This window comes from Aythya fuligula, chromosome 10 (genome assembly GCF_009819795.1).
Source record: "Aythya fuligula isolate bAytFul2 chromosome 10, bAytFul2.pri, whole genome shotgun sequence".
Taxonomy (NCBI): Eukaryota; Metazoa; Chordata; class Aves; order Anseriformes; family Anatidae; genus Aythya; species Aythya fuligula.
In genome coordinates, this window is record NC_045568.1 from 4,878,290 (window position 1) to 4,991,757 (window position 113,468).

The following is a 113,468-nucleotide window of genomic DNA, read 5'->3' on the forward strand; positions in this document are numbered from 1 at the left end:
CATTGAAGTATGCATGTTAAATGAGGAGACATTGCATGTTCTGCACGCTCATGGCTAACTCTGACCATGCATTCTTAGTTTAATTGTTTAAAGAATTCATCTGTGTTCCTTGCCTAGCTTTTTTGTAAGTAATTTCAGCAGGAATCTTTTGAATTTGAAAATGAGTGTAAACCATTTTAAAACAATTTAAAACAAAAAACAGGATCCCAAATCCTTCTATTTTCCTGAGTTTATGGGTAAAATAAATACAATGTCTGATGTTCCACTTGTATTAGCACAGCTGCCCAAGTAGTACCTGCCTGCCCTCTCCTTGGTAAGCCCAGAGAGCTGTGCTGAGGTCACCTGCAGCCTTCTGGAAGCTGCACTGAAATCACAGTGATAAGGGCACATCTGTAAGGCTGAAGGGAAAGCCTAATTGCTGCGATGGGATAAGTGATCTTAGTCTAGAATTTGCTGGTCAGTAAGAATTTCAAGTCCTCAGTAATCACCAGACGGTAAGCTATAAGGTTGGCACAGAGCAGCAGTATGAAAGTTGGTGCTGGAAGTCTCATCCTGCAAATGTGACTAAACTTAACTCCTCAGGTATGATTCCATAAAGCATTTAAGAGTTGAGTGTTTTCAGAGTAGGTGGGGCCAAAAGAGCTTTAGACCGACACGGTCTTTTGATGTTCCTTTAGGGAGGCATTTTACTTTTGTCCGTTGACTTACTACTGGTGGCTGGTTTAGAAACAATCCCCGCGACTACAAAACTGTTTCTTACAGCTTTGAAATGTATGTGAATTATGTAGTTTACAGTGAGTTAGTACATAAACTCTTAGAGTAATTTCGCATTTAATCATGAAATGCAACCTGTTCATTATTTTAATGATCCCAGTTACACAAAAATTTCTTCTTTCCTATGTGAAAGTTAGAGCAGAAACCTAGTAGGAAGGTAAATCTATTATGTGAATGTGTTCTCTGCACAAGAAGAGGAATAGAATTGGGGGAAAAGTATGCAACGGATTATTCTGAATATTTAACTACATCTGTACATCACTCATTACACTGAACTTTCTTTTACGCTCATTTTGTCATTCAGAGTTTTGCAGTTGTGGTCATTTTATTGGTGTTAATGAACTTTAACAGTAAACTTTTACAAATTAAAACCAGTAGGTTAATTCTGAAGGGTGCTTTTATTTGTTAATCTGACACTCCTATTTCTGCCTAGGTATCTCATCTTCCTTCACCTTATGGGAATCACTTTAGGGTAGAATCTTCCTCGTTAGAACAAAGCACACAAAAGTACCTGTGGTTAAATGCTCTGAGAGTTACTGGTGCTCATATTTCTGTTCAGCTCTGAAAGTATCTTACTGTTTGCTTGAAGATTATACTGCTGTTATGACCCTGCTCCAGCTGAAATTATACTGTCTCTTTTAATCTTCCCTTGGATGACGGGGCAGACAATTATGAAGAGGGCAAGCTTTGTCTTGAAGCAGGTAATAAATAACCAACTCCATCAACTTACAGTTTGGATCAACTTGTCTGTCTGGAATTACCGCTATTGAACACATTATGGTCTAATGAAATAATAAACTATCTTCAAAAAAATGTAAAGTGACTTGCATGGTACATTGTTTTGGATCTGGGTGTGTTTTTATATAACGTAGCTTTGAGGTGCAGTGCAAACAAATCCAGACTTTTACAGGGAAGAGTTTTAGATTCAGTTTAGCAGTATTAGCATTGAAGAAAAAAAGTTTGCTTGTGAGGCTATGTAATTTGGTTTTGATAAATGTATTTTGAGATGATTTTAAAAGCTATTTTCATTTGTAAAATTAGCATTTTATTAAAAGAGGTGAATAGATGGAGCTATGCATTGTAACTGTACTGGCAGATGTTTTGAAGTAATGACATACTTGATGAAGCCTGCAATATGTATCTCTCTGTATAGTGTTTTGTTACAGCTTTACAAGAAGTGTGTGCTTTGTGGCACAAACCTAATCATCTTTGTACATAGTTTCTATTAATGTATCTTACATTTCTCTTCAGACTTGAGATAACTTTGTGTCTTTCCATTTTGTTACAAAAGTATCTGTATTGCTGCTGTTTGAAGGAGAAAAAAAGGCAACAACAAAAAAGTGAAACTGCAGCAAGAAACTGGAAGAATGAAGGTAATTCCTCTTTCATGTGCAGTGAATGCCAGCTGGAAAATTAGTGCATTCTGTGGACATCTACAGAAAAAAGCACCATCTCTTTGTACCTTTAGAGTTGTATTGGTCATTGATGCAACGCAACATGTGCCCCCTGCTGCTAGTCTTAAAAGCTGAAATCACTTGAAAATAGAGTAGCAAAACAGGTCTGAGCCTCGTTCCACATTGAGTGTCCCTATCTACTTGACACTGATGTTGATCACAATAGTAGGGCATATTGCTGCTGTGGTCCATGTGTAGGGAGATGCTTGCCCAAGGCATTTTTGACCAACTGTTATTATAGTGGAAATATTTTCTTAGTTGGTCATGGAACAGATGTCAGGCTTAATCGCAATAATAATTACAAGATTATTGGCAGAGTAAGGTCTGCAGAACTAGGACATCAAATCTCCCTATTGACTGCAACTGGGCTTGATGCAATTCCTTTTTTCCCCACTCTGGCTTCAGCTTCTTTCCATACTTGATCTCAAAATAAAATAATAATAATAAACAAGACTTAAGGTACTTAACAATGTAACTGCTCAAAGAAAGTTCTCAAAATACACCTAGAAATTAGCTAACAGGTTGTGTTGCTCATGAAATATGGGTGTCTCTTCTGTGAAATGGAGCTGATTCTACATGTTCGGTGGGCTTAGGGCCTGTGAGATGTTGTATAAGTTCCGTGTTACAAATCCTTGGTTGGTAGGTTCCTGCTGTGGAGGACACTTAGGAGACACTGCCATGCTGGAATGTGCAGTCATAGCTTTGGAGTCAGTTCTGTATTTGTGGCTGCTGGTTCTTCCCAGCCTGCATCTGTACCACACCTCAGCTGGCAGCTTGCAGTGCTTGGTCGCTGTCCTGGCTCCATCAGGCAGTGGTAAGTCTTCCATTGATTATGGAGTGGAGAAAGAGTACTGGGTATCATTTCACTAGAACTTTACATGCTTTCCTCCCACAGTTATCACTTTTCAGTGATTAATATACATGTGGAACAGGTGTTTCTTCAACTGGAGCCCATTTGAGGATTTGAGTCACGCCTTACAATCTACCTGGCTGCCTAAATTTGGAGTGAAGTCTCTTTGTTTTAGTTCAGGTGCAAACCCGCAGATATCTCGGTCAGTTTTGGTTTCAGCAAAGTATGTTTTTTTGTTGGCATCTGAGTCAGCAAAGAGCCTTTGATAGCATTCACTTGTAAAGTATGTGCAAAATGAAAAACAAATTGTAACACCCAAGCAAGCCAAAATATGGTTCATCAAACGAGATTGTTTTTGATTTACTAATCTGTGAATTTGCCTTTTAAACAGCTTGGCTAAGCATTAGCATGTGTTGTGTTTAGCAGCTTCAACAAGTTTTTTTTTTTTTTTTTTTTTTTTTTTTTTTATGGCTTGATCACTGTTAAGGTTCTTTTTTTGTGTGTGATTTCCAGCATTTGACAACTTGCTTTTTTTTTTCTTTTTTCTCTCAACAAATGCTGATGCTTACCTTCAGTGTGGAACCCATCTGTACTAGCAGTGCTTGTATGGAAGTGCATAGGGTCATCTTTCCCGGAAAGTTCAGACTTCATAGAGGTTTAGTAGTTATCCATCCCATTCCAAAACTTTTGCTAGGAGCTGTAATAGCATTTCCAAAGGATCAAAAGCTGTTTTCACCTCTACTTTTTAATGCTACTCCTCATCCCAGGAGCCCTGTCTCTTTAAACAAAGAAACCCTGCCTACCTCTTTCCCTCCAGCAGTTGTAAACAGAAGCAGCAAACTTTTTTCTTGAAGATACATATTAAAAAGGTTTGTAATTAGTCTACAGCAATTCACCCTCGTGATGCTTAATGTCTATTTCAGATCTTTTCTCAGTGCTTGTGGTTTTGTTTTCCCTACTTCAAAGTGTTTTTCTTGTTTAGTGTTTTCTCTAATAATTTTCACATTGCTATCTTGAGTACCATTTTTCCAGAAATTAGATCATCAAACTCCTGTTCTTCCTGGTAAAGAAAATATTTTCCAGTCTATTAACAAAATACCAACTTTTTGTAAAAATAAATAAATAAATAAAAACACTATAAATGTTTCCCTATATTGTTATAGATACTGTAGATTAAGAGTTTAAGAAATGTATAAAATAATGTTTATGATGATGTTGTTAGGCATTTTGCCTTTCACTTTTTTAGCAACTGAAGCCATTCTGTTACATACACTATGTGTGTTGAGTCTGAGTCTGGATTTCATTTAGCATTTGGAATGCATTTCTGGCTGCCTTTGGATGGCCCTGAGATTGCATGACCTGTCCTTGCAAGGATATGAAAATACTTCAATATCAGTTATTCTTGCATGATTTTGATAAATTTTAAAATTAGAATTGGAGAGCACAGACCTGTCATGAACTCTGAATCCTTCAGGGAATTGAGACACAGGGTGTGGGGATTCACCTCGGCCTGTTCCCCTCCATGCAGCCTCCCCACATCACTTGGCTGGCCTTCTGCTTTGGCTGCCTCGCTGTGTAAATGTGGGAGCTGTGCTCCCTCCACTCCAGACATAAATCCCAGTTTCAGGATCTAAAATAAACCTTGGTGTGCCTTAGTACTTTTTTCCTTCAGTGAGGAAGTACAGCTGTGCTGCCATTTATATATTTATGCATGTATTAGCACAAGTGTTTGTCGTGCTGAGAGATGGGAGGAGGAGCTGAGTAAGATAGCAGTAAGAGCATTATATTGAGGCATTTTGTATTTCTGCTCTCCTGTGTTCTTCTCAGGACCCACCACAAATCTGCAGCCGGAACTCATCCTGTGGTGGGCTCGGGTCGATTTGTCCTTGCCTTTCCCTTTGCCATGGGCTGTAAGAACCACGTGAAGAAACCTCAGTTCCTTCTGGCATTGTGCAGGTGAAAATCTAGCATTAATGGACCTAATTCTTTGGAGGATGGCTGATGTTAGCAACGGGCAACACAGCAGGAGCATGGTGCTTTTCTGTACCTCCTCCCTTCCTGCAACTCGTGCAAGCTAAAAGGCCTGCTGCAGAAAGCAGCACTGCCAGCTTCTTCAGAGCACCTTGGTGTAATCTGGAGGTACTGCAGTGCCTTGCTCCCGCAAAAACTACGGTTGGGTCAGAAGGCAGGTGGTCTGGGTTTCACCTGTAGCCTGCATGGCCCTGGTAGAATATCTTCTGGGGACTTTCTTATCTCGTAGTTGTTGTTTTATCATGCAAGATCTTAATTAGTGTGAAAAGCTTATGCTTGCTTTGATCCTGTACAAGTCTGTTTGCTTAATTTCATGCAATGAACTGAAAACAGGCAAAAATATTTACTGTGCTGTGCTTCTGAACTGCTTGAGTCTTGAAAATTTGGAATTAGGAATGAACAGCGCTGCAGGTCGTGGGGAAGGGCAGAGGCGGGGTGGTGCCCCAGCACGGGGGCTGAGAGTGGTGCTGCACCCTGCCTCGCGCAGTAACCCAGCCTCGAGGGCCTGTGGTGCTCTGGCTGGACCTCTTCAGCCTTAACATCTTCACAGCGACCTCCTTCATCCTCAGCCCTACTTGTAGGGTTACCGTAGGAGCTGAAGACCTGGCTTTCCATTGTGTTTTATTTATCTATGTGTCTATTAGACCACGATATAGATATATATATATATGTATATATATATCCTACAATGCTGTATAATCCTCTTCTTAAGAGCAAATCGGTTTTAAGAGAAGCTTTCTGTTCTCCCTCAGTTTCAGACAGGCTCGGTGAAGGCACGGCAGCGCGGAGCCGCCTTCCCCGGCCCTGCTCCGGGGCCCGGCCCCGCTGCCCCCGCGCTGCCCAGCGCCGCCTGCGGGAGCTGCGAGCCCGGGCTGGGCAGGGAGGGGAAGGGAAGGGAGAGGAGGGCGCCGCTGCCCCGTCCCGTCCCGTCCCGCCGCGGTCCCTCCTCCTCCTCCTCTTCCTCCCCCGCGGCGGGGGCGCTGCGGGCGGGGCCCTCTCAGCGCGGCTCCCGCTTCCTCCGCGCCGCGCTCAGCCTACCTGCGGGCCGTGACGTCAGCGCCTCATTACCCTAATTATGCTGAGCTCATAGCCCGCCGCGGCCAATGGGGCGGCCCCGCCGTCCCCACCTGCTCGGAGCCGGATTCCATCATTCCTGGGATTCCTCCCCGGGCCCGTGCAGCGAGCGGCGCCGGGGCCAGCGGCGCCGGGGCTCGCCGCGCCCGCTCCGCTCCGCTCCCGGCCCCGCCGCCCCGGCCCCGGCCCCGGCCCCGGGCGGGCAGTGAAGGCGCCGCCCGCAGCTCCCCCGGCCCGGCCCGGCCGCTGCAGCGAGCCGCTCGCCCCGCAGCCACGCTGTCGCCGCCGCCGCTCGCCGCAGCCGCCCGGCCGGGAGCACGCTGGTGAGTGAGGGGAGGGGGCGAGCGGGGCCGGGGCGCTGCGGGGCGGGGAGGGGAGGGGAAGCCCTGGCCCGCTCCTTGCCGCGGGGCTTTCCCCGGGGCACGGCCGGGCCGCCCCCCCCCCGGGCCCTGCGCGCCGCGGCCGTTGGCGGAGCCGCCCCAGCCCCGGCCGCCGCCGCGGGGCTTTTGAGGAGCGGCCGGGCGGGGAGGAGGCGAGGCGAGGCGAGGCGAGGAGCCCTGCAGCCACCGGGCTGCCCCGGGGGCCGGGCCCGGGCCCGGCGGGGAGCTCGTTTGGGAGGGGTCCCGTGGTGCAAATCTTTCGCGAACGAGCCCCGAGGGGGCTGTTAAAGCTTTGGATCCTGCATCGAGCGTGCTCCGCTTGTACATACGTGCACGGGTTAGTCTGTAGCAGAGCAATTTCAGCCTCTGCAGTCAAGCTGGGTTTGCGTTGCCCAGATGTAATCAGAAGTAATTAAGTTTCTGAGTCAAGCTGACAGCACGTGACAGCAGTGCACCTCTTTCCTGCAAGTGCAGTGAGTGGGAACCTAACAACTGTTGGTACTGACAGAGGAGCCGTGGAGCCGGCTCGCTTTCCTTTCACTCTGTTGCTCCGCAGGGTTATTGGGAATAAGAAACGATGGGAATTTTTTAATTAAACCAAAGACAAGCAACTGGTCTAGAGCTGCAGGGCTCCTCCTGGAGTGTAACTTTTCTGATTAGACTTTCTTAGAGTTTAGGCAGTTGTTTAAGGGGAACGTTCCTTGCAGGGGAAGCGGCTGCAGGTAGGGAGTAGCATTCTCTTTGCAGATGGTGATATTGAGAACCCGTATATCTAGAACGGTGTAAAATCTGGCAGTAATCTTCCCTTCCTACCTTCATACAAAATATTTTTAGGGCTTTTCTACAGAATTCTTGTTCTTTGTGTTTTTCCCTTCTGCCTACTTGTAAGAAATACTTACACATATTTCTGATGTGGACCATGCTTTGCTTAATCCCTTACGTTTCTGGGTCTTCCGGTTGATACAGCAGTTACAATCATGCCTTAAAAAAACTGCCTAAAGTCATACAGAAAAGACAGATCTGGTCTGTTAGACTCCTGGTAGAACTTGGCAGTGTCTGTGCTGTACATTTGCGTTGTTGTTTTTGTTTGTTTGCTTTATTTTGTTTTGTTTTTGAAGCAAACCTCTGGGCTGAAACCCTTGCTGCAGAACCACCAGTACCCCCACTGTGCTGTGGGGAATGGGGCTGGGTGTACTGTGCAGGATGCTGTGCTGCTAGCCCTCCTTACCTCTGCTCGGGAAGGACTCGGTACCGTGACTGCTGCCACCTCGCTTTTACACCCACCTTCGAGTAGGAATTAGGCCAGCTCTGCAAGTGGTGGCACCCAGAACTGGTACTGAAAGGTGTGGATCTGACAGTCTAGTGGTATAAAACGCGGCTGGTAGCTAAGACATGGTAGAAAATAGTTGGTATAGACCTTCTGGGTGTGTTAACTGAAGAAGCATATTTTAAAGCAACAGGAAATTCTTGTTTAAATATATTTAACTTCAGTAACTAACACAATTTAGAGACACTGAGAAGGCTGATTTGTTCTCAGCTACATTTTCTATTGTAAAAGGTAGCTTCTCTTCAGGTCCTTTTATTATATTTAGATGTTGCATACTGTTTTTGCATCAGAAATTATTACATGATGGATTGAATGATCGTTTCGAAGCAAGACATGGTCAGGTTAGACTTCTCCACCTTTAAATTCTTACCTTTGTTAGATTTTTCCTCAAGCACTGTTGCTAAGAGCTTTCTTTTTAGAATGTTTCCTTGTTAAAGAGGATTTATGCAACAGAAAACAAAAACACATGGTTAAATGCCAAAGTTTTGCTTTAAGCTTTATTTTTGTATGTGATAAGTCAAATCATTAAGTTGTTTCTGTTTGGAGGTTTGCCTGTTCAAACACACTTTCACATATAAAACAAGTATGGTAAGAAAACACCGTACGGAGGAAAGACTTAAAAAAAAAAAAAAAAAAAAAAAAAGTAGTATTTTGATGATTCCATTGGCCAAGGAGCCTGAACTCACTATGAAAGCCTGTCTGTCATAAATGCAGGAAGGTGATCAGTGCTACGTGGTTATCACAATCTAAATTGAACACTTAACAGTTAATGTTTCATACGGGTATCTATCTCAGCACAGGATTTATGTATCCTGTGGATTTTAAACATGTTGCAGCTTTTGAGGGCATACATTGAATACAGTGTGCTTATCCTTTTTCTCATTTCAGCACTAATATGCTTTGCTCTCTCCTGTATGAAAAACACTCCCGATTTGGTTTGCATCAGATTTTTACTTTATATTCCCTTCCTCTGCAGCCTTACTAATTGTTCTGGTAGGCTGTGTCTGGATTCCCTCTTCACTTTTGCTTTGTTCCATTGAAATGAACTGAAACACCTCTGACTGTGGGGTATGACATCTGACTAGTACATACTTTGCCTGCATCTTCCTAGAAGTCAGGTGCTTTTGACTATCTGTCAGTGCTCTTCAGTTAATCTTGTTTTCCCTATGCTTCTGTTTATCTATGCTTACTTCACTTTCGTCCTCACTCTTGATAGTTTCTTGAGTATCCTGTCATTCTTGTCTCACATTTTTGTTGTTACAATGGGCTTGGCTTATTCATTTCTCTCCCTCCAACGTTATCCCTGTAATTTTACCAGACATACGAATTCAAATGCCAGACTTTTCTCCGCATTGCTGAAAGGTTCAGTCTTTTTCTCTCCTTGGCATCGTGTAGATGTCTATCAGTAGTTCACACTCAGTAAGTTCAAAGGAGACCCCGTAGTAGTGTCTGCTTTCAGACTTTTCTCATTAGCTTGTTTGCAATAGCCATTGGCTGGGCTGCTGTTCTGTGTGTCAGTCAGACCTGTGATCCAGCTGTCCTTATGACGGTGACCTTTCTTTAAATCTTCATGTCCAAACTACGCCTAAATCCTCCTGAATTTTTCATCTGCCCAGCATGTCTTTGTTCTCATCAATGTATCCCTTTTTTCTGTTATCTGCCTCATTACTTTGGTCCTAGTTAAGATTCCTTCTAGACAAAAGCCATCGTAGTTCCATGCTGATTACTGCTGCAAATATTACCTTGTGTATTTCTCTGTTCTATTCCTTCGTTATTCCCTTTTCCTTTAATCAAATATGAAATTAATCTCTTATTTGAACTCTCTCCTGGCGTACCCCACTGTGAATAATAATTTACGTGGGATTGAATGAATGTCTCGTTGTCCAGTCTGCAGTTAGTCTTTGGTGTCAGTTTCTCTGCTGCCTGTTTACTTAAGCTTCAAATAAGCAAGTTTAGGACTTTCCCTGCGAGCTTTCCCTGATGCTCAGAAGGTGCTCTATAAATTCATGAAAACACTTAACGGTTCGTTTGCAAAAGCTCTAATTTCTCTGTTGCTATGGTCTTCAAAAATGTTAACTGTGAGGTATTTGCTAAGCTGAGAGTACTCCACACGTGCATGGCATTTGCAGAAGTTTGAAGAGAAGGGGGAAAATGCGATGTTTCATTAAACTGAAGGGTGTTATGTTCTTGAAGTGCAGATGCTGCATAAAAACCTGCTAGGGGATCAGTGTCATTGAGATGTTTAGTAATTCGTTTGTGGTTCAGACAGTCTGACAGTCTTTAACATTCTGTGTGTTTACTACGTTCCTGAATGTTTCTCTGCTGCCATGCTGGAGAAATGGCAGACTAGGGAAATACTGAGTGGGAGCAGCAATTGATAAGTATATTAAGATAAGATATTAAACTAATATCTGAAATTACTGTAGATACAATTACCTTAAACTCTTGTAAAAGTGCTTTTGGTTCGTATTGCTTTAAATCGAGGAGTTAAGTTTGTATCAGCTAGGAGACCTGTAAGACTGTTTCCGTCATGTTTAGATCGAGCCTAGCCAGAGGAAGTTAAATTTGTGCACCTATGTTTCGTTAGTAATTTGGTTTCCCTTTTGAGGCCTGGGTGTAGAGCAATACTTGTACAGAGGCAAAGTTGTCGTTGTTGTTGTTTTGTTTTTATGGGATACTTTCATTTATAACTTTAGATTTGGTTTAAGTTTGTTTCTACAACATAGACAAATTTAGGCATAACACAGAATTAACTAACTTATCGAAGTCTGCTTTTCACTGGTTTTTCATCAGAACCCTGGAAACTGAAATCTTCAGTTTTGAAGTGTGAGTCCTTATGAGGATGACTGGGCTGTTCTCTGAAGGCTGCAGCACTTGCTGTCCTTGCCAAGATTAAAAGAGAATTTTAAGCTTTGAACTATCTTCAGAAGATTCCTCCTCTCATTCTTGTAGGCAATCTTTGTTTCCTTTCTGAGCTGCCATTCCTGACTTGTTAGCTTAATTTAGGGATAGAGGGTTATTTCATATCGTTTGAAAAATAACCTGGGAGTTTATTGCTCCTTGAAGGTAATTTTTATAACTGTAAATGTGTGCAGCATGTTTGAAAAAGTGCAGCATATGTGGAATCACACCCTGGGATTTGCAGATCTCTGTATTAGCAGCATCTCTTTCAAGAAGCTGCTGAATGGACACAACAAGACATTAACTGCTAGCGAAACACTTCTGCAGCTCTCCTATGATGTAAGCTTCAGGAATATGCAAAGCTCCAAAACTACACGGAGGCCAATTTTACTGAAATTGTTTTAAAAGTGTCTGATTTCCTGAATAGCATTAAGATTTGGTTCCTGTTTCCTTCTGTCAACGTGAACCTCTGTCACCAGCTAATTCTCTTACTAGGAGCGTGTTCCGGAAAGGGACTGGGCATCTGCTGCTCCCATTATTTGGATATTACTGGCAGACTTGAGGGGAACAGCAATTTGTTTTTAGTAAAAGGCAGATCATAATATCCTTTACATTGTTCTTAATCAGGAGAGGTTTTTCTAAAGAGTTGTCCAAAAAGCTTTGAAGTACCGTGAAACTGAGGACAAGGCTGGTTAGGGCTAAGTCATGGGCAGCCGTCGGTCAGTTCGGTGTCGCTGCCTCTTCTGATCCCAAGTACTGCAGTCTTTGGTTCCGGCTGAGCTTTTACTGCGGCAGAAGAGTTTGTGTGAGAGGACCAGTCAACACTGACCTAATCAACACTCCGAGAAGTAAAGTGGTGCTGTTTTAAATGCCAATAAACCAAAAATCAGAAGAGAACCAAGCATCATGGTCTAGGGAATTGGAGTGGAGTGGGGAAGCCTTCTGTAGAGGACACTGTTTGGTTTGGAAGAAAGAGAGGCTGAATATGGCATAAAGAAATATTTAATGAAGACAGACTTAGAAAAAAGAGCCTAAGATCTTATTTTCTAAAACTTGTTGCCTGCCTATACAGTCTTAAAAAGAAAAAAAAAGTTAATTGATCTTTATCAGTTTGATTAAAATACTGCTCTTGAGCAAAAGGTGATCCTGACAGGGAGGGAGAATGTGTGTCTTTATCCTTGAGTGCTATATTTAGTTATTGCAAATATATCTCCTCTCCTCATTTGGTCCTACAGTAACGAGACTGGATTTCAATCATAAAAAAATAATGGAAGACTAAATATACTTAAAAATTCTTTCCCTTATGCTTTACAATCTTTGTTGAATTTTAATAGTTAGGTTTATTATTTATCATTCATTATTCATTGTGCAAAGTCAAGGAAATTGCTACCCAAGCACGTGCTTGTTAAATCTATATAAGTATATAAGTTTTGAGATTTCTGGAGTTGATATTACTTTAAGTCACACTGGAAAGTAAATTACAGTAAACAGTTCTTATGACAGAATAGTATGCAACTTTTTTTGGGGAAAAAAACAAAACAAAACAATGAAAGAAATTGTTAGCAATTTTGGATTTTCTCTCTTCCTCTGTTTTCTTACCAGTTCTGTCTATGCTGTTGCTTTATTTAAAAGCAGCTATAAGTTGTTGGCCTTTCAATGCAAGCACCTTGCAAGACAACATGCTGTTCTCTTCCTTACTTTCATTTTCATATCCTCTTACATTAGAGCTTCTTTATAGTTTTGAAGCCATATATGTGAAACTTTTACAGGTTTATGTAAGCTATAAATAGAAAGCAATTATTTTATTTATTTATTTATTTATTGAGAGAATGTTGCTTGCTATATTCCTGAAGTGTACATTGTTTTGGGATGGGGTGAATTTTTTCTGTATTGCAATTATGAGTTGTAGGGGAAAAAAACAGACAAGCAACTAATGAGGTGTGATGCTAACTGTAGGAGTTACAGTTTTCAGTCTGCACCATATAGATGAGTGTTTGATCCATGAGTAAGAAAATCTCTTTATGACTTAAAGCTTTGGGTGATTCTGCTTTGGACATGGGAGAATATGGAGTGCATGTTTATTGAAGATTGTAGGTCTAAAGCAGTCTTATGCTGCTGTGGGGAATCAGACCAGCTGTCTTCTTCAAATGAGTTGCACCTTTGGATACTGTCTCAAGTAGCTATTTGGATGGAAGGAAGGCATGTGAGAAGGAAAAAAAAACCTTTAAAATATATAGCGGATAACACTTGCAATGTACATGAGCAGTGGTTGTCAGTTTCAGTCAAGTGTTTGAGAACTTGGTCTTCTGTTTTTTGGTTTTTTTTTGGATGAGTAGTTGGTGGGAAAGCTAATGTTTAATGTTTCCTTGTTTTCAGCAGTGACTTGGTTTTAACAAATCCTGTGCTGTTGTAACGTGACAACAGCAGAAAACTGGGTTTTTGATTCTTCCTGCTGTCATGCTCTTGTTTGTTTCTTCTTCCTTCTGTAATACCTAATGTGTGTACTCTGTGAATGAGTGGCATGCTGCCTAGCATGGTTTGGTACTGAATCTCTAAGTTTACTCTTTGCAAAGAGCAGAAGATTACCACAGGGGAAAAACAACAGATAAAACAAACAGGAGAAACAAATATTTTTTTTTAATACTGAAATGTTTCAATGCAAAGAAGGTGAACTATGCAAGATGACCCTGTAGTACTTGCAGGCAAGATGAAAGGATTTTTAGCATTTGTAATTCAGTGATTTAGCTGTGTACTACTAAAACATTGTAAAATTCAAGACTTCCTTTCCGAATTTTCCAGGATCCAGAGAGGAATGGAGACTCCGTTGGATGTTTTATCAAGAGCGGCGTCTCTACTACATGCTGATGACGAGAAACGTAAGTCTGAAACTTGGTTCTCTTTGTTGGATCCAGATGCTTTATGTTTGTACTGTGCATCAGTCTGGTTGCTGGCTTTACCCATCTTTTCAGTTTACGGAGTCTAAGACATAGGAAAATGTCTTCAGAAGCTCTTAAGGTTGTCATCTTAAGATAGGGAAAAAAAAAAAAAACAACAACATTGCATTTAAATTGGTTAGTATGCAAAATGCAAGACGATTGTTTCTGTTATTTTTAAAACGTACTTAGCGATCCATAGAAAGGTGCCCTTCTTTTCCCAATTACTTTTGGATTGTTAGCAGACAAAAGCTTGTATTGGAATTACTGTCAAACTAAGGAGGCGTTTTACATCAGGGAGGCCTGTTCCCTTTTAAGAACATGTAACTAGGTGTGCACGGATGGATGGGCAAAGATTCCTTTCCAGCTCATAAAAACTTAGAGGTAGACAGTTACAATTAGTAATGAGCACTTCATTTTCCTTTCAGTGCTAGTAAAAGACAAGTACAGGATGTTAACATTATAAATGATGTCAATTGCAGCTACAGAGTATCTCATTGCCAGTCATTTGGGTAATATTTTTACTTCTCTTACCATTCAGAAAAATTGTCTAAGATGGGTTAGCCAATATTAGAAGAATGTTTTCACTTCTGCCAAATTGTAGTGCTACTGTGTAGAATAGCATGTTAGTAATAACTTTTTCTTTCCTTTTTTTTTTTTTTTTTCCTTCTGAGTAATGTATGCATCATGGTTATCAACCTAAATAGAAACTAACTAGAAAAATGGTATTCTGGATTTTAAACTGCACTTTTTGTGGGTCTGTATGTAGCATCTGTGCATAAAGTTGCCTTTTAAGATGACTTTTTTTGAAAAGTGAAGGTTTCGAATGTTGAATTAAGTAATTGATTTACTGCTGCTGCTAATCAACATATTGAGTTAATTGAAATACGAAACAAACACTGTATTTGGAGATCAAGTCCCAGACTTTTTGTGTATGTTCAAATAGTCAAGATAACAGTAGCTCACTGTTGAAGAAGTTTGCAAAATGAAAGTTTCATACTTTTGTGTTACCGTCTCTTAGCTTTATAATGAATATTACTTTTGTTGCTCTTTCATGTTCACCTTACTGCTAGATAAGGACTAAGTTTGTACTGATCCCTCTGTAATGGGATGACTTAGTTGAATGCTACAGTTGTTGACTATTACTGGTAAAAAGAACAGCAGTGAAAGTCCTCAAGGGAATTGTTCTAACTGTGATTTTGGCCTGGCGATTTCTCTTGTAAATTAACTTGCATGTTTACTGAAAGGGCAAAAGCTTAGCTTATTTTCTTTTGACTACATATATATACATGTGTGTGTGTGTGTGTGTATATATATATATATATATATATATATATATATACACACATATATACACATATATATATACTGCCTGAGATTCTAGTTTGATTTTGATTCTGAGTTCCATAGGGTAGGAATGTTGGGCTGTGTTTAGAGAATCCAGAGGAAGTCTGAATCAGTGCAGCTCACATGTGAGGAAGCTGATATGTGTCTGGTTCTAATTTACATTCCTTTAGTTTTACCACTTAGACTTAATTAGATTTATGCCACTCTGCAGCTTCTAACTTATACTCTCTCTAAGTTTGTCCTGTTGTTGAGTGTGCTGCACACCAAGCACGCTATCGTATGTAAAGCTGCGAAAAGGAAGATCTAAGGAGTGCAGACCAGGCTCTGAACCCGTACTTTTTTGTGTTGCGTTTTTTTGGAAACTGCACCAGCAAGTGGTGTTGCCCAAAAGATACTAACAGGTTGAAATTAGCCTTAATCTTAAGTTCAGTGATTATCCTTGAGCTTTCCAGTAAAGTGCCTGGCAGGCTGCTCCTGAAGCTTTAGCAGTAGTTCGTCTCTGGACTTGTATATCCCATGCTGACTTTATGTAACAAATGGAATTCTGCGGACTTCCTCATATTCCAGTCATGACCTGTACTCCAGTCATTTCTTTTTTTTTGTTTTGTTTTGTTTTTCCTCCTTAAATCACATTATTCTTAGATAGTTGGTATCTGAACAAGCTATTGAATTATTTCAGTGATGTTGATTGTATTTAGGTAATACTATGCAGGTCATTTTATTGTTCATTCATTGCAGGGGCGGGGATGGACAGTGACAGGAATGACAAAAACAATAGGTTCTTCTTGACATTGACAATGACAATGTGAACTTTCCTGCTTCCTGACTTTTGAATAAGGATTTCAGATACGTTTAGCTTCTGGAACATTTCTGTCTTACCTGAAGTCTCTTTTTTTCTTTTTTTTTTTTTTCTTTTTTTTTCTGGAATAGAAATTTATCTACCAGATAATTCCTGATGCCCTTTGCACATTTCAAATTTGAAATTTTATCTTTTTTTTTTTTTTTCTTTTTCCAATGGGGACCAGAAGAAAATAAAGCCATAAACTTTTCTGACATTAAAGTGCTATGAAGAAAATAGTGGTTAGGTTCCAGTGAAACAATAAATCTCCTTGTAAGGATGATTAGGCTCATCTAAGCCACATAGAGTGTAAGAATTAAAAACAGCTAATCTGTCTTCTCAAGATCAACTGAAGCAATTAAGATATCATCCATTTTAACTATAATCACTGAAAATTATTCCTCTTCAAAGTATTTTAATATTAAAGCTTTTAAAATAAAAATGAACGTGACCTTTACAGTTCTGTCTTGCAGTATAAGGAAGGAAGCATATGCTGTATATAACAGTACATAACGTGTATAAAATGTTTTTGAAGTTAAACTATGTATACTCCTTCATAAGATATAAAGCTAGCTTAAGTTGTTGGTGCTCTTGTTCATGCATATCACTGATTTAGCTGCCACTTTTCCTGAAAGTGTTAGTACTGTTTGTATACAAGACATTGATCCTCTTGCAGACAAATTACAAACTTTAGCACCCTGATATGCTTTAATTCTATCTCAACCTCAACTTCAAACTAACTTGCATAAATCAGCAGCTTTCAAGTGCATTTACTGTACCTAAGCAGTACACATACAGGTTCCTGTTAATAGCAAGGCTTATTTCCTGAAGCTGCTATGTTATTTCATTTTATTCTTGGTTGTCTAACTATATTCTCAGGAGGAATATTACCATTATTTATAAATTTAATTCTTTCTAACGTGAAGTATCCTCTTTTATCTCTGTGGGACACTCAACAAAATGCCAAGTAATGTAGAAGTGTCTTTGTGTGCATAGGTTACATTCAGTTGAAAACAAATATCTTTTTAACTGTACCAGTACTTAAACAAATAAAAAATGAATGTGATGTATGGCTATTAGATTTCCTGGAATTGTTAGTGTTTTTTTTTTTTTTTTTTAAACAAATATGACCTTGAGGGTGGTGGTTTTTTTTCTTTTTTCTTTTTCACCAATGTCAGTAAGGTTGACCTTTGGTGATATGTTTGCACGGTATGTTGCTTTCAATGGCATCTCTTTTTTTTATTTCATGAACTATGTTGGCAGTTATTTCAACAACTCCCAGTATAAATCATGCTGCACTTGTTATGAAAGAAAATTTACAAAACATTTAGTTAACTACTGTTTCATGGAAATGATTAATTACAGAAAATAAATTATTAATGTAATTTTCTATTTGTCACTCTTACCAGAGTGATGTAATTTAAGCTTAAGTTGTAGTAGATCTATACTTTATGAAAGAAGGTAAGTTGACACTGCTTTGGACATGATAACAGTTAAAGCAGAGGACAAAGATATTTTCTAATGGAGTTTGTTTTTCATAGAATCACAGAATGGTTTGTGCTGGAAGGGACCCTAAAGCCCATCGAATCCCAACCCCCTGCTATGGGCCAGGACACCTCTCACCAGACCAGGTTGCTCAAGGCCCCATCCAGCCTGGCCTTGGGCACTGCCAGGGATGGGTTAAGCAATTTTTACTTGCTGTCCACACTTGATTTCTTGTTTCACTGGAAAGAAAGCATACAAGGATGCCTGTCATCTTGAAGGCTTGTCTCTTAATCACTCAGTTTTCAACAGTGAAAGGGATAGGGTGTAGGAAGTCTGTGCTGTTTATGAGTGACTGTTCAGTGCAAGAGTAGGTGATGAGCAACTATTCATCTGTAAGTGGCACCTGTAAGGTTTTGCTGTGTTTTTGTTTGTTTGTTTGTTTGTTTTTTGTTTTTCAGAGCCTGGGAAGTGGGTTTTGTATGAAGTGAACATCTGTAAGATCTGTGTATGTGTGCTGTCTATTGATTGTTATCAGAGCTGGTAGAAACCTTATCAAATGTGGATTAATGTATAATTGCAAAAGTCAAGTTTATTTTGAGATGTTTGACAGAAAATGAGGACTTGTACTTGCAGAATGCATTGAAAGCACTGTGTTCTTGTCATGTGCTGATTTTGTAGTAACATTTCAGTTGTGCTTCCCTCCAGTATGCAATTCCAGTTTAAGAATGGGAATGAATGAGGAAAAATGCATGTTGTTTCTTACCCTCTCAGGATATTATAGTGAAAAGTCTGTTGTTGGCAGACAGAAGATAATATATTTCCATGAGGAAATGAAAGTTTTAGAAACAGCTAATAAATGGCACAACAAAGTCCAGGGTAATAGCTTTGGATTCTAACACAGTGCACCAAGTCCATACCTATTGAGTCTTGCTTTATATTTTGAAACCCTGTGATAGAGGAGGGCATTTAAAATAATAATAATAATAATGATAATAAAAAAGCTTTGATCAAGTCATGCTTCTTGCATGTGTACTGCAGTTGTGTGTGCCGTCTTTGTATGTAAGTAAACCTGGAACTGCTATTTTACACTTCTTGCCTATGAAGACTATTATTCTTTGGCAATGGTTCCTTTTATGTGGCTTAGTTTAATTCACGTCAAATAATTAAGGTAGACTGTGTAGTCGGTATTTCTAGTGCAGAAGAACTGCTGTGCTTTAAAATCCCTACCCTAATCTATTTTGCAATAAATTTCTCATGTAGACAATACCTGCAAATCAGTTTTTACTTTCCTTCATTTAGGTCAATCAGTTCAGCTAGGAGAAGGAATTTTGTGCTGTCTACCATCTCTTAATTAATTAATATACGGTAATTTTTTGTTTTTGAAAGCTGATCCTAAAAAAGAATACTTTCAGGATGAGATAAGAACAACTCATTATTTTTTTTAACACTGTTGAAGATAGTGACTGTAAGCTTATTACTTTAAAATACAAAGTGGATAATATTTGCAATAGAATTGGACTTGAGTGTTGTTATTTGTGCTGAACTTAATAATGACAGTGTGTTTCTAGCATCACTAGCACTCTTCTGTACTTTTTTGTCTGTTTTGTAAATTTATAGCAAATTACAGACAATGAGTCTAAGGGCAGGTTTTCGTAGCAACCTTTACAGAATCTTAAGTATCTTCCATCCTACTGTGTGAACAATTTAAATCAGCAATGAAAATATTCAAGATCCTGAAAATTTTGTGGCTGACTAAAAGTGAGTAATAGCATGGAACTTGGTATATGAATTAAGTTAGCACAAGGGCAGCCTTAAAGATCAGTTTCATTTATTTATTTATTTTATTTCTTTGTTAAAGAGATTTATCTGCTTTAGAAAAATGAGAAGGAGTAATAGCATTTTTACAAGCAGTGAAACAGAGGCATCAAGTCACAGTCTTTGTTCGTTTTCTAGCCACAAATTCAGCCCGTTCCTGGCTGAGGGGAGTAATGTTAACAGTAAGGGTGCTAAATATTCTACAGCAGTGCAGTACTTAATACGAGATGATAAATTTCTAATAGAGTATAGTCTGTAATGTGACTTGCTTTTTGTATTTTGATTTACATATATATGTCCAAAGCAAATCTTGTAAGAAAGCAATACAAGGCAACAGTTACAGCTGTATATTGTAGGTAAGAGAGAATTCACTATCATTTATCACTTATGGAGTGGTTGTTTTAGGGGTAGAAGGGAATCAAATTGATTCAATAAGGGCAACCTAGAACATAGTTTGAGTTCTTTAAACATTAATTCTCATACAGACTATATTGGTGGTAAACTATTTTCCTCTTATGCTAAAATCCTTCATTTTATGACCCCAGTAATAGGTATAATTCTCTAATAATTTAGTATATCACCAGTTTTATGTTTTCTTTTAATTGTTTTGCCAGTACTTCTGTAGTTGATCTTTTTTATTTTTATTTTTTTTTTAATGTAATACTGTTGAGAATGTTAATGTTATATGTAATACCTGCTGCTATGCATATACAGGGGAAAATGTAGTCCCTGTTCTCAAGGTCATCAAGGGCAGAAAGCAGAGCACTGCTATGGTGAGATGGGGCTACATCTGCTTAGGTAGGATGTCAAAAGCAGAGATGGAAATTTGCATTTCCTGATACCTTGTTGTAGCATTTTATTCACTATGCTGCTAATGCCCTAACTTCATTTAAAGCCTGAGTTCTTAGTCTGGCAAAAAATCCTACAAGAGTTTGATGCCACAAAAATTTTTGCTACCGTAGAAGTGGAATTTAGTGGGTGGGTGGCAGTACTTACCCTTTTCTGCCTGTTGATTTTGGATTATTCAGGAAATAAATTTGCTATTGTCTTTTACAGTAGCTCATAGTAGCACCGTAAAATTGCGCACAGGGAAACTGTCCTTTAAAAATCCTTTGCTTTGAAGAATATCGTGCAAGTTTCTGTTCCTTTACCTGAGCAAGCGATCAGTCATCACAGATAATCTTAAGATACCATTGCCACTGGGTACTGACTAAATCAGTGTCTTGTTTTTCCCCAGTTTAGAGTAGATAAATTTCTCCCTTATAAGAAAAAACTTTTATGTAATTCTACTGAAAATCTTGCTTCTTGTTACTTTCAAGATCATGAAAGTCTTTCTTTTAATCTGAATGTCCTACTTTTTGTTTTCCTGACAATGCTTGCTGAAACCCCACTGGGCTAAGTTGAGGACAACACAACCATCCAAACCAGGCTATTTCTTTTGCACTCTGTAAATAGATTTCACAGTAGTTTGTATGCACATTGCTCTTCACTACTTTCAAAGTCTGAGGATTTTTAATCAGGATTTGTCAGCTCTTCTTAGGTGTCTCTTACTAATCAATCCAGCCTAATCTTTCATGTAGAGCTTGACTTCTTCAGAAGACTTTTCCCTTACTGTGAAAAGAGGGAAAATGAAGTGCTTTGCAATTGTTTCTCCTATTAAAGTAAGTGAATTGTTATTTACTCTTTCATGGTAAATTAAAATAACTATTTTGTTGTCTTTCTACCAGTTTGATGATTGGATGAATATGTTTGTAGGTTTAGAAAAAAGTCAGATATGTACTAAAGACAAAGAGTTAAATTATGAAAATGAGATATAAGGTTAGACTTCAGTATTCTGCAACTCAGTTTAACATACTGAATTCTTTAATTACATAAATTAATGAGCAATTAAGTTATTGAACAGCTTTTATGAATTAGAAACTATATGGTCAGAACTTTATATGTGATGTCTAGCAAAACAGAAACTTAAGTTTTCTGGAGGCAAATACAATTTCTAAGCAGCAGTATCAGCAAAGATTTACATTTATGAACCCTCAACAGCTATTGGAGGTGTTAAAATAAATTTGTTAGCTAGTTATTTACTTAACATTTAATCAATAATAGGAGAAGAACAGGAGTCCTACTAGTTTTGGAGTAGAATTTGTGGCATAACTCATCTGTTAGTACTGAAAAGAGGAAAAGTATTGAAGTGTGATGTTTCAGTTTGGTAATCGTGTGATGGAAAAACATATGTGGTTCAATCATTGAAATGCAGCCTGAATCATCTGTTGTTGCTGCATGAATACCAAAAGCCTTAAATAATAAAACTCTCTGAGTAATAACATGCGTAGTGTTCTGCTTTTAGATTTATGAACCATACAAAAATGCTAATAGGAAAATGCTAATATCTTCCCTGTTTTAAATATCAGTGTTTTTTTTTTTTAATTATTAATATTATTAATAAAATACTCAAATGGGTGAATTCCTGGCCTTCAACTCTTTGTTTTTCAGAAACACTTCAGCTGTTTTTATTACTCAACACTTTCACAGAGGAGCTTTCTGTAAAATGATATCAGGGCCATATAATCGTTTTTAGGATTTTCTTGAAAGTAGGAGTGTTAAATGGGAAAACTCATTGCTTGTTGTGTTCTCCTCCCCTCTTCCCTCCATCAAATATTCTTACCTCTAGAAAGCTTCACTCCATGCCCTTCCCCCAAGTTTATTGTAGCACGGAGATAAAGAATGAGTAGAGTTATGTTTTCAACTTGTTAAATAGGCTGGAAAATGGGGCTATTGTCTGCGTGGCGCCTACATGTATTTTAATAGGAGTAGAAAACCATTAGCATAGCCAGTGGAGTGATGGTAATGCCTTCAGGAACAAACTGTCTAAATGTATTTTTTTTCAAATTAATTTAAAAAAAAAATCAAGACATTCATCTGCCTATAGTTTGTAAACATGTAGCATCCTTCAACATACCAGATGTTTCTGCCCAAGCTGCATTGGCTCAGAATCAGGCTGCTCAGAGTTCCTGTGTCTTTTCTTTGTGAATCCCTTTTAGCTAATTGGTGATAAAACATTTGCAGTGATTGGTGACATTACCTCCAAGGAAATTATGTTTACTGAAACACAATCTCTTTAAGTGTTGTTTGGCACTGGGAGGGAGAAGAATCTTCTTACTAGAATGGAATTTGTCATCAGATACCAACCACTGCTCAGAAATTTGCAGCTGAGTGAATGCCATATTGTGAGTGTGATAGCACATACACCACCATGTGCAACTTGTCAGTGCACGTGCTTCTGAATGGTTGTAGTCCCTGAAACACAATACCTGGAGCTTTGTGCTCAGTAGTATTTGTTGTATTCTGCATTTGGGGAAAAAAAAATTGAGAAAAATATTTGGTCATTGTGTTTTTTTCTGTTTTATGGTGGGTAATTTGCAATTACACAACTACACAAATGGATGTGTTCTTTTCTTCCTGGTAGGCAGAATATAGTAGCTTGTGGAAATCTGGCCGTTCTTAATGTAGTGAACATTATTCAGCTTATTTCACTAAAAAAATTAAAATATAAATAAAATAAAGTTCTACCTTACTTAGGAATGCTACAGGCTGTGCTGTGAAATGCAGGGTGCTTTCCCAGGATGTTCTTCCCACATCTGTAATAGCACAGAGAGTCAGGACATGCTTGGAAATCTGTGTCACACGTGCAAGGCTACTGCTCTCATTTAGAGCAGAATTTGAGAGAAAGGAGTTGGAATGTCTCAGAAATACTTTGGATTCAATATATTTTCTGTTGTCTATCCACTTCCTTGTTTAATATTTTTATAGTTACCACAAAGTTTTATCCATGCGTCTGGAAACGTTAGGAGTAGGAGTGCTTTACAACTTCCCGGCTGGCTTGTTGCCGCTAGGCGTGCTGCCCCTCCCGTCGCTCAGGTTCTATGCACCAGATGCCATGCATTCTGGAGTGAGTGTAATTCATCTTCCAGATGGAAAAGCTTGGCTTTTGGGGAAAGATAATGTCTTTGGTGCAATGTAACAATTCTTCACTTTGTTTATGCAGGCAAGCAGATATGAAAGTACCTTTTTCTGTAAGTAAATTACAAGATTGTATTTAAGAAAGGAGAACTCAGAAAGCTTTGTGTTCTGTTATGATTTAAAGACCTTATGCTGAAATAAAAGGATGGTTTTATTTAAATACATTGTTTTTATACACACACTGTTAAAACAGTATTAAAGTTGTAAAGTCAATTCTTTTAGAAGCCCTGCGGTGTTAAAATTGAAGTGGTCTTATGCAATCTCAACTCCTTTTTCTGTGGTACAGTCTTCACTGAAATGATTGTTGAGTATTTGCAGTTCTGTTGTAAACAGAAATATGTAAGTGCTTAGTTAATGAACATATGTTTGGTGTTTTCTTTTCCCTTGCTGGGAGCCCGGACTTCATTTATGGCATGCCACTGAGATTCTGACCTGAAGGAGGAGGGAGCTGAACATGGGTTTTTCCAGTCCAAGATGAGTGTTAATGGCTAATGAAATAAAGGGAGGATAGAGGCAGCTATCCCACTCTGCTTTACAACTCATTCCTTTTGTTGTTAATAAAAAAACGACCAAACAAAAAAAACCTGCAATGTTTTGCTTCAGGCTGAAGAGAGCATATTTCTCCCCTAAGATGCAAATGCCAAAATGACTTGCTCTTAAATATTCCCCTCTGTTGCTCCTGAACCAAAAATCAATTACTTGTGTAAGCACACTTGCTACAAATCTTCCATGCAGCTATAAACAGTGTCACTGCAGAATTGTCTATCATCCATAAGCTTAAAAGGAGAAATTCTTCTTGTTTAGCAAAATGTGAAGTGATATATTACTCTTTTTTTGTTGTTGTTGTTGTTTTTACTTCTGTTCTGATTTTAAATTCAATGATACACACATTAAAATGGGTCTAAAAAAAACCACCCTAAACTGTATAACAAAGAGTATTTTAGTCCATCTGTTACAACGACACTGTATTAGGTGATAATACCTTGATAACACAGGAACTAAATTTGTTTAAATAGATTTATTGTTTTGTAAGAAAGATAATTCTAAAGGGTAGCTGGACAGAAATTGTCTTTGTGTTCTTGTGTTTTTGTTTTAAGTTAATTCATTTTATCTCATGCACTAGGCTTAAATTTTCCTGAAAAAGCGGCCATAGCAGTAACTGCTCTTGTTTTCTGGGTCATGCCCATGTTGTCTGTTTGGTTCCTGTGAGAACAGCTGTTTACTGCAGTTGTAACTTTACTACTATAAATCTCTGGCCTTTATTTGCTTTCTTTAGAGCCAGGATATATCTGGTTCATAATAGCAAAAGAGCAACGGTTATTCTATGGCTCCATCTGTCTCCTCTCCCAGTTTTTGTATCCTAATGTACCTCTTGCTTAGCATGACCTGGAATGAATTTGGCTGTCTAAGCATGCAAGAATTTTACTTCCCCCCCCCGAACTTACCTCCAAATAATGACATGAATGGAGAACCTCTTTCAGTAGTTCTTATCCTTAGAGTTACCGCATCAGTGAACTGCATCATGGTTTTCCAACAAGGTCTAGATTTCAAATACACTGAAGTTCAGCAGTGTTGGCCTCTGATGGAAATTCATGATCTTACTGTGCAAGGGCCTTTGTGAGAATTTCAGAATGTGCGTATTGCATAATGCCAGCACTTACCATAGTTATATTGCTTTCTTTTGTCATATTTGCCTGACATATATATCCTTATATATGAAAATGATGAGCTGTATTATTAGAAGTATAGTTGAATAGCTAATTAGCTCTAAAGTTATTAGCTGTATTAACATTTATAGTAGTCCTTAGTAAAATAATTTGAAATTGGTAATATTATTGCTCTTTTAAATATGCGAAAAACTTAAGACTTACTTTCTTTAATATTAAAGCCTTGAAAAAGTGACAATATTCATACGGTCTTTTTCTGTATAAAGAAAAAACAATTTGTGAATTTTCAATCCATCCTGTTTGTAAAAATCTATAATTATTATTTTTATTATTATTTTTAAGTCTAATAATAGTTAACTGGTCTCAGTAGAAACCTCTGCACTGTCGGACTCTTCTTGTCCAAAGTACTTGATATCGATAGGCTTTCCGTGAGTTAACAGCAATAACTGGTTATGTTGTTGTCTTGTGGTTCCATCAGGCAGTGGGTCAGCTGCCTTAATCCATTTGACTGAACTTCTCATGACTCTCAACAGATGTTTTGCCTTTAAAGGTCAGTTTAACTTTCTGAACAGACTAGCTTCTTGCTTCCCAGAGCATGCCAACGTAGTTAAGAACTGGAATGTAGTTTGACATCAGGAATGAAATCTCATGAATTTCTTTTTCACTTCCTTAGTTATTCAACCAAATCTCATATGATACCCACTTTCATAACAACTGCAGAGCGTGTTTTAAAAAGAAAATACAATGTCAGAAGAAGAAGATAACATGAGAAATTAGATCATGTTGTTACTGCAAATAGCTTTAAGTTGTAAGGCATAATCATTCTAGTGTATTTTGGTAAGGTTTGCCTGTATTATAATAGTATATTGCAGCATGGTTGTGCTAGGCATTAAAACATAGGCATAATTAAATTCCCATCCAAAATGTATGCTGTGAATATCCATGTTTGATACTAAAACAAAATGCGTGCAGTTAATGGACTTCAACACCATTCTTAACAGTGGAAGTGGTAAGGAAAAGGCGCCCCACAGAAGACCAGAGAAAGCAATGAAGTTAAAGTAAATCATAAGCTCTCAGCAGGAAACTTGTCTTTTAAAAGGAGATACGATTGTATCCTAACGTATTTTTAGGGAGAGTCATAATTTGCTTCTCTCTTGGAAGGGGAAATGTGTTTTGCTGAAGCAGAGTTGTGCATCGTGTGACTGGCAGAAGTCTGCAGCAGGTATTTCAAAGAAAAATTCTTCTCAACCATGGACAGTTACTTGTTGGCTCACACCTGAAGCATGTCAAGTTGGCATGTCTAACGTAACTGTGCTGGAATGCAATAGGGAGATTGAATCTGTGTTGGGATTCCTGCTAATATTTTGTGACATTGTTTCATAGATTGGCCACGGGTTGTGGGAATGAACATGCAGCAGATTTACATGTGTGAATTATTACTGTGCTTATTATGGTGCTCAGTAATGTGACTTTTTACTCCATGATGTAACTGAAAACATCATTTGGCACACATGTATATCTTTTGTGTATATCTGCTGTGTGAAAATTTCAGTATTTTACCACCACCAATAAAATAATTTTCATTGATAAAATAATCACGCGCAATATTGGGTTTCCAACCAGCAGCTTTGCTGAAGGGTTCAGGAATTCTCCTGTATTCGGGGGGTGGGGGGGGGGGGGGGGGGGGGGGGGGGGGGTGGGGGGGGGGGGGGGGGGGGGGGGGGGGGGGGGGGAATTATGTTTCTTTGCTTAATTCTCCCTTGAAAGTTCAAGATCTCCATTTCTGTAGGCAGAGAAGAACCAAACAAATTGATAGGTCCACATGACAGCTACAGTGCCATGCTGAAATAATAACTTCAATCTTATTTAGCTGTCTAGTACTTCATAATTCTTACTATGGAGACTATTATTTTTTAATGGTGATCTGCTCAGGTGTCTGCCTGATCTTTTGATAATCTCACAGATCTACTTTACAATTATTTTCTCTTTTATTTCTCAGATATATGGCATTAGCGGTAGTATATGCTGTTCCACTGACCTTAATACAAAAACGCTAATGCTGCTATCTTTCTGTTTTCAATTGTACCCAAAAGTTAATAGTAATGAGGGGAAGATTGTGACAATAGAAAAATGTAGGTTTTCACTGCCACTTTTGGCTATTCACTCCTGGCAATGCGGTGATCTGTTTGAACATGTGCGCTTATGCTCTCCTTAGCTGTTTAGTTCAGTTATTAACAACAGTAGTGTTCTGTTCTTTCTGGTAGCACTCAAGTCTTTCCAAGTCACTTTTAAAGCAGAATAGGTGCATGTTCTCTACGAAGCTGTTAGGAGGTTATCATTTTCATTTTATGGCTGAAATTTGCATGTTCAATGAAGTAAGTGGACATATTTCTAAACATAATGCTACTTTGACTTTTCCTTTGACATCTGTTACCTAAAATAGATGAAGAATTTCTCCAGTAGATATAGAACGCTTGTTATTGCATATCAGAAAGAGAAACTTCAGTACAGATGAGCAGTGTTTCAAAAACTCTTTCGTTTACATATTGTTGCAAGCTGCAGATGCTGCTTGTTAATGTTAAAGGTAGGAATTCATCAGTACATGGCCTTGATTTGTTATCTGTCTGTTATCTTCTTCCAAGTGTTATAAGGTTACCAACTTCTTATGTCCAGGATATTTTTCCTATTGTTGTTGCCTGTGCTTGATGCTATGCTTTGATAACTGCTTGGAATTTCTAACAGAGTACAAATAGCCACAAGTGCCTTTCTGCCAGAGGATAAATCTGCTTTATCTTTTTTTTTCTGAAAAGGCTTGGCAATTTCCTTTGTGCAAGTATCTATAGCTCACACAGACACTCAAATGTCCAAAAAAAAGGATGAGCTTATGTTGCTAGCATGTGTCTCTTCTTGGTCAACTTTCTTATTGTTATTTGAATTACTTCACGGTGTGTCAGAACTCCAGTAGAGCTATGTCTTCTTTTAAAGGTACTTCAGGTTCTCCATGTCTCCCATACTGGGGGAAAAAACTTAGCTGAGTATTGTTTTTTTTTTTTTTTGTTTTGTTTTGTTTTTTTTTTTTAACTATATTCCTGAAAACTACAGCATCTCAACATTTGAAATCTTAACAAATGAAAATAAAAATCATATATCAGTGGGGAATTCCCTTATGGATATTACAGTTTCCACTCTGGTCTTGTGTTCTTTCACTCTTTGAACCCAGCACTGCAGTTTCTCTGCCAGGATCCTCTTGCAGCGAAGGTCACTGCTGGCAGACAGGTTGGGTGCTTGCTTGCTATTCCATGTATTCCACTCAAGGTTCTGTTATCATGATACAATAAAAATGAATGAGTCTATACTATACACTTCGTTTTAAGCTTATTAATTGTTACACGGTGATTCTAAACTGGTAGAAAAAGGGGGAGGTGCTTTTTTATTTTCTGGTGTGATGTGCAGAATGATTACAAACAATTTTATATTTTTTTCCCCCTAAAGGAAAAGGGGTTTGAAAAAACACCCAAAAGGTGCAATGAAGTGTTGCATGTTTTCATGATTTCTTACTGTTGAGGAACTGGTGTTAGCTATAGAATAGTATTAGAAATTCTGTACAGTGTTTTGGGGGGTCTGGCTAGGAATATCAACTGCTCCCCAGCTTCTTTGGGTCACTCAGAGTCCGTCTTAGCCCCTCACTTCTCTTTTTGTCAGATGCCCTGTTCTGGAAGTGACGAACCTCTGCAATAATGGTAAATGTAGAGGTAGCATCAAATGCACTCATGTGAGATCATAGTTTCCAGTGGTACTGTTATGGCATAAAGCAGATTATAATTTTTCTTCTTCAGACCTTTGCTTGTATTTCTTCTAACCATTATTTTATGAAAAGATGTGACAGATATGGGAACTTCAGAAAGAGTATATGCTGATCTCTATTTTGTAATGAATTCCTTTTTCCTTTGTTTTCCCTTAGACTAGTTATGTCTAAGTTTTGATCTGGATCATTCAAAATTGAATTGGTTTTCTGCATGTATTCTGTATTTATGCTCATGTTCCTGGGAGTAGATCTTTGCTTTGAGCTGTGTTTTGTTTCTTGTTTTTTAAGCCAATACTTAAAAACAAACATATGAAGAAAAGTAGTTACACACATGCATTCATTTAAAACAAAGAAAAGATAAAACAGAGCAAAAAGGATTTGTTATTGGTGGCCCACAAACAGCTTTTAGAGAGTATGTACTTGTCTGTAAAAGTGAGATAGGCAAATATGCATGTGCATTCAGTCTGAGGTTGTGGGAAAAATAATGCTTAAATTCTTGTATTTAGGGGCAACTACCAGCTGTTTCAAAATGAGAATTGTTGCAAGTACAGCAAAATGAGTCAATGTTGATAAATGGCTTATCACAGTTTTAATCCTGAGAGGGACTGGGGACATGTGTAGTAGCGTATGTGTGTAATCACCCAAAGGATATCTTTGGATCCCAAGCAGGACAGCAGCTTAGCTGCTGATAACCCCATGTCCTGGCAGCTGCAGGAGGCAGCCACATGTTAAAGGTTGCATGCATTTCGGTAATTTTTGCATAATTCTTCACATGAGGTATGCATGTGTGAGAGAGCTGTGTTCGTTCCTAATCCCTACGACAATTGTTTTATGCCCTCCAGAACATGCAGATAAGTTCTGGTATTTGTGATAAGTAAATCAGATCTTTTTTTTTTTTCTTTTCTTTTCTTTTTTTTTCCATTTTTTTTTTTCTTCAAAATTAGTCCTCTGCATGCTCTGAGGTCTTTTGTTTAATTTGCTTTTTTACCTGCCACCATGGCAGCAGCATTGTGTGGTTGTTCGTAGTTCTGTGCTTTGTGCATGGGGGTAATAGATTGCAGGCTGAAAATGAATCTACAGTTTATTGTCGGAATTAAGTTCCATAGGCTAACTGTTTAATTAAATGTTCATTGTGAATTGGTGTCATCACACTTCTGGTGTTTGTATGTCTGTGAGAAAATCCACTTAATGTCATTTGTAAGGTAACAGATTATTTTAATTTCAAGAAATTGCACTGAAATTAATTGTATTAATGTAATGAGATACTTCAACTATTAGATACTTTTATCCAATAACTAAGTAATACATCAGTCTTGCTTTTTTGATTATTTTTTGTAATGTGAGTTTCTTTTGCCTTTTGGTGAAATAGCAAGAAATAATTTGAAGATACTTGGTTTGAGGTGAGAGTGTATGCCTAGAACAGTGCAACAGAGAGGTTTAGACCATCGGCTTCAACTGAAACGTACCTCACTGCAATTTGAGATTTGTTCTTCCGAAAGTATATTGCTAACAGTGAGTGAAAAATGGGGGTGAGAAATGTAGGAATATAGGGGTGCAGGAATTATGAGATGGTTGATTATGGCTGTCCCACGATCGTACATTCTCAGCACATTTAGCACAATTTCTTTGCAGTGGTGTGAATTTTTGACGGGCTGTTTTAGCCTGTAATTCATAAGTCTGGGTATATAAACATTTTTATAAGCCATAGTATCCAAGTCATTCTGTAGCAAATGTGTGAGAAGAAAGCTGGAAAAGCTTAGCAAGTTCTACTGGGAATTAAGCTGGGGGGGAGGGAGAGGAGGAATTGATGCCTTAAAAGATCCTTTAAGAGCTGGAAAGTTATTTCTTAAAGTCTGTTACAGTCGTATTTTAGCTGGTAATGATTTTTTCAGGCTATAGGATTTGGTTTTGTCACTATACTGTGAAGTAGGCATTGAATCTGTCATGATTTAAATGAATGACAAAAGTCTAACTTTACTGGTGCTACGTTAGATAAGCATGAGGAATAAAATTATCACAGTGCAAAATGGTAACTGTTCCAGTTTCCTCTGAATTTGAGACATAAACTGATTTCCTTGCTTTCTAGATTGTCAGGCTACAGATAGTTTTGTTCTGATGGTTGGGTGTATTTAAGAACCATCACAGTTTTCTTGAAGCTATGCTATACTGTGTATGTAATGCTCATGACATCAGGCTTCATTCCTAACTTAGCTTAGAACCATGCAGGAAGAACAAACAAACAACCCATCAACCCTTAACTACAGTATAATCATGCTTTTAACATGAATTCTCCAAGTGGCTGAGGACTTTAGCCTAAACTTCAGATGACTATTAGTGACAATTTGCATGGCAGATCAGTGTATTTCTTCATTAGCTGTTTCAGTTTTTTTCTTTTTCATAAACCCAGTCTTGCTTTTTCTAAAGAGGTTATGGGCAATGCTCAGTGTGCTGTGCATTCGTATTTCTGATGTAAGCAGCACTGAGCAGAGTGCTTATCTTGTGAGGTCTGGCTCCGGCTGAGTTCAGAAATCTGCAGGAGCTGAGGGTGGCTGAGGTGATGTTGTTGATTTTCTGTCTGATTTCTGTGGAAAGTAGTGGATGGGTTGTGCCTCTCTACTTACTCCTCCGGATTTTCTGCTGGCACAGGAATCACTGCCTTGCACCTGGATCAGTTACGCTCCTTCCCTGGCTTGGGTCAGAGATGCTTGCCTGCCACTGACTTCCCAGAGGTGCTGCTGAGTTTTCTGCAGTTTAGTCTCTGAAACCAAGCCAACATTTCTGCTGAGTGTGTTGGGTTTTTTTTTGTTTGTTTGTTTGCTTGTCTTGTTTTTGATTCCTTTCCACTGTGCACATTGAGAATTGGAAAGCAGGATTCTCCACAACTGCAAAGGAATCAGAATTTATTTATTTAAACAGTTAGATGCTGGTATCATATACTTTCTCAGTTTTGGGCTATCTACAGAAGTTACAGCAACTTTACTTGGAAACTAATGCAAAGAATCAACTTAGTGTAACTGGTGCAGACCCTTATGATGACAAAATAGTATCTAATTTGGAGTTTATTCCTGTAATTAACATAAAATTCATCAATATACAACCTTTTAAAATGACTCACGTCTTATTAGAGCATAGTGCAGTTAAACTAAATACGTTTATTCTTAAACTTCTTAACTGGAATGTAAGGGGAGGTGGTATACATGTCAGTGTGTGAAGACAAGAACTTGATGTTTCTGTTAATTTCTTATGTGTTTTTTTAAGTTAGGAGGCCTCACTGTCATCTACTGAAATTCTGCAACTACAGCTGTTTATCTAGAATCGCTGTCTTACTAAGTTTATGGTAAATGATATTGCACAAGTTTTTGCAGTGACATTCAGAGATTCAGAATTTATTTTGAAATCTTGTTATGCAACACGGTTCACTGAATTGTATCACTTTTTAATAGTCCTTTTTTTCATTTAAACGTAAAAAGTTATTTGTTATATAATCTCCCACAGTCCCCAGGTAGTATTCCTGATATTTAATCCCAAGCCAACTGCTGTGGTGGTTGGTGTGGCTAATTGTTGTTTGTTGTTTTTTTTTAGGATTGAATTAATTGCACAGACATTCCTGACAAAAATTCTGTCTTCCAGCAAGCAAAGGAAAGCTTCATCAGACAGGCTTCAGCCCAAGTTGGTTGGCCTGTTCGGGATTATAGGGAAAAAAAAGCATAAATTGTCACAACTCGTGTAATACAGACACTCTACCCAAATACTATTCTATAATGTGATGGCTGTCTCTTGTGTTAGTCTAACTGAAGAGACGCGTCAGTCAGCACAGACAGTTCACAGACTTCTGAAGCTGTAGGAGTTTTCCGTTTTCAGTAAATACATGGAAAACTGTAGGAGAAAGTGGTGTCTAAAAAGGAAGCTGTTACTGCCTATCAGTAAAAGAGTTACATGAGATTAGTGCCTGCAGTGCAAGTATTGCACTGCTTGCAAAATTACTACTCTGTAAAAATTGTGCTAAACTTTGAAAATTCCTGTTCCACATATACGTGTTTATGTTCAAAGAAGTAGAGGGGTGTAAAGACTGCGTATCGCTCTCCTGATTTTCTTGGTGGCACAGAATCTTAAGATCAGACAGTAGTTTTGACAGGGAATAATGTGTGCCTTTTATGCTGGCAGTCCAGCTGGTCTGCTATGGTATTAACGACGTTCATTTACTTGTTGCAAATCTGCTGCAGTCTGACAAAATATAAAGCACCTTCTGAGTTGGGTAGGATTATTCATTTAGGAAAAAGTTACAGGCACACCTTCAGCACCATGTTTGTATTCTTCAGGCCACCCCAGGAAGGTACTTTTCCCCAAGGAAATGATGCGTACACATGGCGAGCTGTGTTGGTATGGATATGTGATATAATTCTGATGGTATGTTTCCCTTTGTAGCCAAACCCCACTGGTAAGTCTGTAAGGTGAACTTTGATCTTGGGATCATCTGTACTGCAGATTTTTTTATTTTTAAACCAAGGCTGCAATCCTGCCATTGCTTATTCCCATGAACGGTATTGTGAAATTCTAATTAATGTAATATATGTGGATATAAAGTTCTCATTTTGACTAGTTTTGCTACATTTCCTATATATTCTGGTGGAGTCAGACATATCCCAATTTAAACCCAAAGAAACTCTGAAAGGAAGGCTTTCTCAGACCATCATTGGACTGTTTTTTTCTAGTTAAGAAACAGATTATGCTCACCTGGGTGTAGAAAGATTTACAAGAAGAATCCAATTATGTCAGCTGATGTGCAATTCGACCAGCTGCCTACCCAAGGGCTGTCCGCAGCAATATTTTGGTTAATGCAACGCCAGGCTTGCAAATCAGGACTTAGAGGCAAGAATTAGCTGCCTTCGCTCACTTTTATGAAAGCAGTTGACTTCGAAGGGAGCAAATGCAGGCTGCACTTTCTTGTGAGCGGATCAAATCCTCTCCCTTGCAGTCCCTGGAAGAATCTGAGCTCCATCAGCATCCCTTCTGTGAATTTCTACCACTTTGCAGTTTCTTTATAGTTCATTCTGCCTTGATCTGAAAAAAATAAAGTCCCTTATTTATTTTTTTTCCAAATGACTGAATTAATTTCTCTGTTTTCCTGTAAGCATCGTTTAGAGAAGGCATTCCCTCCCTAGGACAGGGATCTGGTATAATTTACGTCCTGCATCAGCCTCAGCTGAGCTTTTTGCAGAGGGTGGTATATGGAACAACCACAGTGCCGAGTAAGGAAAAGGAGGTAGGTGTTCTACAAGAAACATGTAGTGCCAAGATTCTTTTAATCAGGGTTCTCCACTGGCTGGCTGTCTTGTGATTTTTTTAAATACATTGTCAGTAAATTAGCAGGTCAGACAGGTTCTGCCTGAAAAGAATATACAGACCAAGAATTCTTTTATTTTTAATTACTAGAGTGGATGAAAGCAAGGTGTGGTCTTTGGCCCGGTGTAGAGAGTCAGGAACTGACTAGCTTCTGTGCCTCCAGGTAAATCTCATCTTCCTGCCTTGATTTCTCCAGCTGTGATATAGGCGTGATACTTGCCTCAGGAGGAAACTGGATATATTCATGTTTGTTAGGTTCCTTGGAGATAGAAATTGTTATGCGCATAATATTTCTAATATGTTGTATGTATTAGATGTTAGAAAATTAAGTCTCTTTAATAAATGTGTTTTAATAAAAAACATTGATCACGTGGCTTCAGTTTGGTTTAGTTGCATTCTTTTTGTGGAAAGTAACTGGAAAATTTCCTCTCAAGATGTCTATTGTAAATATCTCCAAAACGATAATTTCTTCAATTTTGTGTTATGAGTTTCCTGAATATCTGACTTCAGAGAAAGCTTATGATAGCAAACTCGCCCTGAGACAGAAGAGAGTATTGAAAGGATTAAGTGTGTTTGATGAATGAGACCTGTAAGAAAAAAACCTTTTAAGAGTATTTATCCATCTACGTTGTTTTTAAAAGTTTTGTGCTCTGCCAAACCCAAACATTTTAGCATTTCAGGATCGGCCTTCAAAATTATTCAATTAATAAGTCTTCACTGCTTTCTAGTTTTGAGCTTTTGGACTCACTTTGAGCTATAATTTACCAGATTCTTTGTTTATCCTTTAGAATTAAAAGCTTAAAAGGTAAAATAAATTATGTGTAATTTCTTCAGATGCCCTTGGGAGAAATGGAGCTTTAAGAAAAACATAAGTCTTGCAAAACTTTGCAACATTATGGAGTTGCAACATAAAGAACATGGGGGAAAAGGGGGCAAGGTCACTGCTGGGTTCTAGTTTGTCAGAACTGGAGTCTTCTTATTTCATTTTTTTACGCAGTCTGTGATCGTAGTTGGAAATGTGAAACATGAATACTGTTCCAGGCACATCAGGATTTTGTTCTCTTTGACCCCAGTGCTGTCATCTCTCTGCTATATTTAATTTTTCTGAAGACATATATGAAATACTTGGAAATGCTTTCTGTTCTGGGCCCTATCCTTCTTCAACTCCAGTGCCGTGGGTTTAAATTGTTAGTTATTCATCCACATATCTTGTGATTTGCATTTCATGTGACTGCAAGTGTGGACAAGAGTGTGTGATATCACCACAGAGGAGAACGGTTTAACTGCTTTCCCCAGCTGTAGAGAAGCTCTCTCGCCCTGCCCTAGAGGCTGTTTGGTAAGTGCATGCTGTCAATGAGTTTTGGCAGAGCAACATACAAGCCAATGAAAACGTGTCGGGAGTTGAAGCTTGGGCTGGTTATGCAGCTGAGCAGAGGAAAGCTGAAATGCAGTTTGTCTTTGTGTACTGATATCTTTATTTATTTATTTGGATTACTTTTTTTTTTTTTTTTTTTTCCTAGACACAATTTCACCATTTAGATGTTTAAATCCGCAACCAAAATGACTAGTACAGGAAAGACTTGGGTAAAACGCTGGGAAATGGTGACTGTATTTACTGTTTTTTTTTGCATTTCTCTCTTCATTGCAAATAGTTGTCGTTGTACTTTGTAGGCTGTAATGTGTGCATAGGCATCACAGTGTTTTATTACCTGGTGTGACAAATACTTTCTGACTTACAAGAGATGCAGTGAATTGTTTCACTAATCCTCTTCCTCTATAGCCTGTAGGATTAATTTTGGTGGCAGTATTTACTCTGCTTTCTTTGATAAAGGATCTAACCGTCATTTAATGGAGGATTTGATTTATGGATATTTAAATCAAAAAATGGAAAAGAATAATAAGTTGACTTTTTTTTTTTAATTATATAATACAGTATATAATAACAGTAATGTAATCTACTATTTTTTATATCAGTGAGTGGCATTGTCCAAAGCATAATTTTTAATACTCTTGAGAACATGAAGTGATTTAGTAATCTACATAATGTGATAAATAAAATGAAATAATTAAGAAAAAAAAAAAGAAAAAGAAAATAGGTCTACTCTCTCTAGCTAAGCTGAATATTGCTTATATTTTTATTTTTTTTAATTGTAATTCAGTCAATAGCATGCATGGGAAAATGTATTTTCCTTCAGTTCTGTTTTAATGATTTAATGTTTGTTGGGTTTATTTTTTTTTTATTTTTTTTGTAGAAATTACTACTTGTGTGTATACATAGCTGGAATAGGTAGCACTGATTGTTTTCATGCTTTTTTTCTAGTGACAAGAGGCTTCTTAAAATCCTATTCTTGATTAATATTCTAATACTAAATTGTATTTTAACAGCCTTGGATGTGATTTTTCATGATAAAGGTCTAAATAGGGTGGTGTTTTTTCTCCTGACCTTTTATGTGTGTTTGTTTAAAAAAAAAAAAAAAAAAAAAAAAAAAAAAAAAAAAAAAACGCACACAAAATGACCATTTTTTTTTTGGTAACTTTAGAATGAGTTACCAATTTTCAAAAGCAAAGCTCAGAAAGGAAATAATGCACTATTTTCAGTGTGTTTAGAAGAACATTCATTCTGGTGAGCTTCTGTTCTGGAGGAGGTGTTGAAGTCTGACCTTTGTGTCACACACATACTTCCTACTACCATGTAAAAATCTGTTTAAGGTAACAAGAAACTTGAAGTTGGTTGCCCCTAAAAATGTGAATGTTTCTGCCTATGATGGATATTGTACTTCTTATGATGAGTGGGGCTGCTGATGTGCAAGGCAGAGTGAGAACTGGCAGCGTTTGTCCAGTCGCAGGTCTGGCGGTGCCCAAGAGGGAGCTGCTGCTTGGGATGATGCCTCCCATGCTGAAGGCTCAGGGGTGAGCAGGCTGAGGTGAGGTGTCTGAGGAGGAAGGCGTGGTTTGGAAAGCAAGAATGGATTTTGGCAGGAGAATATGGGAATTGGGACTGGTTGGGCAAGAGTTTGGAACAAGTAGGTACTAGTAAAAGGGTATTGGGAATGAACATGGGAGTCTGAGACTCAGATAATAGGACTAGCTGCAGGAGGGCACTGAGACGGGTATAGGAGGTCAGGTATGAGAAAGAGGGCAATATGAGCAGTTGGAAAAGGGACAATACAAAAGAGGCTGGTAAGCATTTTGCCTTTTTGGCAGATAGAAGTACTTCAGCCTCCCTGTTAGTTCTTCTGGTGGCTAGTATTGTGGAGTAGCTGCAGGGTTGTTCTTTTTTTTTCACTTGCCCTGTGAGGAAAATAATATATACTTGAATACTGTGTTGGAAAGATGTTTTGAAGTTGGTGCTTAATGTCAGCTTCTATGTTAAAATTGTATGTTATAGAGTATTCCTCATCATAAGGTATTTTTTACATAAGGCGTTAGTCTCAGAGGCACAGTGCTTACTGAGAGAACTATCTAATTTTTTTTTTCCTCATTGCTTCGTGTGGAGCCAAAACTTCATTTTCTGCCCTCTATTCAAACAAGGCTCGACAGGCAGGATTATTCAATTCCTTGTAGGAATTTTGTATGACACTTACCACTGTACTGTCACAAAGCTTCATAAACCTTTAATTAATCTTTACAACACCTCTTTGATATGATTCAATTCAATCATTATTCAGGACCAGAGCCAGTAAATCTTTCTTTACACAAAATGAGGTGAGGTCCTGTGGGAATATAGTAGCCTGTGAGGTAATCAAATATGATTATACAATAAAACTGTAAGGATGGCAAATCAGGATTACCCCCCAAAATCATTTTTCTGTCATTTTTTAACTTGAGAGTGTTGGATTTTTCAATCATGGTAATATTCTTTAAACATTTCTCCACAGTAAAAAAAAAAAATGCATATAACAGTATTTATCCTGAAAACAGCTTCTTAAGACATACAGTGGAAAGGACAGAACACCTTTAGGTCAGGATTTTCGGCTTTTTTTATTTATGTTTTATAACCTTTATACCAGTTCTACCTTTAAAAACAAACACGAAGAAAACCTGCACAGCTAAGACTACCAGCAATACCAGATGTAGCTCAGGTATGTGCACATGCATTTCAGGGCCATGTACTTCGTAGAGCAGTTTAGTCAGGGCGGCTTGCGTGTGTTGGAGTCTGGCTTCTAGACTGATTACCAAGGCTGACATAAACTCAGTTATGCTGAATATTAAGGTTGTAAATTGAGAGCTTTTAATTTGGGGGATATAAAGCATGCTTTCATGCATAGTCTAAATGCTTTTCTTAGTACACGTTATGTCTATTTATCTCTTCATTTGTCATTGTTTCAACAAATTGGTAATTCAGACCAATGATACGACTCCTTATTTAGTTGTTCTTCCCCAGCCAGAGCAATTGCTTTCATGTGACAGTTAAATTTCTCTAACTTCTGGAAGCAGCAAGCCCAGAATTTTTGGCAATAATATGACTTATGTAATTAAGGTTTTGCCCTACCATTTTGCTCCAAAAAAATGTATTTGTGAATAATTGAAAGTGTAGTCTATGCTGAAAGTGCAGTAACTTCACTTAAATGGGGTTCCCTATCTTGTCTCAGAAGAATCACTTATAGAAAAGACTCCTGTTCTCCTTCTACATGTACTAATCAGTTCTAATGGTTTTCTTCTTGTTATTTAAGGATAAGTAAATGATATTCTTAAGTTAGTTGGAGAATTATATTATTGGCAACCTCCAAATAAGTTGATAAAAAGAATACTCAGGTTCAGCTTGGATTTTAGGAAAAGGCTCTTCACTGAGAGGGTGGTCAGGCACTGGGACAGGCTCCCCACGGTAATGGTCATTGCACTGAGCCTGCCAGAGTTCAAGAAGTGTTTGGAGAATGCTTCGAGACGTATGGCTTAATTTTTAGGTAGTCCTATGTGGAGCCAGGAGCTGGAGTTGATGATTCTCGTGGGTCCCTTACAAAATGGGATATTCTATGATTTTGTGTGTTTCCTTTTTCAAAAAATCATTGGTAGGCAAATAGTACTTTGTATAGTAAATTAATTTGCATATTGTATCCATATGTATGCTTGCTACATTGAGTGGTGTCATACTAACAGGGTATTTCTGCTGAAATATGGTTAGCAATAGTTTAGCCTTGTCGTAAAGCTTAGTAATTTTCTACTGCCTTATTTCACAATGGGGTCAGATTGTTTTTGTTTCTAACCATGTCCCCAAATGGAATTTGATATAGTAAGCGTGAGCCATAATTTTATGTTGTGGGTGGAAGGCTAAACTGAAGAGTTAAGTACAATGTTCTTTCTGTCCTGCCAAATTCTAGGTCTGTGAAAGGGCAGAGCAAAATAAATTCTGTGCAGTGGATATCTGGACAATTCCAGTTCTGCACTAGCTTATGGTGATTACCTCGCTTTTAATTAACACATTCATATTCTTAGTTAAATTTTGCTGATAAGGTTTTCAGTATGGCAGCATCAGTTGTATGACTTTCCTCATTTAGGGTTGGCGTGATATAATTTGAAAAAAAAATGAATTTGTTTTGTATGCTACAGAGATGAATCTTCTGCCAAGTGCTAACTGCAATTGTTTCCTTGGTATTTTTTAAAGTTTCTTTTTTTCCTTAAGTTTCTGAATGGAGACCTGAGATAAGTGCCTGTTCTATTAGTATAAATACGGTTGCACTAAGATAATATTTTCATTCAAGATGTATACTGTTGTCTTAGTGCAATCTATTCATTGCTTTATGGAAAATAAGGAGGCCACTGGTACTAGTCCTAATCAACATAAACTTCAAGAATGCAATATTTATATATAATCTTCTGATTTATAGGCCACGTGTGAAAAATGTGGGGTTAAATTAGTGATAGGCTAGCTTTTGCCTATACAGTTATTTAATTTCAAGTTACACTAATGACCTTTGCACATGCAAACTGCACTGCGATGTTAATAAATTTAATATTCTGCATCTCTGAAAGAAAAGGCTTGTTTCAGAAATGCATCATCTTTTATATGAGTAATATGCATAAAAAGGAAAGAGAACGATAACATTCAGGTATTACAAACTTCTCTGGCCAGGGGAGATTCAGTATATACAATGAATGCTTTGTACAAAGTCTGTCTAAAGTGTAGTCAACCCAGACTGATGACCTGTATTATGTCAATCTAGATATATTTAGGCAGCATTTTAAAAGCAACTCAGATTTATGCAACTTCTCATTATATTTTTGTAGATGTCAGTCTGCATTAGGCTAGTGGTTTTGACTCTCACATTCACAAGCTGAGCTTTTAACAAAAGTGAAGCAAGTTTGCTCTCTGTGTAACACTGTTCATGCTGAAGTGATATATTGTATTTTTATGTGCTCTTGACCTGGAGCTGCCTTATTATTTTTCTCTCCTTTTTTTTTTTTTTTTTTTTTTTTTCACCTGGCCCTCAAGGTACATGTCAACACAAATTTTTGATAAGCATGGTTTGTGCCTGTGTTTTTTAAATCCCTGAGAGGGTACACTGGGCTTATTTCTGTAGGATAAGCTGTATAAAGACAGGTTTAGTTGACCATAGCAGATAACAGGAGTGACCTACACACCAGCAGCCTAATGGGTGAGAGCTGAGTGAATTGAATAGCAGCAGTAATAATAGGAAGTAATTTTGGATTCCTGATACCAAAACCAAAAGTGTACATTGTGATACTCAGTCTATTGAGCGAGAAATGTGCCAGAGCTGGATTGGCTTAGCTGACAGTAAGTCTCTGCTACCCTCAGCTCACCTTCTACAGCTGTTTTCTTTTTTTTTTTTTCTTGCATGGGAGTTGGCATCTATCTCAAGGGGAATTTTCTCCACAGTGGAGTCTATCAGAAGAATATGCTGGGACTGTTAGGACCTCATGCTCTAGCCACCAGTCCTGTTACAAAAGTATGTTGTTTTTACCCTCTGAGAGTAAAACCCTCGAAGGAGTATGTATGCAGATTCCTTTATACCAGAATGACTCTGCCTTTTTCTCACACTTCAGTACTTTGTTGTATTACCATGTTAACAGAAGTAAATACTGTGTATACTGAGTCTCTGTTCCTATAGCTGTGGCTCAGAGAAAGGAAATGGAACATCGAGAGGCAAATGACCAAGTCAGAGTGGTATAAGCTGGTATAAAGCTGAAAGTGAGATCTGCCATTTCGTTTCATTTTGGGGATGATACATCTTTTAGTATTGTGTGCTCAGGCCTGGTACTCCAGGATTGGTGGCACCCAGAGCTAGAGAAGCGCAGCAGCCATTGCTGCTATAGAGGTGAGAAATCAGTGAACTTCAGGGTCTGATATAGAGTATTACACTTGGGTTCAGAAGGGCTGCAAAAATGTGGTGTGAGAGATGACAGAAAGCTCTGGGATGATTGGTAAGCAGAAGTTGAAGAGACAAGGAGCTGCTTAGTGCAGGGAGAAAGTGTGGGGGGAATTCAGGGCAGTTGGAGAATGCGTCCTGAAAGGGTGTTTGGGATAGTTGGAAAGAAAGAGAAAGAAGTTTTGAGACAAGTGAGAAGGGATGTTAAGATGGGAAACGCTTTAAAAAGCTGAGGAAATTTTGTGGATGTCTGGGAATGTTTTTCTTGTTTGGGAAGTGCTGAATTTCAGGAAGTGAAGGGGTTCCTGGGGATGAGTTTTGTGCGAAGAGTATGAAGTAATGTCACTGAAACATAAACCTATGGTGTAGTGAAAAGGGAAAGAGGGTTTTTATAGTTTAAAAGCACTTTTTTTGAAGGGAACTGGAATTAGCATAAAGTATTAGTTTCAGCTTTGCATCTATCAGTGACACCTCAGTGTGCTGACAGGCAAACACTGACCAGGTCCTGCACAAGGTTACCTGACATGTGCCCGTATTTGCTGTTACAAATTTGGTAGTTTTTATCCTTTATTCCCTACCTCTGTTTTCCCTCCTCCATAGTCAGGGCTAGCTTGCTTCTTCCTGCCAACGCTCCAGAAGGGACAACAGTTGAGTTGTGGCTTTTCCCAGAGTGGTGACATAACTGTGGTCAGTCTTCTCTCCCTGCCACTGTTTTCACAGGAAGGACAGGAGCACGGTTATCTTTGAGGGCTTATAGCTCTCTTTGAAGTATCATTGACACTTGCCCACCATTCCCAAATTTGGGGTAAGGAGAGTGGCAGGACATATGGCTGTACAATGCATGTTTTCCTTGACAACTGGATTGAAGACAAGCAAGTGACAAAACCAAGTCAAAGCTTTGTGCTCTGATAGTCTTCACTCTCAAATTACAGCAGCATTTGTCTGTAGTCCCGCAGACTGTTGAGTAAAATTTTTGCCGTGGGCAGGATTCATCAAAGGGAAATTTGGACTTCTTTGTGGTAAATCAAATGCTAACATTTGGTTTTAAAACACAATTTTTAGCATTGCAGTTTGGAAGCCTCCTGTTGTTACTTTCCCTGCTGTACTATAGTCTCTCCTATTAAGCTGGTGAGTGGTAGTTGTGACCCCTGTGTGATGGGGCTGGTGTCAGCTGTGCAGAGAGGACACAATATGAGATGCATATAAATTCCCAATACTTTGCTGTTTTGTCAGAAATCTGGAAATTAATAACAAATAATAAAAACAAGTATCTTTTGTTTAAAATGTGAAAAACTTTATTTAAAACCTCTTGTTGCCATTTAATTAGAGGTGAGGGGGAAAGCAAAAGCCAAGTAAGAAAAGCTAGCTGTTTCTCCACTGGAAAATAGAGAGTTTTCAGCAATATCTACATCTGATTTTGAGACTGAAATTGGACTTTCTGGAAGGGAAAATGTCTCATCTTGTGTACCTGGAGGACTGGAAATGATAATTTTGATCCATTGGAAAAAACTTTTTTTCAGCTTCCTCGTAAATGCCACATCATTCATTGTCAGTGCTTGAAAAGGTTCTGACACCATGAACCTTTGAAACTTATAAAAATATTTTGGAACAGGGAGGGCTGACTATTTCTGAAAGGTCTTCTCATAAAAAAGGGTTGTTGGGAGCGTTATTTTTTTACTTCTGAGTCCTGTGAAGTTATACTTTTGGACAACATGGGCATTCTCCCTAGTAGCTAGAGGAATGAAGATTTTTTTTTTGACATTCTACATGTATGATACATAATACTATACACATGGATATGGATGTGTGTGTTGTACACAAACATATTAAAACGTATTCTTCCTTGTATTACTACTTTAAATAATATAAGTGCAGCACTGATAGCTAGTATGTGGTGCTTCTTATGTCTTGGTTTCTTTTGCTTGATGCAGAGGACAACAGATCACCAGCATCTTGAGAAAAGGCACTGTTCCCTGGGTGGCTGGTTTGTTTTTGAGAACACTACATTTTGGGATAAATGAGTGTATTTTTTTTTTATTCATTTTGGACTGTTTGCTTGTTTGTTTGCTTGTTTGTTTGTTTGGAGGGTAGATGGTAGAATGATTTATTAAGATCAAACACTTTTTTAATTGTAGAGAACGACCCTCAATTGGAACAGAATAGTCTTAAAATTTGAATGAAATGTCTTTTTCACTTAATGAAGTAATACCTTGCAAGTTATATAGTTGGATCCTGTAATAAATGCTTATTAACATTTTCATCCAAATGTCAAGGATAAGTAATTCTTTTGATGTTCAAAAGGCAAAATTAATTTCTTCTGTGACAAAAGTTATAGCTGATCGTGCTACATGGTCGTCTGTAAGATAGCATTGGAATTCATTTTTTAATCTAATTTATAAGATTGTTACCTGTGCTGCCTATAATATATTCATTCAGTCTTTGTGCAAACAGGGTCAACTCCACACACTTAAGTAGATTTACATACGTTGACATGTAAGTCGAGTTAGGCCCTGTGAGTATATCTGATGTCTCGCCAAGCTAGCAATAAAGGGGAAATCTTTTCAAAGACTTTAGCAATCATAGAGCCCTTTGCTTTATTCTAAACCCTGTAATTAGTGGTTTCTGGAAACTGGATTTGCTTCTTCCCAAAGATGAGGGATACGCACAGTAATTTTGAAATCTAGCCTCTAAACGTGGTCTGGCTCCTAACATTTCTAAGTAAAAAGTGTTTTAGATGCATGAGCTGTTCACATCAAGCTGACTAGCTGTTTTCTTTAATGCACTCTTTTCAGGTTTTCTTCTTGTTTATTTATTTATTTATTTTTTCTCCTTATGACTTTATATTTTAGCTTTTAGAACATGGTGAACTTAACACTTCACTGTGTGCATCTGGAGGCCATGATGGTGTATGAGATTCTTGTAGCTCAAGATAAATTATGTTTCTGATTATCATCAACCCTTCAGAAATTCAAAGTAGTATGCAAATAACGAGAAAGAATATCAAGATTTTAATCAGCAAATAACAATTTTTCAACCCAGATAAACAAGATTTATTTGTTACAGATTGTAGCTGCATTTTTAAACTGTTTTTAACCTGGCTTAAGAGAATAAAAAGAGAAAAACACCAACAAGTTGTAAATTGCAAGGTATTACCGTGAAATGAATAATATTTTTGGTAAAACTGATCTTCATTGTCTGCTGTTCTGTTTCAGCAAACAGTCAAAGAATTGAGTCAAGAAAAATCATGCGCTAATGAACACTCTTCTCCTTTGTATTTCACCTTGTGGAACATGGAAGCGATCACCTGGCTCACTGCCTCCATTACCCTGAAGTTTTCCACAGTTGTGGAACAGCTATTTAGTTTTAGAAAGATGTCCAGAATGTGCGTTTTGCGTGTTCCTCCTACTCACTGTTCACTAAAAAACGTTGTTGTCATCTGCCTATGTTTACCCCCCCATCTTCTGTCCTCTAACTTTTTTTTTACTTAGGTCAATGGTACAATAGTGGGGTGAGGGTAGGAGATGGCCATTTGTGGGAAACATTAAACATCATTTTCCTTATAATGTATCTCTGAATTTCCTGAGTCTTTCACATGTTAACTATATTTCCTTATCATATCTGAGTGTATTTAAAAGCAAATCATCTTGCTCAAATGAGAAGTTTTTATATATTTTTTTCTTTTTTTTCTTTTTTTTTTTTTTTTTCCCTGTGAAATGTATTCTAACTGATTTTTCTTTTTTTAAATAAAGTAGGTGGTAAGTACAGCAACTTTGCAGTTGAGTATCAGGAAAAGGACAAGCAGTATTTTTCCTTCAGGCACATCGCCACCTAGCAGCTGCTAGCTAAAATTTGCTCTTCTTTTGGTTGAAGTAGTAAAAGGTAAAACCTGTATCTGAAGTACTCCTCTGCCTCTTTCATTAAGGATATTGATGTATCAGCTAGATCATGGATCATAAACGCCTGCCGGACCTCAAGAGCTGTAACATATTTCTGTCTGTTCAGGAATGGGAGTTATATGGGGTAATACTCTAAGGTGTTTGACATTGGTGTATTACACCTCTATAAAGACTGTATTTTTTCTTAGTTGCAAAATTGATCACTGTTGAAATAGCTCCTCTGTGCTGATGATCATCAAGAATGAAATTTGAGTCACATCCAAGTGAGTGGATTGCAGATCTTTCTTCTACAGTGTTGATTCTCAGCCAGTGCCATACATTTTCCCATTGAAAGATGGTGTGTGGTGTGGAGTGTGGACCAAACTGCGCCAATTCCATTTTTGCAGACCCTTCAGTGCTACTGCCTAAGGCAGCAGGACTGAGATGACCCATCCTTGGAGGTGTTCAAGACCAGGTTGGAAGGGGCCTTGGCCAACCTGATCTAGTAGGTGGCATCCCTGCCTATGGCAGGGGGCTGGAACTAGATGATCTTTGAGGTCCCTTCCTACCTGAGCCGTTCTATGATTCTGTGAGAGAAAAGTACTCACTCTGGGGGAGAGTATGAAAACGTGAGGTGAGGACAGAGGTAGGAGGACTGGACAGGCTTAAGGACATCAGAGAGAAGGTAGAAAAGAATGCTCCATGGCAGCTTATTTGAAACAGTTTGCTCTGAAGCAGTGCTATATGAAGCAGTCACTATATGTTTAAGAGCTGTAAGAATCATGTAAATTCTTCCTGTCAAATCCAGTGTTACAGATTTAATATATCCAGGATTTTTTTTTTCCGTTATTTCCTACAGAAATTCAGATAAACAACACACAAGTATAAGGATTTATTTTTTAAATTAAATTCCTATTATTGCTCAAATAAGCCAGGTTTGTTTTTATAGTGGAAGAGTTCCACCAGCATTTAGGAACTAGTAATTGATACAGTAACATACAACATTTGTAATGTGCACTGTAACTCTTTGAAAAGACAAGTTCGTCAAGATTTTTTTAAATCTGAAAAATACTCTGTTCTGCTCATCAGCTCTTGGCTAGTTGCACTGGGTATATTGGCACCAGTGTTCTTACTGAGTCAGGTGTTTGCTTCCACAGTGCATCTCCTAACTGCCCTCCTTTCATTGTCACAGGGTGGTCTTGGCCATAAATCAGATTCTGTTCAGATGAGAAGAAGCTGAAGGAGGTTCACCAAGAGTGCTCCTGATGTGCTTCAGCTACTAAAGTGCATTGGTCCATCTGACTAGACGTAAGCTAGTCAAGAGAAAGCATATGGGCTGTAGATGTTGAGGCCACTGTACCATTTGCTTCACACAACTTTTGAAGACATACCACTGTATTGTCTAAGAGGGACAGATTTGTTATTTTTTTATTATGAGAATTGTAGAAAAGCAACACAAAAATCTTGTCAAACTCCAAGTTTGACTTCTTCCTTAATGTAGGCACTACCTGTCTAAGTATGCATATGGTCCCCTGGTTTTGACAATGGTGATTTACCTACTTCTTAGAACTGCTTTTTTGTTTTGTTTTGCTTTCCTTGTCTCAGAATACTTCAATAAGACATTCTTCTGTGAAGACTGAATTTGCTTTTCCTATTAAAGTGAATCCAAAGATCACTAAGAAGTTGAACTACCTCATCTGCTAAGTGTGCTAATTAGATTCAAATTTAATGGACTTTGATGTGAAGTCCAGAGCGATTCAGAAAGATGTGGATTTTCAGTTACCTCTAGGGGATGCTGTTGTGTCAAAAGTTCCAGTGTATTAAACATTTTATATATAGATTTGGGCATTTATCTGCCTTACAAAAGAAAAGTGTGTGTAATGCTATGGGAAGTACTCTAGCTAATATAAAACAGAGATAGTACAGCATATAACTGCAACCATCAATGTACAGAAGAACAGGTAAGAACTAACAAAGGTCCTGGGGTGATGTTAACAGCTTGTTTTTCTATGTATGTTGCATAGAATCTGCTGATGTAGCGATTGTTTTCAGTTCAGTGGAAGGTATCTCAAACTGGTGAAGAGTTTGATGACCAGCAGTTTGGATGAAGCAGTTGGTAATTCTGTGCTTTCAAGAGCAGACTGAGTACTTTACAGAAAACCTATGACTATTTAAAAGTTAATGTCTTCTCGTTGTTGAGCTTTTGAAAGTTTTCTTTCAAAGAAAACTCATTTCGTATGAGTGGATTTGGGCTTTGGAATGCTTGAGATGTGTTGATAATTTTTATTAATATTGATAATTTTACTTTTCTATTCTTTAACCAGGCATTCCTCTGCTTTCGGTATTGATATTTTAATTTAGGTATTGGTAAAGCTTCCAGGAAACAGGTTGTTATTATTTAACATGTAGCATCTAGGTTCATTCTGTAACATTTCATTTCGTGTACTGAAGTCATTCATATAATAAAATGATAACTATTGTGTAAAAACCAGCAGAGTTGTGACTACTGGTCTAATGAGGACAACTTCCTAATTATTGTGTGGACAAAAATACTGAAGAATGAGTGATTTGTAGACAATACCCAATACTTCTTTTCCAAACAATTAGAAGAAAAATGTATCTTTGCATGTAGAGGGGAATTTATATTGGACGTGGAGCTATAGTGTCCTTGTATAGCTAACACATTATTTGCAAGCCCTGTTGTGTAGACCACTACTCTAAAGAAGTTTAGAATAGTACTTTTTTTCTTCCTCATCACCTGCACTTCTTGTAAAAAATTAAGTATTTTAAACTGGAAAAATTCAATGCTTGCCTCTTCTTATTCCTCCTAAGGATCCATAAAATGTGTTGTAGTAATGTAAATTCAGGGGTGCTCTGTTTATTAAAAACTTCACATATTACAAATGTTTTCCCTGAAAGCTTTGGCATATCTACATAAAAAAGCCTGCATTTCATGCTAAAGGAACTTGCCTCTTTTTGTTAAGTTCTAGGTATGGATTTTTAATCTCTGTTTGCACTATAAAAGGCAACACTTTTCTTGATGCTTTTATTAAGTGGTTGTTTTAATCTATAAAATTGATGTATAGCAGCTTTGAATTTTGCTTATGGACAACATGATCTGCTACTTAAAACTTCTGGTCCCCATGCTTGAAAATCATAATTTTCTTCTTGCTATTAAAAATATTTCTCTTTCTAGAAGGTACTATTTTAGTCTGGAGATGAGTGATTGCAACTTTAGCAGTAATGAATCCTGTGAGGCAAAACAAAACAAACAAAAACACCACACTTGTTATTAGATACTATCTGAGAAATATATTGTCATTTAACCATTAAGTCTTCGTACTATATTAAAGTCTTAAAGATTAATAATGCTTCTGGTAAGGAGAGGGCCCTTTTTGCATGTAAATAATGAATAAAAGACTTCTAGGCCTTCATTTTCCTGGTAATGGTTCCTTTCAGGTAGTTTGTTTCGTGCTGTATTAAATTCATTGTTGTTCAGTGGACATTATCTTTCAAATGAAGCATATAAGTAATGCACATGACTACTACTTGGTTTTGAAGGGAGAATAAACTTTATTTGGGGTCTGGAGAATCTTCCTTGGAGGTAAATTTCTTACTCCTTTTTATTAGTAGTAACTTTATCTAAATTACCTAGTCTCGTTGAAATATCCAGAACATTTTAAAGCAGCAGTTTTCAACATGCTTTGACAAAATGTCATTCCACGAATGCTTCTGTAAAGTACTATCTTCCCCTTGTCTAACAAAGTGGAGAAGTTCCTAAGGTGGAAATGAAAGTGTGTTATTTTTTCTCAGTGAGTGCATGCTCCTTTGTGTACCAATAAAATTCTCTTTCCCAGCAAGGCAGGGAAGAATTATGGTCCAAGCCAAAGAGGAGAGAGAGGCCGCGGCAAGAGTAGGACTCTGTTAGCTTTTTTGTTGTTGTTGTTCGTCTTAGACCAAACTTCCTCAATATTCACTTCTCTTTTTTCTGTCAGATCAGACTTCAGGTGTTGATCAGCCACAGGAAGTGCAGGCTGATGCCCATTAGGTTAGCACATGCTTACGTACAGATGTCCTGCCCTCTCCTGATGAGTCACACACATCTGTAGAAGCGGCTGGAGCCTTTATGATCGAGGTTTGAGCTGCAGAAGGGCAGACCACATCCTGGGATGACAGCAACTGCTGTAAAAATCTCCAATATTTGTGTCATGTAAAGTGGAGCTGTGGCAATTGTCGAAAATCCAGAACAGAGAATTTTAACTGGTAATACTCCTTATAGTAATCACACGTAACGGTGTGACTGAATCATGGCAGGGTGTGTGTGCAGACAGGTACACCCGCTGGGTCTCGGTCCCGTAGCTGCAGTTGTCTGTCTGTATCGTAACAGGGCAGCTGTTCTCTTCTGCCCCTGGCAAATGGCGTTATTTTCACTGCAGCAATACCAGGCCCTGTCCGAGGCCGTGCTGGGAAACTGAGTAAAGGTTTAAGAGGAACAATGCCTTTTGCAGGGTTGATTTAACGCAGTTGTGTTGCTGAGCAGCCCGCCAGGCCCCTGCCCGCGCTGAGGCCTCTGCTCCCCAGGCTCCAGCGCCGCGCGCCCCGCACGGCTTGCAGCAGCAGCAGCGCTGCTTCCTGTCAGGAGCCGCTCCGACATGGCCCCTTCTGTACAGGCCCCTTCTGTGCAGGCTCTCCACCTCCTCCTTCGCTTTCTTTCAAACACTTAGTGCATTTAGAGCCTGATCTTGTGCAGAAAATATCCCTGACATTTGAAGAGCTCCAGGGATTCACTGAGCATGCTCAGTCCTCCCCGCCTGATAGAGAGAGGAAGCTGGTTTACATACGAGTCATACCAAGCATAGCCTGCATGTCAGTGCAGTTAACTTGCAGCGGGCTGTGAGGAGAACTAGTGTGTCTTTGTCCTAGGAAATTTCCCTTGTTTCTGTTTTCTTTCTTCCCCCCTCCCCCCACCCCTCTTTTTTTTTTAATTTGGAAAAAGACTTGAAAAGTTTTCAGACAGTCTTCTTTGTACTGAAGGACACAATATACTTGTAGTTTGCAGAAGTTTGGAAGGGAGCGTGTGTGTTTTAATCCCTCCAACTTTCCTTTAATATACTTTGTTTTGATTAGCTGAAGGCTGGGCCTTGTGCTAGTGAAGTTTAGGGAGCCGGGAGCTTACTCGGCACCATTTGCCTGGCTTACTTCTCCCTGAACCTGGGTGAAAGCAAACAAGCTGGTCTTTTTTGCTAGCCCGATAAATGCTATTTATGAAGATGGACCTGTTGAACTACCAATACTTGGACAAGATGAACAACAATATTGGCATTCTGTGCTATGAAGGTAATGCTTTCATTTCACAAAGCGTCTCTTGTCGGGTGTGTTTTCTGTTGTTTCTAAGCATGAAATGTGCCTCCTGAAAGGAGATCGGTGCTGTTGGTTGTAAGATACCGTGCAGTCTGTCTTGTTGCTAAGGCTCTGTTTAAGGAAGGACTTTTTTTTTCCATATAATTTTTCTGGTTTGTTTGTTTTACAAAGAATATTTCTAGTGTTCTTTCTTTCTTTTTTTCTTTCTTTTTCTTAAAGCTAATATTAGATTAGTTTAAAGGACCGTGTTGCTTTTGTGACTGCCAGGTAGAGTTTTTGTTGGTAATTTCTGCTGCTGTGAAGGAAATGGTTTGTAACATGGGTGCAAGTATTAATTCATATTTCTCCTTGTGATCCAACCTCGCAGTCGGACACTGCCACTTTTAGACGTGAGAGACGCTTTTAGACAGTGCGCCTTGGACTCATTTCGTGTCGGTGCAGCAGCGAGGTGCCGAACAATGAGGAGCCTCAGTGCGCAGCCATGGGGCTTGCCGAGGCGCAGCGTACGGAGCACAGAGCGGCCCATTGTTTGACTTCTCATTTCCTGCACAGCTCAGAGAAAGCCCTGGCTGCGCGATGCCTCCCCCTCCTCCACCGTGCACACCCCTCCTTTCCCAAGAACCACCCCACGCTCCAGTCCCCTGTGGAAAGAATTACACAACTAGCTGGAAAACGTAATTTTTTTTTTTCTCTTTGCTGGACTCTGAGTCTTACTTATGTCTTCTTCGGCTAATGTAGGTTGGCATTTGCTCTTCATTTTGTAAGCATTAATAGTCTTGTTTTGAAGTTGCCTGAGGTAATAGGGTAAAATCAGTTTCTTAATCTTAGTGGAGTTTTATCTACGTGCAGTTTGAAGAAGTGGTTATGGCTTGGCTTTGACTGGAAAGAAAGGCACCACTGAGCTAATTCGGCTTGGCAGTAGAACTGTTTTTGCTGTAGCCACACACAAGCCTTGCAGAAATCTTTTTTCTGATTCAGCAGGAACATTTTCCATGTTCATTTGGAAAATAAACTTGCTGTAGTTGTCAGGGGAGAAACAATAAGTAGTACACATAGGAATAGGAGCTATTCCTACGTTTAGAAAAAGAAATAAGAAATAAGGCAGGGAGCTGAACCTCACTTTGGAAAATACTGTCTTTTTTTACCATTAAATCAGAATGGCCACATTTCCTTCCCGTGAGAAGTGTAGAGAACTGTACATATCTGTTTCATTCTTTTCCTTCCTTTCTTTTTCTTTCCTATACAAATAACAAAGATGTTTGCTTGAAGAAAGCTTTTTAGAGAAGCTTGAGCTTGCCCTTCAGTACTGAATAATTCAGAGCTGGGATAGTGTGAGATTAGTTGAACTTCCAATCTCTTTCCTATCCCATGCTTTCTTCTTTATATCAACAGGGCTGGTTAATGAAAGACAACTTGCAGGTCCTTCAACTTTGTTGTTGCTCTCTGTAGTAACTAGTGCTTTGTTCGTAAGCAAGTGACAGCTTCTGTTGGAGGCCACAAAGTTTGGCATAAAATTCTACTTATGTGCATGTTTCTGAGTGTTTTGTTGATTAAGGCAGAAAAACTGTAGTTTTGGCTCACTAGTTCAATTCATTAAAATTATGCCTAATATTTATGGATGATTCTTTCCAGGCCCTTTTTTTCCAACCCTCTTCTCCATTAATTGTTATTTGAACAGATCTTTCCTTTAGTAGTTCAAAAGCAAAAGGACAGCTTGAGGAATACACTCTACTGTAGCAGTCTTTGTTTAGCTTAAACATCTGCTGCTATTTTCCTTATTATGGAAGTTAACGTTTTTAACACTAAAATAAACACACAAAAAACGAAGGGGAAAAAAGCAAAACTTCAGTGGTGTTTATAGTGAGGTGTTTATATCCTAGTGGTTTAAAAAGTATAAACACTGACAACATCTGCACTGAACTCTAAGGGTGTTTTTGAGATGCCTACAGATCTTCCATGCCTCTGCCATAGTATTTATTTTATAAGAGAGTTGTGTCAGCAGTGATGGATCTTGTCTTTTCAGAGATACTGCTATGGTAGTAAGTATATTGAGGACAAAGTGCCCTTTCAAACTCAATTAATTAGGAATTATTGAAGGTCATACTTAAGCTACTTATAAATAGATGTCTTCCTGAAAAGTAATTTTTGCAGACATAGACACAAATGCATTGTATGATGTGAAAATAGGTTTGAAATTTCAGCTGAAATAATTATGGACCTATATCCTACAGAAAATGAATGAGATGGATTCCTTATTCCTTTAGATTTTCTCTTGAAGCACTTGCTGTTGTTTACTGAGAGAATTTGTATGCTGGTGAAATGTACCATTATAATTTTCTAAGGTTTTTACGAGCTGTTCTAATCTTTAACCTCTGGCACAAGCCACTGGAATTACATGCTATTGACTTATAGGTGCAGTTTATGGTTAAGAGATGTACTGTGGTACGTAAGAAATGGGAAAAGTTCTTCCATCACATGCCTTTTGGCAGCTCTTCAGATGGATATGAAGTAAAAGTGCATAGTTTGCATTGTAAGAAGAGTCTTTGGTTTTGTCCAGCAAGAGTTACAGACAGCAAACAGTTGATAGGAAGCTTCCAGGTGCAGATTTAATGCCATCACTTGGTTAGTCTTCCTTGACTGGTAGGTGCAAGAACCCTCAGATTTCTCTTAGTCTTATTCTGTTCCTAAAAAGCAGTGTCACAATCATGGTCCAGTGAGTGTGAGAACATTTATTGACAGTGCTGTTCAGTTCATGAAACAAATTTCTCATTTTGCCTTACTCAGTGGATGTTTATGGGAAGAGGGCAGAATGATGACTAATATGAATGGGATCTGAATATGGACAGAAAATTGGCGTTTTGTGAGGTTGGGGGCAAAATGGGAGACCTAGAAGTTCTTCCATTAACCCCAGAGGAGTGCTGTGTTGCAGGTACAGCTAAGAGTGCTTTGTAGTATGAAGCCTTAACTGAAGTTAACATTTCTCACAAACAGAAGGAAAATATTTTATTTATTTGTTTATTTATTTATTTATTTGTAACTGTGAGGTTGGTCAAATCCTAGCACGTGTTGCCCAGAGAGGTTGTGGAATCTCTTTGTCTTTGGAGATAACACAAAACCCACCTGGACATGGCCCTGAGCAACCTCTCCTGGTTGACCCTGGCTTTGAGCAGGAGGTTTGGACAAGATTATCTCCAGACGTGCCTTCCAGCCTCCACTCCTCGGTGATGCTGTAATGTGATGGAAGGGTTTGCACACGTGTATAATTAAGACAACCCCAACCAGCGAAAAGATTATAACCAAGAATGAGGTGAGAGGGGTTTTGAATGGGAGTCCATAACTTTGAACCACAGAATAAGCCATTTCCTTTCCTCAGGGTGCTTTGTTTCATATGGCTAACTTGTGTCCTTTTGAGCATTGTCTTAATATAATTAGTAGTTTTGAGCTCCTCATGATGCTCCATGATAAAATCTCAGTTTTAAGTGATGCTTTTTGGGAAAATCTTAATTTTAACAACATAGTCTTTTAAACAAGTTCATAAAAATGGATATTTGAATGGTTTCTCCTTCACCAGTGAAGGCAGAACTTTCTAAACCACTGAAATGAGACTGCTCAGTCTTCAACAATGGAAAAATGACAACTATATTAGCATTTCAAGCAATTAATTGTAATGTTTTTGGTGTAGTAGAAAAGAAAAGAGGAAATAATTGCAGAGACTTGTTGACTCAGCATTGTGATACTGATTCTTAGTGTAAACACATCTGATATTCTCCTTCTAAACACTTGTTGCCAGTTACCAGCAGTGGCCAGTTTAATGAGTAGTGCTTTCATATCACTGTTTTCTTCCTAATGAGCTCAGAGACAACAGAAAACTCTTGGGAGACAGTTGTCCTCACTGAGGTGAAAAGGCCACTAAGCAGAACCATTCTGTACCAGTCTGGCATCCCCAGCGCTTCATATCAAATGACAAGCACTTGATCCGGGCATGTATTCAGAGGTAGAACATCTGCATCTTGTTTTGCAATGGAAACTCGCTTAACTTTAGCTTAATATTCTTTCTCTGAGAGCCTTGTGTGTGAGGTAATGGCAGGAGGGCTCTGGGTTAAACAAAAACAAATCACAGGTGATCCTGCGCTTTGACTAATGCAGGGGCAGTCTGGCAAGTTTGGGCCCCCCTTTTAAAATAGAATATGTATGAGAAGGTGCAGTCTCCAAGTCAAAGATTTGTTTCATTTTGTTGTTTATCTGAGGGAGTGTACAGATGGTGTGTGTTGGAAGGCAGATTTGTCTTCCTTCCTCTCTCGCATTTTCAAATGCCTTGTGTTATTACTGCATTCTCAAGGCTTGAACGGCTGTGCTGGGAAAGGTATAAAGAAATGCAATAAGATGCTAAGAAATCCCCCAGGCATGCTATGAGACTTGGAGCACTCAAAATAGTTATACAGGGTTCTCTGGACAGTCCAGAAGACTGGATTATTATTTTTTTTTTTTAATGAAGAAAATTGGATCCAGATTTAAAGAAAAACACCCCTTTTTGGTTTCAGGACAGCTTACATTAGTTAGTGGCATATTACATAATTATTTCACTGACTTCCTGTAACAATGAAGCATTAGTTGGCTACAGTACTGAACTTACAGAGCTATGTATTTTCTTAGGGCACTGCAAGCCATTTTGAATATATATCTTCCCAGAAAGGCCAGGTTAGATGTTTGGTATCAAATGTGGAGCATGAAACAGTTTCTGGTAACTTCATTTACTTTTTAATGAAATATAACTTGTTTTCTTAAGTTCTAAAGAATACTTTCCATCAGGTTTCTTTGCTGACCTTGCATTTTACTCTGGGGTTGTAACATCAGTTTCTGCTATTAACTCCAATGTTTAGTTTAGTTTCTAAATATATAAAATGACTTTAACACTATTCTATTAAGAATTAGTGAAATAATAAATGGGCTAGAAATCTTCATACTGAATTGTGTTGTTGTTTGTAATGAAGTGTAAAATCTCTGTTCAAAGTCATGTAAATTAAGAGGCACCTACTGAATGTCCCCCATTTATAGAACATTCTGTAGGTTTTTCTTTTTCAGTGTCTTTTATCTTTAGGAAAAAACAAAGAGCTCCAACTTCACAGTTTGGCTTTTCTTACTCATTTCCTCCTAGCATGAAGTTGGGAATATCCTTTTCAGTACTGACATAAAAAAGAAAAAAAAAAAAAAGTGTATTTTCCTCATTTAGCAAAGGCAAGATAGATTTAGGTCATATTTAAGCATTTTTCCCTGGAGTTCTCTTGTTTTCCTCACCCTTGATGCTAGTTCAGCATATGTACTGGGAATTCAAGCAAGGAAATTAAAACAAAACAAAAAAAAAACACTTAAGAATAGCCTTATCCCACAACTTTCAAGTGGATGAGATAGCATTATTTTTTTCCCTGCGATAAAAGGTAGTGAGGTTTGTAGCAGTAACTTGAATTCTCTGTTAATGAGCAATTTGCTTAAAGGCTGTAACTTGTTACTCACAAGTCAGATTTGTTACAGTGCCAGGTCTCTTTGGATATAAATCCAGGGATTTTAGGAGACATTGAAAAAGCTTAAATTGCTCCAGAGTTTGAACAATGCGCTGTATTGTATGGAGAACTGTTAGAGAAAAACTAAAAGCTTAAACAACAGTCTTCATTGTGTGGCATCTAAAATTATGAATGAAAAAGTTCATCCATATGTATTGGTTTTGCCTTTTTTTAAATATCTGCTTTGCATGAAAATAGTTGTCTATTAATTTCTTCTTGAGGATTAATACAGATGGGCCTTTATATTTGATTTTGGCTGAATAGACTACAGAGCTTTAACATGCTGCATGCAGACAGTGTGCCAAGCAATTTAGCAAAGTTGTTTACACTAACAATAATCCAGCAGAACAGAGCCTATAATTCTTCACTGATAATAGCATGAGGTAGAGATGAATACAAGTTTCTGGAGGAGTGTTTACAAAAATCGTATTACACTTTTTCAGTGTTGAAGAATCACAAGTGTTTTTGTTTTTAATATTAATTTTAAAACCAGCCAATTTTTTCTTCATTGTGCAGTCTGTATCATCTCCCTCAAAATTACTTTACAATTCAGCACAGAACAGTTGCTTGACACACAAAGAGTCATTGTTGCCTTTCCCTTTCGGTAAAAGCCGCACGCTTTGGAAGATAATGGGCTGTGTGATAGGGCGCTGCTAGATGTTGTATAAGCACTGCGCCAAGTCTGTGGGTGCAGTAACACACACCACGAGTGCCATGATGCACAGCTTTTATTTCCTGGAGGCAGGTTTCCCTTGGTGCTTCATCTAACGACTCTTTTAAGAAAGACCCAACACGCTCAGCTTCTCCCTGCAGGTTGATGCAGTGGCACACGTGGCTTGGGGTGTGCTGGCACCTATCTCAGGAGCCTCAGTGGGAAAGCAAGGGAGGCTGTACGTCATCTCGCAGAAGTGCAGCCTTGAACAGGTGGCCAAGGTCTCAATTGGGGTTATTTCTGTCAACTTGTGAACTTAGTGCTACAGACGGATGGGGTGGGAAGAGTTTTATTTTGAACATTGATAATAGTTTGGTAGTGATTCTGAGATAAGGCAAGTTTGGCGTGTCCTGATTTGTTGGAAAGAGCTCCATACCGCTTTTCTGGTATAGCCTTGGTGATAGCAAAGGAAGGATGTTCCTGGGACCACTGCAGTATTGGTTCTAGCTAAAGAAAAAGTCATCCAGAAACTTCAATAATGAGGCTATGAGTCTTCATCAAAGTGTGTAGATATCTCATTTTAACAGGAGTTTAGTTACTGAAAGACTCTTGGTAAAAATACAAGTGATAGGAGTGCGTTTGTGTAGGGGAAAGGCATGACGTGCAGCTTTAGAATGTTTGCCTTATACAAGTTTTGTGGCACTGTTTGGAATTGGATTATTATTATTTTTTAAATTAACTCTAATTGCTTTTATCTTTGCCTTTTAACTTTGCCATTGCTAGTGTAGAAAAGAAAACCCTGTTTAATATAGTGCATTTTAAAGGCCATCTTCTTCCTTCAAACATTTTATGTGAAACTCTACCTCATTTTGTCTTTGAAGGAAAAGAACATCTACAACGTAGTGTGCATTGATGACAGTAGGTAATCAGGATAAAGTGGAAAGTTGCTAGAGCCTTTGGGGCATAGGAGGAGGGGGAAAAGTAGGATTTCAACTGTTAAGTACGGATTTAGCTCCATCACAGAAAATGTCTCCTGTCTTTTCAGGGTTCACATTGTTGCAGGAGTCTATCTATGATTATTTAAAGACTTTTTCACTCCTCATCATTTTGGAGTATTCTTTGTCAGCTGTGAGAATCAAGCTCTGTAGTGTGTAACTTTCCTCCTCTTCTTCCAAACATTGCTAGCAGGTTCCAGGAAATATCTTTGCTCTCCCAGGAAAAGTTTGGAACCTGTTGTGTTTAAAAAACAGTAGTTTTTCTTGGAAACCCATTTTGACAGGGCAGGCATGGAAATCACTCAGCATTACGCTTCCCAGGTTCACAAGGTTTTTTATTTATTCCTCACCATACAAAAATAATGGATTTTGGGTCTCTAAACGTGAGCTGTAGTTAAAAGTAAGAGAAGTTCAGTAGATTGGCCTGTCTATTAGCACACCAGCATGTGAATGGCATTGCAGTAGGGGAATATAAGCCAATATTGAAATACTGTTTTATTTTAATGAGAAATCACAGAACCCCAGATTGCTGATAGTCTTTGTAGTTACCACCTACTAAGTGCCAAGCACAGCAGTTCTTTGTGTAAGAAAAGTGAAAACCAAAGCTGCGAAGTCATTGGAGATGTTGGAATTATTGTTGTCTTCTTGGGAATGGGTATTTACATGTATTAAAATGGCACTAGTGCGCTCCGCTTGCACTCTAGAGATGATACTGTGACTTTGTTGCATAGTTGTTAACATTTTGTATGTCTCGCCTCTGAGAGCAGATTTAGAAATTTGTAAAATCAGCAGGTTTTGACACTTCCAGGGCAAAACCTTTCAGAAAATTATTATTCCTTGCTTTCAGGTTACTCTATCGGATTCATCTTGTGTGTGATGTATTCCTAATTGTTATTGTATGGCCATATGAAGAAAATTAGTGTTGTCTAGTCGAAAGGAAACTAGTTCTATGAATCTAAATTATCTAAGAAGACTGGTAAATACTACACAAGAGCTGGCCAAGTAAAATAAGACTCTTTAGTTGTTCTGGTTATATTCTTTGGAAAGTAATCTGTTCAGAAGCAGTAGCTTTACAAAAAATACTCTTTAGTATATATATTAAAAAAAAAAAAAAAAAAAAAAAGTTGATATAACTATGACACCTCCTTTGTGGTGGTTTTATCCAGAATGCATTAAATGAAGATGGGGTAAGGGAAGTGCTGTGTGATTCATATAGGACAAGTTTGAACTCAGCCAGTTTCTTGGATTTAGTATAAATATTTATGGCATTGAAGGGGATTTTTTTTTAAATATGCTTCCTTGTGCTCCTGATCTTTTAGATGTCCTCCTCAGACATCTGGTGTGCATTGCTGCTTGTTTAACCCCCACCCTTCAGTTTTCATGCTGTGGCATCTCGGAGAGCTATCGCAGTCACTCTGTGGTCGGCGTAAATTAAATCTCATAGAGCCAGCTGGGAGAATGCTGACGTGCACACTTTTCCTGCTGAATACTCTAAAACCAGTGGCTACAGTTAAAGAGGTGAACACTTTGCTCTTGTCTTGCTGTAGGCATCATACCAAGCTATTTACCAAAAGTGTCAAAAATAGGAATTCCAGCATTAGCAGTGATATTTAGAGAATGGTAACTAGTTTCTGTCTTTTAGAAAAAGCTTCTCTTATCTATGTTTTTGTATGTAATTTAGCTTATCAGAAAAGAAAAAAAACAAGTCCTCTCCCTTCAAAAATACTTAAGTCGTCATTTCTAAGACTAACTACTTGGAGGTACAGAATGCTTACTTTAAAAGCTAATTAGTGGAAGTACTGAGAGTTTCTTTGTAGTACAGTAAATTCAACAGTACGCTGTTTGGTTTCAAGTATTTTGTAACGAGTCTGTTTAGAAATAAGTGTGATAACAAACATTTTAATAGTCACTGTGATGTATTGTACTTTTTCTTTTTTTTTAATCCTCTCACAGGAGTCTAATTATTTCAACCTTCAGCTACCCCCACAAAATAGTGTGTTATTTTTATTTACAGAGGGGGAAAAAGGAGTTGTAATTGGTTAAATTCACATAACTCAGGAATAAAGCTGACAGCAACAATCACAGTGCCTTGATTGTAATACTTTGCCATAACCACTAAGTCTTACTTTGATTTCTTAGCAATCAAACAGTGCTTTTGGCTGTTTGAGATGTGCAATACATATATATAATTAATCAACTGACTATAGACTAGATTCTTGCTTTCTGGATAGCAGTCATGGAGGGAACAGGAGATTTTGAGCTAAAATTACTGTGACTGTGGTTCATCTACTGTGGTGTCCTTCTAAACTGAGATGATGAAAGCTGTTTCAGTGAAAGTAGTCAAGACTTTCCAGCTGATGCCAGGAGCGAGTTCTTACAAAGAACTGGGGGATAGAAGCTCACCTCTTCACAAGATGATCTGGTGCAAGAAACTTCTGTTAAATAGCTGAATAACTGTCCAACTGTGGCCATGCAATGCAAGGCTCAGCGAAAGGCAAGCTGATAAACCATTTATGACCTAAAGCAGTACTTCAAAACCTTTTAAATTAATACACTGTCCCGCTGCACCTGAAGTGGCTATTTGGTTTCATTAAAACCCAAACATGTCATAGTGGTATTCAATAGAGTGTATATGGGGTGGAACATCTTTAATATGTGATGGAGGTTAGAGATCTGCAGATGTATATCATGTAAGTAAACAGGGAAGGTTTTATTAGATAATTAACTGAGGAGCGATAATCATACTACTAAACTGGGAGATTTAATTTGTGGATCCTGTGGATAGACTTACAGATGATTTTTTTTGTTACCTTCTTTTGTCAGCCCATCTGCACTTCATTCCCCCATGTCCCCCCCATGTTTTTTCAGGAATAAGTTGTCTTCTGCAGCTTTGAAATAAATAAACAAGGAGCCTGGAGCTAAGTTAATCAAAAGGCAGATTCAATTTAAGATGAGTACCTTTGGCACTGGTCACCAATTCCAACCCTGTGACTGTGAAGATAACTTCAAATATGTGAATATATGTTCATGCCCTGCTTTTCTAGGAGTCCTGGAAAACCAGCCTTCAGTGCCCAGAAATCTGTGAGAAAGGCTGCCCAGTCAGCACGTAATTTCTTGGTAGCAAACACAATCCCTCCCTCCATCTCAGCTTCCCTTGAAGAGAACACGTATTATAAGTGACCCTGCAACTTGGCCCCATAAACTGTCCTCCTCCTCCTTGTGAGATAAACAGGCCAGCTATGATTTAGACTGTGCTCCCATCTATCCCTTAGTGCCACAGGGCTGTCTTCTCTTTTCTCTAGGAATCTGACAAGCTCAGTCACTACGTAGTAGTGCTGACTGTTGGAGTGGCTGGGAGCATGAATTCAGACCCATTTTCCCCTTTGGGAAGCAAATGAAAGAATAACGTTCTCTGGTACCAGGTTTTGGACAACTGAGTCTTCAAGCAGAACAGCAGTTTTCAAGCTCTTGAACTCTGTGGTTACCTAAAATTTTCCTGTGGATCTCTTCATTTTGATTTTTTTCAATAAATCGCTTATCTTAGTTATGTGTCATGGGCCCAAGACATGTTAAAAACTGCTGTGTCAGAGGAATAAAATTAGTTTTGCCTTTTTCCTTAGTGGAATATTGCCAGGCTTGTTGGCGTTGAAATACGGAGTGACCATAAATCAGCAGAATATTGCTGAGACCGGGCTTTAGCCAGGGATGAGAGGTAACTGACATGCTTATCTTGCCCATCTGGCCAAAGCAGGACAGGTGCTGGAGGTTTGCAGTTGGATCTGCAGCATATATGAGGCCTGCAACTCCAGCAGTTACACGGGGCTTGGGGTGAGGCAGAAAGCCCACAGCCCGGTGTTGTTTCAAGCGAAGCCAGGAAAGCAACCTGGCTGCACCAAACGTTGGCCTCGGCTCTTTTCTTCCAGACCAACGGTGCAACAACCCTTGCTGAGAGCCGATCGGCACGCGATACATGGCTTAGTCACACCTTGCCCAAAATACAAATCTGGTATTCAGAAGCCTCTATTTTGAGGATGAGAAGTCCAATTATCAGACAGGTCAATGGGCCTGGTGCTCTTCTTCCCAGTAGGGATGCCTCTCTGGTAAGATTCTCGCCACTGACTGTGTTGGATGTTACCAGGAAAATATTGATAACTGAAGCACTGAGCTATTAACTCAAGCTTGATTATTGCAGTAAGTGAATTTTTCAATGGCACTTTCAAATCTGTTATCCTCAGGGGTAGTAGTGGTGGGGTTGCTTGTTCTGAAGGGCTGTCCTTTAAGAAAGAATGGTAATATTGGGGATTTTCTTATGTGTGTTCTTTATATCAGCTCTGCTACCCCCAGAGAAATTGTATGATATCCTTTCCATCTCATGAGTCACACTGCTGGCTGGGCTTTTCTAGAAGATGAAGCCTTCACAATTTTTGGTTATTAAAACACTGCATGTGAGCAACATCTGAGGAAATCTATTGCATTATGTCTCAGAAGAAGACAAAGCCAGTGGGTTGAATGTTCTGTATTAATCAACCTTGTAGTGATTATGATGAACTTAAATCTATCCTCTTACAGGCAGAGACACTGGCTGTAGCCCAGCCTACTGAGTGACTACCATCAGTTACAGTAAAGCTCTGTGCACAAGGAATTGGCAAGCTGACACATCCTCCTCTTTTTTTTTTTTTCTATGTAAATAGCATGATCAGAAGACCTTATCTTTTTTTATCTGAACAGCTCGTGTAGTTTGCTGTTGGGCTCAGAGTGCTTGACTGCTCTACACAGTTGTCATTTCACTCTCCCATTCCTTCTGTAGAAGGGATTTTGGAGCCCATTTTGAAGGACAAAGGGATTTTGTACCGTACAAAGGATTCTTTGTGGAGATGGCTTGGAATTGTTCTGCCACTGTGGAGTGCAGTCTGCAATATTCTGTCCAGCGTGATTGAAGGAGCTCTGTGTTTCTTAAATGAGTCCATTTCAGACGGGCTGCAGTCATGTAGCAGAAAACCAAAATTGGAATTGAAGTTTTTCCTCTGTTTTTCGTTAGGCCAAAGGTAGTCTTCCTCAAGAAGAGATGCCACCTCAGTTAGGAAGAGATTATCACACTGGTGACCATGAGGGCAGGAGCAGCTCCTAGTCACGTGTCTGTCCATACATGTGTGATAAAGGCATTTCTCTCCAAACTCCTCCCCTCCAGTCCTGTGGCAGGAGCAGCTTCTGCCATTTGATTGTTTGGCCACATGCCATATGCAAAAAATGCAGTAGTCTGGGCTTCTTCTTTTTTTTTTTTTTTTCTTTCTTTTTTTTTTTTTTTTAACCATTCCAAGGTCACTTGTGTGCTACAAATGGGAATCCAGTCTGGGAACTTGGCACTAAGCTTTGCGGGAGTTGCACACAATGCAGGGTTCTAAGCAGTGCCCCTACTTTTCTCCAGATCCTTTCTGGAGGCAGCCACCTGTGCGTATGTGTCTTTTAGTAACATATTCAAAATATGTTTGCTTTTGTGTTTTTGTGTTGAGATTCTTCTCAAGGTCCTTCTACCTTCCAGGCAATTTGCAGAAAAATCAAATAGCAATAAAAGAAACAGTGCTTTGAAGTGAAGTATCAGATATCAAACTTCCTTTGGAAAGCACATTTTTAGTAATGCTCTTGATTGTTTTGCACATGTAGCAAAGGAGAATAATGTGAGAAAAGGTGTTTGGAATATGCTTAAAGTAAACTACAATAAAATCTTGCTGTATATCTAATAATGCTCTCCAATTTCAATAAGTGGATATATAGATATTACATTTGCATAGCTGATTTTGCTTCAAATACTCATGAAAGAAACAATGTATGGTTTATTGGATTTAATGTGGCCATGTTACAGGAAAACATCACAAAATTAATGTCTGAAAAACAGTTGTCATAGAAGATACTGACTGCAAGGGACACCCAGTGCAATAGTATGGAGTTCAATTTATGTTACAAGATCATATCCCTCTAAGCATTGCTTAAGGAATTTCAAGAAAAGCAAGGTGCATAATCTGTTGAGAAGTCGTATCACATTCTTGCATTCTGGTCTTAGATATATTTAATCATTTTGTCTATTTTAAGTAGGACAGAATGCTGGGAAAACTTAGGTGCGCTATGCCCAAGGAAAACCAGTTAGGCAGAGCCTATGTAGGTATGGCAGTCAAAAATATTCTGAGCAAAATGTGTTGCTTCAGACCTGAGTATCTACATTGCTGTCTTCTTTTCTTAAATGCCATTTCTGTTAGTAAGGTGTGTGAGGGGGGAGGGTCAGCAAATGTTTTCTGCCTGTTTAGGAAGAATTATTCAAATCTGTGTTTTCACAAATGACTTTCCTATTTGTCGCTCTTTGCCACTGTGTGCAAATACATAGTTATGAGGTATTTAGGATGTTGAAATACTGCTTAAGCACCTAACAGTTTTGTTTTTTTTTTTGTTTTTTTTTTCCTGTTGTGACCTTGCTGTGACTTTTGAAATTTACTTTTGAAGTAGATGGCAGATCTTGGAGCTTTGATTGTTTCTGCTGAAAGACAGGCTAGTCTTTGATCCGTTCAGCTTTCCTGTCTTTTATGTTACACAGTAAGGCATTTAGCTGAGTGACAAAAGAAAGAACACCTAGGTCTGGAAACTGGCTGTCATATTGGAAAGCAACATTTTCAACGTGTTGATATGTGGTTATATTTCATTCACATTTTCATTGGCTGTTTTACACTAGTCCTTTAATAAAAATACTTTAATGGTGACAAAAATCTGTCAATCAGGCATATTTTAAAATCGGCATATCAGAAATGTGAGAGAACTGTAACAGTTTTTCAAATAGTTTAAAGGAAACTGAATCCTGATGATGTGTTTATTATTTAGGCTTTGTGTAAATAATATAGTGGCACTTTAATTACATATTCTGGACTTACTTTCTACGTTAGGAATTACTGTACCCATCAACATGGCCTTTGTTTTTCACTTTCTCAAGTGCACGTGCCCCAGTAAGCCTTCCCGTGAGGCCACAAGTGAAAGTGCCTGTGTCCTACCTTGAGCCACCAAGGGTGGAGGACAGTCACCTCCCCTTGTGGGTCTGGCCCAGAGGGACTGACCTGGGATCATAAGAGATTAAAACTGCAGGAAGGAGAAAGTACTGAGCACTGAAGAAATTTCACTGTTTCTGTACATGAGTAGGTGTTGGGATTCACCACAACTTCTAGCACTTAGGATGCAGTACGTTTTGCCAGGGATTCAATGGATCATGTGTCTTTCTGCTGACCAGTAAATACTAATCTCATGATCTTAACGCAAATACAGAAGATGAAATGCACAGCTTGCTGCAGAAAATGCAAGTGATGCTTGTCCGTTTGTCTTCACTTCTCTTCTATCTCCTACCTTATTCTTGTTGCATACCTGGGGCTGTGCTGCTGAGCAGGGCTAGGCGGCCCGTGTTCAGGGCCGTGCTAAGGCAGGTGTGCCTTTCTGTGCCCACTCTTACTTGGTGGCTCTACTTAGCACAGTGGCTCACCTTTCTTTTTTGTGTTCCTCTGTAATGCATCAAGCAAACATAAAAATTGTAACTTGTGTTAACTTTTAGTCCCTCGTAATTGACTTCAAATGTTTGATACAGGAGAGCTGGCAAAAAGGTCAAGAAAGGAGTGTTCTTTGGGATCAACCTTGTTTTCTGAGCCAAAAAAAATAATCAGTCAACCGAGGGAAATCTTTTTGTGATACTGATGGTAACAAGTATTGTGGACATTATTGGGACTAGTTATTTGGAGATTAGTGTAAATTAGCATTGATTGCATTTCAATCTTGTCTGCCAGATAACTGGTGTCTTTTTTAGCCATAGTTGACACGAATGCAGGCACTTTAAACAGAAGACAGGACAATTGTTTAGACTGCTAGCTCAGAGAGGTGTTGCAAGAGTTAGCTAGGTGGGCTGTTATCTTCAAGGGAGATTTTCAGAAATCTCAGGTAGTCTCATGCTCTATAATTAGACCTAAGCCTGAGTTCATTGTTGTGTTGGATCTCAACACAGCCCCACAGTCACAATTGTTGAGGTGTGAAAATTGAAATTTGACAGAGGAAATAAGCGTACTTGGGGATTAGTGTTATGACATCAGGGAGCTCTGCCAGACTGGAGCGTTAGAATTTGCTCCAGCCTGCCTTCCTTATGGCATATTTGCCACCCTTCTCTTTTCCATACTGTCAACCTCATGCCTATTTACCGAGATATATCTTTATAGTTATTATTATTCTTATTTTACTCACAACCAAAAGTGTATTAAAAGGAGGCTCTTACAGTAGGTACCTGGTTAGCATGAAAAGAATTTGTTTCAGCCTTAGTCTGAGTGGCCAGCAGAGACTTTTTACTTCTCTTATGCTTATGAATTAATTCGTAGAATTGAATCACCTATCCATATAAGTCTATTTATATACAGAGAGTATGTGCTATTTTTGTACAGCTGTGCTGTTACAGTCTCATGAGACAGAATATAAGATGATGTAGTCAGTTTTTCATAGTACATTTGAAGGAGCAGTTACAGTTAGGTTTGGGGAGTCCATTTTTCCATTCTATTACGATTTAGTGTTTTGTATACAATTCAGCATTTTCAAGGCCAATTAAGTTGAAATTTACTTTAGCCTGTGCTACTTAGCAATGATGAACAAAGATGCGGATCCTCAAGCAACCATGCCTGTGCTTTGTAAGTGCTTTCATAGCACCTAAATTCTGACTCCTTACATTGTGCAGTCTTTTGGACAAGAGAGGAGGAAAAACTGGGTGGAGGTGATTGAATGCAGAGGTCACTATTTTATGTTCTTGCTTGCAATGTCAAGCATAACGTGTCCCTCACTGGCAAGCACGGTCAGATGGAGGAGCCAGAATAGAACAGTCAGTTTAATCACTGTATTTTGTTTTTGGCCATGGGTTTTCTGGCATACACATCTCTGCACAGTGGTAGCCAGAGCGTGGTTCCAGGAGTAATAAGTGCCTTTCATATGTTTTGTAAGCTGATGAGAGCAGGCTTTTACCAATTTTTCCTGTAAATGTGTATGTGATTTTTTTGGTTTCCTAAATTAGCTTTTTGTCATCTTGCAAGAAAGTCTGTTAAAATGTGTGTCAAATATGTGCATTAGTGAGGTTGCTGCTGAAAGAAGTCTATCAAGTGTAACAAAAAAATATTTTTCCAAGATCTGGTTTCATAGCAAGTGTTTTACGATTAGGCTGTTCTCATTAATACTTAATTCTTTGTTTTTCCTGTAGTTTGCTGGTTTATTATACTCTCCAGGTAGGCCTGGTTTTATATACTTCAAAGCAAATACAAGCTACTGTGACTTGTTTACAGCATTTGGCAGAGTATTTCTCATAATCAATTCTTCCTTAAGCTAAATCATACCTTTTATCAAAACTGCAATCCAGAAATAATGTAGTGATACAACATCATATTTTTACTACTTTTGTTTGCATAGGGTTAGAGAAATGTTCTGCAGTTATAAAAGTAATATTATTTGTGGCTGCTTCTTAGGGTATCTTTTATCATGAAACAAAGATTTACCGCTGAGGAGTCCGAAAGGATTAATTAATTTGCTTTGGTCATGCAAGTGAAGTAAATCTGCCTTAAGTTACAGTCTTGTAAGACAACAGCCTAAATATTTCACGCATACTTAATTTCTGGGGAATTTCACAATTTCAAAGATATCGCTCCTTTTACAATGTATAATATGCTGGGATAATGCCTAACCTAGGCAGTTGACAAAATCAGCCTATTAATTCAGTGGTACTACATTGTGATTCTTAGTGGTTTTGATAACTTAGTGAATTGAGTAATCTGCAGTGACTTCCCTGCTTGATATCTTGTATCTCAAATCAAGTGATTTTTGTTCATGAATTGAAAATTTAATGTCATTTTTCTCAATTCATGTTGGCACAGACTGACTTCTGTATTTGAAATAATGGAAGAAGATATGCAATAGTTCATGAATTCGTTTGAGTTTATTTACAATTTAATCTCATCGTGATTGTAGGAGTGGAAGATGAAACAAGTTTCATTATATAGTACCCTTTTCACATATATATATAGCTTTTGTGAATGTCCTGGCCTTTCAGAAGAAATATTTCATACATCCTGATGCTAAATTTTGGTCTTGGACCAGTAAAGAAAACTGCCCTTGAAGATCTTCATGTACTATTGAATCCTGGGAATGTCTGGCTTTAAGAACATGAGGTAACTCCTTTTTACTAATGAGAGTTTGTCTGCATGAAGATATTGGAAAAAGAAATTAAAAGTGTAATGCGTGTTAATTAAAGTCTTTTAAACACTCATGCCTATGATTTTATTAATTAGTAGAGTGGCCTGAGGTCATGGTAATTCAGTCCAAGTTCTTAAAGGTAGAGACCCTGCTGATACACACAACTCATGGCTTTTTTGCAAAGTTAGTGAGTCAGGAACTTACTCTTGGGACAAATTTGTTTGTCAGATCCTAAGTAAAATGGCCAAGGGTAGTGCTTGGATTTTCTTTCTTTTTTTTTTTTTTTTTTTCCCTTCTGTTTCAAGGTCTGTATCACGTCAATCTTCAGCTGGAAAGATGAAGCCTTTCATTTCTGGATTGTAACTAATGCTCAGATTTTATGGATGAATGGTAGCCAGCAGGAGAGAGGAAACTGGGAGGGGGAATAGGATATGGTAGCCATTTCTTCGTGCAGAGCTGCTAGGTCAGAGAGGAAGGAAGCTAGCTGCCAAAATAGCGTATTTTTTTTCCCCACTCTTTGGTAACTCCTGGAGTTCTCAGACATACTTCAAGACTTCTCTGGTGTCTTGCTGTCAAATCCACACTTGTGAAAACATGACTTTTGCTGTTGTGATGTTTGTATTGCATGGATGTTTCAGTAGGGACGCAGATACTGCTGACTGAACTACAAGAGAAACACAAATAATGTTAAAGATTCAGCTGTCCTGGTGGTGTTTATGTCTGAAAAGAGACATGCTGTTTTTACAGTCATTTAGTTTGCTTGTGTTGGTTTGAATCACTTTCAGTTTAGGCTCCTAAGTGGTTAAAATAAAGAACATTCTTGCTGACTGCATGAACTTCTGTCAAGTGAGTGTGCTACTGCAGTACTGGGATATAGGCAGACACGACGTCACGTTGTTATCTGGGTTTTGCTTGTTTGTGTTTTATCATGTTGCCTAACTTTAAGAAAAAAAGAGAGACTGGTATGAACAGTTGTACACAGAAGTATCTGAAAGCAGCAGATCTAGAGTGCCTTACACCAGCTGCTTACTGAAACAAAGCAAGTATTATGAGAGGCACAATAAATGTGTTTGCTATCTATGCTTTTGGTTGCAGTGCAGACACAACCCTTCACAATAATGAATTTTGAAGACTGGAGTTTAGACTTGGGGAATTTTATAAAACACAGTTGTTTTATCAGAGTGTTGTTTTGCCAGTTGTATGATGTGAGTCTGGTTACCATGGAGTGTGGTCAGCTGGGGGAGACAAATCCAGTCAGAAAAGCAGCATTTTGTGTCACAGACTCTGCTGTGGTTTCTCCCTCTCTGGTTTAAATTCAAGTTTGGGAAAGTAGTGGGGGAAGAAGTCGTCTTTTATTTAAATATAAAGCAGTTCTAGCCCTAATCAAAATTACAGGCCACAGGAGAACTCCCAGTGCAGTACAAATGCAGTATATTTGTGTGTGATATACCCCCATGTGCAATGTAGAGATATTTTCCCTCTGGATCTCACCCAGTTATCTGGACTCTTGTGTTTGGTGGTGTTCCCTGCTTGCCTTGTGCCTCAGGGTGGGCTGCATAAAGTGCTCAACACCAACCCCTTGGGTCTGCTGAGGAAGAGCTGCACAGCTCTGGCCGCTCCTGGAAGAGGCAGAGGTGATCAGAGCTCCTCCTGCCCTCCGCTGCTCGCTGCCCCCTGGCCTCGTTAAGCTGAAGCTCCGTTCATTTGAAGAATTCTATGTCTTAGAAAATTTTGTCTTTTTTGTAAACCCCAGAGTCAGCCTTACGTGGCATTTAGGATGGCTGCGTTCTTGCCGGGAGCAGCCTAGGAGGTCAGTAGGAAATAGGTGCCAACCTGAAATTTGCGACTTCTCTACTGGAATTCTGTGTTCAAGTCCTCAGAAGTGATCTGGGACACTGCAGAGAGAGTGACTGTATATGGGCGGGATGAAAGCATCACAAACCTTAATTGATAGAAGTTTTATCTTTTGACATGGGTATTAACTTTCTTATCAAGGAGAGAGTTGAGAGCGATTCCTTGATTTCACCGAGACAAATTGGTATGATGCGGTTTACTTCTGAAGTTGAATAAGTTTGTGTCACAATATGATCACTATCTAGGCAAAATGTAAAGGCTGAAGAAAAAAAATACAGAAATTGTATTGATAGGAAGATTATTTCAAACGAGGGGTCTTTTTGATAAAAGCTTCTCTTGAGATAGGTCAGTGCTTGGGGAGTGTGGGGGTCTTCCCAACTAACCCTTCAGTTGTTTCAAACAGAAGGGGTCTGGATGCCTGTCTGAGAGCATCTGCACTAGGGCACAGTTTTTACTATTTAGAGCTGAGATGGAAAGTTCCAATTTAGGTCTGGTGCCAGAGTCTTTAATAGAAATCATGACTTGTGGTGTATTATAGGTCAGTGTATATTTGCTAGTTTATATTATGCTGACTAAATTGGCAAAATGCTTATTTTTACTGGTAAACATTCAGGAGGTTTTCTCCTCACTCGTTCTTTTTCCAACAAAATAGTATTTGTTGTGTGTGGAATTAGGTCAACGTTTTATAAATCGTCTGCTTCAGTGATGATGTGAAAATGTGTGGTGGCATACAAAGGTTTCTATTCTCAGGTACCTCAGGACTGTAGATGAAGTTAACTTTATCCTAATTTTAGTTTTGGAAATTATGGCCATGTAAAAAACAAAATGCTTCTGGCAGCATAGGAAAAATACAAATTTTAAACTCTAGCAAAAGTAGCTGTTTCAGGGATATTACCAGAATAGGGAACGCTGTTCAGTTTAATTCATCTTCAAGCCCCCCTTCAGAGCCCCCAAACTTTTTTCTTTTTTTTTTTCTTTTTTTTTTTTTCTTTTTTTAAACATTTCTACATCCCTATGAGGTCTAAATATGACCTGTGGCTGTAAGGATGTGAGTTCCAGTAAAGTCCATAACTGTTGATGAAATGCAGCACTGTGCTTCAGGCTACACATTTAGTGAGACATTTAATTGAAATGGGAAAAATACTATGGTCACATTTAATGCATGCTTAGTAACATTATGTGGACGTGTTTATACGCAAGCTAATTGTATCATTTCTGGAATTATTTATATGTAACTCCCACATGCTGTGAATGGCATTTTCTGATTAGTGTTATCAGAAAATATATAAAATTTATAAACTACTGAGTACTCTAACACCAGTCTGCCCGGTGGAAAAACAGCTTTCTTAGAATTGAAATGTTATGATTCTTCTGCTGAAAAAGTGTGCTCATCTGTATATTGCACCAAACATAGTTTAAAAGTATGGAGAAGGACATTTAAGGACAAATTTACACTTGCATCAGCAAGTTCCATTTTCCCCCCTAATTTTTACCTTGCATAGTTATATACCAGAGAAGCTTGTTTTGGACAGCTTTTTATAAAAAGAATAATTTGAGAATTTGAACGCTTATTCAGTTTTAGATCTTGCATATTTGGCATAAATGTGAACTGTAGTCCTGGAATTTATACCACAACCATAAGAAAAGGAACAAAGCGCATTTCATTGCAAATAGTCGTGCTTTGCAGAATGAGGTAATGAAAGTTCAATGTTGGAATGGCAGCTTGTAAGAAGGAATGCTTCTGAATAAAAATACTGTTAGAAAGATGTGTTAGCTTAGCCTTTCAGATTATCTGGGGGTGAGCTGAACCCTCTTATATTACCTTTTTTCAACGGTTGCTTTGTTCCAGTATGAAGCACTAAGGTATGGCTTATGATGCCTTGCTTCTCCTGCAACCATGTCTCAAATATGACTGTGCACAGCTGACATCTGTTTGGGAAATTTTTATACAATAATGTTTTTTAAAAAAAAAAACCCTACTATTTTACTTGTTTTCCCTGTTGTGTTCATCCTCACTTGTCTTCTTCCTGTAGGTGAAGCAGCTCTAAGAGGTGAGCCCAGAATGCAGTCTCTTCCAGTATCCTCTGCTCTAACCAACCATCGAACAGGCCCTCCTCCTATCAGCCCCAGCAAGAGAAAGCTCAGCATGGACCAAGGGGATGAGGAGCTAGACTGTGAAAATGAACATGTTTCTAAAATGAGTCGAATGTTCAATCCACATCTGTAAGTGTCTTGCTTTTATTTCCTCTGGTTCACAGAATCTAATGCTATCCTCTTCATCTCTGTGCATGCTAAACTTTGTGCTAGATTTTTCCTTTGTTCCAGATTGTACGGAAAATCTGCACAAAGGCTGTTGTGATTAGATGGGTGATGACTCGTTTTGTTTTGTTTGCATACAACAGAAAGAAACAGGAATTAGTTTAATGTAACTATTTGTAACAAAACAGAAGTTCTCACCTTGAATTTTTAAAGCATTGTTCATTTGTTCTTTGTAATCTGCTCGTTTCACTTCCCCAGATTCTGAGCAGTCTGTACTCTGGGGGTGGGGAAGCAGGAGGAGGAGAAACAGAAGTGGTTTGCATTTTTCAGAGGCCAGGAGATTGTGAGCCAGCTGCTCTGTAGTCTGCCTTGACAACTGGGCAAGCTGCAGTTGTTGCTAAACATTACTTGCGTGATTGCGCTCCAGCTCTGACAGTTGGATGTGGAATGTTTCATACAGGTAAGGTGTTGATGAGTTAGGTGCATGTGTTGGGTAATCATCAAATGCCATTCTTGCTGTGTGCTCATTCCTGGGAATGCAGGTCTGGTTGGCATGAAGTACAGGCTTAAAAAATTCCTTTCATTCTTGACTGGAGGAAGTGATCAGAGCAGTTCAGCAGTCCAGGGCAGCCTGATAGCTGAGCACTGTTCCCTGCTGCCTCAGCTCGTACAGCCTCTGCATTCCTTACATTCCACTCTGCTGTGGACTGTTGTGTTCAGTCATAAGATGCGGACAGAGGTATTTATCCTCAAATAAATCACCATAGTGTTAGTCAGAGGCTGGGCCTGTAGTCTGCAGTCTTGGAATTTGTTACAAATCAGGAATCCAGCACTGAAGTAATGCAAAACAATAAAAGCTCACAAGCAGGGAGAGACTTCTCATTTACAAGATACCTTCTTCTCTCTCCTAAAAAACTTAACTATTTATAGTCTTTTCTTGGCACTGAAAATGGTGGTACTGGAAAGAACCATATGCTCTATTTCTGTGGCATACATACATGACAGAATTGAAGAATTTTATGGCATTTTTGAATTACTATGTAACTTGGTGGGAAAAGATGTGATTTATAAAAATTCATATGCTGGTGATGAAATAAAACACAGCTGGCAGTTACATACATTATAACACTTTATACAGTGGAGGCCATAAAAATAATGAAGTCTGAACCAACAGACTCGTGTGCAACCATAGTTCTAAACTAAAAGATGCAGGCAGTTATTTCACGTGATCCCTTAGACATATTTTAAAGCTGCATACTCTTTTCCAGTGTGGTGCATTTTTACTCAATAGATTATTTCATATATGAAATGTTTGTCTTCTGATAATAAAAGGCAGTGGTGGTCTGCCTAGTATTCGTGTGTGATGAGTCTTAATCTATTTCAATTAAACCTTCAACTGCATAGGAACCACAATCTATCATGGCATACACAGGCCATCTTTTTTTCCACCGTATTTTATAAGTTCAATTTGGCTGCAGCTCTTTCAACTGAGTATTACAAAATCTTGAGCTTTTACAGTATATCTGAAATTGCTGAATATTTTTCAGAAAAGATTGCAAATGTTCTCTGAATTTTACTGCTGTTTCCCTAACACCACCGCCAATAAAGTTGTCTTTTTTTTTTTTTTTCCGTTCTGGTTTAACTATAGAAGTGAATTATTCAAACTTTGTGGAACTTTCCCAAAAATTCTGGAGATGGGAAGTGTGTTGTAGAAGCTTGATTTGCTTGCACTAACCAAAAGTTAATTTGGAGAAAGAAAGAATTATTTCATGGAGCACAAATAATGGTGGTCCAATTGTAGTGACTTCGAGCTTCTAAAGTTCAGTTTTGATAACGTTCAATTTAGAAAAGCAAATCCATAAGAGATGCCCTTATCACTTATATAGTGTAATCTGGAGACTAGATGGCACAGTATCTTTGGTGGCAACAAATGCATTTTTGTGACTTGCAGTCACAAAGATGAGGTTTAGCGTCTGTATTTTGAGCTTTTCAGCGTGAAGTCTCCTGAATGCACAGGAGGAAGGAGTTGGTGACACAAACCCTGTTTGTGGGCACAGCAGCCTCACCCAATATCAGGGCTGCAGGCTGCGCATCTTTGCCACATAGTGCTGTTTGAATCCTTACTCCTTTAGCTGAATGTCTTCAGTTATTCTAACTGTCCAGAATGGACAGATCTTTTTCATCTGGAAGGCAGTGCTTGGAAGCCAAAGTCTTTAAAACCACAAGCATCTCTTGTTCAGACATCTGGGTCTTTGTGATCATCTTGGTGGAACTGTGAAGCAGTTGAATATTCATCCTCTTAACACCAGCATATTGTGGGTGGAAATGTAATTAAATAGGACAAGAACTGTGTGCTGTGGTTCATTATAGATGGCAGAATGTTAGCAATTTGATGTTAACTCTTAGGTACCGGTATCCTAGCATCTCAGTCACTGTGCATCAGTGGGAATGAATCCATTTACATGCTTTGGTTATTAAACAATTCCAACCTTTTGTTCTGAAATTTAAAGCTTTGAGATATTCCCTGCTCAGGTATAACTGCCTTATGTATTTTCTTTGATTAGGTTCTTTCAGAGTTGTACCCGGGTTTACTTTTGTTGTGGAAAAACACAACTTCTGGAGTAGGGCAAATCACATGCCCTGGCAAACTTCTTATGTTTCTAAACTATGTAACGTAACTCCTGTGCACAAAACAAATTTATCAAAGTCTCAGTTTTTCAGAGGAGATAATTTTTGGCTTTAGGATATCAAAATACACTCAAGACCTTGCAAGACTAATTTTTAAAAGTCTATACTTTGTGGCTGTGTATTGGACTGTATTTATACAGCTTTTGTATTTTTGTGGTTGTAGAGATTACACCCATTAACTCCTCACTTGGGAAAAATGAATGCTCCTACCTCAAAATAAAACCCAGGCACTGTAATATGAAATTCCTTTATTTGCATTGCATGCTTTCTTGTCTCTCAAATGCTTTTTTTTTTTAAACGCACTCAGTAAAGTATAATCCTGCTGAACTAAAATGTGCTTTGTACCGTACTTTATTTTCTGCTGCTTTGTAAAGGAGAGGCGAGTTTATTTAATCCCCAAGTTGGAACATGCCTCTGTTTTTGTATGACCTCACTAAATTCACCTTGATTTACAGAAGAGTAATTAGGAACTTGATTTATGTAAGAATTACAAGTATGGGTAAAGTGGCTGGAGCTATACCAGTCCTCCCTAACAGATGAAGCTTCTTTGTTACATTTCCAAGGTGTATTTAGCATTTCATGGCAAGCCCTGTGTAAAATTAACCATATCTGGGCTTTGTGATGTAAGTGGAGCGCGAGTGAAGCGTGTTGTACCTTTAAGTGAAGGTCTCAGGCCTGACCTATGTTATGTGGGTTTCTTGTTTGTCAGGCTGGAGGCATTTTCTCATTTTCACAGTTCAGCTGAAAACAAAGGCCTCCTTATCCTTGCAGGGAGCTCTGAGAGCTGACATCAGCCTTTTCCCAGCAGGCATCATCTCTGCCTTAAGAGTCCTCGCAGGGAGCTGAGGGCTGATAAGTTTCTGCTCATGGCACTTTGTTTGCCAAGGAGCAAATAACACCAGTAAATGCCAAGAGCACAAAAATCTTTTTTCTTTTTCTTTTTCTTTTTCTTTTTCTTTTTCTTTTTCTTTTTCTTTTTCTTTTTCTTTTTCTTTTTCTTTTTCTTTTCTTTTTCTTTTCTTTTTTCTTTTCTTCATTTGACTTTTTCTTTTCTCTCATTTTTTTTCTTCTTTCTTTCTTTTTTAAAAGAAATGACACCAAGCTGTTTTTGCTTCTCTGGCTTTTACTAGGAACTAGAAATTAGTAACTTAACTGCATTTGGACAAGGGACAGTTATGGGTAATAGTTTATAGCTGTGGTGTGGCAATTTTAAAATAGTTTGTATGCTAGCAAATTGTGGTTTCAAATCAGTGTATTTACAGTTGAAATGAATTTGTCACAGACATCTTCAAAAGCATTCGGATTTTGTGTCACTGGTGAAATTGTAAAACTGGCCATTTGAATGTGTTTTGGAAGAATACTAGTATTTTTGTTCTTTGCTTGTACAGCACGTTGTGCTGAATGTTAGCATTTTTGGTTTGGGGCTGTGTACAGTACATACAGTACTATGAATGAAATATTTCTCTTGATCGGTTGGTCTCAATTGCTATTTGGCATGGTGGCATAGGATCACAATATTAATTTCTATATGAAAATTACCATTACAAAATTTTGCAGCCATTAAATTAGAAGGCAAAGGCAGCGCCAGGGGAGGCTCGGGCTGGGCCTGAGGAAGGGGTTCTTCAACACGGGGTGGCAGGCGCTGGCACAGGCTGCTGGGGAGGTGGCCAACAGATGCCCCAGGCCTGGTGGCGCTCGAGGCATTTGGTGATGCCCTCAGTGATAACCTCAACTTCTGGTTAGCTCTGCAGTGGCCAGGCGGTTGGACTCAATGATCTTTGAAGGTCCCTTCTGACTGAACTGCTCTGTTCTATTCTAAAAGAAAGGTCTACACATGAATAATTTATTTTAATGTGTATCGCTTAAGATAATGTTTAGTTTTAGACCTAGCCAAACAGACCCAGACACTTCTGTTTCAAATTATAGGTTGTGTCTTCACTTTTGTTACAGTGAAGAACCATGGCAAATCTGATTCATAAAGCCAGGCTAATTTCCTGGAGTTTGGAAGCTGCCATGGTGTATCATGAGTTTCTTACCATGAATATCCAATGGATTATACTATAATATAACACTATAGCAGAAATTACCTTGGTGCCATTTTTATTTTTTTTTAAATCTGTCTTAAGCTGTCCTAGAAGTTACCTGGATTTGCAAATCACAGAAAAATTCAGGTTAGGCCTCAGGAAATCATTTCATCCAACCTCCTGCTTGAAGCAGGCTCAGCTGTATTCTCTCCAAGCATGTAGTAGCTCAAGGCAAGGAATTTTGTGTAAGATCTGAAGTACTTAATAAACAATATTCCTTTTAATAGGAGGACCCCATTACTTTCCTCCACACTGTTTTCTGAGCTGGGCTGAGAATGCATGGTTGAAATGCTCTGCAGAAAATCAGGTCCCTGTGGTGGAAGTGGCTGGCTTCAGCTCCAAGCAGGGCTTGAAAAGATTTAGAACTGGGTTGCAGACGTACTGTGGCAGTTTTCAGAAATGGTCTTTGCTGCTAACTACCCCTTTTTGTTTCCAAAATTCATGGGATATTAAGAGGTATGTTTACACTGTCATTTTATTGTGACAAATTGGAATTAGGAAAACAAAACAAAACAACTCAGAACACCCAATGTCTCTCATTTGCTTGCAGGCATCTTCACTCACTTCTTCTGGCATGAACATATATGCCTTTGAAGTATTTTAGGGATTAACCTGGTGTTTTAAAAGAGATTCTGCTGAACTTGAAATTCTCTGTATTTCTAGTGGAACTGGTACAATGTGGCTGTTGTTGATTACAGTGGTCAAAGGATTACATAGCAGGTTTCAAGTTGCTTTTCCAAGTTTTTTCTTTTGTCTTTTTTTGTCCTTTCTCCAATGCATTCTTTGAATGGTGGACCAAACCAAAATCAACTGGATGTATTTTCCTAATTATTAATGGAGATCACTCACTACACAAAGTTATTCTTTTCAACAAATATAGATTAAATTGAACCTTCATGGACTGACTTAAAATAGCTAATGTGTCTGAGTTAATATTTAACGCTGAGTTTTGCAGAAGTTCTTTACCAAGGGGGCATTTCAGAAAATGCTCAAGTCCCTTTCAGTTCAGGAGCCCGTAGCCAAACACAGTGAAAGGCTGGGTATGGATGGTTTCAGGGTTAAAAATTGATTGAGAGCCTATCAGTTGTGCACAGAAAGATCTAATCTGTCAAAATTTTGAGCAATTTTTACGTACTTGGAGAGAAGAAAACAAACAAAACCAAAATAAAACAGGCAGGATTAGTTTAGGTCTCTCCACTTTTCATGTGTCTCCCATTGCAAATGGAAAGGTTTTGTTAGCTAGTTCCAGAACCCTACTTCTGTATAATGTTTTCCACGTTAACTTTCCTTCTTTTTGTAAAGTAGCATGAAGCTTCCATAGGCATTTGTACGTTGGGTGTCCAGGCTGCCCTGTGAGGTGAAGAGCCGTGTCCTCGTCTCGGAGGCACCAGTGCAGGGCCCAACCCGCTCACCGGAGCAGCAGGGCAGGCTGTGTGTGCGGGAATACAGCACGAATCCCTCGAGCCCTGCTCTTGGTTTCTTATCCCAAGGGGCCGTTCTTTGTTTTCATTAATGGGAAATTTTACATCGCAGAAGTTATGTATCTACACCGGGGTGAAATTCAACACCGGGCCAAAAGCCTGATATCTAGCGAGAGGCAAGAGAAGAACCAGTAACATTTACAAACATATTCTAGATGTATATCATAACCATATGGAAACAAAGGTTTAATCTCACATTTTTATTTAACCGTTTTCCCAGATGTTTCCTGCAGTTTGACAGATGTACCATTTACTAGAAAGTTGCGCTCTGGAGAATTAGAGTGTTATGGACACGGTTGCTATAGACAATGACTCGGGAAGGGGAAGAATCGGAATAAAACGCTACATTAATTTCTACTCGAAGAAGGACGTTTTTTTTCCCCCCGGGCTGAAGGCGCTGCCGGCCCAGCCTCCTTTCGTTTTCTCTCCCGCCGCGGCTCCCGGCCCCGCCGTGCCGGGACTCTTATCGTGACGAGGGGCGGGCCCCGCGCCGCCGCCGCTCGCCAAGTCCGTGAGGCCCCGGGGGGGGCGCGGCGCTGCCGGCCGCGGGCGGTGCCGGGCACGGGGCGGGCCCTGCGCCCCGCCGGGCCGCCTGTCGGCGAGGGCTTATCGCGACAGAGGAGCGCCGGGGAAGCGAAGGGGCTCGCCGCGATTGAAGTGCGGAGGCTTTGACCTCAGCCGTTTGGCCGCTTCCCCCGGTGGAAAATTCTGCTGGAAGCCGCCGCGCTTTGTAGTTGCCGTGCTGTTGAATAAACGAGATCGCCGTGGCCACGCTGCCTGCACAGTGCTCACATGGCGCCTCCAGCACCACAGACTGACGCTGCAGCACAGCAGCGCTCCATAGGTGCCTGTCCACAAGGTACCCGTGGTGCCCAGCTAGGTACAGGTGCCCACCTAGGTAGATGCTGTGCCCAACTAGGTAAATAAAACACCCAAAACACGAGCCCAAAGCTCCCTGTTTGCCCACTGCCCACGGGCCTAAGCCCGGAGCTGGGCTTCACGCGTCCCGTCACAGCGCCAGAGTGCGGAGCGCCTGGTTAGGAGAGGAGAGGGGGGAGGTGGGATGATTTCTACACGCCATGAGAAAAACTTTCCAAAACATCTGGGAGAAGTCTCAGAACACACTAATTACTGCTTCATGTAGCCTTTAATGTGGCACAGATGTACAGTTGCTGCAAATAATGGGGCAGTCGCTCATTGCAGTCAAGTTAAGGTCGGTTCCCCTGCTCCTATCAAAGTCCTGCCGTTGTGTTCCTTGGCCCTCGCTCATGGCCTCTGTGGGCACGCGTTGCTTCATCCCATCTGAGAGAAGGAGCGACGCTTCCTGACCCTTGCTGTCACAGGTTTCACATCAGTAACATTTAGTGTTCACAAATCAGTCTTTTTGGAAGGGTGGAAACAGAAAGCCCAGATGCTTTTTCATGTGATCTGTTTTTTCTGACTGAAGGTTCCCCTAAGCCAGAAGCGAGGTGAAGCTGTTGACTGCAGAATTTGACAACCTTTGGCTTGGGCACTTCGAAAGCAGGAGTAACTGATGTGAGGTGCTGCTGCTGTGGCTGCTTTGGTTATCAGCTTCTCACAGGAACTATTTTACTATATTGCTAGGAGTAGTTGTGCAAAATGTAATGAAGCTGTTAGTGCATTTATAGTGCTTCTAGAGGTTCCAGTAGTTCAGATTTTATTAGCAATTACAAACAGTTTCAATAAAGTTTTAATGAAATGTTTATTTGTTTTATAAAACAGCCCATGAAAAATCTTTAAAAAAAAATAAATAATAAAGTTATTTAAACACTATTTCTTGTCTAAAGGTCTAAAGCCTGGTTTTTGGGTATTTTTGAAATCTCTGTCTGAAATTGAATGAATGTGCATTCTCAGCTTTCCCTGCTTCACATCTGCTAACATTACATTGTGCATCTGATGGAGAGAAACCATAATTTCTAGGCATTAATGATCCAGGCCCATTTTCCTTTTTCTCTTAAGAATTGTTCATGCTGGAAAACAAATCTCTATAATCCTATCTCCTGACAATTTGACACAGTTAATTCCAGCACTCTGACCTTATTTCCAGAATAGCTTGTGTTGTTAAAGCTCTTCCTAAGTAAACTTTCCATTCTCATGTTGACATCTTTTACTTTGCACTTCGTGTATTTGAAGAAAATGATTAATCTGCTCCTCAGCCCTATGACTCCATCTGTTGAAATCTTCTGTGTGATTGAACTAACTAAAATCCATATGCTTTTGCAAATTTGGGGTTCTTGGATTGACTTAAGCTAGTTTCAACTTTTGCAAAAATCATTGCATGACAGGTGTTAAGTAATGAATGCAAGTATTTTATATTTTTTTTTCAAATCAAAAAGTAGAAAATATTGTAAGAAAATGTAACTGCCATTTTTTATTTCCTCTAACAGTTCTGCACAGTTTCACCATTGAGTTTCAACACCACCAAGTTTTCCCAGAGCCTGCAGAACAGACTGTGATGTACCCTGGCAATATTGAGCACACATGTATGTGGCTAATCTCGTTGCACTAGGGCATGACCCGCTGCCGTGTGTATTTTATATGCAAGCTTTCTCCTGACATTGGCCCATAGTTTTCTCTGTGTGATCATAAATAGTTTTTACAGTATTTTCCAGTGACTCGGTATGAAAGGTTTGTTGCATGTGCCAAGTTTGACTTCAAAAGGATGTTAACATGGCTGAAGTATAAAAGCTGCACGTGACCCAGCACATGAATGAGCAGAATGTAAGAGGAATTGCCTGCCAGAAGTTCTTGGGTGGGCATTGCAGTTAGCTATAAAATGATTAATTTGTACCCGTCTCTGAATCTTTCCAGTAACCCCTCTGACCTTCTTTTCTCCTTGAAGCCTCTTCACTCTTTCCTTAAACTGCTGGATTTTCCTTCCTGTTTGTTAGAAATTTTAGGGAAAGTTTGAAGTGTCTCTGTAACCTCATCTTTTATCGCTTTCTTTTCTGGATGTTTTTCTCCTCTGAGCAATGCAAAGTGCCTTATGGATGCGAAACAGCTCAGACTTCTGCACAGATAGTTCTGGTTTCCATGCCGGTGGTGACTTCCCTTTCTAGATCAGGTCCTTTTCATCCCAATATATGCGGTAGCCTGACTTGCACTCCAGATGTCAACATTGGCTGGCTTCCCTCTCTTTCATCAGCTTAATTTGACTTTCTCAGAATTAGATTATTGTGCCTTCAAGCACCCAGGTACTATGGTGACTTGTGTATAATTTGCTTTTGAGACAGAAATGAGACCTTAGTTCTGGGTCCTGACAGGCAAGCCTAGGATTGCGTGTCAGGTCTGCATTGATCTGTATGAGGTTTGTAGTTTTACTGCAAATATCTTCCAAAAAAGAAAAGAAAAAAAAAAAAGTACTCTGTAATTTCAGTACCCGTGTGTTGTAAGGACAGACTGCAGCCTCTGCAGAGCCTTTTTCCAGCTCTGTAGCATCTACATCTTCCGTCTTCTGGTCTTCGCAGTTGGCAGAAATGGTTCTTCTCTTATGTATTTTTTAGGATATCGTGTGTTTTTTCAAACGAAACCAGAGCTACTTTGTTGTTGCTCTTTGAGTAGAGTTATGGGGAGGTGGCTGCATCAGGTAAATCTTAAAGGTTCAGTTATTTCTCCTGTCGCCCCTCCAAGAAACATGCTGTTCTGTGACACCGTGTTAAATAATTAGAGCAAGGAAGCCAGGGATGTCATGTCACAGTTTAAAGAACCAGAAGGATTTTTTTCTTTGGCTAATGAGACTGGCTGAGTACTTTTTTTTTTTATCCCCAAATCGCTAAAAACCCAGAGCAGATGAGAGCTGTAGTCAGATGTTAGTTTCCACCTAGATCCCAAAGTTTAACAACATGTTGAAGAAATGAAATGGGCTCATGTTTACATTCCTGAAATCGTAGCCACAATGGTGCATTTTAAGAAACTTTTCTTTTTTTTTTTTTTATCATTACTGCAATGTCCTGTTATACTTGGACACTCGTTATTGCGGTAATACTGAAATGCTGGAACTTTCTGTCATTCTCCTTTTTCAGATGGTAGGGATTTGTCTTTTTTTAATTTAATTTGTCAACAGGCTAATTCATCTATACTGTTAACCTCAGCAGAACAAAATAGATCGCTTACCATTTCAGATTTTTTGCAGATATTTACTGTATATTACAATTTGCTATTGACAGCTCAGGTATAACCTCACATAAGACCTCTTCAAAAAGTTATGGTACTTCAAAATAAGCCATCAGGTGCTGACTTGAGGAGGTTTGGAGGTGAGTGAGCAGCCAGTGGAAGAGCAGAGCAGAAATAGCAGTGGGTGAACAGAGATTTGGGTGATTTCCTTTTCCTTTTTTTGATGTAAGCAGGATCTGGGATTGCGTTAATTGATTTTACTGTACATTAGATTTAGATTTCAGTTTTGTGGGTTTGGCTTTTGACTAAGGTCTTACATCATGTGGTTCTCTTGCATTCTTTCATACTTGTGTGTATTACACTTTCAGGAAGCACTTGTGTGTCGCTTGCTGCAGGCAGGCAGTGATGGGATGCTCCTTTATGTGTTTTACAGCTTATTCTTTATTTCTTTCTTTTACTGTGATTTATTGTCTCCTGGCTGATTACATTTGGAAGTAACTATCCACTCCAAGGTTTAAACTCTGAAAAATCTTGGTTTAGCAAGGATAAATTTAGAAAGTCTGACCTATATTTGTATGTAAGGTTATCCTAGTTCTTGTTAATATGTTTTGATTGTTTTATTTAAGTTGACTTCTCATCTCAAAGGGTTTTCCACTGGCTATAGCAGTAAGCTGAAAAAAAAATAAATCATAATTTGAAGTTTAATGGGAAGGAACTGCAACCTTCTGATTACAGAGGGTGGAGAGAGCAGGGGGGAAATCAGTAGTGCATGCATACCTCTGAGCTTAAAGAACTTGTGTAAGTATGATGCTTAACTCTCCAAACAGCCTGATGGTCAAGAAAAATTCAAAAGAACAAAAGCGCTTTTCAGGGAAGAGTGAAGTTTAATTATAGGTGGCTGGAGAAGCTTTGAGGCAGTGCTTAACTTCCTGGGTGCCTTTGCTGAGTTGTTTCTAGCCAGAGATGGTCAGTGAAAACTTTGCCACCTGCTTATCCACTAGAATGGGGGACGAACTGGCAGATTTGCCAGATGCAGACCTTGGTTAAAGATCACTGGGCAGCCAGCTGGACCGGGAGCTGCTGTGCTGCAGGGCTCTGGCAGTCCTAACACATCCTCCAGAGCCACAGCGTAGAGCTGCTGTAGCAGTGCTGTGAGCAGGGCATTAGCAGAGCTCAGCCACCCCTTTTATCTGCCTTAGGCAGAACCAGAGTTCTAGGTAGGGCAAAAGTTCCCCTGCAGGGGGGATGCACCAAACAAGTAACACTGAAATGGCAGTGGTGGCAGAAAAAAAAAAAAAAAAGGGGGGGAGGTGTTCTTTATCTTTGTTAGGAAACCATATCGGATGTCCAGAGAACATGCCCATGTTCTGTAGAGGAAACGATTCCTGCAAAAACAATCATCTGTTGCAAATCGCCTACATGGAAGCTTTTTGGGATGGAGTGCTAAGCCATAAAAAGGAAGGGCTACTCAACGTAAGAGGGAGGCACAGAGCTTACAGAAGGGGAGGAAAAAGGGTCCTGCACTTAGGCGGCCGCCAGTCAAGGGAGACCGGGTTTGAAGAGCTGTTTGGGCTGGTTTTCATGTCCTGAATGCTTCAGGTAATTGGCTGACACATGGCAAGCAAAAAGCTAATATTTTCAGGTTTCTGTTGTTTGTTTCTTTTTTAAGGAAATTTAGATTGCTTAAAAAAATATGCGTAAGGACAACTTAGGATTTCCCCCCTCTGGATATATATCATTGTATTTTGCAATATCTTCTGTTCTTGTTTTGCCACCTCACAATAACAGCAGCAATGCGTATGAATGGCTGGGTCTGCAGGAAGTGACCGAGGAGACACTTTGTATCAGTGGCCTATAAATCCTTAAGTGGTCTGGAACAAAAGCAGCTGTCCTCTTTCAAGCCTGAGTGTTAGTGAGTAAGTACAGTAGATGATGTCAGAAAATGAACATTATAAAGGATGCCAAAAATAATAATATTTGAATTAAGTTACACAAATGAAATAGTTTTCATTTAGCAATAGCATAGCATGCATTGTGTTTGTGTGAAGAAAAACATCTTACATGCTAATTAAGAAGCAATGTAAGTGGATACTTATTCTTTCTGCAAGAGAAACACACTCCTACAATACAACCATTTCAAGTTAGAGCTCTGTTTCTGCCAAAGGGAGTGTGAAACGTCTGTGATTTCTTCACTTGGAGGTACAGTAATACTTTTGGCATCTGTTCCTTAGCAATCTAAGGCTGGAAGTGAGTGTAAGCAAAACTGTCCCCTTCGGTGGGCCTCTTTTTTTCCTTTTCCTTAAGCAGTTGGCAGAGTTAGCCTGTTCCTCCAGGACAAGTGTGAATTACCGCTGCTTGGTGCCAGTGGACAGAACAGCTGCGTTTAAAGGTTGTACAGAAAATATCTAAGAACAATGCATTTTAGCTACTTCTGAACTGCTTCCGGCAGAGGACTGAAACATTGCTTTCAATTACCAAACGTTGAGAAGTGAACTGAAGCAGGCTTTGAGCTAGCAGTCAGGATGTGTGTGGTTTTGGTATGACATGCATCTGAGCACATGATGCTTGGTAAGTGCTGGAGCCTCGGTTATGATTCATTGGGGAGAAACATGGAAAACAGCGTCTGTTTTTCAAGTGCTGGAGAAATGAATTTAAGGCTGGAGTTGTATAATTTTGCTAAAATAAACCTGCAAGTAGCTTGGATAACTCCATTAGAAGGGAGGTAAGGGTGACACGTAAGGCTGTGGCGGTGCTGTCCCACTGCCTGATGCTGGCTCAGCTCCCCCCTGACACCGAGAGCTGTGTTCCAGCCTGTGGAGATGCACTGGCGGATGCACCTCTGAAGGCGGGGTCCAAGTTAGGTAACTGATGGCTTTTAAGACAAAGTGGAGTCGGGGGTTGGTAAAGCTGTTTGGAATTTTCAAATTATTTTCCAAACATGGCCAGAAATCCTCCTTTGTAACTTTCTGACCCTGCATTTGAACTAAGAGATGCATCTCTGTACTCGTTCAGCACGTGGGGGATTTTGAAGCTAATTCACTGTGGTGAAACACAATTATGGTGAAACACATGCAGTTCTGATTGCCTCTTCAGTCAAAGCATCTAAAAGCAGAACAAGAACAGAGCAGTTTTCCAAAACAGAAGTCTCATCACTGTAGTCAGAAGAAAAATATACAAAATATTGTAATGAAATATTTATATCGAATTCTGTTTTCACATAAGTTAATAGAGTAACAGTTTTCATACTGTTCCTGTGGTCTGGCTTTTTAGCAAGAACAGAACTATTTCTAATTTACAAGTTGGGTGCCTCTTTTATAGATAGCCAAATTTGCACTTCCTACGTTTTTCAGATTACTTTTCTCAATAATAAAGAGAAAAAAAATCAGTTGAATAAAGGCATTTTTAATAGAAAATTATTTTTAAAGACATATTTAAAACTTAGTAATGTGAAAATAATGAATTTTACATACAGTAGTTTTACAAGTGGAGTCAGATGTCTGTGGGATTTGCTATTTATAGCAGAACAGGAGGGTCTGCGGACTTACTGGTGTGCTTTCACAGGGGCAGAGCTATCACGTTCCTACGCTATGTAGTGCTGTCCAGTTCTGAGCTGGGCTCAGAAAAAATACCTGATGTGGGTGTAGGAACTTCAGGTATTTCTCATTTTTGCCAAGACTATTTATCTTAAGGTAGATGTTGAGCAGATTTTTGAGTATAAATTGTTCTCAGTCTGGGAGTTGTTGCTGTGATGGAGGAGGAGGGAGTTACTTGCCTGCAGAAAGGATCGGGGTGGGGCCTGCTGAGGTTACAGAGAGAACTCTTCTACTTTTAGGTACCTTGCAGGAAGGTCTGTGCTGCTCCCTGCCTTCATGCTGATCCCATTGCCCAGTTTCTTGGTCCCTTCTTCTTCAAAAATGTTTGCAGGAAAGTTCATTCTTTTCGGAAGCAAACCTGGCAGCCACCAGTATTCAGGGCCGTGACTATTTGTTTGAAGGAGGGGTGAAATACTGTGTAAAACAGTGAATTTATTTTGCTTGGGAATTGGGTAGGTTTGTTCACCTCTGGCCACTGGACAGCCTTCTCTCTCATCTCCCTCATGTAAATGCAGCTCTAAGAAGTTGAAATCACAGTTCTAAGGAAAAAACAAAAACAACACAAACTGGTGTAGGTACGTTTTTGGTTTCATTTTACAAGTATTTTTGGTGGAGAAAACAAAGTTCTTCCTTTGAGAACTAGCTCATGCTTATTAAGACAAAGTACAATCCCTCTGACATTCTGAGCAGGGTTTGTTTTTTGTTTAATTTGAGGCAGTGGAAAGTAGGAATCTACTGTAGCTGTATTTGATTTTTTTTTAGCCTCCGAATTGTTATTTAAATTGCAGTAGACCAGTAATATTTAGTTGAAAATCAAGGTTTTGGCTTGCAGACACCAAAGATAGTGCGTTGCAGTGAGAAGAATGAGCCATCCCTACACAGCATCTCCGCCCTTCTCACTTGAACAGCAATTTTGGTGCTGCCTTTCCACATGTTACATACCAGGCTCTCTGACGGCTGTTGCCCAGGTACGAAAGCAGTCCGTAAAGGCATACTGTTTGTCAGCCTGCTTCTCAGGGGGTAGTGAAGGATTACAGCTTGTTGAGTGTTCATTGGAAGTCTTCTGCACTGTAACTTAAGATGAGGCTACTGTACTTTAAATATAGTCTGTTTTGCTGCCACTAAGTCACACGCTTTCATCAGTCATTGGCTCAGAGCAACGCAATTCTGAGCTCTCTCTCTTCTGAATGCTGATACTGTAAAGTAGTCTTGTGTTCTGAAATGGTACCGAAGCTGGCAAAAGACCTAAATGTAACACTGAGGATGTATTTCCTTGTGGTTTGCGTGCTGCTTTGTAGCATCTAAATCTGGCCTATAAAGAGGGATTCAAGACACACATGATTTTCAGAGAACATCTTGGGCACCAGCTGTGAAACCTTAAAGGTGAGGTTTGATGGTTGGTTCTGCTGATCTGCAGCTTCTCAGTTACGGGACAAGCGATAGCTGGGGGGCAGGGGGCTGAACGGCTACAGATTGTATCCCTATTCTGGTGACTGTTCCCCATATAACCCTGCAAGATTTCTATATTTCTATAGAATTTTTTTAATAACCCTGGCGTTCCGCATTTTCCTCTGTTTGCATAGCTTCCCCCCCTTCAGCCCTTACCATTCCTTTTCTGAGACTCTCGGGCGTTGCAATAGGCAGCATCTTCTTGGATTTGTAACTTGTTCCAATACTGGATACTATTCGTACATCCATATTTCCATTATCAGAGAAAGCATTTTTCTATTTCTTTTCTGTCTCTGCCTAACATTCATCAGAGCACTTTTAAAGATTGTTCCTGTGTATTAATTTGCTGTGATGCACTTAAAAATTAGGGGAAAAGCGTGTAAATGGATTTCACTCATTTCTGCGATAGACATTCAGGGAACTTTAGCAAGAGCTGCTGAAGACAGATCGTATTTTCCAAGGAACCAGCTTTCTCCTCTAGTTCTTCCTTATGTGAAGGACGGGCTGAGGTTGGTATTTTCCACCAAGGCAGTGGCTATAGCAGCATGCAGCTGGGGGCTGTGCCAGGCTGCCAGCCGTACCCATCTTACCTCGGCATTTGCCGGCAGCTGCGAGTGGCTGCCCTCACCAAGGCGGAGGAAGCACCGTTCCTTTGACGTGCTGCTTTCCCTTTCAAGAAGGGGTGAACACTTGACACCATACTTTATGGGCGTATGGAAACTGAAATATCTCATGAGTACAAGATCAGATTTTGTTAATTGCAATGAGTGACAGCCTAACTGCGCGAGTACTGCCGCTGAGTTTTATCGTTCAGCAGGAGTTTGAAATGACTCTTCTAAAGGCTAGCTGTAATAATTAGATGTGCAGTATAGTGTGCTTCTTCCATTTGCTGCTCTGAAAATTGTGCTTCCTGCTTTGACTCACTGTATTTGTTGGTATCAACCCATGTCTTTTGAGTAGAAAACACTTTTGGGCTTCAGCAGTGCTTAGAGAATACTGCAGTGTTAGGGGGCGGAGCTGGACTAATGGTATTTTAAATGTGAGGGTGTCCGATCTTAACAGATCAGTTATTACCAGTTGTTGTTTTAGCTCAGTGCATTTAGATAAATATCTTAGGAAATTATAAAAAAAAATTCTGAAGAATTCTGAAAAAAAACACAAGTTGGTTGCCGGAGCTTGCAGGTGTGAATCATGTGCTTGTCTTTGCTGGGGGGTGACTGGATAGACCAGGGGTACCGTAATGAGGGATGCTGCACCCCCCCAGGCCAAGCAACATGCCCTTCCTCACCTTTCTTAAAGGGATTGAATGCTGCGTATGTCATTACAGCTTGTAAAAAATCAGTAAGTCCTCTGACTTTTTTCTCTTTCTTGTATCAGAAACAAGACTGCCAACGGAGATTACCGGAAGGAGCACAGAGAGAGGAGTCGCAGCCCAATAGAGAGGGCTGCTGCCCCAACGATGAGCCTTCACGCCAATCACGCCATGTACGCCTCAATCCCAAGCTTGACCATGGATCAACCTCTAGCACTGACCAAAAACAGCATGGATGCAACCCGAACAGTCGGCATCACACCTACACTGACTTCTGTGGAACGGCAGCAGGTACGGGCTTCTAGAAGCTCTGGGTGGTTGTAGAAATCCTTGCTGTAGGCACAGAGAGGACTTCCCAGACGTAAGCAGAACATGTTGTGAGCTACAATAATAGGCGATACAATTCTGCAGGCAAAGTGTATTTTAAAAATGCACAGCGAATGCCACAGCTCAGTGTGTTCTGTGTGAGTAAGTTCTGGTGTTTAAATGTATGTCAGAGAGTTCCTAGCCGCCCTGCTGCTTCTGATTCTTTACTAAGCTTTTGAACCCATGGGTTTGAATTGGGAATGCAAAGTCTGAGTTGCTCTGTGGATAAGCAAGGTTCCAGTACCTGTTAGGCAATAACTGATGCAATTCAGAGGTAAAGAGGGTTTTTATTTGTGCTCCCACTGGCAATCCATGAGTGCATTTCTACCCTTTATCCAGCCAACGGCTGCTATGTACCAGCTTTACCCTGCCAGGACTGCTGAGGAAGAGGTGACAGAAAAGGCATTAAATACAATTTTGCACTGAATTTTTCAAGTGAAAGAAGGTGGAGTGACATCAGTTGTCTCAGCCGGCCAAAAGCATTCACTGTGTTGTTCCAGACCAATGTTGGATCACTATTTCATGATGACTTTTCCTAAAGCAAAGTGTAATGATCTTTGATAATGTTACACTTCATTTCCACATGCAGGAATGGTTTTTGTTTTGCTTTTGGCTGGCTGGCTGGTTGGTAGTTTTGTGGGTTTTTTTTTTGTTTTTTTTTTTTTTTTTTTTTTTTTTTTTTTTGTGTGTGTGTGTGGTTTTTATTATTTATTTTTTATTTTTATTTTTATTTTGCTTGCCATCATATACATTGTATTTGTTTTCCTTGAGAACTGCTGAAGATGAGCCATCTCTGTGCAAGTTATACAAAAACAGTTTTCTTATGTGCCAGACGTGCTTTTATCCTTCTCACAAGTGGGGAGGTGAAGTAAGATAATTGAGTTGTGATGAGAAATTAAATTGGCCCATGTACCCAAGCTCTTCCTTCCTTCCTTCCTTCCCTCCTTCCTCACCTACAATGATGTATTGCAAAGGGTAAACACTTGGAGTGGATGGTCTTTTGGAGGTTGTCTTTTTTTATAAGCAATTTGTTGAAAGCCTTTTTCCACTGGAGCATATACTTTACATCTACTTCATACGTTTTAACATGGTTGGCTACATACACTAATCTTTTATATTTTGCTGTGCCAAAATGCCTAGCTTTACACTAGTGTCACTGATATCTTGCATCAGTTGGCACCAGGTCACAGAGTTATTGTTCTGTGCAGAACAGCTCCTCTTTGCTCTCAGCATTCAGTGATGACAGAAGAGGAAGGGACAGGCTTCCACTGACGACACTGGTGCCCTTTGATAGTGTTACTGCTGCTCCTCAGCTTGGCAGCTCACACCGCTGACACTCTTCTATTTTAGTGTTTGACTTGGGCTCACTCCTATTGCCTATTACCAGATTCTTCTCTATTTTGTTATCTTTGACATTTTGAGCTAGATTACAATCTATTTTCTTGAGGAAGTAGGATGTTGAGGTAATACCTTGCCAAGATCACAGAGTAGAAATCATAAAAAGAAGAAAAATGTATTGAACAATAAGAAACCCTACATTTTTATTTGTTTGTTTGTTTGTTTGTTTTTACCTTAGCACCTTGAATGAAATTTCATTTTACTGTATATTTCTGACAGAGAACAGGAAAAAATACCTTCCAATTTTAGGCAGTGTACAGGTGCTGTAGTCACTGTTGCTAAGTTCTCAGCTTCTCATCTCAGTATTTATATACAAATAGGTACAGTCTGCTCAGTGCACCTGTACACCCAGAATCATACCAGGGGATTCTGTAAGATGCTTTATCCCTCCCTCTCAAATTGTTTGTGGTATTGGTACATGCATTCCTGAAACAAGCTCTCTTGTTACTTCTCTCTACTTCTCACGTCTTGAATATCTAAAAATGCATGCATACAGTGCCCAAACAGCTTCTTAGAGGCACGAAATTTCACCCCTTATAAAAATAAAAAAATTAAAAAAACCCTGCCATACATGAACTTCTTACAGAAAAATCAAAGAACTCACTATTTTTTCTTTACTTTTTGACTTTTCTGTTAGTGCAGTAAGATGTGAATAGCATTTGTTCTGATTGTGTCCAGACAATAATAATTTGATAGAGTTAAATCTTCACTTGAAAGCTCATCTCGTTTACTTTGGTCTTGCTCTTACTCTGTCTAGACTAGAGAACCACTAAACAATGAAAACTCTTGCCTTCATCATTTACTTTGTATGGTGTTAGGTAAAATCGTGATTTTTGCAGGTTTGCTGTGGAGATTTATAAAATGGACAAGAAATTAAAACTGTGTTAATTACATTAATTCTGTTAGTCTTTTGCACACTGAACAATTAACTTGAATTGAGTACAGCAGAAGGGACTCCTTATGTAACAAAATATACCAAAGATGCAAAGCAAAAATAGTTCAATACCTGCATTATTTCCCTTTAGCCATCTGGTGAAACTGGGACATTTCTTTTCCTAAGGCATTGTTTCAATATGACATTTACATGCTAAAGAGCTGTAAGGAGAGCAGTTTGTATTTACGCTTTGTAGAAAGTATACATAGTGGAATTAAAATTATGTGAATACATATTTTGATTAATTTGCATGTATTTCATTGAATGAAAAAGGATGATCATTAATTAGTGCTAGAGAGGCAGATTAATTTCAACAGGAAAGTACTTACAGTCAAAACTTGCTCAGGAGCTTTTAATATTTTATACTTCTTGGCTTCTTGTTTTGTGGCTGAAGTACAGAATTAGGCTAACTTCTGAATGAAAAATGATGCCATTAAAACTTGGTTAACACTCAGAAGGTGCATACCTTTAAAATTTGTCCTGTAATCCCAAGGATGTGGATAAATAATGAAATAAGCATTTAGTGCTGCATATGTAATGCATACAAAATTGAAACTGTCCTTACAAAAATCACCTTAATGCTTTTATACCATCTGTTTTTTTGTATGGCGGCTTGCCACTTAAATAACTAAGAACCATTACAGAAATGTAATGTATTTTTTAATGAGACAGACGGAAATAATAGCTGAATATTTGGGATATTAATGCGCTTTATTGAACTGGATATTCCATGAGTTACTTCAGTGCTGGGATTCAGTTCGGTTATGTACATATCAACTGATTCTGCAGTGTTGTGCTCCTGTACAGGTTTGTCTAACTATCTCACTGAGTGACAGTTTACTTTCTTCTTCCACGTTAGAACCGTCCATCTGTCATTACGTGTGCTTCTGCCAACAACCGGAACTGCAACCTCTCCCACTGCCCCATTGCTCACAGCGGCTGCGGTTCGGCTGTGCCTGCCTACAGAAGACCCTCTAGCAGTAAGTTACCTGTCAGCATTCAAACTGCCTGACTGATTACATGTGGAGGCCAGCAAAATCATTCACTAACTTTAACTGTGTAGGCACTGGTGTATTACCAAGAATAAAAGGAGGTGAAAGAATAGGCAAGTCTTTTTGTCTACCCAGAGGCGTACCAGCACAGGTGCCCTCTGCAGTATTTCTAACCATCAGTGCCATGCCACAGCAGAAGGCAGGGAGAGGTGTTCTTTTTTCTTAATTTGCTAAGTTTTTATTTTTTTTAAACAACACCAAAACACAAGCAAGCATACAGCCAAATAAGTCATTCTATTTATTTTACTCTAGCTGACAAACAGCAAGCAGACAGGACCAGCAAATCCAACCGTGTTTTAGTTTCCCCAGCCTTTCAGTAGTCAGTGGATATTTATGATTCAGCTGCAGTCAGAAAAATCTTTTCCTGTAGATACAAATACTCTTCCAAAGCACATACCCTCCACCTTTCTCTGCATGGATAACACAACATGTTTTGGCGGGCAGTTCCTATAGCAACCCAGGGATGGCATTTTCTGCCTTCCATGCAATTCATGCAGTGCATGCTGGCGAACCTTGGAAAATCTGTGTTCAATTTCTCTCAGTGTGTGGCTAGGGGAAGAGCACAGTCTTCTTCCTATTGGGTTGTAGCTACTGATGCTGAGATTCGGCACACAGCCTTTCAGACAGAATGCCCTGGGTTGGTTCAACTCCTTGGCAGCTTCATCAGCCAGAATGTGGCAATGTAAGAGCACCAGGATGACATGCATAGGGACCTAAAAGACCATGATAGGATTTATTTACTTATTTTAAAAGATTGATGTAGTGTTGAAAACTGGAATTAGAAGCTGAAGTGAGACCCTGGGGGATACATTACACCTGGAGATAGCGGCAGTTAGAGATCTAAGACAGAAGTTTTCTAGAAAACTGCTGTTACTTGTCTAAGAAAAGCTTCTTCACTGAGACCCCAGCTGAAGTTGTACGGGATTTGGAATAGTTAAAAATGTTTCCAGAAAATATTTCTCTCTTGTCACTTGATGAGGTGTTTGTGCGTGATACTGATTTACTGTAGGACCCATCAAACCTTTTTTTGTAGCATGAAGGACAATGGCACAGATCCCATGCTTTTAAGTGTTTTTGAAAGATAATTTAGGCACAGATTTTGTTTCTAAGTTGTAATTTTGCAACTCTCTAATATTTAGTCTGAGGAACCATTTATTGCTATTATTCAAAATCTGATTTTTAAGGTTCTTTGTTCCTCTTGTATAACACCATTTTAATGCTAGTAGTACCTGATACAGAGGTAACGATTCATGCTGTTTTCTGTCTGGCTCTTGTAACAAGCACATCAAGCAGGATGAAACCCTGACATCAGCTTTTGGCATGCAGTAAATTAGGACAGGGTCCTGCTCCCAACTGACTGATTTCAGAAGGCTCGGCAGCTGACTTCAGAAACTGTTCCCATCTTTAATTCTGTTTAAGCCTAAATATAAGTTCTATGTGATTACTTTGGGAGAGGGTTTGCACAGAATCAGAACTGCAGCTGTGTAAAAATCCTGTTACTAATTTAAGGGAGAACAGTAGTTATATAGAAAATACTTACCTGGTGCAGGTCACTCAAAGAAAGAAAGCTCAATTTTTTGTTTTCATTTTATATCCTTCCATCTTCTTCCCTCCCCCTCCACCCCCACTTTCACTACCAGTTCTATAATGATGTAAAGAATTCCTGCCTGCACTGAAATAATGCATTTTTTATCTTCTTTCCCTGCCTAGCTACCACTGCCTGTGACCCAGTGGTGGAAGAGCACTTCCGCCGAAGCCTTGGCAAGAATTACAAGGAGCCTGAGCCAGTGGCAAACTCTGTGTCCATCACAGGATCAGTTGATGACCACTTTGCCAAAGCACTTGGGGATACATGGCTTCAGATTAAAGCTGCGAAGGACGGAGTGTCCAGCAGTCCTGAGTCTGCTTCACGGCGGGGCCAGTCTTCCCCTTCCTCCCATATGGTCAATCATAATCACTCGCCCTCCGTAGTCTCATGAAGAGAGGACCGTTACATTTGTGAATTTGCATGGTTTGACTGAGCTTTGAACAGTGCTTAAAATAGTGTTGGGGGAGGGGAGATTAGTTTTCAACACGTTTTTTGTGTACTCACTTTTTATTTGTAAAAGGGTGCCCTTTAAAGATGATAGCAGGAACTATTTCATAAAGATTCATATGATGTAGCATCCTTTTTTCCTGCCTCAATTACCAAAGAAACCTCTGATGCAAATCTGCTGCCCCTTAAAAAATGCACGCTAATCCACAAAAGCCATTACACATAGTTGGTTGACCCAAAAGCTTTTTGCTTGTACTAGCTTCTTGAGACTAGAATTTGTCTGGTTTGCTTACATTGCTTTTTTTTTTTTTTCCCTCTGTGAAGTACTTTTGTATGTATATACTTGAAAAGAACTGTCATGTATGATTTGCACTATTGGAGGAGGACTGAAGTTGCATAGCAACTTTCTGGTAAGATGCTAATATTTTGAGGGCAAACTGCTGAAAAAAGGGTTTAAGGATGACATTTCTATCAGTTTGATTTTTCTTAAAGCAAAACAGCTTTGGAAGGGGAAGTCTCATACAGGTTATAGGTCTTTCTCTCTTTAGATTTCAGGTGCTTAGTGCTTGCAACTGGACTGCATAATTTACAGAACACGGGCATTTTTTCCTAAACACTGCAGTTTGTTAGAATAGAGCTGAGGTTGGAGGGTTCAATAGTGCTTAACGATGCATGTTTTATGAAAAATAGCTGGTATCTATTAATGTATAGACAGTAAGAATCATAATACTTATTAGCTTTTCTTCAGAATTAGTTTATTTTTGTCAGTAACAATCCTAGATATACTTACTGCTGGTACAGTTGTACTCTATGATATTTGTATTTGATATTCACTTTAGTAGCAGCCAGCAAAAGAGGACAGCCTCAGGACAGGCCTCAAATGACGCAGTTTAGAAATATATGATGCGTGGTACAGGATGCTATAGCTTTGCGCATGACTAAGTAATTGTTTCTGTCTGCAGCACTGTCTGCTTAACAGGAATTTGCTTCCTAAAACTAAGTCTGTGTAATCCACCTTTAACTAGCTGCAGAAACTGCTACCGTTACGTATCTTGGCTGGACAACAGATTGTTACAGTTTGTGAAATATGATCTTTAATTTTTGTAAGCTTATTCATAAACCTATGCCAAGTTGCAGCATACATTCCTCCATTAGAAAACTTTATACAGGTATTACTGCATTTATTATCATTTGCTATATTAATAGCTACTAACTAGAAATTAGGCAATAGAGGCAGGCATAAAAACCACAGCTGTGCTAGTACTAAGAGCTTCTCTTCTTCTTGTTAAGTATAACTACTCTCCCCCATACATTCCATCTTCCCAGTACAGTTGCAACTAGGGCTTTTTTTTTATACTGGGTTACCTGAAATGATTGGTTCAGTGTAGAAAGTTAGAACTAGTTGGAAGATAAACTACATGTGATGTATTATGGACTGTGTTACAGTATTGGGTCCATTGTGGCTTTTATTTTATGGGTTTTTTAAAGTTAAGCTATTTAATTTGGAAAAGGTGCAGGGTAGAAAGATCAGGAGATTGGCTCTTACTCTTGTTGAGAAGGTGGCTGCTCAATTTTCTTTAAAAAATCAAAAAAAAAAAGGCAAAAAAAAAAAAACCCTAAGCCCCCAGTTTTACACATTTCACTACCATCTTACTGGGTAGTCAACGCTTACTTGCTTTGGCATTCAGTACCCTACTCTCTGTAGGAAGATTGTTAAAAAAACACTTTTTTATATAGGTAACTTTAAGACCATCGTTACGCTGTGCGTAAAGAATGTACAGAGAAATTTGTAGGTATTTTTTGAGGAACAATTAATTTGTTAATGATATGTAGCTATTTAATTTTTCCCTTTCCTTTATTGTAATCATTCATTTTTTTGTTTGGAGAAAAAAGTTGATCTTTTTTTTGTTGTAGATTTGTCTGTAATACAGTAAAAGTGCAGGAACACAGTTATTCTATGAGAACACTGCATTAGCATTAATAGCCACTAGTTTGTTATTGCTACAGGCTACTGAGCATTATAACAGTAAAATACTAATACTGTAGATGGACTCTGTGGAAAATGTGACTCCTATATTTCTTTGTAAACACAAATAAGATAATGTTTTTAAAGCTAATATTTTCAATAATAGCTGTTTTACAAGGTTACATTTACTTATCTGAGATAGGTAAATGGATTTGAGGGCAATAAAGATTTAATGTGATATGTCCAGTAAAACATATATTAAAGACAATAATGCCATGAAAGCCAAAGGGTTGGGGGGAGGTGGAAGGAAACTAAACTGAACTCACCATCATGACGTGGTGAAGTTTCTTCACAGAGCCAGGTTATCTACAGTTCAGTTGGAAAGATTCTCTCTGTGTTTGTAAATCTGTAATATACCATTCTTTTGTGGCCTTGTTTCACCTGGAAAAAAAAAAGGTTTGGCAGGCCATCTTTTTTTTTGTACTTAAAAGTAGCCTTAAAGAACAATAAAGTGCTCTTAAATCACAGGTGTGTACATACTCTTCTGTATTGTTTGGTAAGAAAGGAAACTGATTTCTATACTTCATGAGCTGGAAGCAGAAACAAACTACCGTTCATGTCCTGTTTTTTTTTCTTCCGAGGAAACCCATCTCATTTTGGGACTCTGTTACCCTGTTGATGTGACTGGAGATAGCTATATCCGTTTCTTCCTCCCCAGCTAAGGCATTCGCCAAGTAATAGGCTTTCAAACTACAAAGACAACCTGTTGCTGCCACTGCCGTGATGGACAGAAATACCACCAGCTTTAGGAGCACATCCCAGGCCGCTGGCAGAACTCCCACTGCTCAGGTCTTTGAGCGTTTGCCCAGTATTGCTTTCCATGCAGGGCTGAGGCAGCTGTTCATCCTCCTAATGTAGCTCACCAGTAACAGCTCCTGAACAGTTTCTGTTTTGGAAAATAGCAGCTAGTCAAGCATTTCTGTGCTGTTTGTGAGAAGACCAATGCGTTTGTTTCCTTTCATTTTGTTTTGTCTCTCAAAGTCTTCAAGTTTTATCTAGAGAACAGAAGTTATTCCCTCAAGACAACAGCTGTATTATAAATGGAGATAGCCATGGTCTTGTGTTTTGGATAAGCAGCATTTCAACAGAAGATCATTCATCTGACAAGAGACCATTAATCCTTAAAAACAATTAATTGTTCTTCTTACCTGATCTAGGGAAAGTTCAGGTGAATCAGGCTGAACCAGGCAAGAAGTCAGAAGAATTTCAACTCTGAATATAGCAGATGTGTCACCAAATTTCCAAAGGGAGCCCCTAAAAATATCAAGAGACAAAGTTACTGTTGTATTGTAGTTGAAATGACTAAGTGCCTTGAAAAACAAAGCAGGCATTACATGCATATACATTGTTGAAGTAAATGGCTATTTTGGGGTGTGGGAGATTCCATGAGAACACATCAAGAATGATTAGTTTAACACATCTGAAAAACCATCCCTCGTTAACTATCCGTGGAAAGAAGCCTAAATACATGCTTGAAGAGTTTTTGGGAGAGAGGCCAACTACAACAAGCCTCACACGCCTCTCAGTCTGCTTTCTGAAGGGAGCTGGTTTCCTTTTAGGAAAAAGACATCCCTACATCAACATTTTGGGGACTACATGAAACAGCATAAGCAGCATTGCTATCTTTCAGGTCAGTACCTTATAGTGTGTTCTACTTTCTACATGGCAAAAGGAAAAATACAGTAATTTGGTTTCTTAACACATTATTTTTCTCATTAGCAGCATGTATACATTTTATACAAAAGCATAGCACCACAGCCCAGAAAACTGGTCTGTACACATACACTTCATAGTAATACTATTTATAATAGCTTATCTTTCCCTGTGAGCAAAATTAAAGGCACCATCCAGCTGTGCTGTTAAACACCATCGCCACCCCCCAATTCTTTTTGCTACTTTAAAATTGTTTTGAATTAATTTCAGAAGACAGATCTGAAATCACACATATACAACAGACTGAGTCAAGATCTTGCTGCATAGCTCAGTGAGTGACCTCTCCTGAATGCAGGGTGTATGTATTTCAAGCTGCTTTAGGGGTCTGAAAATGAACTTTATATGCAAATACATGTAGAAGCTAAACTGGCACAATAACTGTACAAGAGGTGTACGTAACTGTGTATACGGACATATGCACTGTGCTTAGTTGCTGACCTTGTACTTACCTAATCACTGGAAAACAACGACTGAACCTATCCAGCAGGTTGTGCTTACCCTGTAGGACAGAAAGGACCTAGCGGAATGTTTAGTTCCTTTAAAACAAAAAATATCTGACACAGTAAAGGGAGCTTAAAGACCATAACAAACTCAAGTTTTGCTCCTTCCATGCTCTGTGCTGAATGCAAGCATCTTGAAGTCATATGGCTGTAGAGGTTCCCGCCACTGCTGCAGACAACTCAGCAGGGAACTACTGCAACTGCTCAGCTGCTCATAAAGCAGCTACACTACTACACTGTGTATCTGAACTGCTAGGCTTCAAAACTGGCAAATGCACAAAACTCAAAATTGTAACCAGTTCACCATCGTGCGTTTGAGTCGTAACCACCAGTTCGGAAGCTGCTTCACAAGCGGCAGCTGAACTGTCACTGCTGGGCTGACTGCTCCCAGAAGGGTGCAGGGGCTGATAGGGGTGGCAACAAATCCAGATATTCCTAGGAGGCCAAATCAGTTGAGAGAGAAAAGATGTAAAATTATATTTCTGCCTTATTCAGAAGCCTTTGGACAACAGCAGTTGGTTATAACCCACCATATATGTTGTAATAACTTCTTACATTACAAAAGAGATGACCCACAATGGCCATGTGAACAAGGATGTCTCCAGTACCCAACCACCACACCAGTATGTGATGTTGCTTAACGTGATCCTAGCAAAACGCATCAGAAGTATTTTAAATGTTGTGTAACAGCTCTGCTCACCAGATGCTTTGTCACGCTGATGCTTGGCTGAGGAGAATATTTGCTACCTTTAAATCCTTCTTGAGGAACAGTGAAATAAGAAACTAGTCTGCATCTTCATGATGCATGAAAGCTTCCATTTCATCTGGCACAGATACAAGATACAAGAATGTATTGCACATAGCATACTAAGTGTGTCTCCTCTCTTTTTCCTTACCAGGCAGTTATTACGCAGCTGGACTATGCTGTGTGTTGAAGCACACTTTATTCCTGAAAGACCAGGAAATATATTCCAGAAATATACCGATTTAATAACAATAATTTTTTATCTCTGCTGTAATGGGAACGTTCTGCCCCTCTCTGTGGAACAGCTATCTCAAGTGCATTACTTGGTTATAAGACAGCCAACGTAGATATTTTAATTGCTTATTTTAAATTATAGTTACATATAGTTCCAGAGCAGCTGGTTTGTTCTTCAGTCAGCTGCCCTAGTTTCACTTGGTGCTCTCCCAGTGCAGCATGCAAATCAACAGCACCGTGTGGCTCCAGAGGTGCCCGAGGGAATGCTCCTCCAAGCACACACTCTAAGGAGTACATTCACCTCCCATGGGAGAGGCTTGTACTCCCCTGAGAGGTGCTGGGAGGCTCGCAGGGGCAGTGCTGCTCACCAAGAGTGATATTTAATACATGTTTTTTCCTCCATCAGCAGGGCATAAGCCTTGAAAACGAGACTCAGTTATCTCACTTTAATGACGGAGGGGGACTGAGGCCCAGGGAGCTGAAATGATTCAGGATAGAGCCAGCAAAACTGTGTAGATACCGCTTACCTCTACACGCGTGCAAAACCAGGAATATAACCATAGTCTCCTGAGTGCCAGTCCCTGATTGACTTCAGTACGTGGCATTCCCAGTGGTGCTCATCCCTCAGCATTAAGCCATCCGGATTGCAGTGGATTTCCTGAGTGCATTCAGGCTTAATCCTGACCAAGCATCATCCCAGGGAGACACTGTCATCAACCAACCATTTCTGTAGAAAAGGTAAAGGACAGCAAGTAATTTCATCCTGGATCGAAAGCTGCAGGCACTGCTTTTTTCTCCTATTCTCTAATTTGAAATTTTCTCTGAGGCATTTAATAATTTAATAGTATCTCAGCTAACTCAGGTCTCACTCCCCCAGCACAGGCTGAAGCAAGCTGCAGAAGACTAAGTCCAGAATAGAACAACAGCATTTGCAAAATCAGTGACTAAACTGCAATACAATAAATTAAACTTTATTTTTAATTAAAGTCCAAGGACAAATCTGGTGTTTATACATTTTACTTGACTTCCAAGCGGTAGGAGGAGCACCTTGCACTAGCTGAGAATCTTCTGAAGAGCCCTGGAACTTTTAGTTCAAAAGTACAGTCTGAATTTCTTAGTCCTTGGTCTGCCACACAGTTCTAATCAGGAGATGCACTTAGTGTTTCTCTGTGTTTTAATCTAGACTAACTAATTAGCTTGACAGCAGGCTTTTTATTTGCAGAAATGTTTCAAATTTTCCTGTGTAATTCCCAGCAAATCTGACCATCCCATTTTCAAACCCCCAGATATACCAAGGCATGTTCCAGGGAGCAGAGCAGCACAGCCACCCCCCGCTAGTGGGAGGCTGGGACCCCTGTGCAGGCCACTTGTGCACACTCTCGGGGCTGTGCCCAGGCAACATCATCACCCTGGGCACAGCTCTCAGGCTTTGTTCAGGGCTCCTGAATGTCACTCATGGGGTTTTCCCTCTCCTAGGAACTCCCACAGCAGTAAGACACTGAGTTAAGACAGACAGCTGTCACTGGGCCAGCACGGTGTCATTCATGAAGGGCACCAGATGACTTGCTGAGACTGCTCTTAAAGTCTCCATACATGCTCTATGATTAATGTGAACAACATGTGGTGCAACGAGAAAGCAGAGCAGCAGGTCTCCAGATGCACCACCTCGGGATGGGACCAAGGTACGTGCCCAAAGAGCTGCTGCGCAGTGGGCATGGTGCCGCAGCACCATGCTGCTCCCAGCCCGAGCACCTCCTGCACTGCTCCTTCCTCTGGTGCCAGAGGACAAGGTTGTACTGAAGGCAGCCTCCATCCCCAGGTGCCACCAGAACCCTCAAAAATACTAAATATGGATTTCCCGTACTTTCCTTTGTGACACAATCAGGAGCCCAATTCAAGAGACAACAATGCACACTCACTTAAGGGTTTTTCTAACTGCTAATTGGTGTATTAAGCATTTACATCTGACTGACACGCTTCTCTGTTAAAAATGCTTGGCATGGGATTAGTCATACATGGACATTCAGATTGACATGCGCTTATATTTTAACAGGCGCAAAACCAGATTTTTTTTCTATAGGCTATTTTTAAAAAATGACCAAGCAGCTACTGAGTTCCAGTAAGAACACTTACTGCAGGAGACTCTTCCATTTCTTTTTCCTGGGAGGCTAAGCAGTTACACTACTCATGGTTGTGCTGTTCATTCTAATTTTACATTTTATTTTGCTAAGCAGCAGCTTCCTTAAATGCTAAGGAGAACATCTGTGTGCTCTCCATCACAAAGACAGACACAAAGGCATCTGTCAACATGAACCCGTGTCAGCCAGATGCCAGCTACATTTAATAGTCAAAAAGCTGCTTATCTTTAAACTGTTTACTCAGTTTGAGCAAATACTATGCAAGCAGAATGCTTCTGATAGTGTCCTGCTATTCATGCTGCAATCAGCATTACCTTTTCTAATTCAGGAAAACACAAAGCTCAAATCTCCTGCTTCCTGAGACAGTAAAATACCGTGGTTCTCTTAATGACATACGGCTTGTGTGTTACATTTAAAATCACAGAATCATCTAGGTTGGAAGAGACCTCCAAGATCACTGGGTCCAACCTCTGACCTAACACTAACCAGTCCTCCACGAAACCATATCCTAAGCTCTACGTCTAAATGTCTTTTAAAGACCTCCAGGGATGGTGACTCCACCACTTCCCTGGGCAGCCTGTTCCAATGCCTCACAACCCTTTCAGTAAAGAAGTTCTTCCTAACATCCAACCTAAAACTCCCCTGGCGCAACTTAAGCCCATTCCCCCTCGTCCTGTCACCAGGCACGTGGGAGAATAGATCAACCCCCACCTCGCTACAGCCTCCTTTAAGGTATCTGTAGAGAGCAATAAGGTCACCCCTGAGCCTCCTTTTCTCCAGGCTGAACAAGCCCAGCTCCCTCAGCCGCTCCTCGTAGGACTTGTTCTCCAGGCCCCTCACCAGCTTCGTCGCCCTTCTCTGCACCCGCTCAAGCACCTCGATGTCCTTCTTGTAGTGAGGGGCCCAAAACTGAACACAGTACTCGAGGTGCGGCCTCACCAGAACTGAGTACAGGGGGACGATCACCTCCCTAGCCCTGCTGGTCACACTGTTCCTGATAGAAGCCAGGATGCTGTTGGCCTTTTTGGCCACCTGAGCACACTGCTGGCTCATATTCAGCTGACTATCCACCATCACTCCCAGGTCCTTCTCTGCCTGGCAGCTCTCCAACCATTCCTCTCCCAGCCTGTAGCTCTGCTTGGGGTTGTTGTGCCCCAGGTGCAGGACCCGGCACTTGGCCTTGTTGAACTTCATGCAGTTGACCTCAGCCCATCGGTGCAGCCTATCCAGATCCTCCTGCAGAGCTTTCCTACCCTTGAGCAGATCGACACATGCGCATAGCTTGGTGTCATCTGCGAACTTACTGAGGGTGCACTCAATGCCCTCATCCAGATCATCGATGAAGATATTAAAGAGGACCGGCCCCAGCACCGAGCCCTGGGGGACGCCACTAGTGACTGGCCTCCAACTGGACTTGGCTCCATTCACCACGACTCTTTGGGCCCGGCTATCCAGCCAGTTTCTAACCCAACAAAGTGTGCACCAGTCCAAGCCAAGAGCAGCCAGTTTCTTGAGGAGAATGTTGTGGGTAATGGTGTCAAAGGCACCTGAAGTCAAGGTAGACCACATCCACAGCCTGTCCCTCATCCCCAAGCATGTCACTTTGTCATAGAAGCAGATTGGGTTCATCAAGCAGGACCTGCCTTTCATAAACCCATCCTGACTGAGCCTGATCGCCTGCTTGCCCTGCAAGTGCCCTGCAAATGTACCAGTGATAAACTATTTCAGTTGTATTACTTCTAGTTAGTTAAAACAAATTACCTTTTTTTTTTTTTTTTTTTTTCAGAAAAGAAATGCTTTAAGTAGTTAAAAAAAATATGTCTCTTTTTTTTTTTTTTGGGGGGGGGGGGATGGGAGGAGAATGGGCAGGGTAAGGGGCAGGGAGTAGGGATGAAAATAGTGGAAAGTACTAACAATACTTAGAGATTAAAGCAAGGGCCTTCCCTTTTCCTTTCCCTTCCAAAAGGCAAGTTCCTGGGCTCCTGATAAAGCTACAGAAAGCCTCAGACTATTAACTTCAGAAGAAAACACACGTATTCAAGAGGCACCATGGGTAATACAGCATTGTTATGGGGTTTACAGCAGCAAAATGCTTTTCTCCTACTTTCAGTGTTGCACCTTTATTTAACTTAACATTACTTTTATTTATCAAACATTTTCTCATGTCATTAATGGTTACTGATATTGGTCTTGCTGCTGGAGCTTGTTTTGATTTATAGAATGATGCTAACACACCTAATTTAAAAACTAAACCAGGGTAATAGCGCTGCAGAGAGTTAAGAAAACTTAAATTAAAAATTTAAAGAAAAAAAAAAATTAAAACTTAAACCCTCACCGCCTGACACTCCTGCCATACAGGCAGCCACCAGATCTACCCTGGCTTCCCAGAGCAGCCCCCAGACAATTCCCTTGGCAAGGCCCCATGCAAACCAGTGCCTGGGCAGAGGCCACCTCCACCGCCACCTTTCCCAGGCACAAATCTCAGCAGTGTTAGAGGGAACCCCCTGCCCTGCTCCCTCCACGGTGCCCCAGGGCCCAGCCAGCCTCACTCTGAATGAGGTGGCTGCTTTTGGAGACGTTACAAACTCTGACGGTTCAAATGGGCAAGAGCCCCAGTGAAAACCTCCTACCACCAATCTGATTTCCCCTACTAATGACAATGCTAGAAAGAAATTAACCGAAACAAATATCTACCTGAAGAAGCACATCTCTGCCCACTACTCAGAGACCTTGTCACCTGAACAGTAACCTGCTGCCGCTTTTTGTAAGCCTCTTCTAGTGGCTCCCATACCTCCCCCAGGAATTGCAAAATCAAGACACACAGAAGTCATTTCTTAACCTGCAGAGCCAGCTTAGAAAAGTAGCAACTGAAACAAGTATATCATTTTTTTCAAGATCAGGCAATATTCTCATTTTGCCCCTTGACCCCGCCCCCCCCTAAAATTTCCCTTTTCCTTTAAGAAAACTTTCTTCATAAATCAGGAAAGATGAGTAGTCCAGGGGAAAATAACATACAGGAGCACAAAAGACATCTTTGTAATTGTAATAAAAGTGTGCCTGTCTGAATATAGGCTAAGAACAGGATTCAGAATAATCAAACATATAAATGCAAAAGGAACTCCCATTTTTACAGACTGCACTACAGACATATAAAACACCATTTCTGACACCTTTACTTTGAAACCACTCCTCTGCCATTCCATAAATATGCTGATTTAGCCTTTAGCTTCCCTTCAAAGCTGCCCTACTCTATTTATCGTGAGGCTATTAGGTCAAACATTGAGTTTTTGGGGAAAAAAAATCAGCAGCACAAAGAACACGGCAAGATTCTGGGGCTCTCATTCTGAAAATTTTTATGAGTTCCCCTCATAAGAAAAAATAATGCTTTTGTTGTTTCCAGGCTTATAAATGTACTCTGTGAGTCAGGCTATGACCTTTCAGGATGATGCAAGATCAGCAGTAATAAATCAAGCTGTGACTTTGCTGACATGTCTGTAACTTTAGTGATTAATCCAACAAATAAACAATTTCTGCCTGGAAATACAGGAAAGAGTGTGGGATTCTCCTCCTGCTCTGTCCAGTTATAGCTGAACTCTGGAGGCAGTTTTGGTCTTACCAATTCTCACAGGACATTTGAAAAATGCCTGGGCAAAGGCTGAGGATTAAAGTCAACAGTAGATCCACCCATAATACATCATTAAAGAAAGAGAAGCTAATGGAGGCAAGAAAAAATATTATTTTATTTATATGAATAGTTTGTTCCTTTTAACTGTTGCCCCATGCCAGACTCTCCACATTCTGTCCTTCTGCGGCACACTCCCAGAGCAGACCACGTACATTTTCCTCTGAGAGAAGTGTTAGTTTTATCAGCACAGGTAAATCTAGCTCTGACATCAATCCACTGTTTTCCTGTCATTTTATCTTCTACTAGATCCCACCCTTCCCATCCACACAAAGTTCAGCACTCGGGAGGAGCACGAGACCCTCTTCACACAACTCTTCTGGCTGGTATAGATATCCCAGAATCGTTCAGGTTGGAAAAGCCCTCTAAGATCACCTAGTCCAACCCGTAACCTGGTACTGAAGTCCACCACCAAACCATGCTACCAAGTTCTACATCTACACATTTCTTGAAGACCACGGGGGCTGGTGACTCAGCCACTTCCCCGGGCAGCCTGTTGCAGTGCCGCGCAACCCTTCCGTAAAGAAATTTCTCCTGATATCCAATTGTATTTTAGAATGAAACGGAATCAAACCAGGATGATTTTGGTCACAGTTGGGTACCAACCCATGAGTTAGTTATCTACAGCAATACCTACAGCAACCTCCCAGTCACTATGAAAGTGAAATCTGCCCAAGGCTCCAAAATCTGCCACTGTGCAGAGTCCTTTGAACTGACTTAAATGATAAGAGAAGAATTTCTTCCCGTGAGCTATTAATAGACTAGCACTCCATACTCAGAATGCTGATTTCCAGAGCTCAACAGAAAGAAAACTGTGAGTGCATCCAATTTGATTAGCTGCCCAGAATTTAACATTTAATGCTGGTATACAGAGGAAATAATACACCACAGCTGCCAAATATATAATCTTGCTTCTAGAGAATCAACGGGATTTGTACTTCAGGATTTTTTTACACTGCTCCATAGTGATTCAAAAATTGGTATTCTGCTCTGTGGTATTGAGGAAAGGATATAGACCACTGCTTTTGTAGTACTTGTACAAATCTCAGTTGATTTGTGGGGCATTTGTCCTGCACAGATACCAAAGTATAACAAAGAGAACAATACCGAAGTGTTTCAGCGACTACAAAGCTTTCTTGCCATGCAGTTATTTTGGTTTTAACTTACATGAATAATTGTAAGGTGGAAAGGTAGTAACACTGATAGCCCACCACAACCACGTTATTTACTCTAGAACTTACTGAAATCACTGCATGAGAAAATATTTCACTGGGATCTTTCAGAAGCAAAATTAAAGTTAAAATCAGGTTATTATAAATAATTACATTTGGAATTAATTCTGTTCTTGAACCATTTAGCTTCACATTTGAAGTCTTTCTACACAGCCACAAAACAGATGTGTCCTTTTCAAAACTAAAGAAAACAGATTCTTGGGACTTGAAGGAATACCAAAAACACCCCCCTACACTCTTCCCCTCCCCCAAGAAGAAAAAAACAACAGTGCCGGGAGACCAGCAACAACATTTTGAGAGTTGCAATAACTATTGTCTACCCAACGAGTCAGACTGATGAAAAGTAGAGATTCTCTCCTCGGGAAACATCCATTGCTTAGCTTTGCAAACCTGACATGGGAATTAGCTACACTATAACCTCAAACAAAAACATTTTAAGGATTTCCACATATGATGGTGTTTAGAGAGTGTAAGGAACATTTGTTAAGGTGCAGGATCAGATCATGAAGCTTCCAGGCATAAAGACCCTTTGTTTCTGGGTGAGAAGTCTACTTGAGCAAGCGTATCAGTCTAATTCCTCTATAATCACAAATTAAGAATGTTCTCTTCCCTGAGAGTGCTTGAAAGTTGGGTGACAGAAGCAGCACTGAATTTTTTCAACAGAATGAAAGGGCAGAAAGTTGCCTGGCTAACCTGTACTCCCTGTAAATCTTTGAAACCTTATAGTTACAGCAACTCACGTGGAAGCCCCAATATAGAAGAGAATTGATGCTAAGTGTCTAGAGACTTTCCCATAGACAGACCCTGACCAGAAAATGAACTGAAGCTCTTGGGAGAAATGTAAGCTACTCAAAGCCAATGAGAATACCTCTGACGGGAAAGCTCCTAAACTGGGTCATTCTTGATCCGTTGCTTCTAAAGCCTCAAACAGAAATATCTTTATAGCTGTCTTTCCTGGCTCTCCTCCAGGTTCCTTTTCTTCTGGCACTTGTGCTTTTCTTCTGCCCCTTCATATCTCCCAGCTAGAATGGAAACGGGAAGAAAAGGAAATAATAACATGGCCAGACAAACGAATGACAGGAGCTTCATTACAATAGAGATTTGGGACTGTGGGGAATGACTTCAAAGGATTTCAGCTTATTTGTTCTTCTTTCACAACTGAAGTTTTCTTTGCTCTTTTATGAAGTAAGTGATTGTATATGTAACGCTAGATTTATTTTGTACTTCATTCATGAAAAGATTAACAGGGGAAAACAGCCAATGACAACACTGTGAAAATTTAGTAAAATGCAAACACACCACCACCACTACTATATAGTCCAACAAACTACAGGTGATGGCAACTTGTTTATACCATTTATCCTGGGAATGGATTAAAAAGTTTTTTTTCTCCTCTGGAGTATCTTTACATTAAATGATCAGAACTAATTAAGAGATGTTTGTTAAGAAAGACAATTAAAAAAAAAAAAAAAAAGGCAAATTCTTACCTCAGTTCTCAATTTTAAGATCTATTCTTGCTTCTTAATTTTTCTGTTCCATTACCGAAGTCAATCCACACCTTCCTTTTGCAAATTAACCCAAACCTCTAAGTACAGAGGACAGAGACTTTAAAAGGGAGTGCAGACCTTGGAGAACAAAACTGATGTTATTTCTGACCACTCTCAGACTGAATTGCTAAATTATATTACCCTCCTCGCCAACTACGCTAAGAAACCAGGCATAATGTGGATAGGGTGCACTTGCTGTGAAACAGTTAAGCTTCTAGTCGTCACATTGATAAACACAAACCTCAAAATCAGAAAGTCGTTTTTAAAAAGTGAATCCAGCTAACTTCTTCCTTTTCCTTACTTCTTTTACACAGAATAACAAAGCTTTTCTCCTCAATATTTCAGTTGATTTGTTATACAAAACCTAATGTTTGCTCTGGTAAACATACTTTCCAGCACATACACACATAAAGAGTCAAACTGACACAGCAATCATTTAAAAGTTAATAACAGATTTATTTATTTAATCCTCCTTTACACACATAAAAATTTTAAAATACATGCTTAATGTATGATTGTCTTTACATTTGAAATCAGACTCCTTTCAGAACTCTGAAACCCAGTTTAAGACATCATTGAAAGTCTGGCTTAGAGCATCCAAAATCAGGCATCCAAAAATTTAGACAAATGAATTTCACTAAATCCTTGACCACGGTGCTTAAATTAAAAGGCATTATTTGACTATGCTAGAGATGCGATATACCTGTATGTACATTTCTGCTCCTCTACTGCCTAGCTGACTCGATCAAGATTGGTCTTGCTGTAGTAGGCGTTGACCCAACAAAAGAGACTCTACCAATAAACAAGCTCAGACAATGGATGGGAGGCAAAGATGACGTGACTTACTGTGACTTCACTGGAGGTCTGTGGTACAGCCCGTGTCCTGTCTCAATCCTTCTTTCCATGTTTATGACAATTATGGAGAGGACAAAGTTTCTTTAAATAAAGAAGTGCTTTTAAAACTCACTTCATACTGTGAAAGCTGGAACATAACATTTTGGCTTCAAAAATTTATGAAGCCACAATCACTTACTATTATAGCAGCAGAATAACTTAAAAACAGTAATTTGGTCATATTCTGAAACAGCATACCACTAAATGCCCTTATAGCCAAAAAGACAGCCTCCTCCTGATGCTCAAGTATATAATCTATACCACTGACTTTTAAATCACTTTCTTTTTCATGCACTCAGATCAACAGGTATGTTATTATTCACTGTTCCTAGCTGATTTTTAAGCATTGTGTATCTTGACATTATCCATAAGAATCTCTTAATGACATTTCCAAATACCAACAGCAGGAAGCTAAATTAAGTAATGGATACTGTTGTTGGAAATGAAACCTTAATGTCTCCAGCAACAGAGAAACACTGTGCACACACGTTGATTTGCTCTCTCCTTCTCCCTTGCTAATCTGAGCAAGCATCTACAAAAAGCCAGTCTTGGTTTGCAATGTTTCAGTGCTGAACACTGCCGAATTCCTATTCAACCAAATACAGTTAGCAAGGAACTGAAATGCCTTACTACTGTGGTTTTTGAGAGCACTAGTCTCTCAAAAGCATATGATCCAGCTACGTTCCATACATTAGCTGCTGCCCAGCAGGGTTCATGGGGCAGAACATGCACAGCTCACTCAGTCCTAGTATTACAACAGATATAGTGTCACATATACGGTCTAGTTCAGCATGCAAGAGACATACAACAGCAAACATTTGAATTAAAGTGGAGAAAAACTGTTTTTATGTTATGTCTGAGTGACCAAGTAATTGTAATGTTATTACATTTATACCATCCATCATCTCAAAGCATTCCGACTTAGTACCAATAATAATACATAACTACTGCTCTGATAGCCACTGGGTGGAACTTTAGTGGGAGTTTTTCAGTAACAGCATGGAGGACCCTGGGCAAGGGTCATTTAGAAAATGAAGGATCCAAAGGAAATTGAACAGTAACTTCAGGAATAGAGGGTGAAATAATAATTAAAAACAAAACAAAACAAACAAAAACAAAACAAACAAACAAACAAAAAAAAACCCACACCAAGCCATCTATACTATTAAAAACAAAATCCAAAGAAGACATATATAACCTGTGGGTTTTTTTTTTTAGGACTTTGGTTTAGCATCTTATTTAAAAAATAACTTTAGTGATGCAGTTCTTAACAGTGCCAAAGTTTGAGATGGACTGAGATAATCAGAAGAAAGACCATAACCTACAGTAGCCACTAACACCACCTCCCTGAACACATGGGCTTTCTCTGCGTTTTCCTTTAAAGTGCAGACACAATGACATTGTCTACTCAGTGAGAACGGATACAACCGAAGCAGAGCCAAAATGACTCTGCTGTACTCTGCAGCCTCTGTTGTACTGGTGCCTCTGAAGTCCCAAAGCTGTTACTATTTAAACGAAGGAACAGCGATCCTTTGTGCGTGACAATAATAAATAAATGCAACTCTTTTATAGCCTGTCCCATAACACCAGGAATAAATGACCTAGACAGACATCCAACTCCCCGCATTCCTCCAATGACAGCAATTCCTGACATGACTCCTCACGGTTAGCAGCCAGCTCCTGCAGTGACATCAGGGGAGCTGCGTCCGAGGAAGAAATGCAGCTGCTGAGGGTCCCCCCGGGCCCGCTGCAACCAGCGCTCCTGCCTGTCTGTGGACACTCTGCTAAGAAGCAAACCTTACTCCAGGTCCTCCTATTTTACTTACATATATTCATGATGATATCATTGAAAAATATCAGTTACACAGACGTAATCACTGAAATCTACCAAGAATCTCCTGTGGTATAAATACAAGCTACTGAGAGCAGCAAGGGAGAGCCACTTAGAACTGCAGTTTAGGCAGCAGTATAAAACATTTCTTTTGTTTGCACTACTTCCAGAATACTAATGGAAAATCCCACTCAGGCCTTTTCCGTTTCCCCCCTCTTCCTTTCTCAACGTATCAGCAGTGAATTAAGAATGCTTTATACAGACTCCTAACACCTAATTACAGTGATTTCATTCACAAATACCTTGTGTAGAAATGCCAATCTTCTAAGTAAACTTCAGTATATTAAATTCAAAAGTATATTAAATTAACTTCAATATATTAAATTCAATGATTTAAAAGGGTAAAAACACTCAGTGTGGTTAATTGTAATAGCAAGGCTGCCTTAGATAACTAAACCTCCTCATTTCACCCTTCCCCTCCCCCCAAACAAAACAAAACAAAACAAAAAACAATTATGCAAGTATTAAAAGAAAAAAAAACAACAGTACCTATTTAGGAAACAGGCAATTCAAACAAAAGTTGCCGGTGATGTCATTTCATTTATACATTGCCTGAGTCACAGGTTCCTGAGGAAGTGGTAACACCTACAGAATTACTGTATGAAAGTCAGACTTTTAAGCACAAAATGAAAACAGAGACATTTAAAGACAAAGCAAAACCCTCAAGCAAAATTATACCTACTTCATAGATTTCCTTTCCTCTTATCCAAATTTAAAAGAGATTTTACACTAAAAATTAATTTGCTTGTCCATGCCCCTACCGGCAAGGGGCAGAATGGGGCTGGGGAGGAAATAAAGCAAAAAGAGATAATGAAAAAAAATGAGGGCAGCAATTTACTGCTGTCAAAAACCAGAGGTTCAAACGTAGCCAGAATGGGCCAGACTTGGAAGCTCCACTGCCCTCGCTGTTCTTCCAAGTCTATACTGACATGATGCGGCAACAATTTCAACAGCATTTCTCCACACGGTTTTAGCCCATACTGGTTTTGATTTAGAAAGTAGAATTATGACAGAAATGAGAAGACAGCTTGCATTTCAAATGCACCAAACTCCTTGAGCACTCCCTCATCTTGGCAGGGATGCATAAACTGAAATTTTTTAAGCGCGCACACACATTAGACCAAAAGAGAAAGTGAGGAAAACATTAGTGCCCTCCTCTGTATGAAAGAAACCAGAATGCTGCCTCCCATTTCTTATTTACATACTGCATAATATGAGTTCACTAACAAATCTAGAAATGAATTGTTCTGTTGAGATCACGCAAAAAAAATCCAATGTCCCAGTGGTAAAATGCAAACTGAAATTGCACACAAGCCTGAATTTTTGAATGCCTAAAGAGCGTTTTAAGAACAGAAAGTAACTGTATGGGAAAGGAGAGAAGTTAGAAAGAATGAATTAAAAAAATACACCTTTATTTGCAGCAGTAAAACACTATGTGTATGCTGCTGCCTTCCTGTTCGCTTGCTAAAGTATTTTATTAATAAATAATCTGAAATTTCTAGCACTTAAAATGAAATGCATGTGTGCATGTGACCAGAGGCAAAGCATTGTACATTATATCAATGTATTACATAGCTCTCTATTGGCAAAACAAGTTGAAACGGGCATTTAGACTGCTACAGGAAATGGGAACACAAGTAAACTCCATGCCGGGAAAGCTAACACATTTGTGTTAGAACTCTTGACTGCCCCCTTCTATTCCCCAGCCCAAGGAAGTGCCTGCAAGAAGGTACAACTGTGAGCGAGCATTGCCTGACTAAACAGGAAAAAAAACATGCTATTCATATGCAAAATTCAGACAAACAGCTGATGGAAACTTTGACTATCTTGTCAAAGAATGGCCAAAATAATTCCATCAGATTTGAAAAAATGCTATGGTGAAGTTGCCATTGGCAGACACTGTATTGTCAGTTACCAAGGGCAGCTATTTGTATCTGAAATTATAGATGGTTGGAGTACACCTCTGCATCCTTATCCTGGGGTGAGATCATTTAAACTGGAAAACAAGAGGAAAAATTTGCTGCTCTGCGACAGAGAATACCTTAACATATATCACGTCATTGCTACTTCAGTGTGTTGCTATTAATTCTTCTAGCAGTAGCTTCAGTTTCCCTTTTGCACAGCCAATTTAATTTGCCAGGTTAAAACAATCCTCAAGTGACTCACTCAGAAGACTTCACTACA

General features: G+C 39.4%; 1 protein-coding gene across 4 annotated transcripts; it reads left to right on the forward strand.

Moving 5' to 3' along the window:
• The first annotated feature begins 6,489 nt into the window (after positions 1-6,489).
• On the forward strand, positions 6,490-97,175 carry VGLL4 (vestigial like family member 4). 4 transcript variants are annotated; one of them, XM_032193918.1, is made up of 6 exons: positions 6,490-6,506; positions 13,591-13,667; positions 71,931-72,120; positions 88,963-89,188; positions 92,455-92,575; positions 94,358-97,175. In XM_032193918.1, the coding sequence occupies exons 2-6, from the start codon at positions 13,604-13,606 to the stop codon at positions 94,624-94,626; spliced, it is 870 nt and encodes a 289-aa protein (XP_032049809.1). In that variant the 5' UTR covers positions 6,490-6,506; positions 13,591-13,603; the 3' UTR covers positions 94,627-97,175. The 4 variants fall into 4 exon arrangements, with proteins under 4 accessions (XP_032049809.1, XP_032049808.1, XP_032049812.1 ...); XM_032193917.1 differs by lacking the exons at positions 6,490-6,506; positions 13,591-13,667 and adding an exon at positions 50,067-50,578; XM_032193921.1 differs by lacking the exons at positions 6,490-6,506; positions 13,591-13,667 and adding an exon at positions 51,253-51,276.
• Positions 97,176-113,468: the final 16,293 nt, after the last annotated feature.

Bases quoted from the DNA above. Each gene is read 5' to 3' on its own strand.
- VGLL4 (XM_032193917.1), top strand. From the start codon at position 50,497: ATGCTATTTATGAAGATGGACCTGTTGAACTACCAATACTTGGACAAG. The intron at 72,121-88,962 runs GTAAGTGTCTTG...TTCTTGTATCAG, and splicing joins CGAATGTTCAATCCACATCT to AAACAAGACTGCCAACGGAG. The intron at 92,576-94,357 runs GTAAGTTACCTG...TTCCCTGCCTAG, and splicing joins CTACAGAAGACCCTCTAGCA to CTACCACTGCCTGTGACCCA.